This window comes from Moschus berezovskii, chromosome 6, assembly GCF_049115385.1.
Source record: "Moschus berezovskii isolate FMDL1 chromosome 6, NW_MosBer_1.0, whole genome shotgun sequence".
Taxonomy (NCBI): Eukaryota; Metazoa; Chordata; class Mammalia; order Artiodactyla; family Moschidae; genus Moschus; species Moschus berezovskii.
The window spans coordinates 74,241,004-74,385,182 of NC_142465.1; the positions used below are offsets into that span (position 1 = coordinate 74,241,004).

Here is a 144,179-nt window from a genome sequence, read left to right on the forward strand (position 1 = left end):
AGAGGAGAATCTTTCCTGCATTCCTTGGCTCACAGCCCCATCCTCAATCTTCAGAGACACCAGCACAGCATCTTCAAGACTCTTTCTTCATCATATCGCCTTCTGTCTATAATGACTCTGTGATTTAACTGGACCCACCCAGATAAACCAGAATAAGTGTCTCAAGAAGACTCTTGAGAGTACCTTGGAGAGCAAGGAGAACAGGCCAGTAAAATCCTGCTGCTGCTGCTAAGTCACTTCAGTCGAGTCCGACTCTGTGTGACCCCACTGATGGCAGCCCTCCAGGCTCCCCCATCCCTGGGATTCTCCAGGCAAGAACACTGGAGTGGGTTGCCATTTCCTTCTCCAATGTGTGAAAGTGAAGTCGCTCAGTTGTGTCCGACCCTTAGCGACCCCACGGACTGCAGCCTACCAGGCTCCTCCATCCATAGGATTTTCTAGGCAAGAGTACTGGAGTGGCTTGCCATTGCCTTCTCCAAGTAAAATCCTAAAGGACGTCAATCCTGAATATTCACTGAAAGGACTGATGCTAAAGCTGAAGCTCCAATACCTTGGCCCCATGATGTGAAGAGCTGACTCATTGGAAAAGACCCTGATGCTGGGAAAGATTGATGGCAGGAGTAGAAGGGGATGACAGAGGATGCGCTGGTTGGATGGCATCACCAACTCAATGGACATGAGTTTGAGCAAGTTCCAGGAGATGGTGAAGGACAGGGAAACCTGATGTGCTGCAATACATGGGATCACAAAGAGTTGGACATGACTTACCCACTGAGCAACTCAAGATCCTTAACCTAATCACGTCTGCAAAGTTCCTTTGGCCATGTAAGGTAACATATTTGGAGGTTTTGGGGTTTAGCATGTGGACATCTTTGGGTGTGAGATGGCACTATTTTGACCACCAACAGCCTAAATGGGGAGAGCAAGAGATGCACTTGCAGACCTGCCTCTAAAAACTGTCTCTGAGCCCTGATCCAGAGGTGTTTTCCACTGGAAGCTGGAGTTGGAGAAGATGCAGGGCTAGCACCCTGCTCAACTCTAGGGAGTGCCTTTGCCCCTTTATGCAAAGGACTGCAAGGAGTTTTGCAGTGCACAACATGAACAGCTGTATGTGGGAGCCCTGGGAGAGAGGTTTCATGCTATAGACAGGTCATAATGAAGGAAGAAAGAAAGAGGTGGGCATATATGTTCATTCTTTCTCCAGGTTTGGCCAATCAGATTAGATCCTCTTCATCCCTTGGGGGAAGATTCAGTGAGCAAAAGTAGAAAATGCATTATTTCCAAATACTTTCACCTCCTGGAAAGGACAGAGGGAAAATTTCTCCTAAAGGGCTTCCTGGTTCAAAGCATCCAGCTACTAGTTGGCCAGAGTAAAGATTCCTCCCCACATCGCAACACATACCCAAAACCTCCCCACCTCAAACGCTCCACGGACTGACGCAGCTGGAAGACCAATAAACCCCAAAGTCCCTCACAACCAAGATCACTAGATACAACTGGCCCACAAAAATGTCCTGTGGGGTTGACTTTTCCCCACTGCATAGGACCAAGTGAAATCAGCATTCCTTACCCCTCTCTCAGCCTCAGCCCCATTCACCATACCCCACCTCCCTTCAAGAAGAGGATTTGTCATTTAGCCACAGTTTTCCCCTCTACCCAGTACCAGTAACAAACAGAATTTCTCTGGCTCCAACCTCACACAGTCGGGGAGATCCAACCACCATCAGATTCCCCACAGTGAGCTGTGGGGGCCCCAGGTGGGGCTCAAGTGTGCTCACCAATGTCCCCTCCCAGAGAACAATGGCCACTCTTCCATCCTGCTCCCACAATGACATGTCCTGGCCCTTGACGTCTGGGCCGTCATGCCCTCTCTCTTCTCTGACTGCACTATAGGCTGGGACGGGTCATAGCCTGACTCGCTCTCTGTTTCACAAAGGCTACAGTGCTGAGCTGCCTTCAATCACCAGAGTCTGACAAGAGTTACCTACGTGGTCCCCTTAACATCTCCCCTACTTTGCTACCCTGGCTTCTCTCTGGGACTTTCCCTTAGACAGTGATGAGTGTTAGGAAGATAATGAAACAGGGAGAAAATACACATGTGACTCGAGGGCAATGGAGGGCAACTTGAGTGGGGTGAGCATGGCACCTTCTCTGAGGAACAAGATTTGAGCTAAGACCTGAAGGAAGAGAACAAGAAGCATGGGAAGGGCTTGAGGAAAGTGTGCTCCAGGCAGAAGGAAAGGGTTGTACAAAGACCCTGAGGCCAGGACAGGCTGGCTTTTGTCTGAGGAACAGAACAAAGACCAGTGTGTCTGGAGTTAAGTGACCAAGAACAAGAGACCCAGAGACAAGGCTGAAAAGTGGAAGAGTAGAAAGTGGTCAGACCATGTAGGGCTTTGCCAACCATGGCAGGACATTCGAAACTGGGGAGATGGGGAGCCATTTACTGAGGTGAAGTGAGAGGGGAAAGAAGTAGGCTTTTAAGGATTATAATGGAGACGGCAGGGACTAGCCATCAGGAGACTGGATGCTTGGGATCGTCTGCCCAGTAATAAAGATGATTTGAGCAGAGTTTCTCAAAGTCTACCTCAATGTCTCTCTAGAAGTGCCAGATAGCATTCTGGCTGACAAAACAGAATGAAACCCACAGACGCAGTGGTAAACGAAATGCTCCCTCACTTCATAAACAGTAGACCCTCACTCCGTCAGCAAACGAACTACATCCGAAGTATTAAATCAGTCACACCTTAAGTTGTCTGTTCTTATGCTACCACTGAAAATCTTCTAATGGTCTCCCATGCACTTTAAAAAAAAAATCATGGATACATCCTTATCCAGATGTTAAGGCAGCACTAGCAGCTGTATCAAGCACACACCCAAATCTCAGTGGCCAAACCCAATAGAAGTTTAATTCTTGCATCCGTGCTGTGGACTGAATGTTTGTGTCCAACCCCCTCCAGCCCTGGCCCACCCAAATTCATATGTTGAAACCCTAATCATCAATGTCATGGTATTTGGGGATGGGGCCTTTGGGAGGTAATTAGCTATAGATGAGATCATGACGGTAGAGCCCCCAGGATGGAATTACTGTCCTCTTAAGAAGAGGAAGAGACTACAGCCATCTCTCTCCTTCCCTCCCTCTCTCTCTCTGTCTCTCTGTGTGTGTGTGTGAGAGAGAGCCATAAGAGCAAAAAGGCAGCCATCTGCAAGAGAAATACCTGATCCTGGACTTTCCAGCCTGCAGAACTGTGAGAAATAAACTTCTGTTGTTAAAGCCACCCAGTCTGTGCTGTTCTGCTATGGCAGCCAAAGCTGACCATGACATGGATAAAGTCCAAATGGGTGCTCCTGAATGAAGGGTACCTGTCCAAATGGGTACTCCTGAATGAAGGGTTCAGTTCAGTTCAGTCGCTCAGTCGTGTCCGACTCTCCGCGACCCCATGAATCACAGCACGCCAGGCCTCCCTGTCCATCACCAACTCCCGGAGTTCACTCAAACTCATGTCCATCGAGTCGGTGATGCCATCCAGCCATCTCATTCTCCGTCGTCCCCTTCTCCTCCCGCCCCCAACCTTTCCCAGCATCAGAGTCTTTTCCAGTGAGTCAACTCGTCGCATGAGGTGGCCAAAGTATTGCAGTTTCAGCTTTAGCATCAGTCCCTCCAATGAACATCCAGGATTGATCTCCTCTAGAATGGACTGGTTGGATCTCCTTGCAGTATAAGGGACTCTCAAGAGTCTTCTCCAACACCACAGTTCAAAAGTTCGGCGGTCAGCCTTCTTCACAGTCCAACTCTCACATCCATACATGACCACGGGAAAAACCATTGCCTTGACTAGACGGACCTTGGTTGGCAAAGTAATGTCTCTGCTTTTTAATATACTATCAAGGTTGGTCATAACCTTCCTTCCAAGGAGCAAGCGTCTTTTAATTTCATGGCTGCAATCAGCATCTGCAGTGATTTTGGAGCCCAAAAAAACAAAGTCTGACACTGTTTCCACTGTTTTTCCATCTATTTCCCATGAAGTGATGGGACCAGATGCCATGATCTTTGTTTTCTGAATGTTGAGCTTCAAGCCAACCTTTTCACTCTCCTCTTTCACTTTCATCAAGAGGCTTTTGAGTTCCTCTTCACTTTCTGCCATAAGGGTAGTGTCATCTGCATATCTGAGGTTATTGATATTTCTCCCGGCAATCTTGATTCCAGCTTGTGCTTCTTCCAGCTCAGCGTTCCTCATGATGTACTCTGCATATAAGTTAAATAAGCAAGGTGACAATATACAACCTTGACGTACACCTTTTCCTATTTGGAACCAGTCTGTTGTTCCATGTCCAGTTCTAACAGTTGCTTCCTGACCTGCATTCAGGTTTCTCAAGAGGCAGGTCAGGTGGTCTGGGATTCCCATCTCTTTCAGAATGTTCCACAGTTTATTGTGATCGACACAGTCAAAGGCTTTGGCATAGTCGATAAAGCAGAAACAGATGTTTTTCTGAAACTCTCTTGCTTTCTCCATGATCCAGCGGATGTTGGCAATTTGATCTCTGGTGCCTCTGCCTTTTCTAAAACCTGCTTGAACATCTGGGAGTTCACGGTTTATATACTGCTGAAGCCTGGCTTGGAGAATTTTGAGCATGACTTTACTAGCGTGTGAGATGAGTGCAATTGTGCGGTAGTTTGAGCATTCTTTGGCATTGCCTTTCTTTGGGATTGGAATGAAGACTGACCTCTTCCAGTCCTGTGGCCACTGCTGAGTTTTCCAAATCTGCTGGCATATTGAGTGCAGCACTTTCACAGCATCATCTTTCAAGACTTGAAATAGCTCCACTGGAATTCCATCACCTCCACTAGCTTTGTTCGTAGTGATGCTTTCTAAGGCCCACTTGACTTCACATTCCAAGATGTCTGGCTCTAGGTCAGTGATCACGTTATCGTGACTATCTTGGTCGTGAAGATCTTTTTTGTACAGTTCTTCTGTGTATTCCTGCCACCTCTTTTTAATATCTTCTGCTTCTGTTAGGTCCATACCATTTCTGTCCTTTATCGAGCCCATCTTTGCATGAAATGTTCCCTTGGAATCTCTAATTTTCTTGAAGAGCTCTCTTGTTTTTCCTATTCTGTTGTTTTCCTCTATTTCTTTGCATTGATCACTGAGGAAGGCTTTCTTATCTCTCCTTGCTATTCTTTGGAACTCTGCATTTAGATGCTTGTATCTTTCCTTTTCTCCTTTGCTTTTCGCCTCTCTTCTTTTCACAGCTATTTGTAAGGCCTCCTCAGACAGCCATTTCGCTCTTTTGCATTTCTTTTCCATGGGGATGGTCTTGGTCCCTGTCTCCTGTACAATGTCACGAACCTCCGTCCAGAGTTCATCAGGCACTCTATCAATCAGATCTAGTCCCTTAAATCTATTTCTCACTTCCACTGTATAATCATAAGGGATTTGATTGAGGTCATATCTGAATGGTCTAGTGGTTTTCCCTACTTTCTTCAATTTAAGTCTGAACTTCGCAATAAGGAGTTCGTGATCTGAGCCACAGTCAGCTCCTGGTCTTGTTTTCGCTAACTGTATACAGCTTCTCCATCTTTGGTTGCAAAGAATATAATCAATCTGATTTCGGTGTTGACCATCTGGTGATGTCCATGTGTAGAGTCTTCTCTTGTGTTGTTGGAAGAGGGTGTTTGCTATGACCAGTGCATTCTCTTGACAAAACTCTATTAGCCTTTGCCCTGCTTCATTCCGTGCTCCAAGGCCAAATTTGCCAGTTACTCCAGGTGTTTCTTGACTTCCTACTTTTGCATTCCAGTCCCCTATAATGAAAAGGACATCTTTTTTGGGTGTTAGTTCTAAAAGGTCTTGTAGGTCTTCATAGAACTGATTAACTTCGGCTTCTTCAGCACTACTCGTTGGGGCATAGGCCTGGATTACTGTAATATTGAATGGTTTGCCTTGGAAACGAACAGAAATCATCCTGTCATTTTTAAGATTGCATCCAAGTACTGCATACTCTTTTGTTGACCAAGATGGCTACTCCATTTCTTCTAAGGGATTCCTGCCCACAGTAGTAGATATAATGGTCGTCTGAGTTAAATTCACCCATTCCAGTCCATTTTAATTCACTGATTCCTAGAATGTCAACGTTCACTCTTGCCATCTCCTGTTTGACCACTTCCAATTTGCCTTGATTCATGGACCTAACATTCCAGGTTCCTATGCAATACTGCTCTTCACAGCACCGGACCTTGCTTCTATCACTGGTCACATCCACAACTGGGTACTGGTTTTGCTTTTGCTCCATCCCTTTATTCCTTCTATAGTTATTTCTCCACTGAGCTCCAGTAGCATACTGGGCACCTCCTGACCTGGGGAATTCCTCATTCAGTATCCTATCATTTTGCCCTTTGTTACTGTTCATGGGGTTCTCAAGGCAAGTATACTGAAGTGGTTTGCCATTCCCTTCTCCAGTGGACCACATTCGGCTGTGGTCCATGTGATCAGATTGGCTAGTTTCCTGTGATTATGATATCAGTCTGTCCGCCCTCTGGTGCCCCCTAGCAATACCTACCGTCTTATTTGGGTTTCTCTTACCTTGGAAAAGAAATGAAAAAGAGCGAAATGGCTGTCTGAGGAGGCCTTACAAATAGCTGTGAAAAGAAGAGAGGCGAAAAGCAAAGGAGAAAAGGAAAGATATAAGCATCTGAATGCAGAGTTCCAAAGAATAGCAAGGAGAGATAAGAAAGCCTTCCTCAGTGATCAATGCAAAGAAACAGAGGAAAACAACAGAATAGGAAAAACAAGAGAGCTCTTCAAGAAAATTAGAGATTCCAAGGGAACATTTCATGCAAAGATGGGCTCGATAAAGGACAGAAATGGTATGGACCTAACAGAAGCAGAAGATATTAAAAAGAGGTGGCAGGAATACACAGAAGAACTGTACAAAAAAGATCTTCACGACCAAGATAGTCACGATAACGTGATCACTGACCTAGAGCCAGACATCTTGGAATGTGAAGTCAAGTGGGCCTTAGAAAGCATCACTACGAACAAAGCTAGTGGAGGTGATGGAATTCCAGTGGAGCTATTTCAAGTCTTGAAAGATGATGCTGTGAAAGTGCTGCACTCAATATGCCAGCAGATTTGGAAAACTCAGCAGTGGCCACAGGACTGGAAGAGGTCAGTCTTCATTCCAATCCCAAAGAAAGGCAATGCCAAAGAATGCTCAAACTACCGCACAATTGCACTCATCTCACACGCTAGTAAAGTCATGCTCAAAATTCTCCAAGCCAGGCTTCAGCAGTATATAAACCGTGAACTCCCAGATGTTCAAGCAGGTTTTAGAAAAGGCAGAGGCACCAGAGATCAAATTGCCAACATCCGCTGGATCATGGAGAAAGCAAGAGAGTTTCAGAAAAACATCTGTTTCTGCTTTATCGACTATGCCAAAGCCTTTGACTGTGTCGATCACAATAAACTGTGGAACATTCTGAAAGAGATGGGAATCCCAGACCACCTGACCTGCCTCTTGAGAAACCTGAATGCAGGTCAGGAAGCAACTGTTAGAACTGGACATGGAACAACAGACTGGTTCCAAATAGGAAAAGGTGTACGTCAAGGTTGTATATTGTCACCTTGCTTATTTAACTTATATGCAGAGTACATCATGAGGAACGCTGAGCTGGAAGAAGCACAAGCTGGAATCAAGATTGCCGGGAGAAATATCAATAACCTCAGATATGCAGATGACACTACCCTTATGGCAGAAAGTGAAGAGGAACTCAAAAGCCTCTTGATGAAAGTGAAAGAGGAGAGTGAAAAGGTTGGCTTGAAGCTCAACATTCAGAAAACAAAGATCATGGCATCTGGTCCCATCACTTCATGGGAAATAGATGGAAAAACAGTGGAAACAGTGTCAGACTTTGTTTTTTTGGGCTCCAAAATCACTGCAGATGCTGATTGCAGCCATGAAATTAAAAGACGCTTGCTCCTTGGAAGGAAAGTTATGACCAACCTTGATAGTATATTAAAAAGCAGAGACATTACTTTGCCAACCAAGGTCCGTCTAGTCAAGGCAATGGTTTTTCCCGTGGTCATGTATGGATGTGAGAGTTGGACTGTGAAGAAGGCTGACCGCCGAAGAATCGATGCTTTTGAACTGTGGTGTTGGAGAAGACTCTTGAGAGTCCCTTATACTGCAAGGAGATCCAACCAGTCCATTCTAGAGGAGATCAATCCTGGATGTTCATTGGAGGACTGATGCTAAAGCTGAAACTGCAATACTTTGGCCACCTCATGCGACGAGTTGACTCACTGGAAAAGACTCTGATGCTGGGAAAGGTTGGGGGCGGGAGGAGAAGGGGACGACGGAGAATGAGATGGCTGGATGGCATCACCGACTCTGTGGACATGAGTTTGAGTGAACTCCGGGAGTTGGTGATGGACAGGGAGGCCTGGCGTGCTGTGATTCATGGGGTCGCGGAGAGTCGGCCACGACTGAGCGACTGAACTGAACTGAACTGAACTGAACTACCTTGGTCGTGGAAAATCTCTTCACAGCCGCTCCAGCAAAGTGCAGCCGCTGTACCTTACCTTGGACGAGGGGTATCTCCTCGAGGCCGCCCCTCCTGACCTTGAACGCGTAGTAGCTCCTCTCGGCCCTCCTGCGCCCACGCAGCCACCGCCTGTTGGACGTGGGGTAGCTCCTCTCGGCCGCTGGCCGTGGCCTCAGGCGTGGGGTAGCTCCTCACGGCCGCACCTCTTTGCGTGGTTCGTTGCGCCCAGGCCGGCGTCTCCCGCGTCGCGTCTGCGCCGCCGGGGCCGGCGTCTCCCGCGTCGCGTCTGCGCCGCCGGGGCCGGCGTCTCCCGCGTCGCGTCTGCGCCGCCGGGGCCGGCGTCTCCCGCGTCGCGTCTGCGCCGCCGGGGCCGGCGTCTCCCGCGTCGCGTCTGCGCCGCCGGGGCCGGCGTCTCCCGCGTCGCGTCTGCGCCGCCGGGGCCGGCGTCTCCCGCGTCGCGTCTGCGCCGCCGGGGCCCGCGTCTCCCGCGTCGCGTCTGCGCCGCCGGGGCCCGCGTCTCCCGCGTCGCGTCTGCGCCGCCGGGGCCCGCGTCTCCCGCGTCGCGTCTGCGCCGCCGGGGCCCGCGTCTCCCGCGTCGCGTCTGCGCCGCCGGGGCCCGCGTCTCCCGCGTCGCGTCTGCGCCGCCGGGGCCCGCGTCTCCCGCGTCGCGTCTGCGCCGCCGGGGCCCGCGTCTCCCGCGTCGCGTCTGCGCCGCCGGGGCCCGCGTCTCCCGCGTCGCGTCTGCGCCGCCGGGGCCCGCGTCTCCCGCGTCGCGTCTGCGCCGCCGGGGCCCGCGTCTCCCGCGTCGCGTCTGCGCCGCCGGGGCCCGCGTCTCCCGCGTCGCGTCTGCGCCGCCGGGGCCGGCGTCCTGGCCTCTAAATAATGATTCAGGATTCAGGCTCTGTCCATCTTATGGTTCCACCATCTTAAAATGTGGCTCCTAATGCTATCATATTGAAGAAAGAGCATCAAGTACTGGGCAAATGGAGGTGCCATTGCCTAGAACTCAGTCACATGACCACATCTAACTTCCGGGAAAGCTGGAAATTGTAGTCTGTGTGCCCAGGAGGATGAGGAGGACATCTAATAGGCTTGCCCTCCATGTTTACAATGTTCCTCACAATCTGGCTTTTGTCTACATCTCCAACTTTCTCCCAGGATTCTCCTGTTACCTGCTATGCCTCAGTCTTCTTTCCATTTTTGAACACCAAACCCCAAACCTCCTAAGCTTTTCTTGCTATGAAACTAGCTGTTCATCTGCCCAGAAACTGTTCATCTTCACCTAATCTCTCATTGACTAAATTCTTCTCACAGGCTCATCTTTATTCAAAGGACATCTGTGACCTAGAAATACCACTGTAAGTGACTTTCACATATATTATCTAATTTTCAATTCTTTGATGGATATCATATCTTTTTTTGCACAGCAGGCTACAATAGCAAAACTTCCAGTAAGATATGTATGGACAAATGTCCTTATGGTGGTGATTGGGAACTGGTATGGGTTGAATTGTGTCCTGTCCCCAAAATTATGAAAAATTTCAAAACCCCAGGACCTCAGAATGTGATATTATTTGGAGACAGAGTGTGAACTGAACAACAACACACACACACACATATACACACACACAAGCGTACATTTGTTGTTGTTTAACCCTAAGGGAGATCAGTCCTGAGTGTTCATTGGAAGGACTGATGTTGAAGCTGAAACTCCAATAATTTGGCCACCTGATGCGAAGAACTGACTCATTTGAAAAGACCATGATACTGGGAAAGATTGAAGGCAGGAGGAGAGGGGGATGACAGAGGATGAGATGGTTGGATGGCATCACCGACTCAATGGACATGAGTTTGGGTAAACTCCAGGAGTTGATGATGGACAGAGAGGCCTGGCGTGCTGCAGTCCATGGGGTCACAAAGAACTGGACACGACTGAGTGACTGAACTGAACTGAATCACTAAGTCATGTCTGATTATTTGCGACCCTATGATCAATCCTGGGTCTTCATTGGAAGGACTGATGCTAAAGCTGAAACTCCAATACTTTGGCCACCTCATGTGATGAGTTGACTCACTGGAAAAGACTCTGATGCTGGGAAAGGTTGGGGGCGGGAGGAGAAGGGGACGACCGAGAGTGAGATGGCTGGATGGCATCACCGACTCAATGGACATGAGTTTGAGTGAACTCCGGGAGTTGATGATGGACAGGGAGGCCTGGCATGCTTTGATTCATGGGGTTGCAAAGAGTCGGACTTGACTGAGCGACTGAACTGAACTGAACTGATGGATTATAGCCTGTAGGTTCCTTTGTCAATGGAATTTCCCATGCAGAAATATTGGAGTGGGTTGCCATTTCCTTCTCCATACACACACACACACATATGTAAAATTTGCAGGTGTATTTATAGGTATTTGTTTATTGATTGATTTATTCATTTATCTATAAATATTTTTAAATCCTTGATAAATAGCAGTAATTAGTTCTGGATGGTAGACTTATGTGTGATTTCTGGGGCTTTTTTCCTTTATATTTATTAATTATTCTGTAAGAGATGTGTTACTTACATAATGTGTCTTTAAGGGTTTTTTTTAATTATTTTAGAAGAGTCTTTGAGATTCTGAAAATTATATTGCAACATAGTGATATACAAGATGATCAACTCCCAGTTAACAAAAGAACATTTTCATCCCTGAGACCTGGGCTTGGGTTGTTAGTGTCAGGGAGAAAGAGACCTGCAAATTTGCCATTGGCAGGACTGAGCCCTTCTTCCTGTTCCTGGATTGGTCAGCATGGGGAGGAAGAATGTGGGTATAAAGAAGAAGGGCTCACAGGACCCAGCCCAGGAACAGAGGGTAAAGCTAAACCTTGCCGTCAGGGGATCTGGCTTCTGATGATCACTCCCTCCATTCATGATGTGTGTCTATACCAGAAAGGTCTCAATTATTTATTAACTTACATTCATTCCATTTATTGCATTCAAGAAATATTTGCTAACTACCTACTACACACCAGGTCTTGTACTGAGAATAAAAAGATGATTCAGATGTAGTTCCTGCCTTCAAAAAGCTCACGTTGCCCTTGACATTTTGTTATTTTATATTTACACAACCAGCTGAAAAGACGAAGTCAGACATCTGAGAGAGAAAAGTACTCCAGTCCCATAAAATGCAAGCATTCCAAGTTTTGACACTGGAAACCCCTGCCAGGTTAATAATAGGCAATAAAACATGTGTACAAAGCTCTCTGCAAATCTGATAAAAAGGCATTGTAAAAGATCCTGGACAATGTGAAGAGATATGTAAATGATCAACAACAAGCAGTAATAAGGGGATGAGATGGTCAGATGGCATCATCGACTCGATAGACATGAGTCTGATCAAACTCCAGGGGACAGTGAAGGACAGGGAAGACTGTGCTGTAGTTCATGCGGTTGCAAAGAGTCAGACCACTTAGTGACTGAACAGCAACAATATCTGGATAGCATTCTGTAAACTCTCTCCAGAATCTCAAGTCTCAGGCCAAGAGAACCCAACTGCTTCATGTCATTATTTCCCAAAGGCTGAGTTGCCTCCTTCTGAAATGTTACCCCTTGGGTTGTGTGTTTTTCGACCCGCACTGCCTGTTATCATTAAGACTCCTGCAAGACACAGAGAGAGGCTCTGAAACTGAGGTAGGTCAGAAAAGAATAAAATCTGTGAAGCCTGGGAAGGAGGAGATTAACAAGCCCTCATCACCTCCATCATAACCATCATCGTTCTCTGCTCCAGGAGATTTTATTGAGCACGAGCTCTGTGTTCAACACAACTGCGGCTACAGCATGAGCAACACAGAGGAGGTCTCTGCCCTCATGGAGCGCCCGTCCTCATCGAAGAGCAACAATAAAACAATCTCAGAAAACACCAGACAATGATAAATGTTGTGAAAGAGATAAGACAGGGTGACGTGGTAGGGAGAAGCTTAGGTCCTCAAGCGGGGAGAAAGCTTAGATAGGGAGATGGGAGGAAGCATCCTTGGAGAGAAGAGTCAAGGAACAGAAGGAGCCATGAAGCTAAAAGTTTGTGAGGACCATTCTCCATGCATGCGCCTTCCCTGGAGACCCAAGTTCGATCCCTAGGTTAGTAAGATCCCCTGGAGAAGGAAATGGTAATCCACTCCAGTTTTCTTGCCTGGAAAATCTTATGGACAGAGGAGGCTGGCAGGCTACAGTCCATGAGTTTGCAAGAATAGGACACGACTTGGCGACTAAACCACCACCACCGTTCTCCGTGCAGAGGGACTAGCACAGGCAAAGGCTCTGAGCTGGGAACAGGCTTGGCATGTTGGAAAAGGCAGAGAAAGAGTGGTGTTTGTAACAGTGTGTAATCAACAGCAGGGAGAGGAGAGGAGACAGGGTGGGAGAGATACGAGGAGCCAGAGCATGTGGGGCTTGTAGAACACATCAAGGAGGTTGAATCGTGTTCATACTTTTACTGACCGTCTATTACTTTCCAGGCATTTTACAGATACTCTCTTTTTAAATCTCAGAGTAACCACACAAAGTTGATGTCATGGTGGCCATGTTATAGATGATATGATACAATGCAGGGAGGTTACAGGATATGTTCTGTGTCCCACAGTAAAGGGCCGAGCTGGAACAAATTCACATTTGTTGGCCTGCACACCCTGTGCAGCTAACCACTGCACCATGCTGGGTAAAAGGATAGGATTTTAGTGGTTACAGTGCCACTGTGTTTTCCCCTCTCCTCCCTCCTTATCATTCCCCCCAACTCTTTCCCTCAAATATCTGTGGTATGTGAACAATTTGAGGGCCAGTGAAAGATACCCTCCCTAGAACCTTCCACAAATCTCAGAGCCCAGGACTCTGCGTCAGCAAGCACTTCTCACCATTGAAAGGGAAACTTTCTTTCCCTCCCCTGGGAAGGAGAGCTCCTCTGATTAATATGTGCTTAAAAGACTGGGGCTCAAATCCTGGTTCTTACTGGTGAAGTTTATGACCAGCCCCCAACCCCTATCTAGGCCTCATCGCCGTATCTGTAAAATGAGTAAATTAAAAAAGTAAAAACTCTATGCCCTGTTGGTGGAAAGGTAAATGATTATAGACATTTCCAAAAGCAATCTATCAGCCCTGAGTGAAATTAAATGCATCTATGTCCTCCTGGGTACATATATCCCAGAGAAATTCTGGTTCACAGTAAGGGTTTATGGTAATAGGTGTTGCCAGGGGAAATAAAGTTAAATGTAATGAAAGTGGTCCATGGAACATAGAGTTGCAAGAAGAAGTGACAAATTACACATCCCTAGGGCAGAGTGGATAGATTTCAAAGGAATGGTATTAATATGCAAAATAAGCGAGCAGCCAGAAACACATGAAAAGACCTACAACCTTTACTCATAATAACAAAAAAAAATGCCAATTAAATCTATAGTAAGATACCATTTCTCACCTATTGTTTTGTTTAGTCTCTAAGTCATGTCTGACTCTTGCAACCCCATGGACTGTAGCCCGCCAGGCTCCTCTGTCCATGGGTTTTCCAGAGCAAGAGTTCTGGAGTGGGTTGCCATTTCCATCTCCAAGATACCATTTTTCACCTATCAGATTACTCCAAATAGATGGGTGTGACTTCACTCTATTGGTCACTGGGAACGGGGCATCTGTCTTCCTGTTCCACTGACCTCATCCGATGGCTTTGGCCTCAAGGTCATTTCATGGTCCAATACGAATGCCAGAATGCCACAGACACATCTACATTACAGGCCAGATAAAGGGGGAAATGTGAAAGACCAAAGTGAAGGATAAACACTTTTTCTCCTCCCTTTGAAACTTTCCAGAAGCACCAAAAAACACTACATTGTGACTACATTTCATTTGATATAACTTAGACACTTGGGCACACCTAGATATTAGGGCCCAATAAGGGAACCCAGGAAATACCATCCTTCATTCTGGAGGATGCACCCAACTGGAAATGAAGGTTTGTTAGTGAAGAGAGAGAGTTAACAGGAGTTTGGGCAGGCAGTAGCAGTGTCTGCCAAAGGAGAAGGAAAATGGGCTTTTTGAGTTCAAATTATGTGCTAGGTATTTTAGCAGACTTAGCACACCTATTCACAGGTTGACCAAAAATATTTGTTTGAATTTTTCCATAAGATCGTATGGAAAATTCATACAAAATTGTTGACCGACCCAGTATACAACCATAGAGCACGGGATACACTTATACTAAAACTTTATTTGTGGCTTCCCTTAAATTTGAATTGAATTGTGCATGCTATATTTTTGTTAGTGCAAACTGGCACTCTTACATCCTCAGGTGATAAAGGCTAGCAAATAGCCAGGAAACTTGCAGCAAAGCAAGACAATTCCAAGGTCTGAGTACAAGGGTTCAAATCCCCACAGGTGATGGGACCTTGAATAATTTCTTTGTGTTTTTAGTCTCTTCCTATGCTTCAAGTTCTTTGATTGTAAAATGAAGATAGTAATAGGCTCTATTTCTTAGGGGATAGTCGTTAGGATTGGATGAGCTATGTGAACAAAGCACCTAGGACAGGGTGTGTCTAACTACATATAGGAAGTCAGTTTTGGATAAAGGACTCAGTCCACTATCTTGTCCTTCCTGCTGTCTTGTCCTCCTGTCACCCTAACAGGCTGTGGTCCAGAGAGCATGTATAACCGTTGACTTTCTATATTTCATAGTCAGTACTATTGCTAATTATAATGATTGATCATAATAGCAGGAAATCTAATCATCTATACACTGTGCTTTATGAGATATGAAAACAATCTCCCTCATACTAACTCATGCTTTCAGCTTCCATCTCCTCATCTGTAAAATAGCAGTGATGATACCACCTCTGGAGCTGCAGTAACTAGTGAGTGAGGTCATGTGTGTTGAGTGCTTGGCACATAGTAGGTGTCCAACAATCATGTGCTTCATTCCTGTGCTCTACTGTGTAGCCCTAGGTGTGCACCAAATAGCAAGTGTTTATATATCCGTCTAGTCAAGGCTATGGTTTTTCCCATGGTCAGACTGTGAAGAAAACTGATCGCCGAAGAATTGATGCTTTTGAACTGTGGTGTTAGAGAAGACTCTTGAGAGTCCCTTGGACTGCAAGGAGATCCAACCAGTCCATTCTAAAAGAGATCAATCCTGGGTGTTCATTGGAAGGACTGATGCTAAAGCTGAAACTGCAATACTTTGGTCACCTCATGTGACGAGTTGACTCACTGGAAAAGACTCTGATGCTGGGAAAGGTTGGGGGCGGGAGGAGAAGGGGACAACAGAGAATGAGATGGCTGGATGGCATCACCGACTCTGTGGACATGAGTTTGGCTGAACTCCGGGAGTTGGTGATGGACAAGGAGGCCTGGCGTGCTGTGATTCATGGGGTTGCAAAGAGTCGGACACGACTGAGCGACTGAACTAAACTGAACTGATATATTGAATATTTGTTTCATATATATTTGGATATTGAATATGTATTTATATCTTTATTGAATATATAGGTTGCTGTTGTTCAGTCACTAAGTTGTGTCCAACTCTTTGAGACCCCACAGACTGCAGGACTCCAGGCTCCTCTGTCCTTCACAATCTCCTAGAGTTTGCTCAAATTCATGTCCATTGAGTCAGTGATGCTATCTAACCATCTCATCCTCTGCTGGCACCTTCTTCTTTTGCCTTCAATCTTTCCCAGAATCAGGGTCTTTTCCAAAGCATTGGCCCTTCGCATCAGGTGGCCAAAGTATTGGAGCTTCAGCTTCAGTATCAGTCCTTTCAATGAATATTCAGGGTTGATTTCCTTTAGGATAGACTGGTTTGAATATATAGGTGTATATATTGAATATTTATCATAAATAAATGCCTCCATGAACCAATTCTTGTCAGTGCCACTAGTCATCCTCAAAGATAACTTATTGGGGAATCACCCAAGGCAGTTTTGAATTTGGGTTTCCCTCTCTGGGGGTCTGAGTTTAGTTGTTTCCATTTAGCTTGGCCTTCACACCAATATCCCTGGAGAAGGAAATGGCAACCCACTCCAGTACTCTTACCTGGAAAATCCCATGGACAGAAGAGCCTGGTAGGTTATGGTCCATGGGGTCACAAAGAGTCAGACACAACTGAGTGACTTCCCTTTCCCTTTCACTTTCATACCAATATAGTAACTCAAACCTCATAATCACTGGCCAGTGCCTATTCTGCTCCAAAAATCTTGAGTAGAAAACAGGCTCCAAATAAGAGGGGGTTTTGCTGTTATTCTTTCTGGTGCTGGCCTGGCTCAGAGTTAAGAGGATATGTGTCAGAAGAAGAAAGGATGCAGTAAGGATGCTAGGTAGTGCTTGAAGTGCTTAAAGCACCAGGTGGGTCCCAAGATCCACGGAATGCTGTGGCTGCTGGCGATTCCTGGGTGAGTGGGGTTCTGAGGACTCCATCCCATTTCCTGGCAATGCCAGGTGGCGAAAGACAGCCAAGGGGACAGGAGAGCTGCTATCTGGTGTGAGTAGATAGGAGAGACAGAAGGGTGAGGCTTCCTCATGCAGGGGGAGTCTCACCAGGAGGGCTCAGACATCCCTTGTCTGAGTCTAACATAATCACATCTATGAAGTCCCTTTGCCATTAAGACTGGAGTCTTACAGGGGCTGTAATTCTGCCCACCACACCTTCCTCTCCTAACCTACTCTGCCAAGCCTTAAATTTCTCTTCTTGCTCACTGACCAGCTTAAACCAGGTTTGGAAAGAAAGTGGAAGAAAGTGAAGTCGCTCAGTCATGTCTGACTCTTTGCGATCCCATGAACTGTAGCCTGCCAGCCTCCTCTGTCCATGGAATTTTCCAGGCAAGAATACTGGAGTGAGTTGCCATTTCCTTCTCCAGGGGATCTTCCCAAACCCAGAATCAAACTCGGGTCTCCCATATTGCAGGCAGACTTCTTACCATGTAAGCCACCAGGGAAGAGGTTTGCCTCCCTTAAATTGATTGATTGATTAGTCAAACCTTGAGTTATTTCACAGACAGCACTGCACCTGTCCAAGTTGGGTGCCCAAGTCTCCAGGATGACCCAGAACCCAGAACCTTCAGTCTACAGAGCTCAAAGAATAGAAATGCTGCCACCAGAGTCCTTTACAAAGCGAGGAGTGCTGTAGTAGGGAAAATCTGGCCTCCAGCAGCCCGATTTGCTAATATGGACTGATTGGAGACTAGCCAATCAGCTTCCACGTTTTAAATTCCCTGAACCCTTTAAATTTCACCCTAGATTCTGGATCAGAGAAACAGATTTGTGAGCTTGGCCTCCTGTCTCCTTGCCAATCAACATCTCAATACAGCTCTTTCTTTTCTCAAAAGCCAGTACCATAATATTGGCTTCCTTGTGCATCACATAGTGAGCCCCTGCTCAGTAACACTAAGACTGTTGATCTGTCCTAGAAAATGTTTCACAAGCATGATCCAATCTGTGTTTTAGAGAGACACCTGGTGTGGCAGTGTGCAAGAGGGAATGAGGAAAGAAGAAGGCAGTATGCAGGAGGGAGTGGGGAAGGAAAAAAGAAAGATTAGCTGGTGTGGGAGAGGATAAGGGTGAAAACCAGGACGCTGGCAGTGGGAGCAGACATGGCATGGAGGGTGATGGAGAAACTGACTGGAGGTGGAGAGCCAGCTTCCTAGTTTCCATCCTCATCTGATGCCTTCAAGCAAAGCGGGAAACTAGGGAGGAAGAAAAGCAGGTTTTCTGGGTGGGGGAAAAGTGGCTTTTATTCAAATGTATTGCATGGGAGAGGCCTGAAAAATATCACAGTGAACATGCATCCCCAGGTCCCAGGAGAAGGCAGAGGGACCTTGAGAAAACAAAAGTTAAAGCCAAAAACAGCAAAAGGGAAGGGAGGAAGGAGGGATTGGGAGGGAGTGGAAAGCACAGTCAGGAGGGAGAATTCAGTGTCTCAGACATGTGAGAGTGCTGCGGAGGACTCGGATCCTGCCGGCTGGGCTCGGCCCGACACGTGACTTCAAGTTCCCATCTGCTGCGTGATCAGCCACGCCAGCCACTGCTTCCAGAGCACAAGGTTCTTAGGCTTCCCGGCAAAGCTGCAGCTCAGCACCGGCCGGCTGGCCTGATTTCGCAGAGATAAAGGCTGCTTGCGGGGACTTCATGGAACTCCAGATGGCACTCTGGGATGCCTGCCCGCACGCCTTATGCTTCCCAGTTCAGTTCAGTCGCTCAGTCGTGTCCAAGTCTTTGCGACCCCATGGACTGCAGCACACCATTCCTCCCTGTCCATCACCAACTCCCAAAGCTTGCTCCAACTCATGTCCATCAAATCAGTGATGCCATCCAACCATCTCATCCTCTGTCATCCCCTTCTCCAACTGCCTTCACTCTTTTCCAGCATCAGGGTCTTTTCCAATGAGTCAGTTCTGGGAAGTCGGTTATGCTTCCCAGGCCCCTGAATTCTCCTCTTTTCCTGCTGCTAAGCTGCTGCTAAGTCACTTCAGTCGTGTCCGACTCTGTGCGACTCCATAGACGGCAGCCCACCAGTCTTCCCCGTCCCTGGGATTCTCCAGGCAAGAACACTGGAGTGGGTTGCCATTTCCTTCTCCAATACATGAAAGTGAAAAGTGAAAGTGAAGTCGCTCAGTCGTGTCCGACTCTGTGCGACCCCATGGACTATAGCCCACCAGGCTCCTCTGTCCATGGCATTTTCTAGGCAAGAGTACTGGAGTGGCTTGCCATTGCCTTCGCTTTTCCTGCTACCCATCGCCAAATAGCCTACGCAGCAGCCCCTTATCCGTCTCCTTCCTCCTGCCTCTGCCCCGTGAAGCAGTAGAAAGATCATGGACTCAGGAACCCAACAGACTTAGGTTAGTACCTTCACCAGCTGTGCAGTCTCAAGCAAGTTTCTTAACCTCTCTGAGGCTCGGATTCTTCACACAGAGAAAGAAATCAGCAATACTAGTGTCAATAGGCCTGTTGCTAGTAAATTACCTAATACACTGCAAAGTAGAAACCCAATCAAGGTCAATCCCCGTGTCCTGCCTGACACACAGCCTGTGGCTCTCTTTTCAGAAGCAGTAAAGCCCCACCACAAGCCCCAGGGCCAGAGTGACAGTGATGAGCACAAGTTTTACAGTGGGAAGGAAGGAGTTGCCATCTGTCTTTGTCACTTCTCATTGATGTAATTGTGGGCTCAGAGTCTATCTAACTTCTCTGAGCTTTGTCTTCCTCATCCAGGAAATAGAGGCAGTAACAGCACATGCTTGTGCTGAGGACCTACCATGTGCCCCTCCAGAAGCACTCCCCATCTTTTGCCGTGCGTTCTGAGCCCTTAAAAGGCATCGATCACATCAGAAGATGTCCCTGCCCTGTGGTTCCCATTGAAGTTCGGCTGGGGTGGGGTGGGGTGGGGCAGCTGCTGGCAGATCAGAGGAAGGGAGAAGAGTGGCTCGGTCAGTGCCAAGCTCCCTCCCTTCAGGGTCACTGTGGAGCAGTATGGTGCCCAGATCACCAGTCCCAGGGGAAGGCTCCAGACACTTCTACCCCCACAGCATCTTGTTACCAGAGTCGTCAAGAAGAACACAGTGCAGTCAAATTCTGGATGGGGCAAAGCTTTACTTCCACAGAGAAGAGATGGGACAAGGTCAGCTTCCAGCAGTGGGTGTGGGTCCCCCCGTCTGTCAGGTCTCTCTTGACAGTGGATACAGGGTGATTGGCCTATGTGGACTCCTCAGCGCCACCAGGGAAGGAACCTGTTCCCTCCCGTGGAGGACAGGTCCAACAGTGCTGCTGGCCAGGTGCCATGTGACACACATGCTTTAGAAAAAGAGCACCCGTTGCGCCTGAAGCAGGGAAAGATATTCCCACACAGAGTGGGAGTCCCAGCGCAGGTGGGGTGGGCCCTTTCTCACGAAGGAAGCCATCGTTAGGCAGCTGAGTGGAGACTGAAAGACGGCCAGCCGGAGACCAACTTTCCCAACGGTCCCCCCAGCTGCCGCTTCCCTTGATGACAGCTCCTGTCCTTCCAGAGTCCAGCACCTGCCCCCTTCATCACACCAACCTCCCTACCCCTGGGGACTTTGGAATTTGTCCTTTAATTAAAATATCAAGTTATCCTGTTTCATGCCAGGACCCTGCCTAAAGCTGATAAGGGATGAACTGATTTAAAGATGCCAAGGGCTTAAAAAATTTTCTGGTATAAACGCTAAATGTCAGCTCTTATGTTACTTCATAGGGATTTTGTGAAAATTTAATGAGATTATTTTTGTAAAGTGTTTGGTAACGTGTCTGACACAGAGGAAGACCCCAGCTAATGGCAGTGCTCGGAGAGTGTTTACTCTTCCTGCTTTGACAAAGAGGAAGGAACTCCTTTCCTACTTAACAGAGGGAATATCAGGAATATTTTATCCTTCTCTTCACCCCTCTCTCCTATGGGACAGAGTGATCAGCTGGTGAGACCAGAAGAAGGGCACAGAGCAAAGTCATCCAAGGACACTTTGGGTCACTCTTTTGCTCAACATCCACCCACAGGAGCCTCAGGCATCTTGTGTGGAAGAGGCTATGTTCATCAGTTTCTCTGCCTCTCACTGCTTTATGTTCACCTGAACAGAAGGCGCAAAAAAGCTCCATATGGTCTAACGGCTAAGCTGTAGTCTCTAATTTTGCTTGATCATCAGTATAGCTAATGATAAAGCTAACACCTGGGGTAGTTTTCAGAAAAAATGAAATTGTTACCCTATCCTAAACTAGAAATAGATTTGATATCATCATCACCATCATCATTGTTATTGTTGTTATTCTACTAAAAAATAACTTGCAAACAAAAGAGAAGCAGCATTCATTGCTTGACTCTTTGAGGAAATATGCCGTATGAACCTATTTTGCAAAACTTGTCAAATCTTGCTACTGCTAAGTCACTTCAGTCGTGTCTGACTCTGTGCGACCCCATAGACAGCAGCCTACCAGGCTCCTCCATCCCTGGGATTCTCCAGGCAAGAACACTGGAGTGGGTTGCCATTTCCTTCTCCAATGCATGAAAGCGAAATGTGAAAGTGAAGTCGCTCAGTCGTGTCCGACCCTTTGCGACCCCACAGACTGCAGCCTACCAGGCTCCTCAGTCCATGGGATGTTCCAGGCAAGAGTACTGGAGTGGGGTGCCAGTGCCTTCTCCCTGTCAAATCTTAGTCTTCCTCTTAAGTATACACCAAGTTCTTGGTGTGAAAGAAGCTATATGTTCAAACTTAACCTTCCCTAATATGGTAAACACTGTGGATATTTGTCATCCACCTAGCTGCCTAACATCTCTGAACTCTCACCCTTTGTCAAAGAAATCCTCATCTTATGAGGCTTAGTGCAAGGTAGAGGTTAGTATAGAAACCAGATAGTCACGTCCCTTGCTGCTAGGGTATAGGCATGTGACCCAGTTCCCATGAGTCAGGCAAACCTATGCCCAGCTTTGACAGACCTCACATGGAGTCTATATTCTAGGAAGGGAGGTGGCTGCTATCTCCAATTTTCAGTGGCATCTGTGACAAATATTGTATCATTAGTGGCCTGTCCCCAGCATCACCTTGTCAGATGTTGGCAGGGCAAGGAGCAATGTCTGGAACTGGCTGGGGAATCTCTACCTAACAAAATCTATAGCAGAACTATTTCTGTACCTGCAGTCTCAACGTCTGGCCCTCCCAAAGGTTCTATGTTTACAAAATAGCCTCTAATACTTTCCATTTCTGCCTAAAAGACCCAGAATTTGATTCTAATGTTTGAAGCTAAGAACTCTGACTGATACAGCCATTGAAATGACAGCCTCCTGGACCATGAACAACACGAGGGCAGAGGCCAAGTCTGTCTTGATCACCACTGTACCACTACGAGTTCTCTTTGACTTTTTCTTCCAGGTTATGCTCAGAAACTGTATCAGACAAGAATTCTCTGGTCGCAAGTGACAGAAATCCAAATCGAATTAATTAAGCCTGCCCACAAAGAGACTAACTCTTATAACTGAAGCCTTGGGTTACTGTTGTCTGTGCTCAGTCGTGTCCAACTCTTTGTAATCCCATGGACTGCAGCCCACCAGGTTCCTCTTTCCATGGAATTTTTCAGGCAAGATACTGGAGTGGGTTAACCATTTCCTCCTCCAGGGGATCTTCCTGACCCAGAGATTCAACCCAAGTCTCCTGTGTCTCCTGCATCGGCAGGTGGGTTCTTTGCTACTAGCACCACCTGCAAAGCCCACTGTTTGCTTTAGGGACAGCTGAACCCAGAAGTTCAAACAATGCTGCAGCACACATTTCATGCATTTTCTTGGTTCTATTTTTTTCCTCACTTGGCTTCATTCTCAGGTCATCTTTCTTATCACTTGGTTATAAAATGGAACCCCTTCATATCTCTAGGTTTACCTCATTCTTACCATAATTCCAAAAAGAAAAGGAAAAAACACAAACCCCTCTCTCCCAATAGTCACACCTGATCACCCAAATGGCACTGATTGACCTTGTTTGGGTTTTGGTGTAAATCTTGGACCCATCATTGGGTCTAGGAGAAGGAGAATTCCAACTCATTAGAGTGGGTAAAGCACTCACTTGTGCAGTGTAGAAGGTAATTACAGCTAGTGGTGCCTCACAGGAGTCACATTGCTTTAGGAGAGACTATTCCCTAAAGGAAAGTGACACAGAACATGCAGAAATGACAAAAAGGGCAGATTTCTACCTGGGAACCATAAGTGGCATAGAGTTGGTAGTCAATAAAAGCCAGTAGAGAGGAAACACAAAGTGTTCTCCTAAAACCAGTATATTTTTCTCTCTCCTATCTCACTAGCCCATACATTTACATAAAAGGAAGTGGATTCAAACTGTCCTGGGATCCCTGGAAAGTGGAAGAAGATCACCCCACTATTACTTAGGCAACAAAGCTGAAGTCTCTTGTTACATCAGGAGGAAAAGACAAACGATGAACTGAAGCATAAACTTCCTAATTGTGAGGCCCATAACTGGCAGACAGTGAATACCTTCTTCTCAAATAGATCATAAGCTTCAGGAAGCTTTCAGTAAATATCCTTTTATGTTGACATGAATAAAGTTGATAAGGTGTGGGCTATGTTTCAGGCAGTAGAGACTGAAAAGAGAAAAGAAAAAAACTGTGTTTCTGATGTCCCTTTGCATCTCACTCATTTCCAGATACTGACATTGAACCACCACAACGAGCCAAGTATCATATTCCCAAAATATCTGCCAGACATTCTTGCCATTTCAGCCTTATTGAATTACAGTGTGGTGCAGCCTTAGAAATATAAATCATGGAGAAGCAGGAAATGCATTTATTTCATTAACCCATGTAGCCTTCATTTAAGGCCTGCTTAAGCCTCTCTTAGGAACAGCTCTGCAACCTCACCCTGCAAATACATTACATTTTGCTTTCCAGCTGCGGGAGACCTAGTGATAGACCATCATTTAAGTCCTGCCTCTCCTCAAAAGTCCTTTCTTTCCAATACAGTTGCCCAGATGGAGTGCAGAGCTTTAAGATGAGAACATCTTTGTATGTTTTTGTTTGTCATTTCTTGGTCTCCTGGGCAGTTGTTGGCCAGACTTGCTTTTCGCTTCCATTCCAATCAACCAGCCACATAGGGGAAGAACTCATTCCTAAGTTTGCCAACAAACATCTGGATGACATGCAAGAGCCCTGATGACCTTTGGCACAGAATTTGGTGCTCTGCGGAGGGGCTGCATAAGCAAGATGCTCAATTGATTGCACGAGTAATGAAGATAGATGATTCGGTCATAGCAAGCAACTTTGCATGCTTAGATGACAGAGCAGATTTTAGGATTGGAGTCTCTGGAGTTACATGGCCTGAGTTCAGATTCAGGCCATACACTTACCAGCTGAATGACTTGAGTCCATGACTTTCCTTCTCCAAGCACCCATTTTCTCAGTGGGATTAATGTCTACCTCCAGGGCCTGTTGAGAAGCAGCCTCAAGGAAAAAGATAGTATGGAGGGAACTTGTAACCTGGGGGTCACCAACCCCTAAGATCTAATGCTTGATCCTCTAAGGTGGAGCTGATGTAATAATAACAGAAATAAAGTGCACAATAAACGTAATGTGTTTGAATCATCTTGAAACCATCCCCCACTCCTTCCAATCCATGGGAAAATTGTCTTCCATGAAACCAGCCCCTGGTACCAAAATGTTGGGAACCATTGCTATAATCTACAAAACATTCCTTGCTTTGTTATTATGACACCCAGACCAAAAAAGGCAAGAAACGTATGCTTGCCTCAAGTGGCTCAGCTTGAGGCAAATTTCAGAATGTATCCTTGCCACCTTTCCTGTGAGAATTTCTTTGTTTTCTCATCCAGTCCCATTTTCCAAGGAGCCATGTTGGTTTGCATTCTTATTCTCAGTTAGCCCTTAATACATTTCTCCCGAAGCACTGATGGCTGGCTCACGTTCCATGACTTGATATGTGATTCCTCCTGGGGGTTTTTGGTGCTTAATCAGGAAGGAGACCCTAACTTCTCCCCTGACCACTGGAGACCTCACCAGAGTCCAGAGAGACATTCTGAAAATGTCACCATCTGGGTGTTTCCCACACGATCACATTAAAGTTTGGGGAGAATGAATAAGGAGAGGAAGAAGAAAGCGAAAGAGAACCTGTGGGGAGTTACTTCTTGTCCCCCAGCATGAAGAAAAGCCTAGTGTCTGGAATGTGGTAGTTATTCCATAATCTTGAATGGATAAATTATGATAGAGTGAATGAATGAGCAAATTAAGTGAAGAGCCACCCCGCATATTCTTCAGTCACAAGTGAAATGAAAGCTCACTTTGGCAGGGCACCTCGGAGAAGTAGCCAACTACAACGGCAAGCTCCCGGACTAATCCTCTTTACTGGAATTACCAGTAAGCAGAATAATCAACTTGCCTTTCACTGACAGGATTTTTACCTGCCTGCTTTCCGGAGTGTGTTTTTAAAAAGAGGGTGGGGATGGTGAAGAGGAACACCATCTTAGTAACAGTGAAAGCCACAGGCTCTCAATTCTGTCATATCTGAGTCTAAGATCCAGTTCTGCCATGAATTATTTCTGTGTTTGGACAAATGACTAAACTTCAACTTCTATCTGTGAAGGAGAAACTCCTGTGGGATACGCCTTGCCCCACTGTTTTTTTGTTTTGTTTACATTTTTTTCTTTTACAAAAAAAAAACCTGCAAGACAGAGCAAATATATTAAACAGCTGTTTGCAGACATTAGACAATAAGCAACCTAGGACTATAATTGCCAATAAAAAGGAAAAAATGAGGTAAGAATTTAACCAGAGGGCAGTTTCTGATGAGAATCACCAGGAAGGGGAACCCAAACAGAGAAAGTCACAGTACTCAGACCATGAAGAATAAGGCAGCTAGATTTGGGGACGCAGAGTGCTGGGGAGGAGGGCACTATGCAAAGAAAGATCTCCAGAAATCTGCACAGGGACACTTTGAGTCTTTAAATACTAATCTGCTAGTGTGTAGGGGGAAAGTGAGCAAAGAAAAATAACACGAAAAAGAACTTTCTCGGGAGCAGCAAACCAAACAACTTCTGAGCTCACCCAGCCTGGAAATAATTCAAATTCCCACCATCCAGAGTGCAGAGACATTGATGAATTCATGTAAGTACCCAAAAGTACTTTTAGAGATGAAAGTAACAATATCTGAAAATCACGCATCTGAAAATTTCACTAGTGAAATTAACAGCAGATTAAATGCTATCAAAGAAAAGTGAACTTGAAGACATACCCCCCCCAAAAAAAAATCCAAAACAAAGCACAGAAAGGCGAGAAAATATGCCAGCAAAGCCTCATTGTTTTAAAGAATAAAATGTGTGAACAATAGCAAGCGGTATAACATATGTAACTGGAGTTCTGGAAAGAAAATAAATATAAAGAGTATCTGAAAACATAATGGTAATTTTAAAATCAAAATTTTAGCAAAAACAATAAACTTTTAAATGTAAGTAGGTTAGTGAACCCGAAGGATAAACACAAAGAAAAGCATACCAAGAGAAATCACGATCAAATTGCTTAAGAAAAAGTGATAACTAGAAAATACAAAATGTTGTTCAGAAAAAAAAGGCATGCTAGACATGCTATACACAGAGAACAAAGAGGAAAATTTTCACAGACTTCTCATCAGAAACTATGCAAACCAGAAAACAGTGGCGTATCTTTAAAGAACAAAAAATAAAAACTGTCACCTAAAATGTTATAACTGAAGAATATCTCTCCAAACTAAAGTTGAAGACTTTTTTCAGACAAAGGCTCAGAGAAGTTGTTACCAGTTAATCATTACTAGAAGAAATATTAATGAAAGTTTTTCATAAAGAAGGAAAATGATACCAGAAAGAGAAACTTGGCACACAAAGTAGTAAAAGTATAGCAAACATGAAATCAGGAGTAAATATGAATTATATGGTCTGATTCTTTAATTAAGGTAATTCTATTTTAAAGATAATATTAAGATAATTTAAAACAAATAGTAATGTACTCTGAGGTTTAAAACATGTAAAAGTAAAATGTGTAAAAACAGTAGGGAAAGTGAAAGTTTTTACGTTATATCAAGTAGCATAATATTCTTTGAAGGTAGATTGTGATTAAAGTTGGATGCAGTAAGCTGTAGAACCATCAGTTTACAAAAAAAAAAAAAAAGAGATCTGTCCTCACTCTGATATGTAGTTGCAAAGATCTGGGGGCTCTCTAGCCATCCTTGGGCCATATCTTTGCAAGTTTCAGGAAAATAATCTCTCCATATATTCCATGTGGGCATCTGTGGCTTGGGATGACACAGCCATCTACCTCCTTGGCATCATCTCCAGTCATTTCCCTAATACTTCCTCTGCTCCAGTCACCCTGGTCCTTGTTTTTTCTTGAGTTCCTCAAATGTACTCCTTACTCAAGGCCTTTGCACTTGATGAAAGTATTCTGGCTGTACACAGCTGCAGGGCTTACTGCGTAACTGTCACCTAATCAATAAAGCTTTCTCTGACAACAGTACCAAAAATACTGCTCCTCATCCCATCCCCATTTCCTTGTCCTGCCTTATTTCTTCCATTGATTCATCATCATCTGTCATATTGTGTGTTTGTTTTTTTGTTTGTTGCCTGCCTCCTCCCACCCACCACGATTCTGGATCCCAAAAGGACCCGAGGGTGTGATTATGAGTTGTTTCTCTCAAAGGGGAAGCATTTTCCCCCAAGTGTCTTAGTTCATCATCATGATGCCCCAAATGGTGTTTATGAGAAGTCAGTCTAAAGCAGCACCCACTACCTGGGACCATCTGTACTTCATAGGGATTAAAGCCACAGCCATGGTCTCTTCAGAGCTAACCAGCAGGCCTGGTTCAGAGGTCCACATCTGGCATTCTGCTTTGCATGCATCTTTCGTCTGGGCTCCAAAGTCTGATGGCTGATGCTTCTGGAATGCCCTAGGCACTGCTGAATCAGATGTTTTTTAGCTTCAGTGATTCACAAATTCCAATCCGCAGGACTTTCTCAGGATGGCCATTTTGGGGAGCTCCTTTTCTCCATTGCTTCTTAAATGAATTGTTCCCACCCTGAGTTTCACCTAACCACAAGGAGTTCTCTGGAAGTCCAACTGGAACCATGCCTGTACAATGGCCCTGCTCTAGGCTTTGAAGACATGGTGACGCTATGCATCATGTGTGATTGAAATTGCTGTTGCTGTGCCTGACCCCAAACACATCCATGCAGCCCAGACTGACATCCTGTGTTTCCATATGTTTCCAAGAAGTTGCTTTGTGATCTCAGTTCTCTAGAAGCAGGGTCATGTTAGGCACACTAGCACAGGGAAGAATGCGTGGAGCTCTCTTTGGGGGCACATGTGATTACATAGCTTTGGACAAAAGGGACCTGGCCACTGAAGGCCTATGTCCCCTCTACTGAGTTCTAAGACCCAGCAGGTTCTCAGGATGGGAAACACTCACTGTTCATCCCATGCCACTCCAGCATAAACAAATCTGAGTCAACTATGTTAACTCCATCTACTGATATCAGGTCTTCTAGAATCTGATACCAATGGGGTGTTAGGGGACTATGGCTCTCCTTTCCATGTTTGTTGGGAGAATGCACAGACTTGGGCCAGCATCTTCATTCCTGATGATATCTACCTAGCTTCTACAGGAAAATGCCATTTCCATGAACAGGAATAGTGATGGGATGGGGCATGTGATCATGGAGCCTGACTTGAAGGATCATCCCAGGTGCACAACAGAGCAATTAAAATCTTGGACTCAGAAGCTGGTCGGTCTGGTTTGAATTTGAACCCAACTCCACATTTAATCACTGGATGACCTGGACAAGCTATTGTATGTTTCCAAGACTGCTTCCCCATCTTTGAAGTGTTAGTTGTTCAGTTGAGTCCAACTCTCTGCGATCCCATGAACTGTAGCCCACCAGGCTCCTCTGTCAATAGAATTCTCCAGGCAAGAATACTGGAGTGGGTAGGCATTCTCTTCTCCAGGGGATCTTTCTGGTCCAGGGATCAAACCTGGGTCTCCTGCATTGCAAGCAGATTCTTTACTCTCTCAGCCACCAGGGAAGCCCTTCATCTTTAAAAACCAGAGGTAAGGAAACACAAGGAACATTAAAATAGGTGAAGCATTAAAGGGAAGGCTCAATGCCTTCAGCTCAGTAGGTACCTGGTTGCTATTAACAATACTGATTTTTGTTTATGCTCCCCGCTCACCCATGGTAAACAGATGGAAGTTATGACAGAGCCATTGTTACGAGTCCATCTGGTTTTATTTTACTTTTCACTTTTTTAAGTACTATAGACTTGAAGACTATGCAGGAAGTTAGGTTGGGGTCAGGTGACTGATTTCTAATGATGAACACCACATCCAGTCCTGATCATTAAGAAATCCTGACTTGTGCTCTCTCTTGCCCTCATTGGAATAGATAGAAAAGAAAGACCCCAAGATGACAGAACCACAGGATGAAAGAAGCTCAGATCCCGGAGTGACCACGTGAAGATGGCACGCTAGGAAGAGCTGCCCAAGTTATATTGCACTTGGTGAGACCAAGGGCCACTGAGTAACCCACATTTCAGGGTAGGTTACTTTAATATAACATAGCCCATCCAGACTAATCAAAAAATGAAAACTAGCACAGGGAGTGGACAGAGGAGCCAGTTGGTCAAGACAGAGTTGCTATTACCAGTTAGGTAGGGATAGAAGTGTAAAATTTTTATCAGTAAGAAAATAACTGTCAGTTTTAAAAGAAAATGGATTGCTAATTTTCTACACAACTCCTTACTGGAACCACACAGTTGTGATAGAATGGAGCAGGTTTTATGATATGAAAACTTTAGTCTGCATTTTTCTGGTCTTTATAGAACATCACTGCTCCATTTCCATGCCCCAAACTTCATATGATTCTCTGGATTAAAAAAAAACCCTCTCCATAAATGTCAATACACTGGCAGCGAATTTCTGCAGTGGAAACATATTCTCCTTGAAAATTGCATGTCCTGGCATATGTCTCGTCTGGGGACCACCTGTCAGAGGAAGCAGCCATTTGTAATTAAAGGATACAGAGAATCATAAATGATCACAGCCAGTTCACATTAGAACGTGGCCACATATGTTTAGCAAAACACCAGACTTCCTGGATCATAATTGTGCTATACAAATGGACCTGAATTTAACCCTATAAAGCTCTGTTTTAAAAACACCAAGACCTTTGCATACATTGTTCCCTCTGCCTGGAACGATCACTCTTCATATAGTTAGTTCTTCATCTTCAGACCTCTCCCCAAGGGTCATCTCTTCAGGCATGCCCTCCCTGACTACTCTTTCTACAAGAGGTAGCCCTCCCTTAATTCTCTGATTCTGGGCCCTATCCATTTAATTTATAGCTCTGCAGTTCAGTTCAGATCAGTCGCTCAGTCGTGTCCAACTCTTTGCGACCCCACGAATCACAGCATGCCAAGCCTCCCTGTCCATCTTACTACAATCTAATTTGGGGTGGTGTTTGTGTGTGGGGGGGGGTGTTGTTTACTATCCATTTTTGGTGTTTGTTATTTACTATCCATTTTTCCTATGATATCCACCCTATCTAAAATTCCAAATATATGAACTACTAAAGCCCGTGTAGTGTTTAAACCAGTTTCAGCTGAATTTTCTGATGTTATACCTGATTTTACAGCTAAAAATATTCCTAAAAAATATATCTCCTTTCTATATTATTGCCTTTCCTGATCTCGTTTATAAATTAAAAATCTTCTGTGTCAGATCCTTTATTAAGTGATGTATTTCATTTAATCTTTACAATAACTCTGAAAGTTGGGATCGTTTAATGTTACTTAATAGATGAGGAAATTAATGTCCAAAAGTTGCAACTAATATGGGTCACTTTTTGTCAGGTTTAATCCCTTCTTTTAGGACAGCTGCCCTCCCCAGCTCTGTGATTCTGAAGGAGCTGTCACTCAAGTATACCACAAGGGTGGACACATGATCCAGGCTAGCCAATCAGAGCATCTCTCCACGTGGACTCTGTGATTGGGTCAGAGTGAGACATGTGATCCCAGAAAGCCAATCACGGTCCTTTCTTGGCACATAAAAGCTAGTATATTAAACATCTCTCTTGACTCTAGGATCAAGCACTAAGAGGACTGCATAACTCTGTTACTACCTGGAGCTCTCTTGCTGCCATGCAGAGAGAAACTGCCCCAAAATAAAGCTTACATCCGGCAAAAGTGAGTAAAAAAGAGACCAAGGAATCACTTGAACTCCTGGATCATCTGTGCCTAAGACATACATCTTGGACTTCTCAGTTGCATGAAGCAGTAAATTTGTCTTGTTAGGTAACAGGGTCTGCATGTGTGGATGCTAAGTCGTTTCAGTTGTGTCTGACTCTTCCCAACCCTATGGACTGTAGCCCACCAGGCTCCTTCTATCCATGGGAGTCTCCAGGGAAGAATACTGGAGTGGGTTGCCATTTCCTCCTTTAGGGGATCTTCCTGACTCTGGAATCGAACCAACATCTCTTATGACTCCTGTATTGCAGGCAATTCTTTACTGCTGAGCTACCTGGGAAGCCCTAACATGGTCTAAATTGGGTTTTTACCACTTGGCACTGAACAGGATGAAGCGAGCACCCATGGAGAAGCTCAATAAATACTAATTCTCTTGATTTTCCTGAAAGTTACCACTTTACATTAACCTCACATAACCTCACTGACATAGCTGACAATATGTTAGCTGTGGCAAGCCAGCCAGTTCTATTTTCTGGCTACCCTTTACATGTCACATTTGATTCAGCCTCTACAACAGGGTTTCCCAGGTGGCACAGTGGTAAAGAATCCACCTGCCAATGCAGAAAACATGAATTCAATGAATTCAACCCCTGGGTCAGGAAGATCCCCTGAAGAAGGAAATGGTAATCCACTCCAGTATTCTTGCTTGGGAAATTCCATGGACAGAAGGAGCCTGGTGGTCTACAGTACATAGGGTCACAAAAGAGTCAGACACTTCTTTGCAACTAGACAACACCTGCCCAGATGGAGAGAACCCTGGCAGGGGGCAGGCAGAGGAGGCTGACATGGGAAGCAAGTGTGGCTGAGTTAACCTTTGATGCTATCTCTAGTACAGGTTGCAGGAACCTGGTCAACTTTTTGGAAACTAGAACTGAGAACATGTGAATTTGTAAGCTATCGGGGAAGCCAAGGTGGGTCATTAAAACCCGGGAGGAGAAAGTAAGGCTGTGGAAGGAGAAGAATAAAACTGGACTGTGAGAAAGAGCAGAAAAGAGGATCCTACTTTTTCAATTCCTGGTTCCAACTGCACTGCCAGCTACATTTCCTCTTCTGAGAACTTTGAAGAAATTTCCCTTTTGTGCTTAAGCTAATGGGTAGGTTTCTGTTACTTAATACCCAGTCTATCTCTTAACTAAGAGAAAAACAACCAAATAAAGACACAAGTTTCCAGTTCACTTCAGTTCATGGCAATTTATTTAATTTAAAAATAAAAACAAACAAAAACAAAATCAGTTTCCAATGAAAATACAAACACTTTGGATGGTTATCCAGCTTTTTTTTTTAATCCCCTATAGGCTGTCCTGGGCTCAAACCAATCAAATGAATGAAAACCAATTTTGACTGGAGCCATAAAGCATGTTGCACCAATTAAATTACACCAATATATTATTATAATACCTTTGAAATGCCTTTCAGACCAATAAATAAAAAAAGACAAATTCAAATAAAAAAGTCAACTTTTTATTACCAAAAAAAATAAAAATTAAATAAAAGTCACAACATGGATTAAAAAAAAAATGTGCAGTCAAGTTTCTCTTTTTTTTTTTTCTTCTAGGAATGATACCATGCCAGTAAATCCCTACAGAACATTTCCAGTTTGGCGATAAGCAGTCAGTCAGTCATTCACATTTGTACTCAAGACAACAGGCCTGGCCAACACTCACCTGAGTTTCATCCCAAAAGGTACTCTTTGCCATCTACAGAAGCAGCACCTGGTAACAGGGACGGAAACTCAGAGAGCACTTGGCATTTTCATTTCACCTGGGGTCTTGAAGCACTTCCTGAAAACTGATCATGCCTTGAAATTTACCTGTAAAAAGAAGTATTAACTCTACTCCTTTGGCAGATGTGTAAACTAAGACACTGAAAGGCCCACGGAGGCAAGGAAAGGACCAGGAGAGCTGACCTCGAATCTCCTGCTTGGTCCACCAGGTCATCAAAGTGTCTCTCACTTGTAATTCCATGGAAATAAATCAAGCATGATTTCCTTGGCTGGAAGGGACGAGAGGACTTACTTAAGAAGGAAGGGAGCTGCTTTGCGGTCTTTTCCCTCTATTCCAAGTTTTTTTCTTTCTTTTTTGAAAGGACAGAGTCAACATCATATCCAGAATCAAAGGATGTTAGCAGAATGTCAGAACTAGCCAGGGACTTGAGAGACCAGCTAATCCAGCCCTCATTGAAGAGAAAACTCAGCCCCTGAAATACTGCAGGTGCCTAAGACCACCAGCAAACTAGGACTCAATGCAGTCTCTGCCTCTGAGTGGAGGACTCTCTTTGCCACAGTCTACTGTCTGGGTCTACTGAGAAAGAGAAAATACATGTGTTTTGGAGGCTAGGGATAGAATGACTTTCCTTAATAGGGTCACTTTTACTTAAAGATTATAAGGATGGAAAATACCAAACAGACAGTCACTTGGGCAAAAGGAAACTACATCAACCAGTAGGTAGATGTTATACCTAAGTCACACTGACAGCTACCAACTAGACAGGCTGCCATGCATGAGGGACCAGCAATGTGGCAGTATAGGCTGTCCAGAAAAGGTTGCATAAAGTGATACAAGGAGGAGGGAGCTTTAGAGGTTGGAGAATGCCCTCCACGTACCCACATACCCCACATACAATTTGCTAGCTATAGGGTTTTTTCCCTTTGAACCTATACTGGAGTTCAGGAAGGAGGTGAAATTGAATGAAAGGAAACCCGCAAAGCTTCCCATATTACACTACTCAGTTCAGCCCGAAGGGATGCACAAGCCAAAACCCCAGAGTTGGTGACAAGGGGAGAACTGGAGCCATCTCCTTCGGCAAAGGGAAGTTTCATTCTAATCAATGTTCTTAGTGTCTGAAGGTAAATTCCTTCTCATCTCCCCATGTTGGTTTTCCCCCAAACACCCCCCAAGACTAGTTCTCCTTAAATATCCAGGTGGCTTTCAGAAGTTGGCCATCTTGAAACAAGAGTTTCAATTAGCTGGGGCCAGTAGAATTTGAGGTTGTCCCAAACTTCCAAATATGACCATCAATCCCAAACTTAGTATCTGAAGATGTCCCATTGTGGGAGCGATGTCTTTGCACCTGCAATCTGGGTGTCCAGGAGTTACACAAGTGAGTTATGTGACTTTTCAAGATAAGAGTCCTATCACACCTCTCGTCTGCCTTCTCCAGAACCATCAAGATGACGTCCAGGGAAATGGACGTCATTTCCCACTTGCTTCCTCCCAACCCACTCTGCTCTTTCAGCAGCTTATTATTCATTTGAGTGGCTAGAACCTTTCCCTCAAAGTCTAGGAGTTCAAACCCATGACATAGAATACCTAGATTTGAGGGGGAAAAACACCTTCTTCCTGACTTGACTTTCCTCCTTCAAATATCCCACCTACACACTAACCCAGAAGCAAACTCGCCTACCTCTGAGGATTCTACACTGAGTGGATGAGGAAACTGTTTATTGTGAATAAATACAGTAAACAGTTGAGTCAATTACTCCTTTGGAGACTGTAGACAGTATCACATCCAATTCAAAACATTCATGCAGGTGAGAACCCACAAGCATTCCAGTTAATATTGAGACATTAAAGAAATTGACAAGTTGCCCCCTTGCTGGTATGGATCAATTTCTGTTCATTTAGAAAGATCAAAGAGGGTCTCGAGCACTGTTCTACACCATAGTTTTGACCTCCGACACCACCAACTTTCCCCCTGTCCACCCTCGGGAGGTTGTGCTGAAGAGCCAGGCAGACGCTAGGAAAGAAAAGGCAGACAACAAGAAGCCAAACAATCACCATGGGCTGACTCTAAGTCCTTAGCAGTGTCCAGAGCATTCTTTCTCTGACCAAGGCCCTGTCTTCCATTCAAGGTAGAGTAGCAAATTAACAAATGCCCCACGGTGGCATAAAAGAGACAACATAGATCCCATGGGATCTACACTAATACTCCCAGGGCTTAGCCAGGTCAAGGATGACAACTACAAGGCATGAGTGCTACTGCACCCCTTCCCATCCCCATGACAGCCATTACTAATCAATCACAGCACTCCTTCCCACTGGGCTACTCAAACCAACACACCCAGCAGCCCCTATCAATCAATCGCTGATTCAAGCTCAGACAACTAAAATCGACATGCCCACCCTATGCAGTCAGACCAAGCCTGCTAATAACATGAGAAGGAGCAAGCTCTGAGTGATTTCACAGCAGATGGCTACAGTCTGTCCTGCCCTCCTCCAGAAGCATGTGGATGACTTCTAGAGAAATGCTTCCTCTCCCATATGCTCCCTCCCTATCCTGGAAGTGCTGGCCAACACCACCTCCCCTGGACAGCTGGTCCCCTAGGAGATACCATAAAGCAAAATGCCAATTAGGATCCCAATTCTAACTGGCATTCGGCAGGACTGGCCAACTGCCCACCTCTCCCACATAGGCACTGACTCAGCCTTCAAATTTGGCCAAAGCCAAACAGCACCAATCCCTTTGTCAGTCTACTGTCATGGCCAGCAAAGAGGTAACCAGCTCCAGAGCCCAGTCATCATCCCCACTCCTCTCCCTCGTACCCACCCCACCCCGCCCCTGCACCCTGGGAGCTAGTTGAGCTTGTTGCAGATCTCCAGCGCCTTCTTGTAGACCTGAGTCACATCGTCCATGTCCGTAAGGAGGGAGAAGCTGCTGTCTGCCAGCCGGTTCCGGTACCGCTTCAGGTACTGGGGCCGGGGCCGGTTCTGGAGCCCCTCAAAGTCCTGGATCTGGAGGAAGTTCTCGGCAGAGACGCAGCTGCGGATGCGCTGGCGGGTGGGGCGGTTCTCCTGCAAATCGAGCAAGTCGAAGGAGTCGCTGGACAGGACGCTGTCATCGCTGATGACGCTGGAAGGCCGGCTGTAGCTCCGGGAGAGGCCCTCAGCGGGGACACCCGGCTCTAGCAAGGATTCCAGTGTGGGCATTTCAGGGCTGGCCAGGGCCGGGTCCATGGTGCCCGCTGAGTACTTGCTGCTGTGCTTCAAGATGCCCTTCCTGCGACAGGAGAGGCTATAGGATGGCACCCTGGCTGGGTCCGGGGGGCTGGGGGAGGGGATGCTGCTGCCCAGCGCATCATTACTGTCCAGCAGCTCCGAAGACTCGCTGCGCTCGGGAGACGAATAGTAACCCGATTCTCTCTGCTGGGTCTTTTTCAGGATGCCTTTCTTGGGCATCGTGGCCGACTGTTTGGGGCTGAGTTTACCTGGCACTTCGGCCTCGGCGGGGCTTGGCAGGGGCACGGCAGTCCGGCACAAGTCCTGTTCCAGCTTGAAAGTGGCCGGGCTGACGACGCCCTCGATGAAGCCAGTGCTGTGGGAGCGATGCTCGCTGTTGCTCCGCTTCTTCAGGATCCCTTTGGGCCGCTTGGAGCTCAGCTTGGATGGGTTCTCAGGCACTGAGTCCTGGCCAGACTGAGGGAAGTCGTTCTCTTTCTTGGACTTCTTCAGTGACCGCTGACGCTCCAGGACGACCTCAGGGGCCCCGGGTTTGGCCAAGCCTTTAATTTTGGCTTCAGTTTCAGCCTGCAGCCCCGTGGAACGGTGGTGCCAGTCGATAATGCGGGCCAAGAGCGGGGACTCGGAGCTGTGAAGGGTGTCACAGTCGCAGACGCTGCTCTTGTAGCCCCAGTTCACCCACCAGTGGTTGGCGATGTCCTCGATGGTGGCCCGGCGGTCGGGATTCACCATCAGCATCCACCGAATGAGGCCTCGAGCATCTACGGACAAGAAGCAAAGCGAACAATACATTTTTTTGTTTATTTTTGGCCATGCCCTGCACGGCGTGCAGGATTTTAGTTCCTGGACCAGGGATCGAACCCATGCCCCCTACCGTGGAAGTGCAGAGCCCTAACCACTGGATAACAGAGAATTCTAGGAATAATACATTTTATGGGAGCTTTGGGCTTTGCCACAGGGCTGACACTCCAGGAGACACTCATTTGAGGAAAATCCAAATAAAGCCCTAGTTCAGCCACACTGTGGAGCAGGAAGCTGCAGCCTTCCAGACTGGACATCAGAAAGCACCAGCCAGACTCAGCCACAGGCCAGGGTGTCATCACAGCCTGGCATGCTTCTCCACACAGGTGACACAATGTCGAACTGCTGAGCTTTCCATCAACTCAGATCTTTATAAAATGGGGAAGACCAGGTAACCAGGAAAGAATCCAGGTCCAAGCCCAAGCAGGGCCCCACCATTCTTTTGGTGGGTATCATCTTACCAAAAGGGAAAACAGGTGTAGATTACCATGACTTTCTTCAGTCCTCCAAAGGTAGACTTATATAAATACACACTGCTTGGGTCACTGGGAAAGTATGGCAGCACAGAGAGGGAATTTTAGGGCTAAAATGGCAACAACAAAAAAAGAGGCTTCTTATCAGAGAGGGAGAGACAGAGAAGGATGGAGAGGTGATCATAGCTGGCACACCTGGGCACTGAAAGGCACTGTGCTCCAGGCTGGCCTGAACCCCAGGGCCTCAGCCAGGCTCTGAGACCCAAACCCAGTGCTCACCTCCTGTCCCTCTCTGACATAATCCATAGCCTACCCAGCTGTCGGATCAGAGAGCTGATCTCTATCTGCTATCCGTTTATGGCCCGTCTGAAAAATTCCATTTGCAAATTTCTGCTGCCAAAGAATTAAGGGAAAGCCCCAAAGGGATGTTGAGGAGGCCACAGGAACCAACTGACTCTCGCAGCTTATAAATCACCTTTTAAGATCAAACTGTGCTTCCCCAGTGGGGGTTGAATTATATCCCGAGCAGGCGCCACCTCCCTTCTGCTACTTATGCAGCTAATGAGTAGCTGGCAGGGGCCTGGCAATGGCGTCGGGGGTGAGGCACACCTCTGTACAGCAACAGGATGTTCATTCATTCGGTCAAGAAACAGTCTCTGAACCCCTGTAATGTGCCAGAAACTGTGTTGGCACCATTTGGCTACTGAGCCAAAAAGGCTACCATAGAGGTCACCCTGAATTTTCTCCAACAAACTCCACAGGTTGGCTCACCGAAAAATATATACAGATATAGATATGTGTATATCTCTATCTATTTATATAAAATAAGTCAATGGTCTTATTCAGATTCTGTATTTGTAAACTTGCCCACTCACTAAGCTGTATTTGTAACCCCCAAATCAATAATCGGGGTGCTTTCCACAGAGGGGCAAAAAATGAGTTGCCCCCACTGTGCATGTATGTTGCCAGCTGAGCCAGAACCAGGCAACAAGCCATTGTCTTCTTGTTTCTGCTCTTGTGCTGTAAGTGCCCTTTTCATAATCCATTTAGTTCATGCTTTTCACCTTGTTGCCCTTTTTGTTTTATGATTTCACTGTTGAAATGGCCCCCAAGTGTGGTGCTGAAGTGCTGTCTGGTGATTATAAGGGCAAGAAGACGGTGAGGTGCCATGCAGAGAAAATGTCAGACAGGTGTCAGACAAGTGTCAGACAAGCTGCTCTCAGGCATGAATTAAAGTGCTGTTGGCTGTGAGTTTGATGTTCATGAATCAACAGTATAGTTTAAAAGAGGCATCTCTAAACAGAAATGTACATAAGACAAGGATATGGAGTGATCGGTTGACAAAAACGTTGTGACCACAGGCTCAAAGGAGTCGAGCCCTGTATCTCCCTAGGAGCAGTGGTTCAATATTCACAAATTCAGCGTTCACAGCAACTTTATGGAATTGCTGCAAATAATGAGAATCAACTTGTGTGTGTGTGTGTGAACACACATGTAGGATGCGTGTATATGAAAGGTCTGTTAATTACATTCTAAAGTCGACTACCTGTACACACCCCTTCTACACCCACATGATGCTCTCCTGTCAAGAGATGGAGCTTATGGCCTTGGTCACTTTGACAGATAAAACATGGCAGAAGTGACCTTATCTGGCTTCCAAGGAGACATTAAGAAGACCTGGCAGCCACTTCTTTCTCCATCTTCGAGCCCTGAGCTGCTATGTAAGAAGTCCAGGCTACCCCCTGGAGGGACAGGCCTGAGGAGGCTGCTCATAGACACAGCCCACACAGAGGGACCCCAAGGTGTCCCCACAATTGGCCCCAACCTCAGCTACCATCTGACTGCAATTGCAGGAGAAACCCCAGCCAGGCCAGAGGAGCTCTCACCAATCCAGGGAACCAAGAGACATGGCTCATCGAAGTCATTAAACTGCTGAGTTTGCTAGGAAGTGGGGGCAATAGGACAGAGTTGTTCTCGGCCGTGGTAATGAAATAACACCCATGCACCATACCCCCAGCGGAGCAAGGTGTGAAAAGAGTAGTTGCCACCCTCGTGCACTTAGAGTCTACCAAGGGAGTTTATGTCTACACAGATTGGAAGGGATTTCATGTAATACCTTTTCCAAAATGTGCACCAATAGCGGAAAACAGAATCTAAACAGGATAAGAGCCTTGACCAAGTTTGCACAGCAAGCAAACAGGACTCCTAGCCTGCTCTGTAGAACAACTGATCCGCAGGTACCACAGTGGAAAGGTTTGGGGAAAGTGGACTAACAAGTCAGCTCAGCAAAGATCTGGGGAGAAGAGGAATAGCAGGTGTCTTCCTTACAGACATCGACAAAAAGCGGGACATGTGAGTTGGCCTCGCCCGGCCCAGAAGTTTGCTGTCCACGGGCGCACACCTGAGGGCTGCGTGGGCTCCCGATATTCACCACTGCTGATCTGCCGGATGAGGTTCTTGTGATCGAAACCATCGAAGGGCATCGTTCCGTAAACAAGAGTGTAAAGCAGTACACCCAGGGCCCAGCTGTCCACCTGAAGCAGAGAGAGACAGGACAAGTAGATTCCCTTCCCAAACATCAGCATCACAGACCATGAGCAGCCACCCACAACGACCCCAGGAAGGGAATTTAGCACCTGGCAGCCAGGTTCCCACCATGGCCTGACATCTGATATGCAGTGCACCTGGGGCCTGCTTCAGAGCCTGACCTTTCCATTTCAAACAGTCCTAACTCACAGAACTTTCTTGAATAGATGATCTTCTTTGATCCTCACTATGATTTGGGGAGACAGGTAGGGCCCTGCGTTATTTTCAGCCCCATTTGACAGATGAGGCCCAAGGAAGTTAAATTATTTCTCCGGAGATGCCCCATCCCAGTGATGAAGGTCAGACAGGTACACGGGTCTCTGGATTCCTAATTCAGGAATCCTGTACCTTCTTCAAATGGCTCAGAGGCTGCAAACCCAAATGCCTACAAGAGCCAAGCAGGCAGCAAACATGAACAAAGCAAGAGACAAGGTGGGGCACAACGTGGAGTGCTGGTTTGAAGGCAAACGGTGGAGGGCAGTGGGTGCCACTTGGTCAAACAGGCCCAGCACTGCTAGAGCCTTTGGTTATTCAAGAGAAGTCAGAAAACAGACTTTTAAGTGAAATCTCCCATTGATTAAATGTTTGTTCACCTTTTTAGAAAGACTAACATGGCCAAATAAGTATGCTTGCTGGCCAGATCACAGGCTGCCAGCTTGTAACCTCGGAAACAGACCATCAGTGATCACAGGAGCACTCGTTATCTATGATAAATTTAGTGTCCAGTTTCTGCAGTTTTGTAAATTAGATCCTAGGCTCCTCCCTTACATTCTTATTTTAGAAAGACTTTACTGCAGTTGATGGAGGCTCTTGGCATCCATCTCTCTACCCTTTTGCCCTGCCCCTAAACACTTTCAAACAGACAAATATTTGGGAGAAAACATTTCAATCCACTGAACGGCTGCTATTTAAAGGATCCTAAGTAGATGACTCTCTCTACAAATAGAACTATCTTCCTAAAAATGAGTAATCAGTCACAACTCACCCCTTTTCAAAAGGACATTCTCACATACATGTCTTTCATTGGCCCTGATAGGTTTAGGCATATAGAGAGATGCATTTCTCATGAGTCAGAAGATGCAATTAAAATGTATTTCCTTGATCAAAAATACATGCTGTCCAAAATGCATGCAAAAAGATTCACTGATGAGTGAGACAGTCTGCTTTCTGTTTTGCCTGTTTTGTTATAATAGGGAAAAACTAAAAACAATCTGTCTAAATCTAGGTAAGTGATTAAATAAATGATGGTACATGCATAAAATAAGTGTGTCATCACTAAAACCATGTTTTTAATGACAAATTTAGAAAATGTGACAATTTTAAGTTAATAAAAGGTGAGATATACACGTATACAGTGATCTCAATTATCTGAAATATGAGATCCACACTGGGGGGAAAAAAAACCCTTTAAAAAAATCACATAAATATTAAGCGGTTATCTATCACGGGAAAATTGGAGGCAATTTTATTTTCTCTTTTAGGCTTTTCTGTATTTTTCTTCCAGATATATACACATATATATTATGGCTTTTATAATCATATAAGGTTTTGCTTGCTTGCTTTTATGGTTTTGTTTTGTTTTGTAAGTATTCCTAGGTTAAGTTCTTTCCTTCCGTTAAGCCCCCCCACCTTACACACCAGGCAAGCTGCTTACCTCTGGCCCTCGGTAAGGCCTCCCATTGACAATTTCAGGAGAGGCGTAGAGTGGGCTCCCGCAGAATGTTTGCAAGAACTTGTCCTTCTGGTACAGGTTTGAAAGCCCAAAGTCCGCGATCTACAAACAGAAGTGAGACCCACGGAGCCTGTTAGCACTGCAGTCGGTGTCTGCACTAGCTCTGCTCACACCTCCCAGACTAGAGCATCTGAGGTGCCCCTGGCTGGCCCTGCCAGCTGGGTTGGGTCGTCCTGTGCTCTCCAGCCCTGAGCTTTCACAGAAGGACCAGTTTGCACACCTGGGCCTGTGACTCCCGACTGCAGTGCTTGGCACCCACTGCGTGGTCTGTTACTTAAAAATCACTCTGTGCAAGGACTCTCTTCTCACATCAGTAAAGATGCACCCTGGGAAATACCCACAGAAGCACATGCTTGGTGTTTCTGATGAACACTAAAGTGTATAGTTGCTACTCTGAGAACTGTCTGCAGTCTACCGAACATCTCACGGCATCCATCCACGTGGTATATGCACCTGTGCACTGGACATCGCCTACACACTGACCAGAACTGTGCTGTGCACACTGTGGAACCCTAGGTGAAATGGACCCAGAGCACCAGACTCTGTGTCGCCATACTGCAGCCCACACTCCACCACCAGCCATCTGTGTGCCATGGGGTAGGGTCCCTTAGCCACTCTGAGCCTCAGTCTACCTACAAGAAAATGGAAACCCATGACCCCTATCGTGTTCTACATTGCAGGACTATTGTGACAGTGCTAAGAAAAAAATTAATGAAGGTGAGATTGTGAAGGCCAAGGTGCTTTGTAACTTTCAAGTCTTCAGGGTCTAGCCAAATGTTTTTCTTAACCTTGCTTCTCTTGTATCACACACCCCTTGGAATCAATCTCTTCTCCCTTGGTTTCTTGAAGTGTTTTATTATCCTTGATGGCAGTGCTCTTCTGTGTGTTTGTGTGTGCACCTATTCATATGTACATATAAGGTATATATGTTACATGTATACACATATTGTCACATACATATGTATATTATGCATGTATAAATTATCGCATATATTCATGTGTACTGGACCTAACAGAAGCAGAAGATATTAAGAAGAGGTGGCAGGAATACACAGAAGAACTGTACAAAAAAGATCTTCACGACCAAGATAGTCACGATAATGTGATCACCGACCTAGAGCCAGACATCTTGGAATGTGAAGTCAAGTGGGCCTTAGAAAGCATCACTACAAACAAAGCTAGTGGAGGTGATGGAATTCCAGTGGAGCTATTTCAAGTCTTGAAAGATGATGCTGTGAAAGTGCTGCACTCAATATGCCAGCAGATTTGGAAAACTCAGCAGTGGCCACAGGACTGGAAGAGGTCAGTCTTCATTCCAATCCCAAAGAAAGGCAATGCCAAAGAATGCTCAAACTACCGCACAATTGCACTCATCTCACACGCTAGTAAAGTCATGCTCAAAATTCTCCAAGCCAGGCTTCAGCAGTATGTAAACCGTGAACTCCCAGATGTTCAAGCAGGTTTTAGAAAAGGCAGAGGCACCAGAGATCAAATTGCCAACATCCGCTGGATCATGGAGAAAGCAAGAGAGTTCCAGAAAAACATCTATTTCTGCTTCATTGACTATGTCAAAGCCTTTGACTGTGTGGATCACAATAAACTGTGGAACATTCTGAAAGAGATGGGAATCCCAGACCACCTGACCTGCCTTTTGAGAAACCTGTATGCAGGTCAGGAAGCAACAGTCAGAACTGGACGTGGAACAACCGACTGGTTCCAAATAGGAAAAGGTGTATGTCAAGGCTGTATATTGTCACCTTGCTTATTTAACTTATATGCAGAGTACATCATGAGGAACGCTGGGCTGGAAGAAGCACAAGCTGGAATCAAGATTGCCGGGAGAAATATCAATAACCTCAGATATGCAGATGACACCACCCTTATGGCAGAAAGTGAAGAGGAACTCAAAGTCCTCTTGATGAAAGTGAAAGAGGAGAGTGAAAAGGTTGGCTTGAAGCTCAACATTCAGAAAACAAAGATCATGGCATCTGGTCCCATCACTTCATGGGAAATAGATGGAAAAACAGTGGAAACAGTGTCAGACTTTGTTTTTTTGGGCTCCAAAATCACTGCAGATGCTGATTGCAGCCATGAAATTAAAAGACGCTTGCTCCTTGGAAGGAAAGTTATGACCAACCTTGATAGTATATTAAAAAGCAGAGACATTACTTTGCCAACCAAGGTCCGTCTAGTCAAGGCAATGGTTTTTCCCGTGGTCATGTATGGATGTGAGAGTTGGACTGTGAAGAAAGCTGATCGCCGAAGAATCAATGCTTTTGAACTGTGGTGTTGGAGAAGACTCTTGAGAGTCCCTTATTCTGCAAGGAGATCCAACCAGTCCATTCTAAAGGAGATCAATCCTGGATGTTCATTGGAGGGACTGATGCTAAAGCTGAAACTCCAATACTTTAGCCACCTCATGCGACGAGTTGACTCACTGGAAAAGACTCTGATGCTGGGAAAGGTTGGGGGCGGGAGGAGATGGGGACGACGGAGAATGAGATGGCTGGATGGCATCACCGACTCTGTGGACATGAGTTTGAGTGAACTCCGGGAGTTGGTGATGGACAGGGAGGCCTGGCGTGCTGTGATTCATGGGGTCGCGGAGAGTCGGACACGACTGAGCGACTGAACTGAACTGAACTGACTGAACACATGTACATATAAATTTGTATATACATATTCCTGACGTATACATAAGTATGTAGTATCTATAAGTACATATATACTACATATATATAGTATCTATATACTACTTACGTGTGTATGTGTACATCAGGACACACGTATATACAAATATACATATACATATAAATTCACCTTGCATACTAGGTTGAGTCCCCCGAGTCAGGTGGCAGGTTCTACATCCACCCCTCATCTTTGCATCATCCACTGCTTAGCACCTGTCCTCACCCAAGAAACACCTATCACCAGAATAGGCCTTATATTTTGAAAACCTCAAGATAATTAGTAGATAATACAAAATAATAATAATAAACTTAGTTACCACTTACTGAACAACCTCCAGTTATTAAGCTCTGTTCTAAGCACCTTAGCACCTTACGCTCTCTAATCTAATCCTATCTAAAATCCCATTTACACAACAATGTGAATGTACTTCATGCCACTGAACAGTACATCTAAAAATATCTAAAATGGCAAATTTGATGTTATGGATGTTTTATCACAGTTTTTTAAAAACCCACTGAACAGATGAGGTTTAGGGAAATTAGGTTATTCATCTCAGGAGAGCTAACTAGCAAGCGACAATGTAAACCAGGTGTCTCTAAAGGTTCAAACTGCTGCCTTGTGCTACCCCTGGGCAATCTGCAAATTTCAGCCAGTCTAAAACAGCCTTCCACGCTGAGCCTCTGAGGGCTTCTGCCCTACCCTACACCCATTTCCACTCGAGGCTTGTAAATAGGATGAGTGATTTCACCCATCCAGCTGAGGCTCTGAATGCAGCGCCAAGAAGCCAGTTTTGTAAAGTTGCCCCAAATTAATGGAATGGCACAGAAAGCAGCTAGCACATAACCGCACTCAGAAAATGCATTCTCGGGACTCAGATTGCACTTAATTGCCCTGAAATTCACTTTCTTATCAAGGCCCCTCCCTGCCTGGCTTGCAGGAAGTTGGTTAGAAGATTTATGAAGTATGCCCTGTCAATCAGGACACGAAGGGACCGGCTATAGCCCTGGTACATTCCAAGAAGTTGGCTAAGGCAGGAGCCAACACGGTACTGTGAACGCTGATGGCATCTGGGGCACTGTGTGAGCTTCCAAACACACACACACACACACAAGAGATACCCACCACCACCACATGCAAATCCCCACATGCACACCAGAGTGCTCCAAGTCTAGGCATCCTCGTTTTCTTTGTAGCCCTTCTGAGAAGCGTGTTTACGTTATGTCCCACTCCCATCCCTACAGACTGATGTCTATCAGCCTCTCCCAGCAAAACTGTCATTGCTGCTGACATAAAATTAATAGAAATCTAGATTAGTCCATGTTCCTGGCACTTCAACGGAAAAGCAATATTAATCAACACATACACTTTTCCATCTTTGAGCCACTTAAACTTGGGCTGCAGCTCTAAGATTCCATACCACATGGAGCGTATAACAATGACAAGGAATGGCCACTGGTTATAAAACTTCTCAAAGTCTCCAGTTCTCACCCGTAAAATGGAGATGGGAATAGCATCCAACCCCACGATGTCATGGTGAAAATTAAATGACATAATGTATGTGCCAATTACCATTTTAAGCATTTTTACAAAGTTGGAGTTCAAATACATGTCCCTCCTTTAAATCCACAAGGGTAACTTGATTAGTTTCATTATACTCAAAGCAATACTGGTTTTCCATTGGAGGTAATTATGTAAGGTTTCTTTTTCAAATATATAGGATTTTTTAAGTGAATGGAACTCAATAAAAATATGAAAATAAAATAGCACAGAAGATACTAGAAAAAGGCAAAATCTATAAAGAGAATGAAATAAAAGATATTTGGGGATTTGGGGGAAATGATTATTTTAAACATAATAAAACAAAAACGAATCCCAGAAATGGTTCCAACCTGAAAAAGTCATAATCGAGCTAGTCCTGCCCCCTGCTCTGTAAGTGAAGCACATGAAGGTTAGAGGACTTAAGAAGATACTATGTATGAAACTGAGAGCCACTGCATAGCATAGGGAACTCCACTCAGTGCACCACGGTGACCTGAACGGAGAGTCCAAAAGGGAGCGGGTATATGTACATGTATGGCTGATTCATTTTGCTGGACAGTAGAAACTAACACAACCTTTTAAACCAACTACACTCGGGTAAAAATCAATTTAAAAAAGAAGAATAATCTCTGCTGAAGGTCAGAGACAGAAGACCCATGTGAACACTGGGTTCTGTAAGACTCTCTGTAGCAGAACATTAGTTGTGTATTGAGAGTGACTCTCCACCAAGGAGGCATCTGGTTTTGCTTTCAAAGTTGTATTTTGCTGACACAATGACTGGTAAGTAAGCTTTGGATGCTGATTGCAGCCATGAAATTAAAAGACGCTTACTCCTTGGAAGGAAAGTTATGACCAACCTTCATAGTATATTAAAAAGCAGAGACATTACTTTGCCAACAAAGGTCCGTCTAGTCAAGGCTACGGTTTTTCCCGTGGTTATGTATGGATGTGAGAGTTGGACTGTGAAGAAGGCTGATCGCTGAAGAATTGATGCTTTTGAACTGTGGTGCTGGTGAAGACTCTTGAGAGTCCCTTGGACTGCAAGGAGATCTAACCAGTCCATTCTAAAGGAGATCAATCCTGGGTGTTCATTGGAAGGACTGATGCTAAAGCTGAAACTCCAATACTTTGGCCACCTCATGCAAAGAGCTGACTCACTGGAAAAGACTCTGATGCTGGGAAGGATTGGGGGCGGGAGAAGAAGGGGACGACAGAGAATGAGATGGCTGGATGGCATCACCGACTCGATGGACATGAGTTTGAGTGAACTCCGGGAGTTGGTGATGGACAGGGAGGCCTGGCGTGCTGTGATTCATGGGGTCGCAAAGAGTAGGACACAACTGAGCGACTGAACTGAACTGAACCACTTTGCATTTGTACTGCTAATGGACTGCTGCTCTGCCCTGTTCGGAACCACCTCTGTCCTCACACTGGGCTGTTCAATTCAGCCTGGACTCTGAAAAAGACATCAACGCTCATGTCCTTAATTTCTGGAGTTTTGTTGTTTTCTAGAGGTGTGCCCTGCTGGATGAAAATCAGAGACACAAACTGGAAAATGATTATTCACATTTCAAAAGAATTAGCCTCGCTACAATATGGACGAACCTTGAAAACACTATTTGCCTAAGTGAAACAAACCAGACACAAATGGATAAATATTACATGATTCCACTTATGTGAGGTACTTAGAGAAGTCAAGTTCATCAAGAAGGGGGGATGCCAGGAACGGGGTGGGGGATGGGTGGTGCAGGGGCAGGGGTGCGGGAATGGGGAGTTCCTGTTGAATGGGAACAGAGTTTCAGTTTGGGAAGATGTAAAAGTTCTGGAGGTGGATGGAAGTGGTGGTAGCAAAATAATGTGAATGTACTTAATGTTCAGTTCAGTTCAGTTCAGTTCAGACGCTCAGTCGTGTCCGACTCTCCGGGACCCCATGAACCACAGCACGCCAGGCCTCCCTGTCCATCACCAACTCCCGGAGTTCACTCAAACTCATGTTACAGAACTGAAAACCTAAAAATGATAAACTTTATGTTTCGTGTATTTTACCACCATTGTTTCAAAGATTATTGGGAGTAATCCCTGGGAGTTCACCCAATGAAAAAGGAAGTAGTGGCTTGCTGATGGTTAACCTCTGGGAAAGAACGTTGATGTTGATAACATAAGCTATGGTCAGACAGTAACTGCAGTGACTAAGAGGACGTGCACTGGACAGATCAGAGATTGTGGAGCCAGAAGAACCTGGAGCTAGCCTTAGACTTGGCACTGCCAGGTGATGTGGGAACTGCCACCAATTTCCTCATCAGCAAAACAGGAATAATAGTAGAATTTCCTCATCAGCAAAACAGGAATAATAGTAGAACCCACCTTTAAAGTTGTTGTGAGGATTAAAGACATGTATGTAAAGCCCTGCAATAGCCCTAGTACTGGCCAACTCTATAAACTACAGCCATTAGGATAATGCCAATGGTTTGGTTTACTTAACAACTGTTTGCTCAGGGTCCACCAAAGAGCCAAGAGAAATGATTAACATCCATTTCCAAAATAAGCATGTCCAGCCTTACAGAGGCTGCATCATATGATGGGAAAAGCAAGGGATGCTGGGTTTGAGTGTTTGAGTTTGAATCCTGGCCTTGCCACCTACCAGCTGGGAACCCATTGGAAACCGAGGCTCCCAAGCCCTGCCCAGAGCCTACAGTGTCAGCATCTGCACTGTCACAAGATCCCCAGGGGATTTGCTGCATGTCAGCCACTCTGACCCTGGATTCCTTCAACTTTAAGTTAGAGGATGATGGTTATGATGTAACCTACCTCACAGGGCTGATATGAAATCAAATGAATTGGTAGATGTTAAGTGCCTTAAACCATGCCTTATACATAGCAGACCTTCAGTCAATGTTAGTGATCACTACTTTCAACTGAGTCTGTTTCCTTTGCTGGAAAAGGGAATTGCAACAGCCCCAACCACACACTGTTGTGAAAAGCAAAATCAGACTAAATGAGAAAATCATAACAGCAGTATTGCTACACAAGAGTCGCCATTCTGTGAGTGGTACGTATATTAAATTCTCACACCAACCCTAGGTGCCAGGTAGCACTGTTATCCCCATTTTGCAGACAAGGAAGCTGAGGCCAAGGGAAGGAACGCAGCTAGTCTGAGATGTGGGTGAAGAGCTGCACTGGCTGTAAAGCTCCACATAAAGGGGAGTTATGGCTCTCAGGGGGTAAGGAGGACACGGGGTCTCTGTGTCACTCTTCAGGAAGACACACTCCATAGCTCTCTTGGAACCTGGAGTTCACTGCTGTGGCTCTTCCCATGACAGCCTTGCTCGAGTTGTCCCAAAGTGAAGGTAGGGAGTGAACCGGTGAGCAGGAGTAAGTGGGGTTGGCTTCTATCTTAAGATCTAAGATCACACCTCCTCCCGAGAGACAGGAAATGACACACCCCAAGCCATCTGGGGAAGCTCCATGAAACAGCCTCTCAGGGAGGCGCATTCAACCATGGTTTCCCCATACAGCTGCTCTGGCCACGGTGACTTGGGCGGCCTGGCCACTGCCACCATCAGCACTTGGAGGGTTTCCCCCTGTGCCTGCTATCTGCAGGCCGCCTACACACGTCAGGCCAGCTGAAGCAAGAACGCTTGTGAGTGTGAGGATACACTGTTGGATTTAGGGCAAATTTGGGTGGGAGAGTTAGAGAATTTATCAGGTGCCTGGTCTTCACAGTCAAACAGCCCTTAGGATGGTAGCCAGCCCCACTGCTTATCAGCTATGGGAGCCTCGTCTGTAAAATGGTGGTAATCAGACCCACCTTAGTGGAGGCGTTCTCAGAACCAAATGAAATAAGGCATGTGGAAGCTCTGCCACAGGGTCCTGGCTTCTAGCAGGGGCTCAGAAAAGGTTACTTTCCTAGTCTAGCCTCCATGACTTGCCCTATTCCTGTGTTTACTGCTTCTTCCCCTTGGAAGGTCGTCATCACATTGGGCTTCCCTGGTGGCTCAGCTGGTGAAAACTCCACCTGCACTGTAGGAGACCTGGATTCAATCTCTGGCTTGGGAGGATCCCCTGGAGAAGAGAACAGCTACCCACTCCAGTATTCTGGCCTGGAGAATTGCATGGACTGTAAAGAGTTGCAAAGAGTCGGACACAACTGAGAGACTTCCACTTTTTCTTTCACCCCTTGGAAGGCTGTCATCACATTCCTTTCTATTGAACTCCTACTCATCCATCAAAACCCAGTTTAGTCACCATAATCTCAGAAATGTTTTTCTGATCCTCCCATAGTTCAGACCCACCACTTCCTTTTAACAGGAAGGTTACAACGGGGCTATAATACACACAGCAGAGCCATCTGGGCCTGCTAAGAGATAAGGACCAAAGAAGGCTTTCTGGAAGAAGAGGACTTGAAGGTGAGACTCTAAGGATGGGTAGGTAAAGATCAATAGGAAGAGCATTCCAGGTGGAGGGAACTGTGTGTACAAAGGCCAAAAAACCTAGTGAATTTGAGTTGAGTCCTATGCAAGGGGCCTTCTCTGACTGCCCCCACCCCCACTGGCCCCTAGCTAAAATAACACCCCCATCCTCCAGCCTCACCCTGCATGGATTTTCATCACCACCAGAGAATTACATGATGTGTTTATTTATTGTTTGTGGTCCTGACTGGAATTCTAAATCCATTAGGGCAGGTACCTTACCTTCTTCATTCACCTCCGTAACCTTCTCATGGCTCATTATTACTACAGCTAGTTTAACAACTGCTGGAGCCTGAGCTCGGAGAAGAGAAGAACCTGGCCATCTGGTTCACTATTAAATTCCCAGCATCTAGAACCACGCCAGGTACATGGTAGCAACTTAGTAAATACTTGTGGTCGAATAAGTAGTGCTCATGGGAGATATTCAATCTGCTGAATGGAAAAGTGCAAGGATGGAGGAATGAATACCAGCATTCATGGATACATATGTACCCCCCCACACACATAAGTAGACAAATGAACAAGCAAATGAACGGATGGGGGAATGCATGAATGCAGTGTCCTCACATTCATATAATCAAAGCCCAGAGGCCCACACCCTGAGCTGCCCATCCTGGTCTTGTTAAGCTTCGGGGCGTCCATTTCAACTCAGCCCTGGCCATTCAGAGCCGCTCTTATCCGCAGCAGCGGGTGTTTCCATTGTCATCAGGGGCAACGGGCCATTTCCCCTGCGTCCTTCTACTCTGAGCCCTGGGAGCTCACCAAATTCCCAGCCCTCTTTTCTGGGGGTTGGTTGACCCTGGTGCCGGGCCCTCTTCTCATTGTCAGGCACTTTAACAGGAGCCGTCTATGGGAATTGTCAGCATTCCATTCTCCCAGAGAGTGGGATGTGAATCTGGCCCGTTTTTATTAATTGCAAATTAATGCTATGCTGGGTGTCTATTTTGGTAGACATGCTTCTCCACAGAGGACGGAATGCAACCCAGAGAAGCACATTGCTCTCATTCTTTCTGCCGACTGACTGTGTGAATATTTTTAGAAGCCGCACCCTTGCGCAGTGGCCAGATAAATAATTCCCAATGCCAGATGTGCTCTTTGCAAGTCAACATCAGGCAGGGAAGGGAAGAGGAACGAAACAAGAGCTGTGGCTCACATCCAAATTGCAACGACACATGACACGTTTCCACCAGTAACATTTTTATAGGATTCCTGGGCAAAAAGGCCCTCTACCCTTGAAATACAGAAGATGGACCCACCTCTTGAGAGGCACCTGTTGCTCATACTCTGCTGGTTGGTAACAGACCTTCAAGGTCAATGCCCGCCTCCACCCCTTCCACCCGCCCCAGCCCCGTCCAGACACTGATGACATGGGATCTCTTGAACTCAGAGGCCAGCTTGCAGCCATGTGTCTGTCTGTCTTTGCTACAAGTGCCCTTTCTAAATATATTTCCAGCAAAATGCTGAGTCAGGAAGAGCTGAGCACATGCAGCCAGAAGAGAGATCAACAGCAGCTGAAATACATTTTCAAAAACCTTGGAAGTGGGTGTGAGATGATGAAAAGAGAATCTGCCTGGAAGTCACACATGTGAATTCTAATCCTGGCTGTCATCCCTTCACTGCAAAATCCAACAGTTCAGAATACCTACTCTGTTACAAGCTCTGTGCCACTTTCCAGGGAAACAAAGACACGGGGATGTACTGAGGCAATCAAACTTTGTAGGCCATAATGGTTAAAACAGAAGTCAGAAAACGACCTGAAGATTCTTTCAAGCTCGAGGTTTCTCAGATCCTTTTATGAGTCCTTGAACAAGCAGAAGGAAGGGATAGCATCAGAGAAAGGGAAGGTTATAGCTTCCCAGGTGATGCAGCGGTAAAGCATCTGCCTGCCAATGCAAGAGGCTCAAGAGAAGTGGGTTCAATCCCTAAGTCAGGAACATCCCCTAGAGGAGGAAATGGCAACCCACTCCAGTATTCTTGTCTGGGAAATTCTATGGACAGAGGAGCCTGGTGGGCTACAGTCCAAGGGGTCGCAAAGAGTTGGACACTGAGCACACACACACTCTTCTCACTCTCAACATATGCATTTTAGCTTGGTAAATGCCAGAAGTAGAAATTCTTAAAGACTCCTAAAGCAAAAGGACCAAAACCTCAATTTTCATAATATTTAATATATCTGCTTTTCCCCTACATAATGGTCAGGGACCCTGGATGAAGACTTGGAACTGGGGGCTGAGAGGCCCTATATCGCTGCTCTTTTGCTTTATGTAAATGAGCCATTCTTTCAGGCCTCCTGCCCATTGTTCCCAGCACAATTGCTTTCTGAATGCTAACCATTCTTCTCCTCCATTGGGGAATTCTATGACTCCATAGGAAGCTATGTGCCTTATCACTTCTGCTACTACATCATGGGACCAGGAGGTCAAGCTGTACCACAGAACCCAACCCCTGAATGACAGGCTTGCATTCCAGGCCTTGTAAAGACTACATCTTGTTTTGAGAGCTCTGGGAGCAGGTGGCAGGAAGAACCAGAAGAAAAGGTTGCCAGGGTGGAAGACACAAACCCTTAGAATGTGTCCCGTGGAGCAGAACCCAGTTCTCTAGCTGTGGTCTGACCACCATGCCCCAGGCACCTTCAGTGCAGCTGACTTCCCGTTCAACTTCCTCCTGGATGGCCAGCCTTATCAGCAGGTATCTTGGATATGAAGAGTCAAGTGCTAAGAGCTTTGACTGTCTAAATTTCTCACATTTGTCATGGATTGTCCAGGACTAGGCACAGGGCCTGACACATGGTAATGAACAGATAACCAACAATCCCCAAAGAAATGGGCTGGCATCTCTACTAGATAGACGAGGAAACTGAGGTTTAGATAAGTGAACAATTCCTCTAAAACACTGCCGTCAGTAAGGGGCAAGGCTGCATTACAAAACCAGGCCATCCTACCCCAAAGCCAATGCTTTTCTTAACTTTGACTCACTGAACAGATAAAGCTAAACAGAGTATCTTGTTCAGTCCCCAAGACAAGCCTGTGGGCATTACCACCTCCCTGTTTTATGGCTGAGGAAACAGGGTTAAGTGGCTCCCCCAAGGTCAAGCAGCTAATAGAGCACACGAGATGGAACTCTTTTTAACCCTGCAGCCACTGCTCCTTCAAGGATCATCCACCACTTTGCCAGAAATGGAGAAACCCTGAGATTTCACTTCCTGTTCCTAGAAAGACTAATTTGACCAACTGTTTCCTTCTTACGCTATGGACTTCAAAGAAATATGTGATCACAGTCAACCACTCACACACACACACACACACACGAAAAGAGGTCACCCTTACTTGTCTTCCAGGGGCCTCTCATAGGACGATGGTGACGAATGGTTGCCGCCATGATCCATGAACAGAATCCAAACAGCAAGTCAACTCCATCCTCCCCGGCAAGGAAATAGTCTCCCTGTTATGCAGTCCCCCACTGAGAGCAACAACCAAAGCAGGGGATGATGCGAGGCCATTCCCACGCCTGGTTTGGGGACCAGGGATGAGCACTAACATCACCAGCAGCAAATGAGAGGGACTGCTGGTGCCGGGAGGACCAAGGCCACTTCACAATGAAACCCATGCGGCGAGCTCCCGTTTATTTTGAAACTGCATTTGCTTATTTTGTAGCCATGATCAAAAGGCCATTTGGAGTGCTCTGCGGGAGGCACTGGAACCCTGTTGGCCAGGAGAGCTTTCTCCAGCTCCGGCAGCAGCCAGCAATAATAGTCCCTGTAAAAGTCAACCCCATCACTCGCTGGTATGTTCTTTTCCCAAAAGCATTTCAGTTTCCCAACTCCACAGCTGGGGTGGGGGTGCAGGTGAAGGAAGAAGTAGGAGACAGGGGATGGGAGTGACAGAGGAGTGACCAGGATAGATAATAAAATTGGGGGCCTGCGGGCAAACCCAGCAGAATGGTTCGAACTTGGGCTCAGTGGGTCAGAGAGACGTGGGTTCAAACCCCCAACTCCGCTGCTTACCACTGTGTCATTTCAGGACAGTTATTTAACATCTCTGTGCCTGAGTTTCCCTATCTGTTAAATGATATAAATAACAGTCTCTATCTCACATGGCTGTTGTGAAGATTCTATTTAAGTGATATCGGGCGAATATGATGTGACGTACAAATGCACTGGGCTATTGTAAGTATTTTGATGGTGATCATTACAGACTATGAGCTTCCCAAGGGCAGGGACGGTATTTCAAGTCAGCTCTTAGGACGATGTCTGGCATGGAGTTAGAGATCGATAAATGCTGGTTGCATGAATTCAACTGAACTGAGGGCTCAAACCTAGTGATGCTCCCCACCCCACCAGCCAGGGAAGGAAGTGACTGTCTCATTCAGAGGCTGCAGCTTGGAGCAGCATTTAACCACCACTACCCCCCGCCCCCCATCAGCTACAATCCCCAGATCTGGCACATCCATCAGCGAGGCAAGAGCTTTACCTTAATGTTACAGTTGTCATCGAGCAGTATATTTTCCAGCTTCAAGTCCCGGTGGACCACACCATTCTGAAATGAGAAGACATGCAGGGAATTGAATGGGAGCAGTTGGGATGAAGGAAAAATGTGGGGAGAGGGGAGGAAGGGGAAGCAGGGTGAGCAAAGGGAAAAATCTTTGACAGATTAAAGTGCACCAGTGCCGGTGGTCTTCGCCCCCATCCTTCGGGGGCCTCTCTCACTGTCATGAAGCGCCCTGCCAGCGACCAGCACCAGCGACAGGAGAGCATTAGTCACTTGCTGCGTGGTTAAGGGAAAAATGACTGGAATCCATTCTCCCCCAGAGCCTGTAAAACAGTGGGGGCATTCTCTGTGGGAATGTCATTCCACCGTGTGAAAGCAGTATCATCCCAGGCAGGGGCAGACACCGTCTGTCTGTGATGGAGATTCCCAGGGAAGAGGCAGATCTCCCTGCTGGCGACTCAGAATGCAGGGCTCACAGACTTGGCTTATCTATCTGTCTACCTGTCTTCCCAACACTGGGTTCAACCTTTTCGGACCCAGAAAACCATGCACAACTGTCCTGAGGATAACAGAAGCCCTTCCAAAGGTTATTTCCTAAGAAGCTGGGAGGGAAGGTTCTGGAAATCCCTCTCTGCTGGGCAGAACTCAATGTGGGGTGAAGGGTGAAAGGCAGAGAGGCCAAGGAGACCAAAGCAGGCCGCTGTCATACTGCAGGACCTTTCCGTTCAAGCAAACACTGGCAAGGCTGGATGCTGAGCCCAGTGACAAGCAGACAACCAGTTGAAGTGAAAAGAAATCCTTAACCAATAGGCTGCTGGTCTATACAGCAGTAACAACTGTCCAGTTCAATTCTTTTTAAAACCCAACTATCTTTTAAGGGGGTGGGTGGACAGGGAAAGAGAAGAGGAACTGAAAGAACCAGCTACTCAGACCAGGATATGTTTTTAACATCATTCAGCATAAAAGACCTTTGCAACTGAAGCTGCCCTTTTAAGCAAAACAACTGGCTAGGAATTCTCTTTCATTCAGGATTTCTTTAGTTCAGAATCTGCATGTTCACAGCTGGTACTTTATTGCTTAGTTTCCTTTCCATTTGACAATTCCTAGTTTCTCCAAACGGAGAAGGCAATGGCAAGCCACTCCAGTACTCTTGCCTAGAAAATCCCATGGACAGAGGAGCCTGGTAGGCTGCAGTGCATGGGGTCGCTACTAGTCAGACACAACTGAGTGACTTCACTTTCACTTTCACGCATTGGAGAAGGAAATGGCAACCCACTCCAGTGTTCTTGCCTGGAGAATCCCAGGGATGGCAGAGCCTGGTGGGCTGCCATCTATGGGGTCGCACAGAGTCAGACACAACTAAAGTGACTTAGCAGCATCAGCAGCAGTTTCTCCAAAAACACTGACCGAAGAGGTTGAAAACATGTATTTCTACCACTCTTTCTAACTCAAACCTTCAGGGATGTGTTCTGAATTCAGAAATGCACAAAGCAGGGCTCCTGGACAAAAGATACAGATCACAAGGTGGCTGATTTTGTTTAAGCATTGGGAGTAGTTTGGTTTACACGGCTGCATTCCTAGTTTCCATAAGATGGAAATGCCATTCATACACAATCGAAGTTTCACACTCTTAAATAATGAAAATAGGATCTATGATGCTTTATGATAATGCATGATGATAAGATACAAAACACGGTACAATCTGAATCGTAAGTGCCTTTTGAGTCAGCTAAGAAGTCAAATAATGTTCATGGGTTAAGGATTTTAGATTGTAAATATTTAGAAGATGGTCATCCCAGAGTTACTCTCAATTAACCGGAATAGTGAACAAACCAGAAGGCCCTGTGTTGCAATCACTCCAATGAAGAAACTGACTCTAGTTTGGAGGCTATGCTGGATTCAAGTCACTACAGTCCTCAAAGTGCAGGACTGTTCCAGGTGTGACAGCTCTGTGGAAAAGTATGAACGGGATGGAAATCAGGACTAAAGTGGTAAATAATAACTGGATGAAGCACGGCTTGGAGCTATCTGTGTACTTCACTCCCTTCTGCAGAGGCCAAGGGCAGCTAAACTGGGGGATTAAGAGTACACCCCATTAGTTGTATTGCAATAAATTGTACATGTGTGTACATAACCTGGCTTCCCGGGTGGCTCTAGCGGTAAAGAACCCACCTGCCAATGCAGGAGACTTAAGGGACTCGGTTTCAATTCCTGGGTCGGGAAGATCCCCTGGAGGAGGGAATGGCAACCCACTCCAGTATTCTTGCCTGGAGAATCCCATGGACAGAGGAGGATGGCAGTCTACGGTCCATAGGGTCACAAAGGGTCAGACACAACTCATGTGACTTCCCACACTCACACACTCATACATAACCTGTGTGGATGTAACCTATGCAAGAAAAAGAAACCAGGGCATAGAAAGGTTCAGAACCTATGGTCTACTAATTCCAGTTCTGGTATTTCTCTTAAGTCAGTTATTCAAATGATAGAAAAAAGGTTAATGTAGAAAGATGTCCATCATTATTTATAATAACCAGAAATTAGAACATCTAAACTTCCAACAATCACAATAATGATAGAGAATTTTTAGTAACATAGGAAACTGTTTAAATTAAAATCCTACGTGGAAAAAGTAGCAAGACAGAAATGCAAAAATGCATACAAAGTGGTGTCTGGATTGGATCCTGGAATGGAAAAAGGTCACTGGTAGGAAAACTGGTGAAACCCAAGTAAAATCTGGAGTTTTGTTAATCACAGTATACGAATGCGGGTGTCTCTGTTTTAATGACTGTACAACAATCCTGTAAGATGTTAGCATCAGGGTAAACTGAGTGTCACGAACATCCATCCATAGTTCATCAGGCACTCTATCAGATCTAGTCCCTTAAATCTATTTCCAACTTCCACTGTATAATCATAAGGGATTTGATTTAGGGGAAACAGTGGAAACAGTGTCAAACTTTATTTTTTTAGGCTCCAAAATCACTGAAGATGGTGAATGCAGCCATGAAATTAAAAGATGCTTACTCCTTGGAAGGAAAGTTATGACCAACCTAGACAGCATATTAAAAAGCAGAGACATTACTTTACCAACAAAGGTCCATCTAGTCAAGGCTATGGTTTTTCCAGTGGTCATGTATGGATGTGAGAGTTGGACTGTGAAGAAAGCTGAGCGCTGAAGAATTGATGCTTTTGAACTGTGGTGTTGGAGAAGACTCTTGAGAGTCCCTTGGACTCCAAGGAGATCCAACCAGTCCATTCTAAAGGAGATCAGTCCTGGGCGTTCATTGGAAGGACTGATGCTAAAGCTGAAACTCCAATACTTTGGCCACCTCATGCAAAGAGTTGACTCAGTGGAAAAGACCCTGATGCTGGGAGGGATTGGGGGCAGGAGGAGAAGGGGACAACAGAGGATGAGATGGATGGATGGCATCACCGACTTGATGGATATGAATTTGAGTAAACTCCGGGAGTTGGTGATGGACAGGGAGGCCTGGCGTGCTGTGCTTCATGGGGTCGCAAAGAGTCGGACACGACTGAGCAACTGAACTGAACTGAACTGAAACTGAGTGTGGTGAATGGGGATTCTATATGATCATGGAAACTCTCCTATAAACCTAAAGTTATTAAATAAGCTTTTAATAAATGTGAGGAGTAGAGGGAAGAAGAATGGAAAGAAACAAACAAGAATGTCAACAGTGGGTGATTCCTGGATTCTGGGATTCAAGGTGATGGTGATTTTCTTCTTTCTAGTTTATAAATTCTTTGTATATGCTATAATGACTACAATGGCATCACGGACTCGAGGGACACAAGCAAACTCCAGGAGTTGGTGACAGACAGGGAAACCTGGCGTGCTGCAGTCCATGGGGCTGCAAAGAGTTGGACACGACTGAGCGACTGAACTGAACTGATACTACAAAGAACAGATGTCACCCTCATAACGTGCACAGAATCGCGTGGTGCCATGGAAACCACCTGCGGCGGAAGCGGCGGCAGGCGGGCCATACCTTGTGACAATAGTGCACGGCGGAGACGATCTGCCGGAAGAAGTGTCTCGTCTCCCGCTCGCTGAGGCGCCGCCGCTCGCTGATGTAGTCGTACAGCTCCCCTTTGCTGGCGTACTCCATGATGATCACAATCTTATCCTTGTTCTCGAACACTGCAGGGGGAACAGCGACACACAAACAGCCTGTTTAACCGACAAGCTCACTTAGGACTACAGACCACGCAGTAGAGAGAGGCGACGATGGAGATGTCGCTGCACGGGGGTGCAGAACAGTCGGGCCGTCAACGTGATGAGGAGAGGGGCAAGTTGCCCAGCCAGGTGGACAATGACCTCATCGCTGCTGTGACTGGACTCCCCTTGCTAACGCTGCACGATAAGCGTCTCTCTTCTGAGGACCCCACTCCCTTCACCAGGTTCCTTTCTCACAAGCCCCTCCCGCTTCTACATCTCCCGTGTTGATGGGATGATGGGGAATAACAAACACAACCACCATTTATTAATCACTGGATACGGACCAGCTACCTGGATCCCCAACTGGGTGGCTGAACTTGTCACCTCTTTACTCAAAACCTTCCAGACTCTCCATCTTACTCAAGACAAAACGCCAACTTCCAAATGTGGCCCCCAGGTCCGACAAGTCCTATGGGCCCTTCTTATCCCTGTTACACATCTGTGCATTTATTCTATCTATACCATTAGAATGTAAAGTAGGCTGGTCTGTTTTATTCACTGAGATATCCCAAGCATTCATGGCCTTTTGGCAAAGGGGTTCAATCAAAATTTATTAAATGAGGGGACTCAAAACTTCATAAATGCATTCTGGACCGTTACAGTAAACCACTACACGGCACTAAATGCTTCTCTCTGCTCACCCCTGATATTCTCTAGCAATGATGCTCAAACTCTGCTAGACTGACCGAGGAGTTCCAGGCAGTCAGACGCCCATAGGGCCAGGTCAGAGAAGGCCTGAAAGACGGGCTCCAGGTCCTCAGTTCCACCTCAGACAAAGCCACTCCACTGCTGTTTTATAAGCAGAAAGCTTGGGGCTTTCACATATGATGTCTTTTGAGCAAGGACAAAATAATCATTATGTTGAAATCCATAACTCCCAAAGGATATAGGATAAAAATGTTTGTAGGATACCCAAGACCCTCCTTCCCAGGTAGACACCTGCCTACCTCCCTCCATCTCATCAGCTTCTGCCACTCCCTGTCAGGCCCCCTATGCCCACTGATGCCAGACTGTTCACTGTTTCTATCTCTCTCTCTCTCTCACACACACACACACACACACACATTGCTGTTTCCCACCTCCATGCTCTTCCCTCTTCCTTTACTCCCACCTGTCTGACCTATCAGGGCCCCTCCAACTCATCAGGCAACAATAAACTCAAATATGGCATCCATGCTGCCTCCTTTCTGCCTCTTACTGTACTAATGGATACTGCATCACAGCACTTTCAAACTGCGTGGATATATTTGCTGACTTACATATTTATTTCCTCTGTCTGGACTGTGAGCCTAGACTTAGAGAGGTAAAAGCTAGTTTTGGAACCAGACACTCCTCAGCAGATTTCTGGATCTGCCTCTTACTTGCTGTCTGACTCTGGGAGAGTTGCCTGCCCTCTCTGTGCCTCACTTTAGTAAATGGTAACATGAGAATATATCAGTATGTACCTCTAGAACTGTCGGGAGGGTTTATTGATATCAGGTATTTTATAACCTTATAACAAGGCCTGCCTTTTCACTCAATAATGTTAGTTATTCTTGTTGGTGTCAATACTATTGGACCCCAGGACCTAGCACTGAGCCAGACACAGAGACACACTCAGTGAACCGGAATGTGCCCCGGGCCTGGGTCCCCTGTCCTCCCATACCTTGTCACTGGATGCTAGAAGCTCAGGCCCCTCCAGTTCCTTTCTGGCTCCTTCAAGTCCAGCCAAGCCTCTCTGATAAAAAAGAAGGGAGAAGCAGGAGGGCAGGGAGGAGGAGGAGAGAGAACAGCCAGACGAAACTGGCTGCTCGCAAGTCTCCTGGCCTTGCTGCACCCTGCAGTCTTGGCTCCTGCTGGGGATTTCAGCCTGTGGTGCACTTTTCACTAACAATAAACTCTGGAAACTGGAAAACCTGCCTCAAGATGCATGGCTCAGCCTCAAAAAATGACAGAGTGACAGGCCCTGGAGAGGGCAGTGGGTTGTCTAATTTTAAAAGTTGGGGTGGCAGAGCAAGTTTTGGGGGAGGTAATTGAGGGGGAGAGAGGGAAAGTACTTTGACAGGGAAATAAACACGGAGCCTCACACTTCCAACAAGACTGATACATGCTTAAAGGAGGCCAAAGCCACTGGTCCCTTCAGTGATCAGCAGAAGGTGTGGTCACTGGCTGCATGCATACAAAAGGCCTGTAACAGTGACCAGACGTGTCCCTTTCCAACTGGCTAACTTGGTATCAAGGAGGTATAAACACAGTTCTGTTTGACATAGTTCAATGTCACAAACATTTTACTAAACAGCTTCCATCAGTGGATCCTGCTGCTCCTACCTCTAAAATAGCCCCTGGTCCCGTCCACCTGTCTCACGTGCCCAGGCATCCCTTTCCTAATAATCTCCCCTGATCCTTTCACTCTTGTTCGTTTGCTGACTGTGTTTGGAGGGGCTGGGGAACAGCTCCAAATACATGTTTCATGGAGCACTAGTCCCGCAAGTCATCCAGAGGAATAAAGGTTTCCACAGTCAGACATCGGTAAAATATTTGGAAAATGCTGATACTTGATCACCCCTGGAGAACCTGGCTTCTTTAACCCTGAGTTTTGCAGGGCGATTTGGCCATTTCAATATTTCTACTGAACTAACTAGGAGCCAGTTTGGGAAATACTGAATGAATGAGGCAAGAGCCCCACTGTTATCGGCAGGGCTGGTGGGCAGCTGGGTTAAGAGAACTGTCCACGTGACCAGGCCTGGCTCTGGAACCCCACTCTTCAGTCCTCCAGCAGGAAGTAGCTGGAGTCTCGGGGTCAATGCCATAACTGCAGCCCTGGATAAAGTAATTGCAAACATTTCTAGACTTGGAGCATCAGTGATTCATCAAGGAGGCCATGAAGTGTTACATATGAAGCCTTCTGAGCCCTTCCTAATAATAGCAGCATTTATGGAAGGCCTACTATATGCAGGCACTGTGCCAATATTGCATGAATTATATCACATGGTTTTGGTCCTATGACTATCCCTGTTCTACGGATGAGAAAGCCCAGGTACAGTAAGGTTAGTGACTGCCATGGCCATAGAGCAAATACAAGGCCTGAGCCCTTGAATGACTGCACACTCCACGCTCTTAGCCCCTTTCCTACTATCCACATACATCAACCTCTCTGAACCTCAGTCTCTTCATCAGTAAATAAGGCCAGGAACCTCCTCACACAGTAAGGGGGGATTCAGTGAGCTCACGGGCCCTAGCCCCCTGAGCACGGTGTCCAAGCCACTGCTCAGTCACCGTGAGCTATTCTTGTAATTACTCTGTCTGCTTCTTAGGCAGCTCTGGCAAAACAAAACCCTAAGACTTTCCTCTCCCCGCTGGCATCACTCTTTAAAACATGCAGTGGCTGCTCCAGAATCACAGGATTTTCGAGCAGGAAGAACCTTAGAGATCAGCTATTATTTTTTTCAGAATAGCCCAAGATTTAACACATATAAGAGCAAGGCTTTGGGAATTCGTCCTGAAGAATGACTGGTTTCCGCACCCCCAGCCCACGGCTCGGGCTTGCCCACTGTAAGGTCTCTATCAGCCAGGTGATAGGAACACTCTCAGCCATTCTTCGGGCAAAAAAGGGCCGCTTCCCTTGGGCACTTTTACAACTGGTTATTTATAAGCCCAGAAATCTCGTCTGTGTTTATGTTATTAGTCACTAAGCAAAAGCTTATTTTCCAACAGTTGGGAAGGGTTTCCTTTCTGAAAAATGAAAGCCTGTGTCTCTTGGCCAGACAGTTTTACCCAGAAGCCTGGTGGCTCCAGAATGGTAAGGAAAACTATGGCCCTTGACAAGCCAGGCCTACCAGGAAAATTAAACCCCTGAATAGAAACTGAGCTCAGCTTGAGTCAGCCTACAGTGTGGGGCCTGAGTCCATGTGGTGCAGACCCAGGTTTTTAACAGAGCAACAGAGCTTCACAAAGCATCCACGGGGGATAGTGGAAGAAGTCTTTACCAGGGTAAGAAGGGGAGGAGACAGCCGCCATCAGAAGGAGCAGCATGAGTGTGGGGGGACCAGGAGCGTGTTAAGCAGGATCACCAGAGTGGACAAGTGACGGGGACTAAGACAAGAGAAAGAAGGAACAGAATATGAATAGAACACAGAGCCCTTGAAGGCCCACAAGGAGCTCAGCAGACCTATGACCAAACATTGCCAAGAAAAATAAACAGATGGAGCAAGGGACAGGGTAGCATCTAGGATCCTGGACCCATGAACCAGTGCAGGATTTCATCACATCACCCCGAGAACTTCTCCAGACAGTTCCAGGGGATCCCTCCTCCCCTGGAAGGCTGATCCATAATCACTGTGCATGCAGACACTCAGTCGTCTCTGACTCTTTGCAACCCCATGGATGGCAGCCCACCAGGCTCCTCCTCTGTCCGTGGAATTCTCCAGGCAAGAATACTGGAGTGGGTTGTCGTTCCCGTCTCCAGGGCATCTTCCAGATCCAGGGATTGAACCCGGGTCTCTAATATCACAAGCGGATTCTTTATGGTCTGAGCCACCAGGGAAGTTCATCATAATCACTGTAGTGAACATTTATTGAGCAACTGCTACATGCCATGGATTGTCACATCCAATCCTAACAATCCTATGAAATTAACATTATCCCTACTTCATAAACAGGGGACCAGCACTCAGATCAAGAAACAATGTGGCCAGCACCCTGCAAGTACCCTCCATGTCTTCTTCGGTCACTAACCATCTCCCCAGGGGTATGTATATAGGCCACTATCACAGATTAGTTTTGGATTTTGAGTTTTCTAAAAGTGGAATCGCAGCATGTAGTATATTCTTTTGTGTATGGCTTCATTTGTTCAACATTATATTTGTAAGATTAATCCATGCTGTTCTATGGAGTCAAAGACTGTCCATCCTCACTGCGGTAGAGTACTCCAGTTTGTGAATGTATCCATTCTGCTGGTGAGAGACACTTGGGTTGTTTCCAGGTGAGGGTCACTAGTCGCTATGAACATTCTTGCGTATGTCTTTTGATGCTGCTGTCGGGAAGATAACCAGTTAGGATTTGATCCCAAATATGTGTGACTCAAAGCATATGTTCTCATCATGACTCCCCACCGCCTTCCTCCGTCATAGGTTTACCCTTCTTGCCTACTACTCAATAAAGACTCTCCTTTATTAACCAATATCACTCCCTTTTCTGAAAATGCTTGTTTATCAGCCTATCTGAAGTATTTATCGGAGCATCTCGCTACATGATAAAGGGGATACAAACATAGCATAAGACACCAGTTTTTGGAGGAATTGCTATCTAGTTGAATAAAACTTCATGCATGCATGCATGCTAAGTTGCTTCAGTCGTGTCTGACTTTTTGCAACCCTATGGACTGTAGTCCACCAAGCTCCTCCGTCCATAGGACTCTCCAGGCAAGAATACTGGAGTGGATTTCCTTTCCCTTCCAGTACTTATAAGTCAAGGGCTAACCTGTGAGATACAGACTTTAAGTACCTAGATGATCAGAGAGGAAGATGGGAAAGGCAGTCCGAAAGGACCTGCAGAGATTCCTAGAGAAAACAAGGGTGGAACTGAACCATCAAAAACGCCTTGCATTCTGTTTGCACGAACTGGTTTTACCATTGTCTCAACAAATCCTAAAATATCCAGACTCTCTCCTTTTTCTCCTACTGTTCCACAGAAGGACCTTCTTTCCAGACACTCACTTGCAGTATTTGTCCTGTTTTCTGTTTATTTTCCATTTCAAGGGAGAGTGGGAATTGGTTACTATGGTAACAGCTACTTCTCCCAATTAATTCTGAATTTCATCAGATTTTGAGTTTGACAGTCCAGTTCTGCCTTCTGATTGCCTGGCTTTCACAACCTCTCTAATTACAGGTCTCCTAACCATTCCCTCCTGCTGCCCTCAGGGTTAGTAACACAACTTGTAGAACTTGAGAAAATGCATATGATAAAAAACAATGCCCTGGCCTGGGAGATCTTGGGATTTCAACCATCCACTGGCTGCTTTAGAGCCAAAAAGAGGCCATTTAGGAAGAAAATGGGCTTGGGAAGGGAGAGGGTGGGAATCATTTAATGTTCCATGAGAAGCAGGTTATAAAAATTAGAAGCTATCATTCTGCTTTACATGTAACCTCAAGAGAGGCAGGCAGGATTTCCATGGTGGTCCAGTGGTTAAAAATCTGCCTTGCAATACACGGGATGTGTGTTCGATTCCTTGTCAGGGAACTAAGATCCCACCTGCCTCAGGGCATAAGCCCACATGCCACAACTAAGACCCAATACAGCCAAATAAATAAATTGAAAAAAAAGAAGAAGAAGGCTCATTTGTTAGTTTTAAGCAAAAAGCCAAGGGCCTAAAATGGATCAGTCAGAATTCTTTTCACGCCTTTGCCTTCCATTAGCTCCATTTTCTAAATCAGTTCCAGGATGCTGCCCTTCCCTCCGTGGTGGGGCCTCCTCACATTGCCAGCATTTTTATTACTTTCCTAAAACCTCAGACCATTCCACTCCTCAGGGATGCTCTTTTATTAAAGTTCAGAAGGACCCTCCCAGAAAGCCTCTTTCTTTTTCATTTCAGAAATAGAGTGATCTTTCATTTGCAAGAATTGTCTGAACCTAATTAGGTCATTTAGTCAATACAAGATTCATTCTTCAAGAGTTCCCTCTCCAGAACTAAATTTCAAACACCTCATGGGCTCACAGCTTCATCAAATGGTCCTCTAATCCCTTACATCAGAAAGCCTAGGGCAGTGAGAGTGAGAAAAATAACCTAAACTGGCAGCTCTCCCATTGTCCGTGAGTTGGTCAGAGTTGACTCAATGTGTTTCCTGGTTTGGACAATGAAAGGCTCTTTAATTCACTCATTGTCTTTTCTTAAACCAAAACTCTGGATGTTGGTTGGCATGCCCAAGGAGAACCAGAGCCAATCAGGCCACCCACAGCCAGCAGTGGACTCCACAGAAGGCAGACGAAATGAAAGAAAGTGTATAAACTACCTAAAGAAGAGTGGATGCAAAAGCCTGGCCAAGAACCATTCATCAGTGTTATCTGAAGGGACCAACAGCAAATACTGGGATGGCAGGAAAATAGCCAGCAAAGAGTGGTTGTGTGGGAGAAGGACGCCATTCAGGGCGCCATGTTGGACCAACTATTGGACTCCACCCTCCTCCGATGAACTACTAGGAAAAAGCATGCTTCTTCAGTTTGGGCAGTGAAGGGGTAGAAATCCCATCTTCTGTGAAAACAACCTTCATCTCCCTCCCATGAAAATCACCGTAGGGGACTTCTCTATATGGTTTCATTCCACCTTTTTTTTTTTTTTTACTTTCTATTTTGTATTGGATCCCTTCAGGATCTAACTTGCAGAGTCTGAGATTTCTTGATTTTGGAATATGTCTCTGTTCCCTCCTGTAATTCCTGACAATGGGTTCATCTGGTACATGCAGCTCCGAGATTGCTTTGGAACTCCCCTGGAAACTGAAGAATGGACTCCAGTTAAGACAGTCAATCCTAAAGGAAATCAACCCTGAATATTCATTGTCAGGACTGATGCTGAAGCTTCAATACTTTGACCACATGATGCAAAAAGCCAACTCACTGGAAAAGACACTGATGTTGGGAAAGATTGAGGGCAGGAGGAGAAGGGGATGACAGAGGATGAGATGGCTGGATGGCATCACCAACTCAATGAACATGAGTTTGAGTGAACTCCAGGAGTTGGTGATGGACAGGGAGGCCTGGCGTGCTGCAGTCCATGGGGTCACAAAGAGTCAGACATGACTGAGCAACTGAACTGAACTGATAGCCAATTAACAGTGTTGTGATAGTTTTCAGGTTCATCCCACCCTTATCACTTAGGGTGGAAAAGTCAAATTTGTGGTTATCACACTTTTGGTTCTAGTCACTGCTTGACCCTCCAGGAGTGGCTCAGGACTATCTTTTCAACCCTAAATCCTACTCTGCTTCATTAGACAATAGAGTGCAGAGTTTAAGAGCTTGACTCCCAGAGCCAGGCCACCTGGGTTCAAATCCAGGTCTGCCATTAACCCAGCTGAGTGACCTCGGCAAGTTACTTAACCTTTCTGTTCCCTCAGTTTCTTCATCTGTTAAACGGAAGCTTCTAACCTCATTGTAAGGATTACCCCAGCACACAACAATAAGCAGACATGTTAAGTGTCCGCTGTTATTATTAGGCAGCGGGTCTTAGTTTAAAAATGAAGACATGCCTGGATCAAGTCCAGGATTATTACGAATCTGTGTTGGCAAAATCCACTCCTGAGATTGCCTTTGTGCCCTTGGATGAGAGGGGTTCAAGAATAGAGGAGATCGTGAACTAACACTCAAAGGCATCAAAGGACTCAGCAAGCCTGGCTCTCTTAACTAGGGTCCATTCTTCAGTTCCCAGTGGTGTCCCAAAGCACCAATGTCGATCTTGGAGTCACACCTACCAGATGAACCCACTCTACAGAATTACGGAAGTGGGCAGAGCACAAATTCCCAAATCAAAGAAATCTCAGGCTCTGAAAGTTATAAGTTACAGTTCATCAAGTCCAATCCCCCTTTCAGGATCCAAATGCCCCTGTAGGGTATGGTCATTGTAAAGACAAGTCTCCTACACTCCAAGAGCCTTCCTAATAGTTGCAGCCTTGGCAAATTTACAGAGACATCCCAGTTTATTTCAAAAGACCCTATGTTACATGGCAATAAAGTTCCTTTTTTTTTTTTTCTTTAAAAATTAGCTTCAAGTACAAGTGGTACTATTTGAAGCACTAGAAAATATTGAATTCCAGGAAACCCAAGAGGGAGAGGCTGGACAGCCAGGGAGTAGCATTCGCATTTGGTTGTTTTATGTCTAATCTCCTGCCTCTAGAAAAATGACTTGGGTGTAATCAAATGAAAACAATGAAAATAATACACTTGAAGGTCAAATAGCTAACTTCATAGGAAACTCATTAGAAACGTGACTGGACAGATTCATAGCCCAAGAGCTTGTTCGTCTGATTCTAAGTGAAGAAAACTCTCTGGGGGCTGTGCGATTGATGGGGGGTGGGTCCTCCATTTGGATCCAGTCTGATGAGAGAGACTTCATGTGGAACTTGTGAATCTGGCAGCAGAGGGAGTGCGTTAAAATACTCAGCAATTCGCCATGGGTTCAGAAGAGTAAACACAAGCATAACACACCACTTAGCCAAGTTCAACAAACTGTTTCATGGGGCTCTGAGTCCCTGATGAGGGCAGCAAGCAAATGGCTGAGGAAGGAAACCCAGGCCCAGAGGTATCGCCCACGGCTCACTGGTGACGACTGCCAGAGGCATGTTCTGCTCTGGAATCCACTGATGACAAATGATCGGACCAAGACAAACGTTTCCTCCTAGTTGGAGGATCAAGCCAATCTTTCTCAGCCTGGCCAATTAAACTGAAATCTCTAGGGGTGGCAGCAGCATTCCTTCTTATAAACACCCCCTGAGATTCTAATGTGCATCCAGAGCTCAGAATTACTGACTTGGGCAATCTGGCCTCAACCTCACCACCATCCAACAGAAGTTTCTACTCCAGCCAGCAATGACCTCTCAGATCTCTAACATCACATCAAGAATAACCAGTATGGCATTATTGAGCATGGACCTCAGACCATGCTTAGCAATTTTATTCATTATCTTTTTTTTAAGACTTTTTTTTAATGTGACCATTTTTAAAATCTTTCTTGAATTTACCTTACTGCTTCTGTTTTTTGGGGTTTTTTTATGTTTTGATTTTTTGGCCATAAGGCATGTGAGATCTTAGTACCCCGAGCAGGGACTGAACATGCATTCCCTGCGTTGGAAGGTGAGGTCTGAACAACAAGTCTGCCGGGGAAGTCCCTACCCATTAGCTTAATCCTCACAATCTTATAAAGTAGCTAGCTATTGACCTCATTTTATAGCTAAGAAACCAAGCCTCAGAGAGGTTAAGTCACTACCCCAAAATCACACAGTAGTATGCAAAGCAATTGATTCATTCAAATCTAAGCCCATTTGGACAAGAAAGACATACTCACCCTACTAGACCAGTACCTGGAACACAGGTGCTTAAGACATTTTTGTAAAATGAATGACTACGGAAATGAAGAAGAACATGGGGTACAATTAGTGACCCACAGATCTTGTTAGATCAATTCAGCTGTCCCCTAGCTTCAAAAGGGCCAAAGTCCAGATCTGCTTACTGCCTGAAAACCCTAGATTAAGGTTTTTTCTGCCAGAGGAGAAAAGTGTTCATTGCTTCTACTACAGGTGTTTCCAAACCATTGATGCTCACAGTGCAGCCCTGCTTTGGTTTCTAATCTAACCTACTGAGCAATGGTTATTCTAACATGGTGCTTCTCAAACTTGAGAGTGCATTAGAGTCACTTAGGGGACTGGCTATTACACAGCACATCCAGGCCCACCTGCAGGGTTCTGATTCCATAGGTCTAGGGCGGGGCCCAGGAGACACTGATGCTACTGGTTCTGAGTCTGTCAGAGAACCATGCTCAGATGTATTATTCGGCAGTTTATTGGGATCCTGCCACCCTCAAGGGGTTCTTTTCCAGGGCAGCAACAGTTTCTGACTCCAGGACCTCTGCTGGGTTCGTGGAAACACGTTTTACTGGCCCAACTGTCTCTGGCCACAAGTTGTGAGGGAGGAGAAGGCAGGAACACCCTTCATTGGAGCCTGGATTTTTAAAGCAGTGATTCTTCACTAAGAGACAAGCAAACACTTTACCCGCTGAGCCATGGGAGAAGCCCATATCCCCTTCCAGAAAGATCTAATGGAATCTCAGAAGGCACAGTTTGCTTGAGAAAGCATATTATGTTTCTAAGAAGTTGGAAGGAGCTTTTAACCGATGTAAACTCATGCAAGACATCTCCATAGTAGGAGTTCTGAGAATTGAGTAGAATACAGTCTCACATCTTCTCATGGACAGCAGGTTTAAGGCAGATGGAGCCAGGCCATGAAACTCACATGATTATCAAAAGAGACACATTTGCTTGCAATTCTGTTTCTGAAGTTTGAGAGACTCTCCCAAAGGCAAGCGATCACAGCTGACAAATGCCAAACAGCCATCCTACTTTGTCCCAGAAAGCCAGGTTCCCTCTTACCTAAGACAAGGGATGTGATGAAAGGACTAGCCAGTTCCGGAATATCACAATGCAAAGGGCCAAGAGAGAGATGTAATCTTTCAGGGCCAAGAAGAGAGATTTCCAGGAACAAAAAACCGAGGGCATCAAAGTGAAAGCATCAGCCCAATCTCCCCCACTTCCCACCTTTTTGCTTTTACATGCGTGACTGTTACCAGATGGGGTGCTATTTCCCTAAAATAGCAGCAAGACACCGCTTCATGGTTTTGTTATGCAGCAAGACACCGCTTCATGGTTTTGCAGATTTGAATCTCCGGGACTTTCAAAGGGGAAATGGGGGTGAGACAATGTGCCTTTGATGTTTGAACTTGGGTCCTGAAATCAGAACCCCGGGCAAAAACCGTTTTTATCTCTTCCATCCTAGGCAACCAAGTTGAACGCTCAGGCAGGCACTTCCTTTTCAGCTGTTCTTTCCTTATTGTCAATTACCTCCCTGCTGAGAGAATGGAATCCCTTCGACTGAAAACAGGGGTCCATCTTGAGATGGGACCAGTGATTTCTTTCTTCCTTTTCTCTCTTGATTAGGTTACCCTTAGCATCACATGCCAGAAGGTAGATGTCTATCCCCTTTTATTTACTTAGCATTAGGAGCCAGTGATGGTTTGTGTTTACACAGAGTTGACAAATTTGAGGGTCAATCACGTTCACCTACAGGTCAACACGAGAGTAACCCTGGGGTCTGGCTTAAGAAAGAAACATTTGAAAGGAATTATTTTGGGGATTTGGTGACCAGCAGCACTGATTCAGTGAAGTTGCAGATTTTATGAGCCTGCAGGTATTGTGTGTGGTGGTTTAGTCGCTAACTCATGTCTGACTCTTTGTGACCCCATGGACTACAGCCTGCCAGGCTGCAAGTACTGTGAATAGTATACAAATAACTTACATTTCCATGAACTAAAGCTCAGAAAACACTTGACCAGTGAGTTCACCAGACTGGGGACCCAAGCTTCTTCTTGAGATAATGCAGAATTATTTTCTAAGGTACACACCATGCTGAGATTGAATGCTCTCACATGTTTAAGACAGTAACCACTATGAAGGCCAGGAATTTTGTCTATTAAGGATTGCTATTATTGTTTCTGCTACTGCTGCTGTTGCTAGGGTATATCTGGTGTGTACATTTGTGTGTGTGTGTGTGTTTTAAATCACAAAAGTCCTTGTTTAAGAAGAAATTGTAAAGATCACTTGGCTAATGTCCCAACAGCCTCTTAGATGCTTGGGCACTGATTTTTCACTCCAAAAATCAATGCATCTCAGCACTAAGCTAAGGCTTCTGATTGGCTCATCAAACAATCAGCTCTCAAGAAGAATGTTCCCCTTTCACTCTGTGAGCTGCAGAGAGACCAGTGTATTAACTGATAAACTTGGGTTTCATCACCATTGCTGTCACCACATTGCCCCTGCCATGCTCCAAGGTTCAAAAGGAGGGAGAAAAGGCCAGGCTGAGGGGGATGCCTGTAGCACAGTGGTGGGCTGCAGAACCAGCCAAATATGACATGAGGTCAGAGGTCCGGAGCTGAGGACTGGCAGAGGAAGAAAACAAATGCGGTAAGAAGAACTTTGTGCTAGGGCCATCAACTAGTCAGAATACTCAATATTACAAGCTGAATGTGCTGTGCTTAGCTGCTCAGTCGTGTCCAACTCTTTGCAACCCCATGGACTATAGACCGCCAAGCTCTTCTGTCCATGGGGAGTCTGCAAGAAAGAATCCTGGAGTGGGTTGCAATGCCCTCTTCCAGGTATAAGCTGAATATCCCCCCCGAAAAAGTTCGTATGTCAAAGTCCTAAACACCTAGTTCTTCAGAATACAGCCCTATTTGGAGTCTTTAAAGAAGTGATTACGTAAAAATGAGGTCATTACGGTGGACCCTAATCCAAAATGGGCTTCCTTGGTGACTCAGTGGTAAAGAATCAGTCTGCCAATACAGGAGATATGAGTTCAATCCCTGGGGGGAAGGTGCCCTGGAGGAGTAAATGGCACCCCACTCCAGTATTTTTGCCTGGGAAATCCCACGGACAGAGGAGCCTGGCGGGCTATAATCGGTGGGGTTGCCAAAATGACTAGTGACCTAAGAAGGAGAAATTTGGATACAGACACGTACAGATGTGAAGATACACATAGAAGACAGCCATCTACAAGCCAAGGAGAGAGGCCTTAGAAGAAACCAACTCTACCCACACCCTGGTCTTGGATTTTCAGCCTCCAAATCCAAAATCAATTTCTATTGTTTAAGCCACCCAGTATGCGGTAGCAGCCCCAGCAAGCCAACACACCCAGCAAGTCATGAACCTGCCTCAGTTTCCACAACCACAAAATGGGAACACCTGGGCTGATCACCTCCTGGGTAGGCTGCAGGGATCAAACAAGAGTAGATATGGGAGAGATCTGTGAACAAGGCAGAATTCTACAGATAACATCAGGATGTCTAACCTCACTCTGGGCAGTGTGTTCTTGGGTCCTGGACAGGGGACAGATAAAGTCATAAGACCTGGAGACTCTGGGGTCACAGGCGGAGGGTCACAGCTGGAATCACACTTTGGGGATCACCTGTTCCTAACCCCTTGGGAAGGGAGGGGAGCTGCCCTCCTCCACAGTTATTTAGTGGATGTGGGAGAAAAAGAACTTGTGTGGGAGAAAGGAACGAGAACAGAACAGAAACCGGAGATCTCCAAGAAATTAAAAGAAAAAAAAAAAGGCATATTTAAATTCCTGGGAGTTCTCTGGATTAAAACAATACCTTTTATTTGTAAGGTACACTGCCAGTTACAAAACACTTAAAGGCAATATAGTTCTTTTTAACCTATTTGAGGTCAGGAAGGGCTTCCCTGATGGCTCAGACAGTGTAGAATCCACCTAGAATGTGGGAGACCTGGGTTCAATGCCTGGGTTGGGAAGATCTGGAGAAGGGAACAGCAACCCACTCCAGTATTCTGGCCTGGAGAATTCCATGGACTGTACAGTTCATCCTTCTGAGGGTTTGATGAAAGCTATGCATTCACCCCCAACCTAGATAAAAATAACTCATGAACTTAACACATAAAGCATTATATACCAACATGGTCCCATCCTGCAATAATGAAAATGCTCTGTATATCTATGCTCCAATATGGCAGCCATGAACCACGAGTGGCTGTTGAGCCACTTGAAATGTGGCTAATATGACAGAGCAACAGTATTTTTTATTTATTCCAATTAATTTTAATTTAAATATCCATCTATGACTAGTGACTTCTGTTTTAGACAATATGGCTACATACTATTCCAGAGGATTTATAGACCCCTGCTAATCACCCCTGAAGCACCCCTGTCAATAGACCCCACATTAAGAACCACTTGGGATGAAGCTGACACAGACTGCACATCAATGACCTTTTGGAACCTACCTGTATAGGTATCATCTCATTTAATCCTGCTGCCAAACCCTAGGAGAGGAGTAGAATGGCTATCCCCATTTTATAGGTACAGTCACTGAGGCACTGAAAAGCCAAACATCCTGCCCAAAGTCTCACGTCTAGTGTAAGAACTAAAGCTCTTCCTTGACTCCCTAGGCCAGTTCAAAGGGTTTTAGAAATTGAAGCCCGAGCTCTCGCCTGAGGCCTTGGTAGAAATTATTTCTAGTCACCCAAAGAACTTTAATTCATGCAGATACCCATCTTTAAAGTTATAAGCAAAGGCTTCTCTTCTGGAAGCCACCAGCAAGGGCTGAACTAAGGCCATTTGACCTTGATAATAGTATATGATTCCATTGAGGTTCATCTCTGGCCTTCCTTTGGGAAGCGGATAGACTCCTATTTCCCATTCAGCCTGAAGAATTCCCAAGGCCAAGTAGGGGCTAATGAAGAAGTAGGCTTCTTGATGCCAGATTTCTGTGACCACAAACTGTCTCCCAAATAAAGAACTGGAAACTTCATGCTGGATTAAAACTCTCTGCCTTCCCGGCAAAGAAGCCTTCAGCTCCAGGCCAAGAAATCTCAAATACAGAAGTACACACAGAGCACGTGACCCACACTGGTCCATGCCATGCACGGTGGCCTTCAGGTTTCCATGCTTCCATGGCAACTGGGTCACACTGGGCAAAAACACTCCACATTTAATAAAATTCACTTGCATTCTGCATTTTGTATCTCGACTCACTTCTCACTTCTGGAAATTCCCCTCAATTACCAGGCATATTCAGATTCGTTTCTATCAGTCTGGAATTCTCCTTTTGTCAACTCTTCCTCAGGCTTCCCTGGTGGCATGGTGATACAGAATCTGCCTGCTAATGCAGGAGACGCAAGAGATGTGGATTTGATCCCTGGGTCAAGAAGATCCCCTGGAGTAGGAAATGGGAACCCACTCCAGTTCTTTCCTGGAGAATGCCATGGACAAAGGAGCTTGGTGGGCTACAGTCCACGGGGTCGCAAAGAGTTGGACATGACTGAGCACACACACAGGCATACAATTCTTCCTCAAGAAAAAACTCCCTTCAAGGCCCAGCCTGGATACCATATACTTCCATGAAAACTTCTAAGCTTAGGTCTCCACGGTCCCAGAATATGTCATTGACATATCTACAGCAGGCCCTAGGACTCTTACATTTCTCACAAACCCAATGTATGCTGATGCTACCGGTCCAGGGGCTGAAATCAGAGACTCGCTGCAAGAGATGTTTGTGGAATGAATAAATGACTAAATAAATATAAATTTCCCCTAAAACCCTATCCCCAAGGGCCCCAAAAAATGAGCTTCAGAAAAATCAAGATAAAAGATATTACCAGCACTTACTTCTAGATGAGGAGCAAAAATAGAAATAGCAGGGGGTGGGGGGGAATAGCAAAAATCAACAGGGAACCAGAAGAAGGAAAATTTGAAATATCAGAAAAACTTTAGGGTTACCATCTGGTTTACTCTTAGCCCTTACTGTATAAATTAAAATGAACAGACCAGAAATTAAAAATAGGTTTATTTTTCTGAATCATATATTAAAAATATTCTGTAGAACTGTTTTGACTCAGTAAGTCCAAGACTAGGACTATTTCATAAGAAAATAATCAGAAATGAATGTAAAAATGTTCTACAAGGAAAGTCATTAAAAGCCCTGTTTATTATAACCAGAAATGTGAAACAATTTATATATTTGACAAAAGGAGATAGAGCCAATAAATTATGGTATGCCCATAAATGGAATATTATAAAGCCTTTTAAAAATGTCCTTATAGGGGAATATTTATTCACACAGGAAGAGATGTATGATATAAAAAATGAAAAACAATAAAGCTAAAACCCAGTATAAACAGTATGATCTAATTTTGAATAAAAAACACATACATATATAGAGAAGTAGATAAAAATCTAACTATGGATACAGAGCTATTTATCAAACTAATAATTATGTTAATTTTAACAGTTATATTTTGATCATTTTTGCAATAAACACATGTCGCTTTTATAATTTTTTAAAGGATTTTTTTTTAAATGTGAGAAATTTATTTCTGCCTGTGAAGGACCACAGAAGTGAAGCATGAGTACATATGTAAGCTTTTTCCCTCCCCATTTTTCACCAAACACCAACAATGTAAATTCTATTTGTAAAATATCTGTCACACCAACTGATCCCTCTTCTTTCTTGGTATTTCTTGGCCCAGTTGGAAATTCCTAACTCGAAAAGGCTAACTTTCAGTAACTAATGACACCACCCCTGAAGTGTCAGCTTTGGGGAATGACATTTACAACAGATCCACCGTTACTTGGCCACCCAGAAAACTGCCATTTTTCAGAAACCATGGGTATCTCACATACTGGCTTTCAATAAGGTGGGTTGCTTAGCAACTGCCAAGAAACTGGGAAGATGGAAGAAGGCACCAGTCAGAGCTATTTTATGACCAAAGTACACTGTGCTACATGTGTCTGGTTGCATTCAAGGTAACCAAATAAGAGATAACACCCCGCTATTTTTGCATCATGAGGAAAAATACTTGGCTCCTGCCCAGAAGGGCAATTACCTAAAAATCTTGGCAGGCCCCATGGTATGAGAAATGGTAACTGATACGGGGGTGAAAAAAAAATCACTGACCTTCATAAATACTGATGATATGAGGATGGTTGAGGGATGACATGATCTCAATCTCTCGTCTGATGTGAACCATGTCTTGTTCATCCTTAATTTTGTCCTTACGAATGGATTTTATAGCCACCTATAAAGTCAGGAAATGAAATGTTACTCAGAGAACTAAACAGATGCAAATCAGCCATTGGGAGAGTTTAGAAAATAAATACAGATGTTACTTGTTGGCAGAACTGACAATAACCAAAACAAAACTTTGAAATACCCCCTATCATGTCTTTCATTTATAGCAAAACACCCTTCTCCAGACAACAGAAAACATCAGGTTTTAACAGCTTCAGTTTGGGATGGTGTTTTCTCCCCTCCCCCCACAAAGCAAAGGGCTCCTTCAACGGGGCCAGATTCATTTGCTCTAGGAATCCTGATCCTTTTTGAAAAAAAAAAAAAGAAAAAAGGAGAGCTTGGTGCACAGGAGGCCGGTAACGAACACCAAAAGATGAAATTAGCGTCAATCGGCCCACCGGGCAGCTGCCACAGTGATGGACAGAAAAGGCCTATTGCACGGCCTGTCTGGAGGCCAGCTCTGATTAAAGCTTGCATTTTAAGACTTTAGCCTGTGCTGTGCTAATGCAATTGCTCAGAAGCCAAATCCTCCCTACATCCTTCCTCTCACTAAGGCACCTTTGATAGCACGTGATATGACCAAAAGGCTCTACTAAAGAAAAAAATCAGAGTAAATCCAAGAAAACAAAGCTAGACTCCCTGCCTGGCCCCGGTTGATCCCAAAGCTCCATGCCAATGTCGTCTGCAAATCCAAACTGTAGAGAATTCCCAGGGCCACGACACAGAGCACTGATTCAAAAGAAATACAGAAATTTAAAAAAAAATTTTTTTAATTTGTTTAATTAAATGACAATGGGAATCTCATTGGGAAAAACTATGTTTGCCAATGGATTAATCTCTGCTCATAAACAAACTGGTTGATAATTTCATCTTCCCTGGCTCTAAGGGGGGCAAAAACTACTTTGTTTGTTTGGGGAGGTGGTTATCCATGGGTAAGAAGGAAAGCTTGCCAAGGGTTTTGCTGCCAGCTCTGAAAGCCTGCATAGTTCCCTCCAAACTGGTCCTCTTGTGACCTCAGCCCTCAACTTAGCACTCTTTCTTGGAGGAAAGGAAGTAAAACCACCCCTCGGATCGCAAAGGCACAAAGCACTCTGGAGAAAAAGTCCTTGTTAGCAGCTGCCCAGGGTCACACCTTGACTATCTCAGAGTCAAGTAGGGGCGGTCTCCGCAGGAATGCACCCATCTCTGTGAACATTTGAAACTTCCGACTTGCAGCAGATACCCATGCAGCCCTAGACTTGGAGATGTTTCCATAAAATACAACCAGTCCAAGAGAACTAGGAAACTCATTATTCTTGATTTTGCTGTGTTGGTTAAATCAACCAGCAGGTCCCTGGATTTCTCTCTTGCAGAGCTTTCCCCAGTTGTCGTTAAATTCATATTGGTGTCATTACTACACAAGTGGGGATCTGTTAGCTCCAGAGCTTAACAACAGGCCGGGTGCATGGCAGGCCTGAGAAAACACTAAGCATGGGCAGGCAGGGAGAGGGAAGGAAAGGGAGAAGGAGAGTGGAGAACAGGGAAGGGCTGATGTTACTGGATGGCTGAGAAGCCAGACCAGGGAAGTGATAGTTGAATTGAAGCACAAAAGGAGGGACCATTCCAGTCAAACATCACCACCAAGACAGGAGCGTTAGGTTGATGGCTTAGGATTTCTTTGCATCCTACCTATGTGGGCAATCGAGGAATGGGGAAAGCAGAGGAGAAATATACATGATGCCTTGCTGTAAACCCAGGGGCAAGCAGCATCTGCCCTGCACTGTGGGTGGACCACATGACTGGAGACAAAGAGGCCGCACAGAGATGAATGAACTTCAAGGCCCCCTTTCACCAGGATATCAGGCCCCCCAGCTCACCCGGGCCCTCACCTCAGCCCCATTCAGGACACAGCAAGAAAATCCTGCCTTTGCTTACGTCAAATGTAAAGACATGACTGGAAGGCTTTATTTTATCTGAGCGGGGCCTGCAATCCTGGGAGCCTGCTCTGGAGGAAGCCGACAGTGAACACACGCAGGCCAGGGAGGATGTGGGTGGCTCTTGGACCAACTCCTGCATTCCTCTATGAACTAAAGATGGGCTGAGGGGAGAAACCACCCCTGTGATTATGGAACAGGCTGAACTTGGCCTTGAGGAGGTCCTATTGTCAAATGACAATAGAAACAAATTATTTCACCATTCAGGGGCAGGCGAGGGTAGTGACATTCTCAGGGTAAGAAAATAATCCCACCTGTCAATCTCCCCAACAGTCCAGTGAGAGGCCAACGGTCCCATGGCATATCTGCCAGGCTGATGCTTCCAGCCCAGTGTGGAAAGGAAAGTGCCTGCATTCTAAGCAAACCCCACTCCAGCACTGAGAAAACTAAAAGGGCTCCATATATGTTAACAGCCATGGTGGCTGTCCCTCTGCAAAAGCTTCCCTCATCTGACAATGAATCTTCTATTGAAAGTGCAAAAGAGGGCTCATTCTGCCCCTATGTCAAAGGCACAGTGGGAGACAAACGCTAGAAATCACTTAGAACCGTGCAACTGTCAAGGACAGAGGGAAGACATTCAGTTCAACTCCCAAGAGCAGTGTGATGACTCACCCAAGGTCACAGATCCAAGTACTGGCCAACCATGAGAGCAATAAGGATAAGAATAATAGGAGGCATTCAAGAGGCATTTAATATATGGTATAGACGTCAGACCGTGGTTCTTTACATCCTTAACATTCAGGCTTCAGCTCCATGGTCCCTTAGGGAGACCTTCCCTGACCCTCCAGCTGCTTAGGCCACTCCTCCCCTACCCATTTCACTCCCTTCCTGCACAATCTGAAATTGGCCTGCTGCATATTCAGCCAGAAGCCAAATCCAACTACCAAGATGTTTCCAGAGGAAACCCAGAGAGCTCAGAATGGTTGTCACGTTTTTGAAGAGTTGTTTAAAGAGGCGAATGAGCTCATAAATGCCGCTCCTGTAATGTAACGTAGTGCCTCCTTTGTGGAGTGGAAGGATATAAACAGAGGGAGGCACACGGTGAAGCACTGTGGCAGGATGGGTTATGAACCTGGCTTTGAGTCCAGGCTGAAACCACGTGCCAGCTGTGTGACCTGGAGCAGGTGGCAAAACCTCTCTGTGCTCTTATTTCTTCATCTGTCAGGCAGGAAAATACAGCACCTGTCTCACAGGTCCTTATGAAGATTAAATAAATGGCTCAGAACACGCCTGGCCCAGGATAAGGGCTCAGGGAATGTTTAAGGCAGAGAGAACGCCCCATAAATAGAGCCTTCCTTCCTTACCCTCCATGCTGGGAACAAACTTAATTCCCCCTGCTTCCTCATGGAGCAGCAGGAGAAGGTCTAGGGAATGGGGACCCCTCTTTGTTCTCACAGAACATTAAGTGAACGAGAATTTCTCTCCTGGGTCTTTAAATTGTACCGTCAGCAGAAACATCCAGAAGCTCAGAGCAGCTGGGTTCACAGGAGCATCATGGCTCCTGAGTCTGAGACCAGATAGGAGGAGGAACAACTGGAATCCAGAACACAGCCTCAGGGCCGTTTTCCCCTTCCTTCTTCCAGTGGCTGCCAGGCGAACATGGGAATCAAACATTCCCACTTTAGAGACAGAAGTCTGACTCATGGCATCCACTTGAGCCTTTCTGGATTTTGACTGTTTGTGGACTTAATCCTTTTGAGTGCCCACCTGGGACCAAGCACAGTGCTGAGATGTCGTGATGCAAAGTGATTCTGCCCCAGCCCTTGGGGAGCGGGGGATGAGAGGACAAGGGCAATAGGCAAAAATCACACAAGTAATTACATGATTACCGTCATGGCCAAAGGCTAGCAAAGAGACCCACAGATACACGATGTTATGGGGCAAACCTCCTCTCCAGTTTTCCTCAACCCTTACCCATATCTCCCAGGTGGCTCAAACGGTAAAGAATCTGCCTGCAATGCGGGAGATGCGGGTTTGATCCCTGGGTCAGGAAGATCCCCGAGAGTAGGAAATGGCATCTCACTCCAGTATTCTTGCCTGGAGAATCCCATGGACAGAGAGAAGAGCCTGATGGACTACAGTCCACGGGGTTGTAAACAGTAGGACACAACTGAGCAACTAACACACACACCCATGTCTACAAAGAAACAGAAGGAAAGGGCCCAGCAGGAAAAGACTGCCAAACGTCTGAAATCATAAACCCTTAAAAAAAAAAAGGTTCAGTTTGTCCCCGCAGGAGTTGGAGAGATTTCACTGAAGCTGGGAACCCAGGTGTTTGGGCCCAACACACAGCCCGGCCCCTTTCCTAAGTGTTCCCAAGTCTAGACTGCACCGTGTGCCTTATAAAACGGTCTGCTTTTAAATAAGGCCACCCTATCGTTTAATGATTAAACCTTACGGCTGTGGACCTGCAAATTCGGCCCCACGGTGCCTGCCTGTTTAAGAGGCAAGCAGCCCAGCCAACTCTGATCCCTTGTTTAATGTAACAGCCTTCTCTTCTGCAGCGTTCGTTTTTTCTTTTTTGAATAAGCCCCCAAAACCACCTGCTCTGCAGCCACTTTTCCACAGTGGCTATTGTGAATGTTAAGAGCTCAGGGATGTAGGCAGAGCTATGCAGAGCAAAGCAGTATGATGAAAGTTCAGGCTTTTGCTGACTGGGTGACCTCAGGTGAACCCAAACCTCACAGGTCTCAGTTTCCTCATCTGTAAAATGGAGTCAGCAAGTCCTGACTCTTGGCGCTGTTGTAAAGAGGGGAAATAATGAAAGTAAAGTGACTGGTACTCAGGTGTTCACTGAATGGCCGTGACTATAACAAGGGCTGTCAGGACAGTGCAGTGATACAGGGTCTTAGGCCACATTTAGAGGCGTGACAAGCCCACAATATATCATCATATAGACTTCCCCCTGCCGATTCCTCCCACACACATCCTCCCCTTCCCCACATTTGTACTGAGGCAAGAATAGGTGAAAATTTATATCCAGCCTGCCTGCCTACAAAGAGCAGGGCAGCCAGCCATCTTCCTGGCCTGCTTTGAAGAGCGGGGTAAATCCCAGGCAGACTGCATTTTTGAGCCTCTAACTAAGAGAATCACTAGCCTGCTCCCTCCACAGCCTCCTCCCATGATGTTCATTGATTGACACATGTCAGTCTGAAGCGAGGGTTCTAGAACAGTGTCTGTCGAAGGGGTCTTGGGTTTCACATCAAAAACGAAGATTTTTAATCCAAAGGTCTAAGATGGAGCCTGGGATTCTGGATTTCTAGCAAGCTCTCAGGTAATGAGCCAGTGATATCAGCCCAGGGACCACACTTTGAGGAGCAAGGTCTTAATGCTCTGTCTTGAGCCTTAACATTACCAACATTCTTAAAGCATTAGCAATATTCTTAATAACAACAACAGCTAATATTTATAATGTGTTAACCAGATGCCAATGGACCACATCTCATTTAATCCTAACTACGATCCTAATCCCCACTGTACAAAGCCACCAAGTCACCGAGAAGATAAATATTGCCTATAATTCCACAGCCTGTAAAAGACGGAGCAAAGATTTGAACTCAGGCTGGCTGAGCCCAGAAGCTGCTGATTCTTGAGGTTATGGATAAAGTTGAGGTGGACAGCAAACACAGCAGGTGAGAGAATTTCTCCGAAGATCCCAAAGAATCTCTAAAGCCCAGTGTGATGAGCATCCTCCAAGCAGATGAAGTTTTTGTATGGGGTCCCATGTGAGTTCCTAGGGAGGTAGGACTGGGGGACCAAGCAGCAGGGAAGAAATGGGGCCATAAATATGGCATTAGTCTCACTTAGTGAGAACAAGTTTGAGTTCTGCTCCAGCAACGGGAGCTGCCCACTTCCCTGCCATTCATAGGTATGATCTCATACCCGGCCACATTCCACAGGAGCTGCAGGGCACTGCGTCAGAGGTAGCTTGCGGGATCTTTTCTTACCAAGGGGCCCAGAGGCCACTAGCAGTGGGAATGGTTAGCCAAGTTAAGTTGGAGGCCAGCAGAGGTGGGGGTTCTTGCCCTGGTCTGGCTTGATGGTCAGAGTTCAAGGCCAGGCACAGCTCCTCGTGGGACCCATGGGTCCAAAGTTCCCCAGGATCACCAAAGAGCTCCCATTCAGAAAGGCTATGCCCAGTCGTGACCATGGTGATGCCAGCCAGGAGGCCACCTTCTAGCCAAAGCCCCTGATTCATTAAATGACCCCCAGCATTTTGTGAGGAGTCCGGCCAACTCAAGACAACACTCACTCCTGCAAGCTGCCGTGATGCAACCAGCCCCGCAGGGACTCAAGCCAGCTCCGCCGCAGGGCCTGTGGGCCTCTTCCTCTCTGGCCTGTTGATTCATGTCGATACATGGATGTTTTTTCAGACAGAAGCGGGTTGGAAGCCAAGAGTTGTATCAACAGGCTCCAAGGAGAAGCATCCTGATGCCAGGGAGCACGGCATGTGTAAGAAAGAGCTTCTTCTTCAAAGAAAAGCATCCTACCATTTGCTGCCACCAGCCCTTTAATTGTACAAGAGGTTATGAAAATATAATCCTAAGTAAATCGGCTCTTAATCTTCAATTTATCAAAATTCCCCATAAAAGATGCTGTTTCCTCAGATGACACTGATTTTTTTTTTTCTCCTGCCATGAAAAATGTGTTCTATCTCCAGAACTAAAATGGCAAACCAGACTTTGATCTGACCAGGCCAGGGCCCACCTAGGAGAACCTCAGAGGGCCCGGGGACGTTTCTATCTACTTGTATAGCCATCCCTGGTTCCATGCCCGCCCCTTCAAGGGTTGAGTGGGGCATGTCCTCATTACACGTGGCGATGCTGCAAGGGGAGTGGAATTAATGACTAAGAAACTGAGGGCAGATTTACACTCCCTGTATGGCACTGAGGTTTGTAAACAGGAGATAGTGGCCAGGGCTGACCAGGTAGAAACCAAAAGAGCCACCAATGGAAAGTTAGTGCCAGAAGCGATGCCAAAGCAAGCCACAAGCCCGCCCCCAGTGCACAGTTAGATTCCAGCGGACTGCACTTTGCCAAAGGCTGGTCGGCACACCACCCGCATCAGATCCCTTAGTGGGGAGGAAAGGGGACGCTGATTGTTCAAATGCAAACTCCAGGGCCCACGCAAGACCTACTGAATTCAAGCATGAGGGCAAGCTGTAGGCACCCAGCTGATCCTACAACAGTGATGTCTGAGACCCACCACCTTAAACCACAATCAGTGTGGCTAGAAGGGCACTCATTCCATAACCTAAACTATGCAGGGGACTTCCCTGCTAATCCAGTGGTTAAGATCCCACCCTCCTAAAGTGGGGAGCACGGGTTTGATCCCTGCTCAGGGAACTATAGGGCTTCCCAGGTGGCGCAGTGGCAAAGAATCTAGCTGCAATCAGGAGACGCATGAGACATAGGTTTGATCCCTGGGTCAGGAAGATCCCCTGGAGTAGGAAATGGCAACCCACTCCACTATTCTTGCCTGGATAATCCCATGGACAGAGGAGCCTGGCGGGCTATGGTCTACAGCGCCACAAAGAGTCAGACACAACCAACCACATACACACAGAGAACTAAAATAAAAATGGTACACCCAAAAATAAAAAATAAATACATAAAAATGAATTAAATAGAGCTTGTCATGTATGGATGTGAGAGTTGGACTGTGAAGAAAGGTGATCACCAAAGAATTGATGCTTTTGAACTGTGGTGCTGGAGAAGACTCTTGCAAGTCCCTTGGACTGCAAGAAGATCCAACCAGTCCATTCTAAAGGAGATCAATCCTGGGTGTTCATTGGAAGGACTGATGCTAAAGCTGAAACTCCAATACTTTGGCCACCTCATGCGACAAGTTGACTCACTGGAAAAGACTCTGATGCTGGGAGGGATTGGGGGTGGGAGGAGACGGGGACAACAGAGAATGAGATGGCTGGATGGCATCACCGACTCGATGGACATGAGTTTGAGTGAACTCCGGGAGTTGGTGATGGACAGGGAGGCCTGGCGTGCTGTGATTCATGGGGTCGCAAAGAGTCAGACACGACTGAGCGACTGAACTGAACTGAACTGAGTCAAAAAAAAAAAAAAAATACCCTGCAGCCAAAAAACTAGATAATTTTAAAAGCTAGATAATTCAGAGAAATTCATGAACTGCCTATCTATAAAGAAAGGAATTTAAAGTAAGTTACTTCCTTGAGGAGACTCAGTGACCTGAATGAATTTGCCCCTGGGAAAAGGAAGGTTTGTTCCCAGAGGACATCTGGGTCATCTGGACATCTGGGGCCCGTACTAACCCAAGGCAGGCCTGTGGATGCCCAGAGACCACGGACAATGGCTGCTCATGGGTTACTTAAGGATCTGCAGGCCACCTGGAGCTCCCACACTAGGTCAAAGTGAATGTGTCCCAAGGAAGAAAGAGCAAATGAGCTCTGGAGCCCCGCCCCTAGTCCTGCCTGCTCTGGAGAGAAGGTCTGTCTGGCTGGGGCTGTGAGGAACCCCCTCTTACTGGGATCTGCTGGAAATCTCTAAGAAACAACCCCAGGGCTCCTTGCAGGAAAGGGCTTCTGGTAGCAGAAGAGATGCCACAAAGGCAACACCAGAGTCACAAAAAGACTGAAAATGCAAGGCTGCAATCACAGGGTTTATCTGGGGACTCACACGTTCCTGAAAGTGAGAAGCCACAGCAAGTCAGAAATAAAATACAACATTAACTTGGAAATCTAAAGGGCAGCAGCTCTTGCTCCAGGTTTCAATCTTCTGGGGAGAGGACAGACTAGACCAGAGGGCTGAGGTTACTTCTAAGTTGGACAGCCTCAAGCAGTAGCATCTGATCACTCTGACACTGTTTACACCACAGTTTGAATAAGCTTAGGGTTGTGCAACTCTGATTCATCCAGCTCCAAGCCCAGCAGAGCCCCAGCCAGCAGCCCTGCTAAGAAAGCCAGCCTCAGCCCCTCGGCCCTGTCATCAGTCACAGGAACGTGGCCCAGGAGCCCCCCCTTCACAGGGAGGTCCTCGGGCCAGCATGTCACAGTCTCAGTTACCTCATCTGTAAGGGAGGTGACAGAGCACCAACCCCCCAAGGTGGCTGTAGGGATCAGATCAGATCAGATCTTGTACGTGATGAAGGGTGAGAAGGCGTAGCCGGTATCATTACTGCCAGCAGACGTCTGAGCTGCAAGGACCCCAGAATGTTCTATGCCACCCCCTTGTTTCACAGATGAGGAAACTGAGTCCCAGGGAGTTTAAAGTACTGACCCAAGTTCACAAAGTTAGCAGCAGCACTGGAACGGCAACAAGGGTCCTCAGTTCCTCTCTAGCCTGGGATATAACACACCGAGGGTGAGGATTCCTAACAAATTCCAAATCACAGCTAGCTTCAGAAATGAAACTGCCCCCAAAATATCATATATTAATGCATATACATGGAATCTAGAAAAAATTATACTGATGAACCTATTTGCGGGGCAGGAATACAGACACATAGAGAACAGACTTCTGGACACAGTGGGAAAGGAGAGGGCGGGACTAATGAGAGAAGAGCACTGAAACATGTATATTACCATATGTAAAACAGAGAACCAGAGGGAAGTTGCTGTATAACCTAGGGAGCTCAGTACAGTGCTCTGTGACAACCTAGAGCGGCGGGATGGGGTGGGGGGTGGGAAGGTTTAAGAAGGAGGGGACCTATGTATAAATATGGCTGATTCATGTTGTATGGCAAAAAACCAACACAACATTGTAAATCAATTATCCTCCAATTAAAAATAAAAGTTTTTAAAGGGGTTTAAATTAACATTTACATGTAAAGCAGGCCCCAGCACAACAAAGTTCCTATTATTAATAAATTGAGATGGGAGGGCAGTGACAGCCACTCGTAAGCGTGCTGGCAAATTAGGATCTGTTTCACAGCACGATGTATGATTTCATTCCATTTGATCCAGGGAGCTGTCCTCACACAGACATGCTAGGGACGCTGTTTTCAGTCCAACTCAGTCCAAATCTTGTTCCAATTCCTGAAACCTGGTTTGATATCACACATGAGTAGGCATACCTGGGAGGTTCTTATCCCATTTTTTCTTAATTCACTGAAAACATTTCTTTTAAATATTAACTTCAGACTCCCACTGGATCACTGACCTCGGGAACCAATGAAAAAGGGACACAAAAGACCTAAGAAACAACATGAGTTTTCCAAAGGGAGAGGAAATTAGCTAATTGAGTTTGGCTGATCCAGGTGAAGAGAAGAAAGAAAAGAAATTCTTAATGTCATAAGATGGTAGGATACACATAACACACACACACACACAAATGAAAGGGCAAGGCTTTAAGTTTTACATTTTTTCCACAGGTGATTTTACAGACAAGTGAAAGAAGGGCGTCTTCAGAAATTATTTTTATCCTGACTCAATCCCTCTTAGTCTGAAAAGGGACGTATGGCAATTAGGGTACGCAGACAGAGCAGACAGGAAGAAGCAAGAGGACGGGCTGCAGTCGGGCCCCCCAGAGGCCTCATTCATCGCCTCTCCAGAAGTAGCAGCTACTTTTGGAGGAAGCTCTCAGTGGCTCTCAGTGTCCATTAGCCAGAGTTCACAGGCTGGTCCCTACTCCACAGCCCCCCACACACACCCCACAACCCATCTGGATGCTTGTCAGCTCCCTCATTACCGCCCTACCATCCTGCCAGGGATGCTGTCACAGCGGGACCTCCGGCTACAAACACACAGACCCCACCCAGCACTGACAGCCCGACTCTCAAGGAGCAAGCTCAGCCGCTTGTGTCCACCACTACATCAGGCCGGTTGCCTCCGTGACCCTCACCCAACACCCATCACTCAACTCCCACCCTTGGGGACACTGGGGCAGGGTCTGTTGGTCTTCACTGGGACTCAGGGAGCAGTCTGGGTGTGTCCATGCCCCTGGACATTTGTGCTTGTCATTTCTTCTGCCCGGATCCCTCCATGCCCTATTGTCTGCAACTAACTTCTCCAGCTGACCACCTCCTCCACATCCACCCCCTGCGATGAGCCCCTACGACACATACACAGGTCCCCTTTCATAACCTCACTCACCATTACTTGTAGGTTTCACTCACACAAAGACCATTTCTCTTTTATTCACTGCAATGTCTCCAGTGCCTAGCAGGTGACTGGTGTTTTGTATATGCCAAAAAGATGTGGCTGAAATGACCCCCCGCTTATCAAAAAGACCTTTATAAAACCCTAAAACAATAACAGGGCATCTTATTCCACCCAGCCTAGCCCCCAGCTTCCTCTCACTGAGTCCTCTCTGAACTTGCTGAACTCTCAAGTGTCAAATCCCTACTTATCCCCAAATAATTGAGCCTAAAATTCCTCGTCTTTAAAATCGAGTGGTAATAGTGCCCACTCCAGAAGGGCTGGAAGAGAATTCACAACAACAGCTAATGGTAATCATAATAATCACCAGTTATCAAGCCCTTATTGTGCTCCAAGCACTGGGCACCACTCTGTTAAACCTCTCCATCGCTGGCTCACTCATTAAATTCTTGCTAAAACATTCTTTCTGCTTGCTTGATGAATTTAAACTGAGTCTGAGGGAGGTGAATAACTTGCCCTAGGGCACACAACAAATGAATAGGAGAGCTGGGTCTCACTAAACCCAAAGACCACATTCTGAAATTCGGTACCAACACTGACAAAGCAAGGAGCACAGGGCCTGGCATTTAGTGCATGTTTAGAGAAAAAAAAAAAGAGAGAGAGGGAGCTGAATCAGAGTCTCTGGAGATGCAGGTCCCACCAAAGCCACATTGCACTGCCTTGTCCCCACCCTAAGTCTTTTTTTTTTTTTAATTTAAATCATTTCATCTTCAAAAACACAACCACTGCTGTTCCTTGCTGTTCTCTGTGGGATCAGTAAACACAGCTGAGCAAAAGGCAGAATCAGACAGGAGGGTCTGGGAAGTGCATCCCTAAAATGATGCAACAACGAGTCAATTCTCCAGCAAGCAATTCTGGGAAATCTGCTCTGGATAAGGCACTGATCAAGGTCCAGCAGATCATGGACCTACCCTTCCAGTTGCTTGTAATTCTCCAGAGAGGGCAAAGAACAGGTGGGCTTCGTCCTACCCTGCACCTGTTCATCCTTCTACTAGTAGAAGCACCCTGACTTTGCACTGGGGGTCACCCCTACCCCACTGGATACAGTTTATAGAGACTACCAGACGAGAAGCTTCACGTTCCCTGTGCCAATGAGTAGACATGTGACCCAGGGTTTGGCCAAGGAGATGCTCTTTCTAGGACTCTGAGTCCCTGGCAAAGGTCTTTTGTGAGGTAACAGGCAGAAACTGGTGTCTGTGTGCAGAGGCAGGGCCTCCTGAGAAGTCCTTCCCTGCCTCACTCCCCGTCTCCACCCCTGAGTCTCACTCTTGCTCCTAAACACAGAAATGAGTCCCACTAAGATCAGAGTATGAATTTTCCCATCCCCAACAGAGACCCTCCCCTGTTCCCTTACAAGCACTCTTTTCGTGAGCCTTACTCTCCATCCCCTCCAGTGTAAGATGGACCTCTGACTACTTCACTTGACTGGTACTAGTCAAAATACCATCATCAGGACCCAGGAAGGTTAATTTTTACAACAATTTCCTCTCACGCCCCAATAAAGTCAGAGTAAATTATTATGAAGTTTTGCCCTCTTTTTTCTGACTGACGGGGGGTCCAGTCAAGTCATTTTGATCTATCTTGCAAAAGAGGTATAGGAAGTCCAACTATATTCTCTGCCAAATGATGTTCACCCCTATAAAATATGTGTGGGCTCAGTCGTGTCCAAGTCTTTGCCACCCCATGGACTGTAACCCACCGGGCTCCCCTGTCCATGGAATTTTCCAAGCAAGAATACTGCAGTGGGTTGCTATTTCCTACTTTAGGGGATCTCCCCAATCTAGGGATCGAACCTGAGTCTCCTGCATTGGCAGGGGATTCCTTACCACTGTGCCACCTGGGAAGCCCCTATAAAATATTTACAGTTGTTATAAACTGAATTGTGCTCCCCTCCCCGCAGCATTCTTGCCAGGATAATCGAATGGACAGAGAAGGCTTAGTGGGCTACACAATCCATGGGGTCACAAAAAGTCGGACGTGCCTTAGCAACTAAACAACAACTGCCATGTATACAATGGCATCCACTTTATTTTGCACTCTCTACAACCCATAAGGCAGGCTACTTATTTTGCAGAAGAAGGAAACATACTGGGGAAAGGAGTGCCCCAAGTCCCTGCAGGTCATCAATGTAACATCCCAAGTTCAACCGAGGTACCTAAACTGTGCACCCAATACTACCTGAGACATAACTGTTTCCAAGTGTCATCAAATGGAACCACAGGGAAAAGAAGAAACACCCCAAGTCCTGGCACTGCGATCCTTCCTTTTTCTGTCATTGAAACCTTGGGGGAAAACTAGCTCAGATATAGAACTATTCCCCGTGGGCGATCTGGCCAGAGAGCTAATCAGAGAAATTTGAGTGCACGGCTAAACGAGGACACCCCTTTCTGGACCAAGCCTTGCCTTTATGGTAACACTTCATAAGAACCATTCCCTTACAACAAAACTGTCAAATCCAGCAACCACAGGCCAGAAACATCCCAGCTGAAGCCCGCCAAGCTGCTTTCTGATGTACTGTACACACAAATACCAATATTCCCCAGATGTTCTCCATGTAAAACATTTGGTTTGAGACACAGCCCTCCTTGCCCCAAAACTCTTACATTTGTTTAATGGACTCATACAGTTCAGCTAAAATATCCTGGAGCCGACATCTGAGGCCAGCCGGGCTCTGATGCAAGCGCCCCATCTGCAGAAAACACGAACAAGTAAATAAGACCATCCTTCCTGAGATTTATGTGCCCTGCATCTCTAAGCAGGTCATAAAATGTAAGCTATGTACAGAGACTGATGCGAGTTGCTTTCAAGTGTGTTTCTGCGTCCATCTCGGTGTTAATCTAAGACTGATGTTCAAAATGACAGTAGGTCTGGCATGCTGAAGAGGAGGCTGCATCCTGCTTCTCTTTTTTAAATTAATTTTATTTATTTATTTTTGGCTGTGCTGGGGGGCTTCGTGGCCGTGCAGGGTCTTCGTGGCCATGCAGGCTTTAGTTGCGGCAAGCCCAGGCTACTCTCTAGTGGCAGTATGCAGGTTTCTCATTGCAGTGGCTTCCCTTTGGCTGGAGCACAGGTTCTAGGGCACGCAAGCTTCAGCAACTGTGGTTCCCCGGCTCTACAGCACAGACTCGACAGCTGTGGCGCACGCGTTTAGTTGCTCCGCAGCATGTGGGATCCTCCCAGGCCAGGAATCGAATCTGTCTCCTGCATTGGCAAGCTGATTCTGTATCACTGAGCCACCAGGAAAGCCCTGCATCCTGCTTCCTACTCCTTCAGAAGTTAAAAAAATCTGTCACTTGAGCAACCTAGGTGAATGAGGTGGGTTTTCTCCTGGTTTTAGTTTTCCAAATATTCCAGTCATTAATCCCTTAACCCACACCTGGAACACAGGCAAAATGTGAACAACATGGATAATGCAGTGGACCCTGAATCAAGAGAACTAGCTCACCCACACACTAAACTGAGTGGGTCTGGCTGGCCCAACCCCCCCAAAATGGCTCATTCCATTACATGAGAAAACAGTACTTTTCTAGATGCACTGTCATGATTCTAGACTCTAGGTTCATTTCTAGATTCATTTCTAGATTCGTGGCCCATTCATCTCTGAAGATTGTATGAGAAAGGGAAATAAACTCTTAGAAAAGCCACCCCAAGAAATGACCTAGAATCTATCCACTGAGCCCCTGAATATGGTCGCCCAATGTCTTCCTGCTAACACAGTTCTAACAAGCTCGTCACAGCAAATCTGTCAGGAAGTGGGAACATAAAACCAGGAAGCCACTACAGACAGCCTCACTGATGGATCAAGACAGGACAACTAGCTTTACTTTTCATCTTTAACTTTTCTATGCCTTGTGAGTTTTCAGTTACCGAGCACGCATTATGTTTGCTAGAAGCGAAAGAAAAACGTTATCATGTAAAAGAGTCACAAAAAGTCATGGAAGCTGATGAAGGAGCAGACTGAGAAACTAGGAATAGGAGGCATGGTAACGCCAAAATACGGTACCGAGAACAGTCTAGAAGTTCCCCCAAAGACATCGAGAAAATGCTCAACTACCTTTGAGGTACTTTGTTTTAAGAAGGAAGGAAGTGTACATCTTGAGAAAGATTTCCTTAAGAAACGGCTACAATTTTTTTTAAAGATTGGCTTGTACATGGACGAGTTTCAATTACCTGAAAAAATATATATCAGTTCAGTTCAGTTCAGTCTCTCAGTCGTGTCCGACTCTTTGCGACCCCATGAATCACAGCACGCCAGGCCTCCCTGATCATCACCAACTCCCGGAGTTCACTCAAACTCATGTCCACAGAGTCAGTGATGCCATCCAGCCATCTCATTCCCTGTCGTCCCCTTCTCCTCCCGCCCCCAACCTTTCCCAGCATCAGAGTCTTTTCCAGTGAGTCAACTCGTCGCATGAGGTGGCCAAAGTATTGCAGCTTCAGCTTTAGCATCAGTCCTTGATCTCCTTTAGAATGGACTGGTTGGATCTCCTTGCCATACAAGGGACTCTCAAGAGTCTTCTCCAGCACCACAGTTCAAAAGCATCAATTCTTCGGCGATCAGCTTTCTTCACAGTCCAACTCTCACATCCATACATGACCACGGGAAAAACCATAGCCTTGACTAGACGGACCTTTGTTGGCAAAGTAATGTCTCTGCTTTTTAATATACTATATATGGAGCTCTCTATTATAACTTTTTAGTATTTCCATTTGACCAATGCATCAGACTAATAAGAATTCTCCACTTTCTTGATTGGGACTCATGGCAGGTTGAATCCTAGGGACTGCTGGGCTGCTTTCTGCTTTTCCCGCCCTCCTCTGTTCAATCAACCAACGACCGACCACCATCCCAGCCAAGCCAACTGCCCCAATATGGCAGCTTCCATAGTCCATGGGACACCTCATCCCCCCAGTGTGTGCAAGTGAAGAGGGAAAGTCACTCAATCACGTCCAACTCTTTGTGACCCCATGGACTGCAGCCTGCCAGGCTCCTCTGTCCATGGGATTCTCCAGGCAAGAATATTGGAGCAGGTAGCCATTCCCTTCTCCAGGGGATCTTCCCAACTTAGAGACTGAACCCAGGTTTCCTGCATTGCAGGCAGATTCTATACCATCTGAACCACCAGGGACGCCCAAGAATACTGGAGCGGGAAGCCTAACCCTTCTCTAGCGGATCTTCCCAACCTAAGAATCGAACAGGGGTCTCCTACATTGCAGGTAGATTCTTTGCCAACTGAGCTACCAGGGAAGCCCCCTCTCCTCATCCTCCAAAACACAACAGCAAACAAGGCTACAATTGTAACTTCCTCCACTCAAGGATAAAGATCCCCAGATTTCAGAAGTGTTTACACTCATCACTGCCAAGAAAAGACAAAATGCAATGAGACAATGTATAAAAAATGCCCAATACTGTCCAACATACAGTACGTGCTACAAAACTGCTTTTTAAATTATTAACAAATAGGCCATATGCAGAAGTGTGTGTGAGTAAAAATCCTGCAGCAAAACCTTCCAAATATGAGGTTGAGAGGATGGTGTCAGAGGGCAAAGGGAGACGGGGGTTGGGAGACAAGGAACAGCTGTAGCCTCTTTTGAAAGGGGACAATTCGGGTCACCCCAGTAAAAGAAGTCCCTCCAAATGTACTTCTGTAGCACTCAGGGAATCGATTTTGCAGGATGGAATTATTTCCCTGAAATAAACAGACGCACAAAGGTCGCTACAATTGAAGCCTAAAAAGAAAATAAGCCAGCTGCCAATTTACGGGCAGCCTCTGATGCAACGGAGCAAAAGGTCCTCGGCTCAGGTCCAGTGGGATGGCTTAGGCCACGCCAGCCCTCCCTGGAGGAAGGAGGGCACACAGGGGAGGGGCCTTGCCTTGTTGCAGGCAAGGTCCTAGGGTGACCAGGTACAGAGGGGACACCTTCAGGAGTGCAGACCTTAGGGTCCCTGTCGTCAACAGGCTCCACCATGGACTCAGCTATGCACTGAGGCATCTGTTCAAAAATGGTGCTGCCTGGGGCCCATCCTCAAGAGCTTCTAAAAGGGTCCTAGGCTATTCTAATGCCCAGCAGGATGGAGAACCCGTAGTGTAGGGGGAAGAGCCCACAGTGGGGTCAGATGTGCCTGAGTCTTTAACTCAGGTGCCACCCTGCTTCCTTGAGCAGATGAGTTACCCTTTCTGAGGATCAATTTCTCTAACCGCAAAGTAAGGAAAATGGTCACTTCACGACAGAGTCTCTGTGAAATGGAATGATGTATGGAAACACTTATGGTGGGTGATTATCCTACCAACCTCACTTTATTCTCCTTTTTTCAAGGTTCTCCCAAGAGGGTCAAGAGTTCTGGCGTCTCTCAACTCTAAGGGGTTTCCTGTCTTGCTAGGTGGGGGAAAAGGGCACATCGTTCCTTATGTTGAATCCCTCCCATCACACACACAAAATACTCACACTCAGAACCCCTACTGGGTGAAACAGGCTTGTGTGCTAAGTCACTCCAGTCATGTCTGACTCTGTGCGACCCTATGAACTATAGCCTGCTAGGCTCCTCTGTCCAAGGGATTCTCCAGACAAAGAATACTAGAGTGGCTTGCCATGCCCTCCTCTAGGGAATCTTCCCGACACAGGGATCAAACCCGCGTCTCCTGTGGGCTCCTGCATTGCAGGCGGATTCTTTACTGCTGAGCCACCGGGGGAGCCCCGAAATAGGCATGTTCTACAGCAAAACTATGTAAAGAATGGAGTCACAAGCAGCAAAATGAGGGAACATCTAATTGGTAAGATTTGCTTTGCTCTTCCTGACCAGAGGACAACCTAACCTGGGGGCAACACTTTCTTGGGAGGTCCTTGCCCCTGCCTCTGTCTCCTCTATGAGCTGCAAGCCTCTTTCACCTGCCAGCACCACACAGGGCAGGGTCATCTTAAGCCCAAGGGAACGTCTGAACAAATTATGCTCCTTGAAGCCATGGATGAGCACAGAGTTCCTAAGGCCCACACGTGTTAAGTCCCTAAACAGGCATTTCATAAATATACCTGAACTTTGATTCTGAGTAACTGGCAGAGAAGGATGTAAAGGCACATTTGACTTTCAGGGAGCAGCAGCTCAAGGCCCAGTGACTGAGAGCAGCAGCTGCACAGCACTTCAGGGTTGGAATTCCACCTACAAGTAGTGCAAACATGGGCCAGTGACTTCATTTCCTATGCCTCAGTTTATCCACTGTAAAATGGGGATGATAATGCTGGGCATCTCCTAGGGGGACCATGAATTAAGTCAGTGATTCAACAAGCTTAGACTACTGCCTAACCCAGTTCCTGCTATGTGACTGTTTGCTATTATTATTATTCCTTCATGGGATAATAACAAAGAGACCTCAAACTGCGGCTCCAATATAAAGGTCTGGGGTCTTAGCGGGGCTCCAGTTATCACAAAAGGTGTGGAGTGAAGAAAGCGGGTGATATATCCTCAGATGAACACAGAGAGCTTCCCACTGCTGTGTTTCCCAAGGACACACCATGGACCAACCCCATCACATTTCCTTGTGGTATTTGGTTAAATTGCTGAAGACTCCCAGGTCTCCCTAAGTCCCCCCACCCCACTGGACCAAGCTCTCTGGGGTGGGTGCGAAGGATGGTGCATTTTAACAGGCACACCCAGAGACTCCCATGTCCCTGCAAATCTAAGAGCCCTTAGACTGGCTAAGCTCCTTAACTAGAAAGTCATGTCCATTTGCTCACCATCACAGCCTTTGAGTCTTGCACACAGTATGCCTGAAATATAGTACATACTGGAAAGGTATCAGGTGAATCCATTCAAGGGTTACAGCTCTGCAAGTATTCAGTCAATTGCTTTGAAGGTCTGCTATATGGCAGGTACATGCAAAGCGATGCTAAATCAGACAGACAACTTCATTCAGTTACTCAAATCTTCACCATGCTTACTATATACTAGGTAACTGTACTACACCCTGGAAATGCAGAAAAGATGATGGATGAGGTTGCTTAGAGGTAATTACAGATGGTGACAGAGCTATGAATGGAGCTAATAAGGAAGCAGATGGAGCACGCTGTCATTAAACTCAGCCTCTAGAGCAGCACCATCCCTTAGAACTTTCTGTGATGATGGAAATTATCCTCGCACTGTCCGATGGTTGCCACTAGCCCCGTAGGGTTATCCAGCACTTACCATGTGGCTTAAGGAACTTAAGGTTTTAATTTTATTTCATTGTAATGAATGTTAATTTTAATAGGCACATGTGTCCACAAGAGACAGTGCAGGTCTGGAGGAGGAAAGAGATTAGTAAACGGGAAATTATAACACAAGGCACTCAGTGCTGGGGGCGGGGGGTGGGGGTCAAGCACCATGTGTTATCAAATGCCTCTCACCTAATTACCAGATGCTCTAACATTCTCTGGCTCTGGGAATCGAAAGAACAAGGTCAGGTACAAGGCACTGTACTTGGGCTGGAATTTTTATAGGCCATGATCAGTTGGAAGTGGTATGCAGCCCGGCCAAGCCCCAGAGACCGTGGTTCAAGAACACACCATCATCCACCAAGCCTACCCACAGCTGCCAAAGAGATCTCTCTCATCCCCGTCATTCCGCTGACGGTCATTTTGTCCTTGGCTACAACGTCCCACTGGGCCCTCCATGGATTTTACGAGATTTCTTCGCTTCAAGCATAAGTACGAATACAAGCCTCCTAAATTCCACCGGAAAATTGGTGGCTAATCCAAACATTTCATAAAATTAGAACTCATTGTGGGGCTGAAAGGAATTCAGACTGTGCCGCCACCAGAGAAATGCAAAATATTTGCTATAATTTCTTCCTTCATGAGTGGTTTCAAGCAGCAAGGGCTCTTTCGGCTTGAAGTTAAAGGAGGTGACGGGGTGGGGAGGGGAGGGATGTGAGAGTTTTTGTTTTTGTTTTCTTTGTGGTTTGCAGAAAGCATCACCAGATGATGAAAAATCGAGGAATCCTGCCTGCCTCCCTAATCCCTCGGCTAGCAGGGATAATAAACTGTCCCCATCTCGCTGCATCTTGGCTTTATAAATAGGGTGTTTTTCTTGGAAAATGGTACTTTTGCTCCTTAATTTTCTTCTTGGGCTTTAACGACAGAATGTTTGATATCCTGAGATTTCATCAGCAAGACAGATACCTGCAATCATTCATTCAGGCGTGCATGCAGGCAGGTCAACAATACTGATGTGCCAGGCACTGTACGAGGCACTTGAGCTACAGCAGGAAACAAAACTGGTGAAAATCCGAGCCCTGGCAGAGCCCGCCTTCCAGGGAAGGAGGACCAACAATGGAGGATTCGGTGACTCCCACTTTGAAGCAATTTGGAGACCAAACCTGAAGACTCACCAACTGCAGAATCTGGACGGGGCTGGAGTGGAAGTCCAAATCAATCCTAGAACTCTCATCTCACAGAGAAAGTAGCTGAAGAAGTACAGAAAAAGGGACATAACTCTCCCAAGGTCATGCGGCTCACATGGTGGCAGTGGAGGAACCAGCCCCCAGGCTTCCTGACCACATCCCCAGACTCCTAACACGCCACAGCCATCCAACAAACCGCCTTCTTCCCGCGCACCAGACACGGAACCAGGCACCAGGAGGAAGACAGGGAACAACTGGCTCCAGAGAAACAAGTGCCTCCAGTTGCTATTTTCACAAGCCTGGAGACAACAGTGAGTCTGGCTGCGTTCAGTGGGACTCCACCCCCGGCCCCCAAGTGTGTGTGAAGAACCGAAGCCGGAAGCTGCGGAAGAGACCAAGGATCCACACCCGTGAGAGGCCATGGAGCCCAGCGATTACCACCTTGAGCCTGAAGTCAGACAGCCCAGCCCTAGATCCCAGCCCTGGGACTCTGCGAAAGTCCGGTGACTTCTCTAAGCCTTTGCTTCCCGGTCTGCAAAATGAGTACTAATAATGCAGGTTCAAAGGAGAGAAGACCCCTAAAGTGGTTAGAACAGTGCCTGGCACACACACACCATTCAGTGCGTGTTTCCTGCTATTATGATCACTAGGGAAAGCACAGTCCTTCCACTCTGGAGCTTCCGACACATTCAAGAAGGTGGCTACGAATCAGGGGAGATTTCCACTTCATCCCTCCCCTCTCCAGGATTGATACCACCAGCTGCCAGCATGCCCACTCACACACTGGTTCCCTCCCAGAGCATTCCATTTGATTCTGCCTGGGAAACAGCTCAATTAACTGTGAGGAAGACGCAAAGTGAGGTTCTCCTGAGCAGGTGCATCACAGTCCTGCCTTTCCATTCAAACACATTCACGTGCTGGGCTCTGAGCTCACCAGATCAACCCAAGTCTCAGTCTTTCCCTCCCACGGCTTCTGCTAGTTGGAGAAAGATTCACTTTCTAATCTACCCAGAGCTAGACAAGCTGGAATGTTACATCAAGGACCGCTGAGAGCTTCTCAAAGTTAGCTGGCATCCTTTCTAATTGATAACAAGAAAGTCAAGGCTGTATAATGAAAGTATCTGATACAAAGACATGAAATTCTAAGAGATGAGAGAAAGGAAAAAAAAACACACAACAGGGAATGGGTCTCCTTCAATAGACAGGCAGGAAGGGTAAGTGTACAAAGGCTGGGAGGCTGGCGATGTAGAAATGACAAAGGGTAGCTGCATGTTCTAGAACCCAGAGCTGGTTGAGTTCCTCTGGGGCAGAGGCTGTACCCTGTCCCCTTACCCCAGCCTCCCCAGTGCCTACACAGTGCCTGGCACAGAACAAGAGCTCAGCCAAAATGTGCATAAATATGTTTAAATGTGAGGCCTGGGAGAGGCAGAAGGAAAATTGACAACTGTTTCTACTTCTTGGAAGCCATCTAGGGTCACAGCCGAGAGCTCAGACAGACGTGAGTTTCATTCTGGCCATCATCCCCAGGTCATCATAGACAGTGTATCCCTGGAGGCTTCGGTTCCCTCTTCAGTAAAACGGGGGCTGTGATAGCATCTCTCTTGTGGGAGGAGGAGGGTCTAAGAATGACCAGGAATTCAGTGAGACGATGCAGATAACATACTGACCCCAAGGCCTGGTGGATATAAAGAGGTGAGTCTGATGGAGTGATTTCATCTTTAAGGATGAGAGAGCAGTAACATAAGCATCTATTCTGCTTTTTAAATGAGGCTGTCAAAAACATGCTTTTCCATGGGGAGAGGGCCTCCTCCTTGAAGTCTTGCCTCCACCCACCTGTCCCCAGGATGAAGGAGCTCCCTGGGTGCCGAATGCCCGCATCACAGATAAAAGCATAGGGACAGCCAAAGGCACAACAGAGAGCAGAGGTGGCCACAGACCTCCAGCCTCCAAGACAACGTCCCCTAAACTCAAAGCTCCCAAGGAATGAGTGAAGATCACGTCAAGCAACCCAGCAGAACATGAGACTGCCTTCCTCTGAATCCTGAATAATAACAGCCTATAATTATCGACAACCAGCTACATGTCAGGCACTATTCTCGGCACAGTCCCTGACAACCTGGGAAGTAGGTTCTACTACCATGCCATTTTATAGATGAGAAAACTGATAGCTTCTTTGAAAGTATTTTCTAACTCACATGGGTTGTCCAGAACCCACTTCATAAACAAGCTTAAAAAGCAATGCCTGCCTTGAGTTGAAAGGAAATGTAGGCTCTCCCTACACTTGACAAAGCCTGCACCAAACAATCTTAAAAGGGTTTGGGAAACCGAAGATACTTCCCTTTCCCGCAACAAAGAGACCTCCTGCCAAAAACCGGGCAAGAGGAAATGAAGTCTGTTTCTTCAGTTCCATTCAGCAAATCCCAGGATTCTCTTCTGATGAGCTGGCAGGGACCTTGCTGAGCATTTTGTCTTGGTCTTTCAATTTATAGGTGAAGAAAAGGGATTCAACACTGGGGCACCTACTCTGTGCTGTCCTGTGCCCAGGCTGCTGGAAGTACAAAGATGGCTGAGACCCTGTCCTGCCTTTCCCAAGAAGAGGGCTCCTTCAAGGATAACATTTCTCTATGGGCCAAACACTTTTCTAAGAACTCGACAGAAAATTTGTTGATCCTCACAACCACTCCCCATTTCACAGATGAAGAAACGGAGTCTCAAATTTACACAGGAGGTTAGAGCAGGGTCTCAAACCCTGGTGCCTGGCTCCAGAGGCAGACTCAGAACTACTCCTTTTGTACACTTTCCTTCCACCTTCCTGTAAGAGATTGGGGGTATGAGTGTCCTTGGCAGCTGGGGTGAATCATACATGAACTGAGCCCAATCACAATGAAATGACAACAGCCAGCAAGGATTCCTTCCAACCTGCACCCATCAGTTGCCTCTGTGGCTTTAGAGTCAGAAGAACTAGCGATATATGAAGTGTGACACCAGCTGGAGGGGACAGGGTCGTAAGGAAACACTGACAAAGCAGCAGCTCCCTTTTCTTACACTGGGAAATTGCCCCTTTGGCCACAGAGATGCAAGCTGCACTCTGAGCCATCTGGACACCGCCCTTCCCCTCCCTTCCAGGGAAAGAGGGAACCTACCATGGCGGCCTCTTAGCACCCTCCCACTAAACACCTCGGGCTGCCTCTCAATACCTCTAATGAAAGTAAACCAAGTGGAATTCTTTTCTCGAGTTTTAAAGGCAAATCACGATGGTGTTTTTTTCCAGACATACATTAACTCTGCACTCCAGCTGGTTTACAATTCTTTAAGTACTTGATTTACAACCCAGGGAGAAAATGTTTTGAAAATCTTGCAAATGCATTTTGCATCTCAAGCTTGCCTACTCGCAGAGCTGATCACCAGGGATTCTCAGACAAAGTGGGGGATACAGTGAGGCGGGGGGAGGTTGCAGGTGGCTCCCGGAAGTGTGGGACTGACCAGGGAGGTCAGAGAGTTGCAAAGAACTGTGGGAAGCAGCCGCCAAGGGTGGGAATCGGCTCCCTTCCTCCTCCCTGCAGCTTCAGCACAGAGCTATGATGGAGAGGCACCTGGCCATGCTGGGCCGACCCTCCACAGCTGTCCAAAGGGTGGTAAGGAGAGGGGTGACCCAGAAAAGGGGGAGAATGGGGGCCCAAGGGGCCTTCCCTGTGCCTCCCACCTCCACAGACCCCTCCCTTCTCAGGACTGCTGGTGCACTCTTCACGCAGCTGTTTGTTCACTCATTCATTCACACTGAGCATCTTCTATATTGCCTGGCTACAGGCCAGGATGCAGTGGCAAGACAGTGACCCTGCTTCCCTCCTAATGGGGGAGGAAGGGGAGGGTGTGTACAGACAAATCATCAAACCCACAAGCTCTAGAGGAAACCAATACAGGCCCAAGACAAGAGGATATGGAAGCAAGAATTGGACAGCCAGGCAGGACTTGCAGGATGTGGCAAATTCAGAGTTTAAGTCCTCAGCCACCCACGCGAGGGTTTAAAGCAGGGACAGCCATGACAGGGAATAAGAAGGCCACCAAGGTGCTCGTTGCTTGCACTTCTCATTCGCTCTGATTTCCAAGAGCCTAATATGCACAAGCTCTGCATCGGAAGGCTCCAGTCCTACTTCTCATGGCAATCCCACTTGGTTGGATGTTGGCAGCCACATTTTCTAGAAGAGAAAACAGAAACTCAGAGGAAATATGCGACTGTGCCCAGGATCATCCAGGTGCTGAGCCGCAGGGGAGAAGAGGAACCCAATTCTGTCTGATTCTACAGCCGTTTCTTCCTCCTCATTCATACCCTTGTGCTGTGCTCAGTTATTCCAGATGTGTTCATGACACACCCCAACTAAGTCCTCAGTACCTCCATGGCAGGACTTGTCATATTCTGTTCTGAAACTTCCCACTGTCCTGGGCACTTTAGGAAGCCCTCGGGAAATATATATTGCCAGAGGGAAAGGAAAAGATGGGCCGACCCCAGTGGAGGCTGTGTCTTCATGATAGGGAATCTTTAGCCCAGCCCCAGTTGAAGATGCAGTTAAAAGTTTACTGAAGAGCTTCACTGTGAAGTCAACATCTGGCTGCTTCTGGACCATTTCCAGAGAATTTTATCAATACAGCCAGACTCTACTCATGGGTGGGTCATCTGGCCCGGCCCCTCCTGGGCCCTGGGTCTGGGATCTTCTCATTCCTGCACTGCACAGTGTCGTCTGGGCCGGCGGGATGATAAATGCATTCTGCTTTAAAGCAGATACTTCGCAAATCATAACTTACAGATGCTCCAGGACTTTCATGTGGGAAAGACAAATGAGACTTAGGCTGTCTGACTCCGGAGCCACTGAGGACAGGAAGCCACAGCTAGGACGGCTCTCTCCTCTCCACGAGCACAAGACAGAATGGGAATTCGAGCAGGGAAGGGTCTGCCTGACTTTGCAGACGCTGCTACATTACCCGCCATTCATTTCCAGCCATTGTCTTTTCAAGCGCACAAATCAGAAAGCTCCTTGAGGTCAGGGGTGATGACCTACAGCTCCCTTACCTCCTGAAATAGTCACCCGCTATTGTATTCTCTTCTGTGCCATCCCATGAGCCTTTTGCCCGGGACCACCTATGTGCCTGGCACTCTGCTAGGCATGGACAGCAGGTCCAAGATAGTTGAATGGGGCTTAGCAGACAAGACACCTTGACTCAATCCTTATCTCCTGCAGCTTCCTGGGAGGAAGTGAGATCAGATGTCCTGGAGTGGTGAGGGAGCACTTCTGTCACAGGAAAGTGAACCAGCTGACCTCCAGAGGGCCCCAAGGGATTCCAGAACCTGAGGCTGCTGAAGGCACAAAGAACTCAGTGTGTGCCCAGAAGAAGCGCTCCTGGACCTGCTTCATTAAAACAGACTCGTGGCCCAACAAGCAGACATCTCTCCCCTCCTCACCCCTGACACCATTCCGATCTTTATCTTCTCATAGCTCAACTCTTGCGAAAACCTCCAGGTTGGCTCCCTGCTCCAAGCCAGCACTCCAGACCCCTGGACTCGGAACCCCACTGTGATCAGAGCCCAGCTCAGCCCACCTAGGGGAAGGGAGCTGGCCACGATCTTCACATTCATGCTGCCTGAGTCCAGACCCCGGCTCTGCTGCAGCGTGACCTCAGCAGGCTAGCAAACCTCTCTGTGAGACTCAGCCTCTTCATCTGGAAGATGAGACGATTACAGGATTGTTATGAGAATTAAATTAGTTAAATGGACCTGGCACATTATAAGCACTCAAGAAGAATTAGCTGCTATCATTTATTGTTGTTAAATGTTATTATTACCCCCCCTATTAATACCTTACCTGCCTTGTCTTCTACTGCGTCCCAGCACAAAGCCCGCATTCCAAGAGATCTGGCCTGCTCATCCCGGAATCTGCCCTCTCCCGGAAAGCTTCCATATTTTGGTCTTTGGAAATACAAATCAAGGGTCATCTTCAACAGCCCTTGCCCTCCCTAATCCTACCGTGTTCCCTGGCCCTCTCTCAGTCCCCTTCCTGAACAATGAGAAACCTCTCAGGAGAAGCATCTCTCCATGGCTAGTTCTCTGGAATGTGAGCAAAACACCACATCCAAATCCAGAGGTCACCCGCCGTGCAGCAAAGATAAAAGGTTCTCCATGTCTCCAGCAGCAGCGGGTCTCAAAACAGACTTGTTTGATGCCTCTTTGCTACTTAATCCTGGGCAAGTTGCTTAAACTCCCCAAGTATTGTTTTCCCCATCTGTTAAATAGGTCTCAGGTGAGTGCGTGCCTCTTGGGGTCATGGTGACAATCAGACATGAGAAAATGTCTGTAAAGCACTTAGCACAGCCTGACATACCCTGAACTCTCAAAAATATCGGCTGGTAGTAATAAGAGCAGTTGTGGCATTTGAGGGAAGGGGTGTTCCTATCTGGCATGGCACTTAAGTTAACGAACTGATCTTCAAAGAGCTATGTTTCAACTTGAAAATCTCCAGAAGTAATCAATTCCTGTACAGAAGAGGTACCCACAGCCTAGCAACTGCTCACTCTTGTCTCTTCCACCAGACTATAAGTTCCTTGGGTCTTATCCATGTATATGCCCCAGAATTTAACATGGTGAGAAGCATATGGCAGATGGTAATAAATCTTTGTTGAACTGAGCAGAATTAGTTCAATATCTGTAAGTACATTTCATCATTGCTACTAGATTATAAACTCTTTAAGAGTAAAGATCATGTCTTGTTCTAGTAAAGATATATTAAATGCGTGATGGAGAAATACCAAACGAAGAATCAGGTTTTTTAGACTCAGCCTACTCAGCTACCAGCTGTGCAACCTCAGAGAAGTCACTTAACAATTCTGTGCCTTATTTTTCTCACCTCAAGGATGGATGAAAAGTTAGGACTACACATCTGTCAAGGTCCTTTATACCCTAAAAATGGGTTTGGGCCTTAGTTGAAATATGGTACCCCAGCCACCCTGCATATGATAGTCATACACCCCTGGTTTGGCAGGCCAGCTTACTAATTTGCACACCTGAGCTGCAGTTTTTCAGCACCAAGCTATGAATAACTTTGGGCCAGTGCTTAAAACACCCACTTTTAGTCAAATTAGCTCCTTTGCTGGGTGAGGATGCTCCATCACCCATCCCAGGGCATCATAGCAATTTGGGGGCACAACTGACCCACCAGCCCTGCCATTCCCATGCCAGACCCTCCCAGAGACCTGCTTCCTGCTCACACCACACCTCATACTACTCACAAGAGATAACCTGGAGCAGAGAGAGAACTGAATTTAGCTGACAGTGAGCTGATCGCATAACACCTCTCCCCAAAACGTTGTTTATTTTTGCTCTTGGATTTTTTGGCAATGCTCAGTGCAGCCTGAGGGTCCAGGGAACTTGGCTCAAAGAAAATGCCATGTTATAACACAGGGGCTCACCCTGCAGCCCTGCCCGAAACTGTATCAAAACGAAAGTTGTGCAATAAACAAAGCCCAAATTCAAGGCCTTAGAAATGTGTTCAGATCCTATCAGAATCTGGCTGACGGTCTTGGCTTCCTGTGGGTGCACTTCCCTAATTAACCTGAAAAGTTTGATTATTTCTCCTACCTCTCTCTGAGTGAGCTAATTGTCCAATGCATCATGCCTCTCTGATTGTCTTAAAACCTCAACGAAAGTACATGTGAAATGAAGGGGGAAATAATGTGCTAAAAAAAGAAACTGAATTTGCTAATTTCCCATTTTGAGAACGCTGGGCTGGAAGAAGCACAAGCTGGAGTCAAGATTGCTGGGAGAAATATCAATAACCTCAGATATGCAGATGACACTACCCTTATGGCAGAAAGTGAAGAGGAACTCAATAGCCTCTTGATGAAAGTGAAAGAGGAGAGTGAAAAGGTTGGCTTGAAGCTCAACATTCAGAAAACAAAGATCATGGCATCTGGTCCCATCACTTCATGGGAAATAGATGGAAAAACAGTGGAAACAGTGTCAGACTTTGTTTTTTTGGGCTCCAAAATCACTGCAGATGCTGATTGCAGCCATGAAATTAAAAGACGCTTGCTCCTTGGAAGGAAAGTTATGACCAACCTTGATAGTATATTAAAAAGCAGAGACATTACTTTGCCGACCAAGGTCCGTCTAGTCAAGGCAATGGTTTTTCCCGTGGTCATGTATGGATGTGAGAGTTGGACTGTGAAGAAAGCTGATCGCCGAAGAATCGATGCTTTTGAACTGTGGTGTTGGAGAAGACTCTTGAGAGTCCCTTATACTGCAAGGAGATCCAACCAGTCCATTCTAAAGGAGATCAATCCTGGATGTTCATTGGAGGGACTGATGCTAAAGCTGAAACTCCAATACTTTGGCCACCTCATGAGACGAGTTGACTCACTGGAAAAGACTCTGATGCTGGGAAAGGTTGGGGGCGGGAGGAGAAGGGGACGACGGAGAATGAGATGGCTGGATGGCATCACCGACTCTGTGGGCATGAGTTTGAGTGTACTCCGGGAGTTGGTGATGGCCAGGGAGGCCTGGCGTGCTGTGGTTCATGGGGTCGCGGAGAGTCGGACACGACTGAGCGACTGAACTGAACTGAACTGAACTGAAGGGCTTCCCTGGTGGCTCAGCTGGTAAAGAATCCACCTGCAATGCGGGAGACCTGGGTTCAATCCCTGGGATGGGAAGATCCCCTGGAGAAGGAAACAGCTACCCACTCCAGTATTCCAGCTTGGAGAATTCCATGGACTGTATAGTCCATGGGGTCGCAAAGAGTCAGACATGACTGAGTGACTTTCACTTTCACATAGGTTATTTTATTCAATTCTCACGTCTAGTTCATGAGGTGGTACCATATTAGCCCATTTTACAGATGAGGAAGTGGAGGCTTCTGAAAGTTACATAGCTTGCCCAAAGTCACAAAGCTAGTCAGGAATCGGTCAGGATTTGAATATAAGCCAGGGCTCTTAGTCCTTCTGCCAGAGTGCCTCACTTGTGCAGCTTATGAACTCTGGAAGAAGCCACTTTGAGTCCTTTCTCATAGACATGCTCAGACAGTAGCAGCAAGACTACATTTGGGATGAAAAGGATGCCTGGAGAATGCCTGGACCTCGCAGAGGACTGGACCAGCTGACTCCAAGTTCCTGATTCTGCAACCTCTCTCTTCGGAACTGCCTTTCACAGAATGCTGATGCTCCATGGTGTGCTGTTTGACTCAGAAGACCCTTCCAGACATGCAATTAAAAGCCACAAGATCTTCAAACAATTCTCTGTCTCAAGGGTGCTGATTTCATAGCATCTCAGGCAGCCTAACACCCAGCACTCTACTTGGGCCACTAGTGTTGGCAAAGCAGCTGAAAGGCACGGCGTCTCTTGGAAAGTGCTTGGAAAGGCTTGGGTACAAACAAAAATAAAGCATCACTTCACAATTCTACCCAAAGACCTAAAAGGCAGAATTGAGACAACGTGCTCTGAATTCGGAATTGCACCTCAAAACCAAGTGGATATTCAGTGTATCCTTGGAACCACAAGAAAACTCCAAAGTCACACTTCAGATGAAAATTTTTTGCTGCTCTTGACAGATTCTGAGTCACCAAGCACTGTACAGGCAAGAACAACTTGCTGACCAATTTTTTTTTAATGTTTGTTTTATTTTCTGTCCAGTCAGGCATAGGGAATTTTCCACCTGACAATTTCTGTTTCTCACTTAAGTTCTGACACCATCTGTGAGCAGTGTGCTCCGCGAGGGGGGCTGAGGGGGACGGACTTGAAGTCAAGGAAGCCTTCCCTTCACCCAATCTCAGTTTTCTCACCTGCTTAATGCATCTACTTAGATGATTTTGCTAACATCCTAAGCTTATCTATCAGGTAGAAAGCAGTCTGGGGATTGCCAGTTTCTGGATGTGGATCTGCTACCAGATTTAGAATCTTTGCATAATCTTTGAGTAAAACAAGAGATTGAGCTGTAATGAGTAGCACAATGGGAAACTGAACGGAGGGCTAGACAACAGAGCCGGACTCAACAGCTTGCTGCTGTGAAATGAGCCTCTTCCGTTCTCAGGGCGCCCCCTAGTGGCCATTCGATTAAATTCCGAAGGAATGTTCGGAGTTTCTGCAAATAAAGGGAGAGACACCCACCACAAGAGAAAGGCAGGCTCGCGCCTACTGATGCAATCAATCCCTTTCGCTCTATCCTAGTCCGTGGATCAGACAGCTATCAGAGGGAATACCTGAGGCCCCAGTGAAGCTCACAAAGATGTCTGTCCTAAGACAAGCTTTCACTCTTGCAGTTGGCGGCAAGCTACTTAGCCTTCCGGAGTCTGTGCCCCCTCACAGATCCGACACACCCTTACCACTCAACCCCTCACAAGCTCACATCCTCAACCTGCAGCTCCAACCGCGTCTGGTTTTCATTACTCCGCTTTCGAACTTCCCAGCGTGATTCTTCAACAGCTATTAAGACAACATGAGCAAGGAGCTAGGCTTAGGTTTTGCTTATTCAACATCCAGCCTGGGGAATATCACCTCAGACAAAAAGCATGAATGAAGCGCACGTTTCTCAGCCTCCTCTTCCACAGACCTTTGAGGAGTGTGCGCCTCAAAGGACATTTTTGCATCTCCTCTTGAAAATTTCAACCTACAAAATTTTCAGTCTACAAAAATGGCACCTGCCCTCTCGACTACTTGCTATAGATTTTGTTGATAGGAGACAGCTTTAAAATACTATGTACAATCTCTCAAATTTCCAGTTAATCTATAATGGACTTTAACTTTTAGGATCTAGGATAAAGCTGTATCAACCCAAAGAGTGAAGCCTAGAATGAAGGAATTATCCAGATAAACCAATATTTGAGAACTGGGCTGGCTGAATTTTCTGACTGGTGCCAGGTTTTGTCCACAGTACTGTCACTGCACAGATGCAAAAGAAAAATACTGACATCAGCCCACCACTTACTTTATTCAGCAGCCCATTGCTTTTCCCCTGTGATCATGTGTTAAGTTTATAAGCAACCCTGGGCCCCCAAACACCCCCCCCCAAAAAATGTACTTAAGGAGTTCCATAATTACTTCCTGACTTTGGCCCTCAATTGATTAAAATCCATCTGATACGCTGAAAATCAAAGAACCATGTTAATTTTCTGCCACACACCACACAAAATCTTTCTGCAATAGTCAGTCACTTTGAACCCAACCCTCTAGCCACAAGCAGCATGGATTGCAAGGGCCTGTTCTGCAAAAAGGAAAATGACAAGCCAAGGTTGGGACAATGCAAAGACTCCAAAGCACTCAAGATGTTACTTGGGGCTGAGTAAATGGCCTTAGGACCCTGGCAGGGTTACAGCTGTCACAAAGAGTGGGGAGGCTGGGTCAGACCCCTTACACAATACAGCAGTCTTCCAGCCGGGGCCTGAAAGGCAACTGAATCTGCAACTCAGTGTGGCTATCCATGCCCTAGGCATTTCAGTCCTCCCAGAAGCCAGCAGCAAACTGTCACAACCCTCAGGCATGAGGGTTGAACCTTCACTTCTATTCCCTAACCGTCTCTCTTAAAAACAGGCAGGAGTCCGTCCTCCCTTGCAGCGACATCAGCACCGCGGCGACGGGGACTGGGAGGATGCAGGGGAGGGGGGGGCGTGGGGGGGTCCTCATTCATCTGTAGGATACGGGACCAGGCGAACCAGCTCCGAGCTGCGGATGTGGCTCTGTGTGGAGTTAGAGCAACAAGGCATTCCAGGGCATGAATGCGTGCCCGCGAGGGAGACCCCAACGGTCCCGATGGTGCAAAGTGTTTGCAAATCATAAACACTACTTTGCTGCTGGGATCAAAACCCCCAAAATATGCGCAGACAGGATGTAACAAGTGTTTCGGGAGAAAGACACGCCTGAGTCACGGGGGGCTGGAGCCGGGGGGGCGGGGGAGAGTGAGGAATCTGTTTGGGGGTTCCGGGGAAGCCCCCTCTCGGACCAGAGACAACCCCTCTGCGCTCCCAAACCCCGCCGCGTGAGCGCTGCGTCCCCAGCCGCGTCTAGACCGAGCCCCCCGGGCTTCCCCCCAACTCACCACTCGGCCCGAAAACCTCTCGGTGGCCCGCTTGACTTTGCCGTAGGTGCCTTTGCCCAGGGTCTCCTGCAGCTCGTAGCGGTGCTTCAAGTTGTGTTTGTGGTGATGCCGCTTCACACCGTGCGGCTTCCTGGGTTCCGGGGCCGCCGCCGAGGGGGCTGCGATCGCCCCCGGCTCCGGCGGAGAGCCCGGCGCCCCCGGCCCCAAGTCCGGGCCGGCCGCGGGCGCAGCGGCCCCCTCCATGTCCGAACGCGGGGCGAGCCGGGCCGGAGAGGGCAGGACCGAGCACGGCGCTCGCGAGGTCGGGGTCCCCGCCGAGAGAAAGCGGGGCGCGCTCAAGGTCGCCCCCGCAGCATCGGGACGGCGGCCGGCTCCCGCCGGGGCTGCGGCTAGCTCACTGGCGGCGGCGGGGACCGCACATCTGGCGCCCCCGGCGCGCACGATCCGCGCACCGCCCACCGGCCGCGGCGAGCTGCGGCGCGTCGGGCGAGGTGGCGGCGGTGGCAGGGGAGGCGGTGGTGTTCGCAGGAGGGAGGGGAGAGGGGTGGCTCCGAGCGCAGGCGGGGGAGTGTTATGTGGGGCGCCGCGCCCACAGACCCCTCCCCGCAAGGACGCGCAGACTGGGCGGGCGCGGGGGCGGGCCGGGCCCCGGGGAGGGGGGCGAGGGGCGGCGCGGCCGGGGCTCCCCCACCTCCCGCCCGCCTCCCGGGCCCGGGGCCACCCCGAGCTGGGAGAGGGGTGGGAGCGTGTCGCGACTCGCCCTTTGTGCCGCGCCGGCTAGGCCGCGCCGGCGGCCAGGGGGCTTTGTCCTCGCTCGGCTGGGAAAGAGACGGGGGGGTTCCCAGCCCGGGCGCCCCCTCCCCCGGCTCGCCCGCCGCCGCCGCTACCGCGGGCCCTCCGCCGCCGCCGCCTCCTCGGACTCCGGCTCCGGCCGCTCGGCCTCCCTTCCTGCTGGCGCCCTGGCTGCGGCGGCGGCGGCGGCGGCGGCGGCGGCGGCGGCTCGCCGAGCCCCGGGGCCGGGTAGACCAGAGCGCTCGGAGCCGGGGCCCCTGGCGAGCCAGCCGGGGGCGCTGCGGGCTCAGGCGCCCCTTCATTTTCTTTTTGGTGTCGCCGCGGCCGCCAGGCCGGAGGCGCGGCGAGGCTGGGGGAGGGGAGGCGCGGTGTTGGGTTACAGGCGGTGAGTCACGGCGCCCCCGCCCCCGCCGCGGCGCGCACCCCCGAGCGCTCGGCCCCGGCTGCCGCCCCGCCTCGCAGACCCCCGTCCCGTCTGGCGAAGGGCCGCTCCCCCGGACCGGGGTCGGGGCAGCTGCGCGCCCCTGAAGACCCCAAGAGGGGCGCGTAGACCTCGGGCCCGCGCCCTCGCCGGAGAAAGGCGAAGGCGGGGAGGAAGGTAGGCTTCGAGGCTGAATCCGCGGCCGGTCGCCGCACTGCCGCCCTCCGACACTATCCCGGGCTCCCTCCCGGGAGAGGAGAAGAATTGGGCCTCTAGAGGTGCCTGGATGCCGCTGGGCGCCTACCCTGCCCGCCAAGACTGTGTTTGGAGATGGGCAAACCTGGGACCTCAGATGGAGCAGGGCATGAGACCGGCTGAGCCAGAGGCGACCCGCAGGCCTCTTGGCCCCTTGGGCGTTTGTATTTCTCTAACTGAAATGGCCAGATCCTGGAGGTGGTACCCAGCACCCCACCCCCACAAGCGAGGGTCAGGCAGGAAGGGAAAATAAGGAAGAAGGCAAGAGAAAAAGAGGGCCTCGGGAGTTTTTTTAATAGTGCGGTATAGCAGACTGGGATGGGAAGAGTGAGGGGTGAGGAATGTCTGGTGCGTTCTGCAGATGGCGTGGTGGTTCATTTTTTCACCAGTGAGCCGGACTCGCCCTCCCTCCGCAGCTCTCAGGTTCATCCCTCGGCATTCCTGCTGTCTTCAGGCCTGATACCTTATCACCATACCCTGGATCCCGCAACAGCACGTCCTCCCTGCAAGCCCCCTCCCCGCTGCCAGAGTAATAGCCTGTAACAGTACAGTCACCATAATGTGTCCTCCACACTTGCAGGTTCTCCCTGCCTGCCTCCTGCAACTATTCTGCTTTTATACAAAATCTGTAGACTTTGCATGTGGAGATTAGAAAGTCAGTATAAATAACATGCAGGTTGAGCCTGGCTAGGCTGTGTGACATTTGTCAAATGACTTAATTTCTCAGAGCTTCAGTTTCTTCTTGAAGTATAGATTAGTGCATCTGTTTTACAGGTAAACGGATCATGTCTGTAGTGGTAATTAAAACTGTTAACCCTGGGTCTTTCCCTTCCCAGAGATGTGGTGTGCTGTGCTTAGTCACTCAGTCGTATCCAGCTGTTTGTGACCCTCTGGGCATGGGATTCTCCAGCCAAGAATACTGGAGTGGGTTGCCATGCCCTCCTCCAGGGGGTCTTCCCAACCCAGGGATCGAACCGAGGTCTCCCACATCGCAGGCGGATTCTTTACCATCTGAGCCACCAGGGAAAAACCCATGAACATGGTAGGAATCCACTACCCCATCTCTTGAAATTAAATGTGGCCACATTACTTAGACCAATGGAATGAGAGCAGTGATGTGCATTGCTTTTAGGGGGAAACTTTGAAGGACCAATGGGTAAATCCCCATGTCTTGACAATCCTGAAAATTCAATGTTGGCAATCACAACCACCATGAAGTACAGAAGTAGAGCCTCCCTCATCCAGGCTGGGCCTCTGTAACGATGGCAGAACTGGCCCAAGTAACCTGCATTGTAAAAGTAGTGTGAGCAAATATTAAACATGTGTTAAACCAGGGGGATTTAGCGGTTGTTTGTTACAGCAGCATAACCTAACTTATTCCGGCTGATGGTGATCCTCCCCAGTGCCTGGGACTTAATCAGTATCGAATAAATAGCACCTACCATGTGCTGATCCTATTTTATGACAGTAAACCCTGTTTTCAGTTGAGGAAATCGTATCAGAAAGGTTAAGTAATTGGCCTGAGATTACACAGGTTGAAAATAGCCACGACAGGAATTAAACCCTACCTGTCCAGTTCCCAAGCGTGTGTTCTTCCACATACGCAGTTCTACCTCTCCTTAATTGGGAAGGATGGAAACAGTACAATGCCTGGCACACAGTCATGCCCAAGAACAGGGAGTTCCTCTCCAGACTGAATTCCTATAGCATTTATAATTTGAACCACACTTTAGCACAATGTTATCGTGCATTGTGCTTGAGTGTTTTCACATAGATAAAGCATTTCCTTCAACAACCTCCCATGCTCCTTGGTTAAGAGCTTGAGTTCTAGAGTCAGACTGCCTGGGTTCAAATCCCTGTTCCATCACTCATAATTGAGCATTTTGGACAGTTGTTTTCCCTCTCTACCCTTCTGTTCTCTCATCTTCAAAATGGTGATGGTAATAACATGGGTGGTATTGGCAGTGGTAACAGTATGTCTCAGGGGATTGGTGTGAGGATTAAGAAATATATATACTCAGTAAATCATGGCTATTAATATTATACTCATTTTTCACCTTCTTATGACTCTTATTAGAATTCAGGCAATTATAAGCAGGTTAATCATACTGCCTGATTAGACTCTGATTTCTGGCTTCATTGGATATGGGACCAATGTTGTCACATTAGCAGTTGGAAGCATAACATCCACACTGTCCTGCTGCTGCTGCTGCTAAGTCACTTCAGTCGTGTCCGACTCTGTGTGACCCCATAGACGGAAGCCCACCAGGCTCCCCCTTCCCTGGGATTCTCCAGGCAAGAACACTGGAGTGGGTTGCCATTTCCTTCTCCACCACACTGTCCTACAACTTATATTTTCATAAGGCCCACTATTTGTTCTTTATTACACTTTCCATTGTCAAGGCAATTTTTAAAAAAGAAAGTAATATCTGCTCTCTTAAGAAATAGCTGTTTAGAAGACCTTGTTATGCCAGTTATGGGTTTATCTGCTCTCTACCGGCTGCCAGGACCTTTGTATGTATTGGGGGCTTCCCTTGAATGGCTAAGCTGGTAAAGAATCCGCCCGCAGTGTGGGAGACCTGGATTTGATCCCTGGGTTGGGAAGATCCCCTGGAGAAGGGAAAGGCTACCCACTCCAGTATTCTGGCCTGGAGAATTCCATGGACTATATAGTCCATGGAGTCACAAAGAGTTGGATAGACTGAGCGACTTTCACTTTCACTTATATGTATTACTTCTAATCATCATGAAACTGCAAGATGAGTATTAATGATCCCCACTTAGCTGTTCACACTGAGTCTCAAAAAGGTTAAGTTGTCTGTGATCAAGCTTTCCTCTGATCCCTTTTCCAAGCTACCTGACATCCCAGCTCATATCCATGAACGCATATGCTTTGGTTAACTTAAGTCTTACATTTTCTAGATGAGGTTTTGGAAAGTTAGCAAAGGTTGTAATATTTCTAACTTAAGTATGTTGTTTAGTAGACACCTTACAATAAAAAGCAACCCAGGAAAGTGTTTATTCTTTACAGTGGCAGATTTCTAGTTGTTCAGTTGCAAAGTCGTGTCCAACTCTCTGTTACCTCACCTGGCTCCTCTGTCCTTGGGATTTCCCAGGCAAGAATACTGCAGTGGGTTGCCAACATTCCCTTCTCCAGGGGATCTTCCCAGACCAGGGATTGAACCTGTATCTCCTGCATTGGCAGGTGGATTTTTTACCACTGAGTCACCTGTGGTGATTTCTAGTTGCCCAGATTTCTAGTTGCCCACCAAATATTCATGTTTCTCAAGCAGGTGAGCTCACAGACAGCTGCTCTGCTGGGAATGTATGTCCCCACCTCTCTTGCATCCCAGTGTGGCCATATGACTGGTTATCTCTAATGGAATATGAACAGAAGTGATGTGCATTACTTCTAGAGCAGAGTGTTGAAAAATGGATGTGCATTCCCCTCTTGGCCTAGCTGTAAGCAGAGGGCTCCAAAGCCCCAGAAGACGGTGAGGTCACCAAATAAAAGAAGCCTGTGTCCCTGCATCACCTTAGGAATAAAGCCAACCTGTGGCCAGGACATTGGACTGGTACATGAGTGAGAAGTAAGCTGTTACTGTGTTAAGCCCCTGAGATTAAGAGTTTCTTTGTTACAGCAGCTAGTACTATCCTAACAAATATATACGGTTTATACTCTGTGTGTGCGTTCAGTCACTCAATTGTGTCCAATTCTTTGTGACCCTATGGACCATAGCTCGCCAGGTTCCTCTGTCCATGGGATTTTCCCAGCAAGAATACTGGAGAGTGGATTGCCATTTTCCTCCTCCAGGGGATCTTCCAACCCAGGGATGGAACCCTCCTCTCCTTCATCTCCTGCACTGCCAGCGGATTGTTTACCACTACACCACCGTATTTACATATAAAAAGCACAATGGGAGATTATAACAACAATCTCAATGTTTGGAACCCAAAATGCCACTTTTATGTTCTCTGTCCACTTGCTTATTTAAAGAGAAAGCTTATTATTTGGAACTGGAAGTTTTTCCTCTAATTTTCCCTGTATTACATGTATCCAAGATCCAAACAAGAATAGTACTCAGTAGTCATAAAATGATCTAATAAGAAACAAATTTAGTCATTCAACAATATTTCTTGTTTTTCCCGCTACATACCAGACATCTGGGGCTGAGAATGCACTGTGACAGGACAGGCCTGGTCTCATCTTCAGGAAGCTGAGCCTCTTACTCACCCAGTCTGTGGGTAATAAATATAATTTACAGCTTTCAACTGACCTCCAGCCACCAAACTTCTTGGGAGATCCCAGGCTATTTAAAAGTGGAAGATATGCTTAAAAACTAAAATTTCCTTGTACATCAAAACAGAATGCTATATTTCTTCCTCTGCTAAGTGGCTAGAGAAACAGTAAGAATGGTGGTTAAGAGCATAGGCTTCAGAATCAGAACTGGCTGAGTGCAAGTCCTGGCTCTACCATTTTCAAACTGTGTGGTCTTGGGCAACTTCTTTGTTTCTCAGTTTCCCCATCTTTAAAATGGGGACACAATACATAGCACAAAGGGTGTTTGTTGAGGATTGACTGCATTAATGCAAAAAATAAAAAGCACTAAGAACATGAGATGACACAAGATAGCACCCAATAAATGTTGGCTGTTACTATCTTTGGCCACCTTCCCACTGGAATGACATTTTGTGTATACAAGGATATAGTGGACAACCAATTCAGGGGGCTGACATGACACCAGGAAAAAGAATTATCAATAGAATCAGTGGATATTATAAGTATTCAACTGAAATAACCCAGATTGAGATCCTACTTTCCATTCTTCTCATCTACTTGCTAATTGAGGGGCCAGAAGAGTCCTGTTGGGAACAGCATCACTTTGGGTAATCCCCGGAGAATGGGATAACCCACAGGACAAAAGACAGGGCTCCTGACCCCTGTCGTGCCCATACCCCGGTACTTTGGCCAGGTACCTTCCCCTCTCTGTGGAATCCTGTCGTCAGGCGAGATGCTCCTCAGGGCTGACAATTCCCGACCCCTTTTGGAGATTTCAGTTTTACATCCCCAGCGTGTTCCTTCTTTTCCTCCCTGCTTCATGCACGTGTGAAGTGAATGGGGCAAGTGGACGATTGGCAGCAGCTCCATTTGCTTTGTTTTCTCTGTCCTAAACTTTATACTGAAAAATAAGATAGCAGCTTCCTGTGGGAACACAACAGCAGGGATTCATTGGAAGGTTCTGTTACTGAGAAAAGAAACTGAAATGTGATAAATTCCCCATCAACAGAGAAAGCGCTGGCAGGACTCCAGTAGGAGCAAACAATACCATACCACCCTGGAAAGAGTGGCTGCCAGAAGGTTGAGAGAGTACACGTGTCACATGCAGAGATGCACTGGGGTCATGTGGGAATAACTCTAATTGGCTACAATGGAAGAGCCTTTGGGTTTCAAGGAAGTTGAATGATTTCTGGGCAGGTTCGGGAGATATAATGAGTTCTTGATGGGGAGGAGGGGATAGTTAGGGAGTTAAGGATTGACATGTACACACTGCTATATTTAAAAGGATAACAAATAAGGATCTACTGTATAGTAGATCTACAAAGAACTCTTTAAGATGTTATATGGATGGTCTGGGATTTGGGGGGGAGGGTGAAGTGAAGTGAAAGTTGCTCAGTCGTGTCCAACTCTTTGTCACCTCATGGACTATAGAGTCCACGGAATTCTCCAGGCCAGAATACTGCAGTGGGTAGCCTTTCCCTTCTTCAGGGGATCTTACCAGCCCACGGATCAAACCTAGGTCTTCCACAGATTCTTTGCCAGCTGAGCCACCAGGGGTGATGGATACATATGTACGTATGGCTGAGCCTCTTTCCTGTCCACCTGAAATTACCACAACATTGTTACTCTGCAATACTCCATTGTAAAATAAAAAGTTAAAAAATAAAAGTAAAGATATTAGAGACAGGGTTTCCCTGATGGTCTAGTGATTAAGAATCCACGTGTCAACACAGGGCACGTGGGTTTGATCCCTGGTCCAGGATGATCCCACACAATGAAGAGCAACTGACCCATTGCACCACAATTACTGAGACTACCTACGGCAGCTACTGAAGACCCTGTGCCTTAGAGCCCATGTTCTGAAACAAGAGAAGCCACCACAATCAAAAGCCCCAGTTTGCCGCAACTAGAAAAAGCCCACGTGCAGCAATGAAGACCCAGTGCTTCCATAAATAAATAATCTTTTTTTCGAAAAAGATATTAGAGGCAGCCCTGCAAAAATAATAAATAAAAATAAAGAGTTTTCCTTTATTACACTTTATAAGTGTATTCCTTATACACTCCCTGTATGGGTAGATGTACTCAGTCACATTAGCTAGGTGCTTACCATGGGCTCATCATGATTCTAGGTGCTGCAGATACAGAAGTGAACAAAAACGAAGTCCCTACCTTCATTCAGTTTTATTGTTGCTGTTCAGTCACTAAGTCATGTCCCACTGTTTGCAACCCCAGGAACTGCAGCATTCCAGGCTTCTCTGTCCATCATTATCTCCCCGAGTTTCCTCAAACTCCTGTCCATTGAGTCAATGATATCATCCAACCATCTCATCCTCCGTTGTCCCCTTCTCCTCTTTCCTGAAGTTTTTCCCAGCATCAGGGTCTTTTCCCATGAGTCTGCTCTTTGCATCAGGTGGCCAAAGGATTGGCACTTCAGCCTCAGTCCTTCCAATGAATATTCAGGGTTGATTTCCTGTAGGATTGACTGGTCTGATCTTCTTGCTGTCCAAGGGACTCTCAAGAGTCTTCTCCAGCACCACAGTTTGATAGCGTCAATTCTTTGGTGCTCAGTCTATCAGTTTACAGATAGACAAAAAAATGTATTATATGTCCTATAACTGTAAGGGTTAGCAGGAAGAATAAAACCAGGTAAAAAGGTACAGAATGATGAGGATGGTAAGAAGAAGAGTTTCTGAAAAGGTGACATTTGAGCAGAGGCTCCAGGGAAGCCAGAGAATAGACCATGTTGGTCTCTAGGAACAATATGGATATCCAGGGAAGGACCTTCTCAGGCAATAGGGTCTAGAAAATGCAAACGCCACAAGGCAGGAATATCTTTGGCCTATTGATGAAACAGTGAGTAGAGTAGAATATCCCACTGTAAGTAGAGTGAAATAGGAAGAGAGGAGTAGGAGTTGAAGTCAGAGAGCTAACCAAAGGACCCAATCCTATAGGGCTTTGTGGAGTGGTGGGAGAGCTCTGGGTTTTATTCTGAGTCAGGCAGGAAGTGTAAGTAATTAAAGTAAAGTCGCTCAGTCGTGTCCGACTCTTTGCGACCCCGTGGACGGTAGCCTACCAGGCTTCTCCGTCCATGGGATTCTCCAGGCAAGAATACTGGAGTGGGTTACCATTTCCTTCTTCAGGGGATCTTCCCGAACCAGGGATCGAACCCGGGTCTCCTGCATTGGAGGCAGACGCTTTAACCTCTGAGCCACCATAGAAGCCCTGGCCAATTCTGATTAGAGCAGTGACATAATCAGATGTGGGTTTGAAAAGTCTCTTTGTAACCACTGTACTGAACATAAGCTTGAGGAGGGAGGGAAGGGATCTGGGGAGGTATCTCTGATGATGGCTAAGGAGAGGCACCTATAAGAACTACAAAGCAAGGACTATAGCTCTTTAGTTGATCCCCTCTCTGCCATCCTTCCTCCACGTGGTCACCATATGTCGTTCCTAAAGCACATGTCTATCTGACCCTGTATCTCCCTCATCTGCTATCTCCTGTGGCCTTCAGGACAAAGTTCAAACTCCTTAACCTCACATACCGAGCACCTGGACAGGACAATAAGAATATCGGAGTTAGCATCAGAAAGACCCGGGTCAGAATCTTGGCCCTGCCTATCAACAGCTGTGTGATTTTACCCAAGTCACTCAGCTTCTCTGACCTTGGTTTCTTCTCTTTCCTCCTTGTCCTGGATATTACTATCTGCATGTCCTTGAGAGCAGGGACTTTGTCTTGTTCCCTCTGTATATTCAGCATATAGAACGATGCCTAGCACATAATAGGTACTCAACACATTTGTGTGGACTCAGCCAATGAGCTACTATAGAAGAAAGCATCTGTTATGGTTGCTGACTCACAGGTGCCCAGCCATGCATTCTTCTTTGGCTGAATAATGCCTGCTTCCCTTGCCCTGATGGTCTGACCGTAAATGCCGTCTTCTGATTCGTATCCACACCACCTCCTCCCACTTAGCGTCCATTGTTTCTGGGGTACCTCACTCTGTTTTATATCTCTCCACCTTTATACATGCTGTACCCAGTGCCTGGAACACGCATTCCTGCCTTCCAGGTGACAAACTCCAGCTCACCTCGGACACTGAGCCTAAGATGTCACTCTGCCTCTGATCCTGCGCTAGACAGAACAGAAGGCTCTGTCCCCAGAGCACGCAGTCTCTGGGTCTGTTATAGCACTTACATCATGGTAGTATAGTTACTCAATTGTGTGCCCAGCTCTGCTCAGTTTCCTGAAAGCTCCAGGGCATTCAGGTCTAGAACAGCACCATCCAATACAAATATAATGTGAGCCACATATAGCATTTACTTTTTCTAATTCATCCTTTTTTCTTTTTTTTAGTATTTCTTTTTCTTTACTTATTTGGCTGCTCCAGGTCTTAGTTGCAGCATGTGGGATCTAGTTCCCTGACCAGGGATCAAACCCGGGCCCCCTGAATTGGGACCACAGAGTCTTAGACACTGGACCACCAGGGAAGTCCCTGTATAGCATTTAAACTTTTGTAACAGCCACATTAAAAATGAGTTTAAAAACTGAGAAATTAATCTTAATCCTATATTTTATTTAACCTATTCTGTTCAAAATGTGATTTTAATGTGCAATCAAGATGTAATCTTGACTGTAATATTAAAAAACTCATTGATGAGATATTTGACATGCTTCTTTTTGTGCTAAGATGTCAAAAATCCCTTGCATAATTTACTCTTCTTTTTGTGCTAAGATGTCAAAAATCCCTTGCATAATTTACTCTTACTATAAATCTCAATTCAGAGCTATGTTTCCAATGGTTAAACTGAAATGTAATCCTAGCAAAACAATTAAGTTGTATTTAACATGAAAATATTTTCCATGTTCCAAGGTTTTCTGCTTTGGATTTTAATTAATTGCATGAAATTAAAAATTTAGTTTCCCAGTCACATAGCCACATTTCAAGCACTCAATAGCTACATATAGCTAATTTCTATTGTATCCAACAGTACAGAGCTCAATCTTATCTTCATTCTAATAGAAGTATAGCTCTGACTTATAATGGGTGCCATACAAACATTGGAAAGATGATGGATGGATGAATTTGACTACCTTTACTTTCTCTCTAGCTTACCTTCTTATTTCTTACTCTGGAAATGCATAGCCCCAGAAAGAAAGAATGAACTTAAGAAAAAGGTGAATCCATAGAAATCTTCCTTAAACTCCAATTTTTCAAGTTGCCCAATGGGCAAAGTACAAAGGCATTAAAATTCTACTCTCTGACCAACTGCACACAACTCAACAACCCAGCTCAACTCTTTGCTCAGATGTCACCTTACCAGTGGGTTCTTTCTTGATCATCTTGCTTCAAACTACAGCCCACCCTCTCCTCCCCACCTCCACCAGTGTTGCTCCTTACCCCCTTTATTTTTCACTATTGCATTTACCAGCGTATAACAGTATGCATGCCTGCTAAGTCCCTTCAGTCATGTCTGATTCTTTGCAACCCTATGAACTGTAGCCCACCAGGCTCTGTCCATGGGGATTCTCCAGACAAGGATACTGGAGTGGATTGCTGTGCCCTCTCCAGGGGATCTTCCCCACCCAGGGATCGAACCCACATCTCTTACTTCTCCTGCACTGGCAGGTGAGTCCTTTAACACTAGTGCCACCTGGGAAGCATGTAATATTATACAATTCATTTATTTGTTGTGTTTGTCTGGACAAAGCAGAGATTTTTTATCTATATTACTTGCTCATGAATCCCCAGGACCTAGTATATAATACATGCTCAATAATTCTTTGTGAAATGAATGGATGGATAAATAATTTGAGCTCCAGCTCTTTCATCTGCTAGCTCTATGAACCCAGTAATAAGTAAAGATTAAACCTCAGTTCCCTCATCTATAAAATGGATATCATAGTAACACTTTATAGTATTGTAATCACTGCAGATGCTGATTGCAGCCATGAAATTAAAAGACGCTTGCTCCTTGGAAGGAAAGTTATGACCAACCTTGATAGTATATTAAAAAGCAGAGACATTACTTTGCCAACCAAGGTCCGTCTAGTCAAGGCAATGGTTTTTCCCGTGGTCATGTATGGATGTGAGAGTTGGACTGTGAAGAAAGCTGATCGCTGAAGAATCGATGCTTTTGAACTGTGGTGTTGGAGAAGACTCTTGAGAGTCCCTTATACTGCAAGGAGATCCAACCAGTCCATTCTAAAAGAGATCAATCCTGGATGTTCATTGGAGGGACTGATGCTAAAGCTGAAACTCCAATACTTTGGCCACCTCATGCAACGAGTTGACTCACTGGAAAAGACTCTGATGCTGGGAAAGGTTGGGGGCGGGAGGAGAAGGGGACGACCGAGAATGAGATGGCTGGATGGCATCACCGACTCTATGGACATGAGTTTGAGTGTACTCCGGGAGTTGGTGATGGACAGGGAGGCCTGGCGTGCTGTGATTCATGGGGTCGCGGAGAGTCGGACACGACTGAGTGACTGAACTGAACTGAACTGAACTGACAATGTGATCCTATGGGGTTAATACTTATGTTATAGGACTAAATAAGATGATGTCTATGAAGTGTTTAGCATGGTACCTATATGTGATAAGCATTAACAAAAAGGGAGCTGCTATCTGACTGTTTAATTAATAATTTTATTCAGTTTATTCCATCAGCTATAACAACCTCGTAAAGCAATTACAATTTCCCAAGTAATTTTGTCCCAAACAAACAAATGAAAGAAAACCTAGGTCAGGGAAAAACAGCCTTGGGATCTAGATGGCCTACATAATTGCCTGTATTTACCTGTCTTGTTTTTATTTGTATTTCTAACCCTGGGATACGGATCCCTCAGCCCTGCCTGCCAAGACCCAGGGCAGCTCAGTGTCAGGCCCTGTTATGTTTACGTGTCACTGTCCGTTATGTTTACGGTCACCAGGGACTTAGGCAGTGAACGCAGGCTGGGGAAGGGCATTCCGGGCGTGGCACCAGCCGGCCTGTGACAGCAGAAGTTCCTGGCCCACCTGCTCTAGAGCGGTCCCCTGGGCCTTAGATGGCCTGTGGCCTGGCAACTGGGCCCAACTGAAGCCAAGCTGTCCAGGCAGCCAGCTGGTGAGGGATGTGTTAGCTGCCTCCCCAGCACCTGCAGCACGTGCCCCAACTTCCTCTTGGAATCTGCTGCTTCAGCTCCCTCTGCAGCCTCATCTTTTGAAACTCTTAATTTACCGGGCACATTGCCAGTCTCCCCTTCCCTTCACGATCTCTGCATCCCCGTGTTTCGTTGGTTCATGCAACAGATATTCCTTGAGCATCTATAAGAGGCAGTCCTTGCGGCAGGACTGGGGATCAAGAGTCATCTATTAGAGTCCTCTACCCTCAGGAAGTTTCTAATATCTCCCATGGGCTTGCTTGACAGTCTACCAAACGCCTTCACACGACTGGCTTCTTTTCATTCTCATAATGATATTTTACTTGGGATTAGAGATTTTGATTTTTCCCACATTTCACTGGATATGTTAAGAGACTGAGTGCCTTATCTAAGTTCTCACAGCTCATAAATGGGGAGCCAGGGGCTCAAACTCAGGTATTTTGGCCCCACCGCAGCTAGTATCCAAGCAACATCACATCTCGCAAACAGCAGTTCTATAAAAGTCACAAAAAGTCAGCTCCCTGAAAGATAAGGGCCATTTGAATGGTTCCAAAGAGAACTGCATGTTTTGTTTGGGGAGGAGAGAGACTGATTCCCTCCCTAAACAAGACAGAAGTGAGGGTGGGGCAGGGATCTGGGAACCAACCAGGAATCCAGATGAATTGGGAGTCTCCCCAGATGTCTTCCCCTGGTCCCTCCAATGCATATATATGACTTGGGATTCCTGAAATCTCAGAATCCAGAGCCCTGAATACCCAAATTAACAGAATGTTGATAAAAGCAGAAAACACATGCCCAGGTGTGAACCACACCTCTTTCCCTGCATCCCCCCAGGAAATGCCAATTCTGATATCCCTACCTTGAAACCTGAAGTTCTCTGGAAGGAACTTCCAGGTGGCATTATGAATAGAAACATTTTCCCATAGCACCACCAAGTGGCCGAGTCTCTGCCCACGAAAATCTCTATGAAACAGGCAGGAGAAATGTAGTTCACTTCAGGGCAAACCAAGACACAAACTAATGACCAGGACTGAGAGAAAAAAAAAAAATTGGCTAAAATGGAAGCAGAGTGGAGAGTTTCAGGGAAGATCCAGGAGGCATGGATGTCCTCAGGCCCAGGAAAAGGCAGGAAGTCAAAGCTGTTTCTCAAGAATTTGGCAGGAATTTACAGACTACCAGGCCTACAAGTGGCCAGCTTTTCACTCTCGGTGCTCAGTCGCTCAGTCGTGTCCGACTCTTTGCAACCCCATGGACTGTAGCCCACCAAGCTCCTCTATCCATGGGGATTCTCCAGGCAAAAATACTGGAGTGGGCTGCCATGTCCCGCTCCAGGGATCTTCCCAACCCAGGGATGGAACCCAGGTCTCCTGCATTGCGGGCAGTCTGAGCCACCAAGGAACGGAAGCCCATGCTCTGACAGTGGGACAGAAGAGCAGTGATGTCCTCTGTGAAAGTGTATCCCCTGTCTGATCTAATTTAATCCATAAAAATCTAAGAGAGAGGTATGCACGCTCCCCAGTTTTACAAGTAAGATAGAACAGGGGCCCACACCACCTATTTCTGTGCCCCACACAAACTGAGACTGATTTTCACATTATTACTTGGTTGGAAAAATCAAATAAGAACAATACTTTATGATATTTGCAAATTATATGAAATTCAAATTTCAGTGCTATACATAAAGATTTCTTGGAGCACAGCCATGCCCGTTTATTTATGTACATCTATGGCTGCTTTTGAGCTATAAGAACAGAACTGAGTAGTTTCAACAGAGACCAGATGATCATCAAAGCCTAAAATATACATTGCCTGGCAGAGAAAAATACATTGACCAGCTCCTAGGACAGGGACTCAAAGAACCTGAGGAATCCAGGGAGAAGCGATGTGATGGAAAGAGTAGAAGATGGAGTTAGAGGACCAGGTCTGCCACTAAACATGTGACCTATAAAATGGGAGAGAATATTCCATCACAGGGACATTGTTAAAATGAAGAAAGAGGGGGCATGTTTGTGAAAGTCACTTGTGAAACACTTTCTGTGGTTCATTGCAGGGTCTCAATGTCCTGTTTCTAAAGAAATGGACTGTATGTAGCTATCGGTCACCAGATTAGAGCACAGTGAGCCACAAAAAGGGCAGGACGAAGAACCCGGCCTGGCTTCAGCTTGACCTCCTGCTCTTTCAAACAGCAAGCTACCTCGATGTTCTCTGAAAAGCGCACTGACCAGACCCTCCACACCGTTGTCAAGCCTGAAGGGCTTCTAGGGAAGTTCGTCTGCCCTTGGAGTGTATTCACCCAGTAGACTCGCACTCTGGTTCTCACCCCTGGCTTTCGCATGTTACCAATGGGCTTTCTCGTCAGCAGCATGACCATATTGAACTGTGTTTTCCATCTGGTGCATAACAAGGGCTCGGTTAAAGGGAGATGTTATTTTTGACTGTTGCAGCAGCTGGTTCTCCTCATGCATCTTGGTAACCCTCTGCCCCTCAGATCAGAACTACCAAGAACCACCTGCTAAATGTGAATGAAGCGCCAACAAGCAGGGGCTTCCCTAGTGGCTCAGTGATAAAGAACCTGCCTGCCACTGCAGGAAGCATTGGTTTGATCCCTGATCCGCAAAGATCACACATGCTGAGGGACAACTAAGCCCATGCACCCCAACTATTGAGCCTGTGCTCTAGAACTGGGAACTGCAACTATTTTTAGCCCACGTGCCGCAACTACTGAAGCCTGAGCGCCCTAGAGTCCGTGTGCTGCAATGAGAGAAGCCACCGTGATAGGTCCGCATACTGCAACTAGACAAAAGCCTGCGTGATAACAAAGACCCAGCCCAGCCAAAAATGAATAAATAAAAATATTTTTTAAGAAAAGAACTAACAAGCAAAAGCATGCTTCATTTGGTCCTCCTGATGACATCCATGAGAGCTGTGCTACTGCATTATTTTTTTTAACTAATGATAACACTTCCTCTATTCTCTTTAATTTACTTTTGCCCTCATGGCGTGGCATGTGTGATCTTCATCCCCTGATCAGGGATTGAACCCAGGCCCCCTGCAATGGAAGCACTGTCTTAACAACTGGACTGCCAGGGAAGTCTCAGCTAGTGTATTATGGTGTCCAATCTTCACATGAGCAATGTAAGACCCAAGAGCTCCCATCCCCCATAGAAATTTGAAATTCAAGCTAAGGGTTTAGACTTTGACTTCTGTTTGGGCCTCTGTTTCCTCATCAATTAAACAAGTATAGTCATCAAACATCATACTGGGCTGCTCAGGAGCATCCAGTGAGTGAGAGGCAGGAATATGAGAACATCACTTTTGAGACTCGTAAATGTAACAGTTCAGTCTCCAAGAAATGTACTTAACAAGCACAGATTGCCTGTTTGACTTTAGCCGAAAGGATGAAACTCTAATTACTGAATTTCAAGCATAGCCAGATGAGCTTAAGAAGTGTCAGTGTGGGTGAAAGAGAACTTGCCATCACTTTTGCAACTAAGTCCCATGTGACAGTATTGGCCAGAGGTGAGCTTGTCCTCTAAGGGTATTTTCCTGGATTTGTAAAGAGTTCAACCTTGATTATGATCCTGGCCTCTTGAGTGAAACCTATAGACAGCAGAGTTGCAGAGACCGTGGATCCTGCAAACTCCATCCATGTTATTCTAGGAGTACCTGACATAGTCCCTGTTTACAAGCACCCTGTCAGAGCTACAGGGATTTCAGGCTACAGCGATCTGGGCTTTGTTCATTGCACTGGCTCTGCCATATATAAAAGCCAATCTGAGGACATCTTTCAGATTACACACACAAAGAGGATTATTTAACACTAAAGAATCTCCCAATAGAAAATTACCTAAACTGTCTAGACTAAACCTTTACATTAATGCAAACACATCTACTACTTTGAGATAAAAGGCTTTATCAGTACCTTAATATTCAGGAAGGTACCTGTAGGAATCGCTCACCTGGAAGAATGAGTATTCTCTCTCTTGCCTCAGCAATTGTCTCAGTCATCACTGTGCTTATATGCAGTCCCAAAGTTCTCATCAGAGCATGATCCAGAGCCTCTGGCAAAAGACTTTCAAGGGTTACTTAGGCCAGTGAGTGAGGGACATGTAGAGGTATACAGCATGGGCCCTACAGTGTCAACAGATGCCATCCAGCTCTGAAAGCTCATAGTTCCCGGCTCCTTTTCGTGATTGGTTTCACTGGAGTGTTGCTGTTCACACTGTTGCTCTGATTGGCTATATGCAAATAAGCAACCCCTAATATGGTGATCCTAGGTATGTTACTGCCCTGGCTATGCTATCCCCTCCTCTTTCTGTCATTTATGGAGGTGTAAATTAATCTATCTTACTATGATGATGCCGAAAAGGTGAGGGAGGAAGGGAGTTCTCATGAGCTGATGTAGGTTTCCAGAACTAGGAATTCAAGATACAAGTCATACACTCATATACTCTGTATACTCCCTGGTGAATCAGATGGTAAAGAATCTGCCTGCAATGCAGGAGACCCAGATTCAATTCCCGGGTCAGGAAGATCCCCTGGGGAAGGGAATGGCTACCCACTCCAGTATTCTTGCCTGGAGAATCCCACAGACAGAGGAGCCTGGCAGGCTACAGTCCATGGGCTTGCAAGGAGTCTGACACCAATGAGGAACTAACACTTTCACTTTTTTAATTTTTCATACACCCCATAGTAAGTGTTCAATAAATACTCTCTTTCCTGGTTTGATTCACTACCTCCATCATCTTCCCCAACCGTGTGGTTGGTTCCCCTCCTTTGACCTTTCATTTCATCATTGAAATTTCCTTTTTTTGAAACTGTTTATCCATTTGTTCTCCCCTCTAGACTGGGCAGAGTCTGGGTCTCTTTTTCTTTGTGTATCACCAGTGCCATTACTGTGCTTGGTACAACTGGTGCTAAGTAAATATTGAACTAAGCTGAGCTAAAGCCCACGTGTGTAACTATAAAGAAATGAAGTGAAGTCGCTCAGTCATGTCTGACTCTTTGCGACCACAGGGACTGTAACCTACCAGGCTCCTTTGTCTGTGGGATTTTCCAGGCAAGAGTACTGGAGTGGGTTGCCATTTCCTTCTCCAGGGGATCTTCCCAACCTAGGGATCGAACCCGGGTCTCCTGCATTGCAGGCAGAAGCTTTACCGTCTAAGCCACCAGGGAAGCTGGCCATAAAGAAATGAGACTGGTTTTAAAAATACATTGAGAAACATAAATCCAAAATAAATGGTGTCCATTTCAGAGTACTCAGTCACCATGGGGTGGGGGAAGAACACTTGCTGGACATTTTTTGGGAAGAGCTTTTTAGTGTGTAGCACATTCTTTTGAACAGGCAATGGCAAGCCACTCCAGTACTCTTGCCTAGAAAATCCCATGGATGGAGGAGCCTGATAGGCTGCAGTCCGTGGGGTCGCTAAGGGTCAGACACGACTGAGCGACTTCACTTTCACTTTTCACTTTCACCCATTGGAGAAGGAAATGGCAACCCACTCCCGTGTTCTTGCCTGGAGAATCCCAGGGACGGGGGACCCTGGTGGGCTTCTGTCTATGGGGTCACACAGAGCCGGACATGACTGAAGTGACACAGCAGCAGCAGTGAGAATGTACCTTTCTTCTGTCATGAGAGGATTTATATAAAAATGCTTTTAACATCAAGGAACAAAACAACTAAGTAAAAGTGACAAATAATGAAGACATATTATTATCTTACATGATAAAAAGCCTGGAGGTACGTTCTTCCAGAGATGGCTCACCAGTTCAAAAAGACATCAAGGACACAGGCTCTTTCTATTCTTCTGAACTATTCTTAGTTTATTGGCTTTTTTGTAACTTTGGGTTATTGCCTCATGGTCACAGATGGCTGCTATAGTTCCAGACATCACATTCTCATACTATTGCTTTCAAAGTAAGAAAGGTTGGGGTGGGGTGAGCCCTTTATGTGTCTTTCTCTCCATTTATGAAAGATGAAAATACTTCCCAGCCTACTCTCTCCACCAGAACTTGGTCACATAGTTACATTTATCTACAAAGCAGGCTGAAAGAAATCGCCAGGTATATTTAGGTTCTGTAGAGGGAGGCAGGGAAGGAGAAAGGAAGTTGGGGGGCAAGTAAGAAAAGTTCTTAGAAATTTGATCTCCATTAGATTCAAAATTCAGTTAGAGCCAAAAGAATCCAGTAGTTAACTTCAAGGTTTGGAATCACAAATAATAACCTGCTGAACACTAACTGTATGCCAGCTTTGTAGTAAGGAGAAGGAAGACCACATTATCCTCAAAGCCAAGCTGAGATCGTTAGTCCACCTTTAGCAGTAACAACTGATTCTCTCCTCTGCCTGATTCCTATGTTCTTTTCTCAGTTGGTTCACACCTAGAGGGGAGGAGACTGCAAATAGGCTTATACCAAACCCCTAACATCTAGGATGCTCTGACCTCTCCCAAGCTCTGCTATGGCTAGCACCACCTCATTATCAAAAAAAAATTGATAACAATAGCCAACACTCACATAATGCTTATTATATAGTCACTGTTATAAGTACTTTTCAAATATTCATTTAATACTCATGCAAACACTATGAGGTAAGCACTGCTTTTAACATCTGCATGTTAAAGATGAGGGAACAGAGGTATAGAGAGGTCAAGTGACTTGCCCAAGATCACACCCCGATTCAGAGCTCGGTTTCACTTTGGGCAAGATGGCTGGAAACCATGGCCTTAACCACTATACTTTACTGCCTCTGACTTCTCTACACCCCAACCCAACTCCCAGGCCAGATGAGGAGAGCCCATCTCTTATTGGTGTCTGCAATACTCCATCCACACTGCTAAAGGCCACCCTGACCACGCTGTATCGGAATGATCTGTTTATGCATCTGTCTTCCCTCTTAGCTCTGAGATTCTTGAGGACAAGGACAGCATCTTATTCTTACTTTTATCTTCTCTGCCTAATAAATTGCTTCTATTTGTTTACCCAACATTTCATGAGCATGACTAATGGCAAACGCTGTGTTAAGTGCTGTTTCATTATTTCTCCCATTCACATGATGTCCCAGATGATAGCAAACTTGTAAAGTTAGAATGATAGATTGTTTGCAAAACCAGCCTGCCATCATTCCCCTCCTTGAATCAATTTGCCCATTCCTTGAATCTGGGCTGACTTTGTGACTCACGCTGACCAATAAAATGCAGTGGAAGTGACATTCGGTCAGTTCCAAGCCTGAACCTCAAGGGACCTAGTCCACGTCTGCTCTCTCTCTTGAGGTCTTCGAAAACTGCCACTGGTACAAGCCCGGATTGGGTCACCCTGTTGGAGGATGGGAGGCCACATGAAGCAGAGACCAGCCAGCACAGCCGAGGCCACCCAAGACCAGCCAGCCCACAAGCCATCTTGCAGCTGACCACAGATGCATGAACCTAGCATTGTAAGTCACATCCGGCCCAGATAAGAGGAGCAGGGAGTCACACCTAGTCTCATGAGCTAAATAAATGGCTGTTGTTTTAAGCTACTAAGTTTTAGAGTCTTTTGTTACACAGCACAAGCTAACTAATATAACTGATAACTCTGGTGTGCACAGAATGGTAGTGAAAGTTGCAGTAACCATGTCCAGACTCTCTTAAGGACAAAGAGGCAATAAGCACTCACCTGCTTCCCTTGTCAACTGGGTCAGAGACCCCAGCTCTGCCTCTTCCTTTTTTCCTCTCACTCCAAAGACCAATCGCATGGCTTGTGAGATGAGAAAGGACCACAGTGTTTCCAAATACTCTGTGAAAATAAGCCAATCAAACAGGGCCTTCATTCCAGTCTCCAAGGGTTTTCATCTACTGGTTCTCAAACCCTGAGATAAATCTTGCTCTACCAAGGAATGGCTATTGTGTATCCCCCAAATTAGAACATTTCAGAGGAATGTTCAATGAATAAAACAAAGTGCCAGGAAAGCATCTTATTCCTCTTGAGGGAATGAAGCCAGTTCCTTCGGAAGTGAACTTGAATCCTGGAAAGGATTCAAAACATGTCTTTTTCTGGTTAGTGATTAAGGACTCAGCATGTCTGGAAAGGACTGTTCTCTCACCGAGTCTTGGCTCCTCTGCCCCCAAAGCTTTCACTGTTCACCTATCTGGTTCTATCACAATGAACTGAGATAGCTCTGATCCCTCTATTAGCTTTCTGTGGAGTGGAGGTGCCTCCGCACTGCACAGCATATGGTACCTTAGTTCCCCAACTGGAGATCAAACCTGCATCCCCTGCATTGGAAGCACCAAGTCGTAACCACTGGACCACCAGGGAAGTCCCTTTATTAACTTCTTAATTGCTCTGCTGACTTTATACAACCCACGTTAGGAGCCTCAAGTTGCATTTCTAGGAGTATAAGTGGGAGAGCAGAGACAAGTTTCCTAGGAATAGTCTTTATCATTTTTTCACTGAAAAAAATTTCTAGTAAGCAGGCACTGAGCTAGGTTCTGGAAATAAAATGGGGTAAAGACCCAGGGCCTGACTTCTCAAAGAAGGAAATGGGGAAGGAAGACCAAAAGTAGAAGATGATCTTATAACTATCAGTGGTTTTGTTCCTTTAGTTAACGTTCCAAGGTTCGTTTTTGCTTGAAGCTTTCCCATTGTAGAGCCTGGAACTGTGCTGGGCTAGAAAAGACAAGAGAGTTAAGAAAATAAACAGGATCCACTTTCAGAAATATAACGGTAGTATAACTTCCTTGGTTTGGTTTTGCTACTTTTTGTGGAAAAATATGCATAGCATCAAATTTACCATTTTCATCACTTCTAAGCATACAGTTCAGTGGTATTAAGTACATTCACACTGTTGTCCAACCATTGCCGCCATCTGTCTCTGCATCTTCTTTATCTTCCCAGCCTGAAACTCTGCACCCATTAAATACCGATTCCCCTTCCACACTCCCGCCAGGCATCACCATTCTACTCTTTGCCTCTGTGCTTTTGAATACTCAAGGCACCTCATAAAAGTGGGATCAAACAATATTTATCCTTTTGTGACTGGCTATTTTACTTAGCGTAATGCCTACAAGGTGCATCTGTATTATAGCTTTCGTCAGAATTGCATTCTCTTTTCGAGGCTGAACAATGTTCTATCCTATGTCTAAACCACATTTTGTTTATCCCTTCATCCATCCATGGACACTTGGCTGCTTCTACCTTTCGGCTTCTTTGAGCATACTGTGAGCATGCATATCCAAGTATCTCTTCATGTCCCTGTTTTCATTTCTTTTGGGTGTGTACCCAGAGATGGAATTATTGAGTCAAACAGCTATTCTGTAGTTAACTTTTTGAAGTTCCACTATACTGTTTTCCACAATGGCTGCACCATCTTACGTTCCCACCATCAGGGCACAAGGGGTCTATTTTCTCCATATCCTCACCAATGTTCATTATTTTCTGAGTCTTTTTTTTTTTTTTTTAATAATATCCATCCTAGGGAATTCCCTTGTGGTCCAGTGTTTAGGACTCTGCACTCTCACTCCAGGGAGCACAGGTTCAAATCCCTGTCAGGGAACTAGGATCCCACAAGCCACACAGTGCAGTCACAAATAATAATTGCCATTCTAATGGATATGAGATGCTGTCTCACTGTGATTTTTATTTGCATTTACCTAACCAAGGTCTGTCTAGTCAAGACTATGGTTTTTCCCGTGGTCATGTGTGGATGTAAGAGTTGGACTGTGAAGAAAGCTGATCACCGAAGAATTGATGCTTTTGAACTGTGGTGCTGGAGAAGACTCTTGAGAGTCCCTTGGACTGCAAGGAGATCCAACCAGTTCATTCTAAAGGAGATCAATCCTGGGTGTTCATTGGAAGGACTGATGCTAAAGCTGACACTGCAATACTTTGGCCACCTCATGCGACGAGTTGACTCACTGGAAAAGACTCTGATGCTGGGAAAGGTTGGGGGCAGGAGGAGAAGGGGACTACAGAGAATGAGATGGCTGGATGGCATCACCGACTTGATGGACATGAGTTTGAGTGAACTCCAGGAGTTGGTGATGGACAGGGAGGCCTGGCATGCTGTGATTCACAGGGTCGCAGAGAGTCGGACATGACTGAGCAACTGAACTGAACGGAACTGAACTGAATGATTAATGATGTGCTGATTACTCTGATTACCCACCCATATGTCTTCTTTGGGCTTCCCAGGTGGCGCTAGTGGTAAAGAACCCACCCGCCAATGCAGGAGACACAAGAGGTGCAGGTTCAATCCCTGGGTTTGAAGATCCTCTGGAGAAGGGCATGGCAACCCACTCCAGTATTCTTGCCTGGAAAAATCCCACAGAGTTGAGCCTGGTGGGCTATAGTCCGTAGCATCTCAAAGAGTCAGACACAACTGAAACGACTTAGCAAACAAGTACGACATGTCTTCTTTGGAGAGATGTCTATTGAGGTCCTTTGGTTTTCTTTTTCAGGAGCATATGTTGCCTTCATGTTTTGTGCCAGGCATTCTAGCAAGCTCCACAGGTACATTATAACATTGCACTTAACCTCACAACAAGCAAATGAAGGGCTATTGTTCCTATTTTGCAAGTGAGGAAACTGAGGCTCCTTTCATTATTTGCTACCTAAGAAAGGGCAGAGAGGGCTTTCAAGACCCTGCCTAATCTCAGGCAGGGGAGACCTGTGGGACAGCAGCCAGGTCAGGGGCTGGGGGGACCCAGTGCAGTCTGGTCCCAAAGGGCTGGTCTTGCCATCTCCTGTGTTCCTTCCTGCCTTTTGCAGCACTTTTTGCCTCTTTTTCCTCTTTCCCTTCCTCTTTCCCGCCTTTCCTTTCTGAGCCACTGAATGTCTCCTCCCTTCCTGCCCAGATCTGATAAACTCTTAGCACCGCAGTGAAAATAGCTCCTTCCCCCAGAAGATTTTCATTTTCAAAGGCTTGAACTGGAAAAGAAGTACCCCGAAAGACCCTCTAGAGGCCCTGACTATGAAAGCTGAATCTCACATGGGCTGAGACTACAGGTAAAAGGGCAAGCCAGCCCCAGCCCCACCCTACCCTGATGATCTGATGACTGGTTCTTTTTTATTTCTTTGCATGAGTAAGTGTTGCCTAGCTACTCACTAGTTTGTAATATGATGGGTTATTGGCATAGCTACAAACTAACTGATACCTACTATGTGCCAGGTAGTGCTCGAAGCCCTTTACACATATTCACTCATCCTCCCAACCTGGTCCCATTGAAAGATGCAGAGACTAAGCCTCAGAACACTGAGATAACCAGTTCAAACTCTGACTGCTCATAAATGGTTCAGCCAGCACTCCAACACTGTAAGTCATGCAGTTTCAAAGCCTAAAGTTAGCTGATACTTCATACCACCTACAATTTTCTCCTAGAAGAGTTTAGAGACAGATATACCTGATGGTTGGGTTTTCTTGGTGGCTCAATGGTAAAGAATTCACCTGTCAATGCACGAGATGTAGGTTCGATCCCTGGGAAGGAAAGATCCCTTGGAGAAGGAAATGGCAACTCACTCCAGTATTCTTGCCTGGGAAATCCCATGGACAAAAGAGCCTGGCAGGTTACAGTCTGTTGTCTATAGGCAACAGGATTATAGATGTTTTTCCTTTTTCTTTATGCATTTCTAGATTTTCTATGATATTCATGACAAATTTCTTAATGGTCTTTCTTTTTTGAAAGAAATGCTGATCCATTGGTGAGTAGGCAGAGCCAGTGAGGGCAGGGGGCAGGGTGAGGGGGCTCATGGATATATTTGGGCACCTGGCTTCTTCTGATTTTCCCTGAAATCACATTAGGAAGAGAGGTGAGGTCTTCTGCCTTTGCAAAGACCCCCACCCCACCCCCCAAGCCTTCTCATGACCATCACAAAGCTCTAAGCCCAACCCATTAAGAGCCCTTCTTTTCCCCCCAAATGGCCAGAAGTATCAGCTAGCCCTCTAGCTGGGCCTTTGTCACCCTGTAGCCCCCACATGAGGTGTGGAGCCCACCCCCAAAATCCCTTGCTCCCTGTCTGTGAGGGGAGTCGAAGGTGGGCCCAGTTGTGAGGACATCCCAGGCTTCCCAGGCAGTCTAGGAGTCAGGTCAAGATCCCTGGGCAAGAAGGGCCAATGCCCCTCACCCAGGCAGGGGATGGGCCCCTAGAGCCCACCAGCCCTCACCAGAGCTGTGCCGTAAGAGAAGGGAGTTTCCCACACCTGGTCGTCACTTCCATCTTCTCCCCACCCCCACCCCCTCACAGCGCCCAGTTCGATTCTCTTTCAGGACCTGCTGGAGATCAGAGCGGCTCTCCATTCTGGCAACAAAAGCAGGTCAGATGGAAAAGTGCTGCCGCTCCCAGGGTTATTTACATTTTATTTATTTATTTTTTAACTCAAGAAAAATATTTATTATTCTTATGTTTTCACTTGTTCTGTAGATTCTTACATTTTAAATAGAGGAATCTTAGCAAGGCAGCCCCCAAGGAGGGCCTTTAAGGGAGCAGTTTCAGGCAGTGGTGGGTCTCTTGAGAAAATGAAGGTGTCACAGTGCCTTTGTTCCAGACCATAATCAACTTTCTACTGCATTTCAAAGTAGGGCCACCAGCCGGGTCACTGCCCATGGCTGCTTCTGAGAAGCTAATCTAACAAGGATCTAGCAACACCAAAGGGAGGAACCAGCTATTGAGATAGGAAAGCAGGTCCAAGCAAATGAATCCAGGCTCCACCCCATTCCCCAGTTCTGTGGAGGCTTCCAGGAAGCAGCAGTCAACAATCTCTGTGGGTGGCAAAGAGCCCCAGGCCAAGAAGTTGAAAATCCAGTGTTCTGCTCCCAGCTATCTCCAAACTTGCTATGTGACCTTGACAAGATAAACCTCTCTGAACCTTCTGTCAAGACTGGTAACAGGGAGAGAGGGTGGACTACATGGCCTTAAGGTCCTTGGCAGCCTCAGTGTGCTAAGATCTTCCTCTCCTTTCCCTCCCTCCCCATCCTGCCTCCCTACATCTGGAGCCCAAGAGCCACAGCTACTAAGCCAGCATGCTGAAGTCTGCATGCCCAGAGCCCTTGCTTCACAAATAGAAGCCAGCACAATGAGAAGCCCGTGCATCACAATGAAGAGTCGCCCTGCTCACCTCAACTCGATAAAGCTTGCTGGCAGCAACAAAGACCCAGTACAGCCATAAATAAAGATACAGACTTTTAAAAGAACTGAGAAATAAAATGTCTAAAAAAAAAAAAGAAGCCCATATAGATACATCTATATATATCTATATGGGCTTCTCTGGTGGCTCAGTCAGTAAAGAATCGCCCTGCAGTGCAGGAGACCTGGGTTTGTTCCCTGGGTGAGGAAGATCCCCTGTAGAAGGAAATGGCAACTCACTCCAGTATTCTTGCCTGGGAGATCCCGTGGACAGAGGAGTCTGGCAGGCTACAGTCCATGGGATGGCAAAGAGTCAGACACAATATAGCAACTAAACCACCACCGCCACCACACACACACACACACACACACACACACATATAACTGAATAACCACATGTACACCTGAAACTAACACGATATTGTAAATCAACTAGACTTCAATATAAAAAACAAAAAAATGAAGACAAAGGCAGAGAGTTTGGCTCAACTCAGTCCGGAGACGTCTGGAAACTGCAATTTTCACATTTGATCAACCGTGGCAGGCTGAATTAGAGACCAAAAGAGCATCTCTTCGCAGGTTCCACAAAGGTCCAGGCTTAGATAAAGGGCCTGCCCCAAACTCGGCTAGTTGAATTGCTCAGCCCACATCCAGGATCAACCAAGGCTCCTCACTGGCTCTCTGGTTTCAAAACAAAACTTTTGAAGGAGAACTGCATTCCGTGGAAAATCTTCCAGTAACAAGACTCCTGGGAGCAGTAGGGGAACAGCATCTGTCAAGCATTGGTTTGCACAACCTGTGACCAAAAACAGCCTTTTAATGTCAATACCAATCACAATCATCGCACCTTGTGTACTTAGACAGCGCTACTGACCTTTCAAAGCCCTTCATCTGGGCTTAATTTGGCCTTGTGCAACTTTCTAAAGTAGGCAGAGCAAAGGACTTGCAAATAACTCAGTCCTGTGTCAGAGACAGAGAAACTGAAGCCCGAAAAAATAACAGAGCTGGAAAGAGAGATACTCAGTTTGAACCAAATGCCCTAAGCAAAGCTCAGTGAGTTCCCCCACACCAGTGCATCCCAAATGCCATCTTCAGATGGCTGCCCAGCTGGCAGTATCACAGCCATCCAGACCCCACCACAAAGACATTAGAGATCTTGGATGTCACCCCCAAACAAGCAGTTATTTTAGTTTCCAGCATGATGCACAAATCTGGAGACCACTGTCCACTATAATGTGTTCACAGAATCTAGGGTTCCTAGAAATTCCATGCTAGAGAGATCGTCAGACCTCATTAAATACAATCACCTGCTCTGTGTAAACCACCCCTTACACCTCAACAAGTGCTGGGAAACAGGTTCTGCTGTAGATCATGCATGCGTGCTCAGTCATTCAGTCGTGTCCTACTCTTTGTGATCCCATGGACTGTAGCCCGTGAGGCTCCTCTGTTTATGGGATTCTCCAGGCCAGAATACTGGAGTGGGTAGCTTTTCCCTTCTCCAGGAGATCTTCCCAACCCAGGGAGTGAACCCACGTCTCCTGCCTCTCTTGCATTGGCAGTTGGGTTCTTTACCACTGAGCCACCTGGGATGCCCCCAGTGCAGTGCTGTTGCTGTTGTTCAGTCACCAAGTCATGTCCAACTCTTCACGACCCCATGAATTGCAGCACACCAGGCCACCCCGTGCTTCACCATCTCCTGGAGTTTGCCCAAGTTCATTTCCATTGAATCGGTGATGACATCCACCCTTCTCATTCTCTGTCACCCTGTTCTCCTTCTGCCTTCAATCTTTCCTAGCATCAGGGTCTTTTCCAATGAGTTAGCTGTTGACTGCAGTGTAAGATGCAGCAAATAGTACAGGCTTAAATGGAGGGGTAGTTTCTTTTTTTCTATATTTTATTTTTCTATATATATTTTTTCATTCTATATTCATATCACAGTAAACAGTAGAGGCTGATTAGGGCAACTCCCTGGGGGTCGGACACAGGATCTTCTCTGCTTTGGATCCTTTAGGGTTTGTTGCAGTTTGAGCTCCCCAGGAAACAGACTCGGGGGTTGGAGACCAGCATACAGGGTGGACATCTATAGAAAAGTATACAGACTGGATTGAGCAGAGGGATGCGTGGGCTCTGATGCAGTCAGAGCCTCAGCCAACCCCTTGGGGTGCTCTGCAACTGCAATGGCTTTTCAGGGGGTTGTCCAACTTGAGGTTCTGAGACCAGGACTTTATACCACTAAGATTGGTCACTGGATCCTCTCTGCCCCCAGGGAAAACATGTGACCTTGGAGCAGAAAACAGGGTTCAGCTGAGGGCACATCTCAGCAAGGGTTGAGAGCTGGGGGCTGGCAGCTGTCGGTATAAATCCTTCAGTCCTAAAAGGTAATCACAGCACAGTATCCACTATGAAGTGGTTATGGGTTGAATTGTGTCCCTTCTAAGATTTATACATGGAAGTCCTCACCCCCAGTGCCTGAGAATGTGACTTTATTTGGAAAAATAGGGTCATTGCATATGTAATTCATTAAGGTTGGATGAGCTCATCCCAGAGTAGCGTGGCCCCTAATCCAATATGACTGGTGTCCTTATAAAAAGGGAAGATTTTGACACAGAAATGCACACAGCGAAAATGCCACAAAGGCAAAGACTGAGTGATGCATCTCCAAGCCAAAGAAAACTCAAAGATTGCCAGCAAACCATCAGAAGCTGGCCACAAGCACAAAACTGACCCTCTCTTACACCCCTCAGGAGAAACTAACTTCTGCTGAAACCTTGATTTTGTACTTCTAGCCTCCAGAACTAGGCCAGAAAACAATAAATTTGTTTTTTAAGCTGCTTAGTTTGTTGTACTTTGTTCCAGCAGCTTCAGGAAACTAATAAGGAGATGTTGCCTTCATCTACATGATCCAAAATGGTTTACCACCATGTCTGCATTCAAGCCAGTAGAAAGGATAAAAACAGAAGGCAGGCAGACCGCCTCCCTCAATTCCTGTCATATCCCATTGGTCAAACCCGATCACATGGTCCTATTTGTTGCAAGGAATGCTGGGAAATGAAGTCTTTATTCTGGTCAGCCATGTGCCCAGGTAAAAATCAATCACTAAACAGTGAGACTAGTCCTCCACAGTGGCTCAGTGGTAAAGAATCTGCCTGCAATGCAAGGGATGCAGAGATGTGGGTTCAATCCCTGGGTCAGGAAGATCCCCTGGAAGAGGAAATGGCAATCCACTCCAGTAATCATGCCCAGAAAATCCCATGGACAGAGGGGCCTGTTGGGCTGAGTCCCTGGGGCCACAAAAGAGTCTGAGCAACTAACCAACAACAACAGTGAGACTACAATTAAGTTAGGGTTAGGATGCTCCCATTGACCCCACCTTTTGCTTAGACTACTTGGTGAGCCTGATCTAAGACATCTTTTTACAAGTCTTTCCTTAGCTCACTGATTCTTCTCCCATGCTTCTTGTTATAGGCATCCTAGTTCTTCTTCCTACAGTTGAAGACATGAAGGTTAGAGCACATATCTGATAAGCATAAGAGTCAAGATTCAAATCCCATCACTCTGTCTCTCTAGGGAATGAGCATAGTTCCTGGAGTCCGGAGACCTTGGGTGAAGGGGTAGTCCTGTCCCTCACCAACCACATGACCTAATCCAGCCACTTAACCTCTGAGCATCCCATTTGACTCTTCTGTAAAATGGGAATAACAACATCTCCTCCCCTACCCTCCAGGATTATGGATGAAATACTATATGTGACATGCTTTTCTAATTGCAAAATACTAACCATTTATTCATTCATCTGTTTTTCTATATATTTCCTTATTTGATGAGATTGGTAAATTGAAGATGCCACATAGACTTGAATGTCCCCCAAGAGCACCTGGAAGTCTGTTGGTCCTCGGAAAATATGAATAACTCCAGGTTGAGAAATCCCAAACACATTTGTCTTCCTAAAGTAGAGGATATAGATTTCATAAGGAAAGTAAATATGTTAAGAAATTACTCAATTTCTTAACTCACGTTTCCAGCTGTTCTTTGGAAATGCTGTGGATGGCATTTGGCGTGATTAACAAAGAAGAAATAATTTATGTGAATGTCTGCATGTTGTTTCTCAAAGTAGCTATTAACAACACAACCAAATAGCATGTGTTTTTCCATTCTCTGGAAAGCAAGAAATATAGAGCTGTTTTTACCCCAGTTTTTCCAAAACAAATCACCTTTTTGTGATGGAAAATGTTGCCCTAAGGAGAGAAAGTTTCAGAAAAATTCTGAGTGAGTGAAAGAAAACAGAGCACCCAGTAGAAGTTCTATTTAATGAGAACAAGAACCTTAGCCATTAAACCTGAATCTGTTCACAGCTCTTGTCACTCAGTTGGCATCTACAGGGAGGCGTGCTGAAGTCAGACAAACCTAGGTTCAAATCCAGCTGTGATTGTTAGTGGGGTGGCCTGGGCTATCTTGTCATTTCCATAAGCCTCGGTTTCCTCTATAAAATGGGGATGAAATACTTTCCTCATAGGCTTCTGGAAAGGTTGAATGTGGTTACATATTTAAAGTATCCATGATGTGGTAAACTGAATATCATGTCCTTTCTCTGGCTGCACTGGACACATTTAATCCCATTGAACATATCACACTGCCCTAAACAGCATCTCCTAGGACCACACTCTTCCTAGTGATGCCTACTAAAATATTCTAGTTTCCAAAACTAAAGTTTTTAGCCTATCATGTGAGCATGTGTGCTAAGTCACTTCAGTTGTGTCTGACTTTTTGCGACCCTGTGGACCTGTCCATGGGATTCTCCAGGCAAGAATACACTGGAGTGGGTTGCCATGCCCTCCTCCATTCTCTTCTCAACCCAGAAGTGGACTGAATCCACATCTCTTAAATCTTCTGCACTGGCAGGCAGGTTCTTTAGCGCCACCGGGGAAGCCCAAGCCTCTCATCCTGGTTTCTAAAAGAATAGGGATTGGGTAAAGAAAGGGAGTTGGTGATGGACAGGGAGGCCTGGCGTGCTGTGATTCATGGGGTCGCAAAGAGTCAGACACGACTGAGCGACTGAACTGAACTGAACTGAACTGAAAGGGAAACTGGAGGAGGGCGTGGCAACCCACTCCACTATTCTTGCCTGGAGAATCCCATGTACAGAAGAGCCTGGCAGCCTATAACCCATATGGTCACAAAGAATCAGACACAACTGAAGCAGCTTAGCACACATGCACACAAAGAAAGGGAAAACCATTTTGCTCTCTTATTTGTATTTTTTATTCTAAACAACATTGCTAAGTACAAAAAAGACCCACCAAACAGGGGATGTCAGTGCCTGCAGTGTGTGAGGAGGTAAGCGGGGGAGAGGAAGGAGGCTGAGGCAGTGGGCCAAGAAAGAAGGGGAAAGAGAATTCCCATTTTAATTTTAAATTTTCATTCATATAAAAATATGCTAGGGAAGGAAGATAAAATATCAACAGCAATTCAAGGTGGCAGCTACATGGAAATCTAGTAATAATATTCTTTGTACTTTTCTTCATGTTTCACTATCAAAATTATTTCCAACTAAACAAATTTTTTGTTGAAACCATAATACATTTTTTAATGGCAAGAACTTCACTAGTCTCCTGGCTACGCTAATAATTGATGTCATTTGTATCCTGTTTCTTTTTCTCAGTTTTGCACCTGAGTGTAGCTGTTTCATACAGAGCATGATATATAATCCCTCTGCACATAGGGATGTGCCAGGATATAAGAGTAGCGGGCAAAGGTGTTTTGTGGGGCAGTTTGCCCAGGGCTTCCCTAGTGGCTCAGACAATAAAGAATCTGCCTGCAATGCAAGAGACACAGGTTCGATCCCTGAGTTGGGAAGAGACCCTGGAGAAGGGAACGGCTACCCACTCCAATATTCTCACCCGGAGAATCCCATGGACAGAGGAGCCTGGTGGGCTACAGCCCATGGGGTCACAAAGAGCCAGGCGTGACTGAACAATTAACACTAGCTTAACCCATGTAATAGGACAAAAAGTAGATGGTTCATGTTACAAACAGCCAGGCGCCTGTGGTCTTAAGGGCAGCCAGCTTCAAGGATTTTTTTTTTTTTTACTTGCCTGGTCCTTGAGTTGGCAAGCTCTGAATCATAACATAACACCTGCCTGCTTTAGTTCTTCATCGATCATTGATTCATCGATTCATTCTAAAAGTCTGTTAAGTGTCTCTCTGTGCGGGGCCTGAGGAAAGTGAGTCAAGCCAGGTGGTCACCCTTAAATAACTCAGGATCAAATCTGGACAAGTATGCATCCCACGAGAGATTACACAAAGTGATAAGACCCGATGATGATGGACAGAAGCAGAAGGCATGGGGAGCGCTCAGAGGAGGCAGGGGGAATGAACGACTCCCCAGAAGTGATCACTGGAATGGGTCTTGAAGGAAAAATAAGAGTTTGCTAACATTTTAAACTTGGGAGATTATTTTGTGCTTTTAAATCCAGATGTTTGAGCTTATCTTTAAAAAAAGAAGGAAAAAAAAACCAAACAAGAGATCTGACCATGCTGGGGAAGAGTTCTACAGGATGACAGTCAGCTGGACCTGAGTCGGGGGCGAGTGCATGAACAGGTGAAGGGACTCCACAGCCAAATCCCATCAGGTTCAACTAACCCCATATGGACTGGTGGTGGAGAGTGATTCGCACACCCCCTTGGGTTTCTCTCAACTTTGTGGCAGGTGGGGAGGAAGGACGCATTGGCTCCCACAGGCAGAGGAGCCTGGATTCAGATAGGTTCTCTTCTGGAATCTTCTAGGGTGGAGACAAACTGCACCTGCTAGTAGTAAGTCTGGATCTCTTGCTTCTGGGCCAGAGAAGTCCCCATCGTGATAAAGGTATTGGGCACCAAGGGAGGCCAGCCAAGGATTCGGTTTAGGGGGCATGGAGAATTCAGTTCTCTGTAGATTATACCTCAAGGCCCACTTCCTTCCCTATGGGCTCACAGGGAGGTGTTCCTAGGTAAAGGAAGAGAGACAAGAGACTAGTTGAGACGATCCCAGGCCCAGAGGTAACTGGAATGAGATGAGAGCTGGGAAAAGTAGGTAAAGGCTGCATTGACCTACTATCAATAAAAAGCCTATGTGCTTTTTACACATATGTATTGTTCAGTATTTTACACAATGTATTGTTCAGTCATGTCTGACTCTTTGCAGTCTATGGACTGTAGCCCAGCAGGTTCCTCTGTCCGTGGGATTCTCCAGGCAAGAATACTGGAGTGGGTTGCCATGTCCTTCACCAGGGGATTTTCCCAACCCATGGATCGAACCCGCGTCTCATGCATTGCAGACAGATTCTTTACCACTGAGCCACCAGGGAAGCCCCTATGAGTCTGTAGATTGTATTATTTCACTTTCATGTGTTCAGAAAATAACTGATTGGAAACCATTTTACAGGTGAAAAACACTACAAGAGTTGATTGGCACCAGGTATTTCCAGGCTGATCTGTGCATCCCAAACTCTGGGATATTTTTAAAAATTATGGTGATGTCATTTGGATTTGGCCAGATCACTCAGCTAGTAAAGTGGCCAGGCTGAGATTCAGCCTCGTAACCACTATGCCACATGGTCTTTGCAAGGTGTGGCATAGCATCCAGAGTTGGGGGAGTACCTCTAATCCTCTGAGGTTGATGTCATGAAGGAAACCTTGCCTCCCCAAAGACCCAAACCCCCAGCACCCCACCCCACCAGACTCAGCACCCCAAGCCTGATCTCACCAGCAGTCCTGAGCTCGTACTGTGTATTTATCAATCCCATGCCCACACGGTAAGTTGTGAAATATTAGCGTCGATGACCTGGTTCAACCCTCTCTTTGACAAATGAGAAAATGGACACTCAGAGAAGTAAAAGGACTTTCTCAGGGTCACATGGCTAAGTGGTGCCTCTAGTCCTAACTCTGACTTACTTCATGGACTATAGCCCACCAGGCTCCTCTGTCCATGGCAAGAATACTGGAGTGGGTTGTCATGCCCTCCTCCAGGGACTCTTCACAATGCAGGGACTGAACCCAGGTCTCCCACATTACAGGAAGATTCTTCACCATCTGAGTCACCAGGGAAGCCCATTTATGCTAGAACTGTACCCCAAATTCTTTGGCTTCTAGCCCACTTTCCATTTTTCCTCTCTAGGCTTAATTCTCCCAAGTTCCATTTCATTCTTCTAAGAACAATCATTAGTCCCAAATGGGAAAGAAGGCAAGCTTTCCTGCCCCCTAAAGATCTTACTTCCAATATTCAAGGGATTATTGCAAATGACAATAAGTAATATTAAGTTATTGAAGCAACCCCATGTAAAATGAAAACATCGTCTCTCAGAAACTGGCTCCAAGATCATCTTTCCGAAATTAGAGGGAAAAAAAGAGACTAGAATAGGGCAGGAAAATCACCATCAATCCAAACTGAACACATGAAAGGTCCAGGGCTCAGCCAAAGGCGACAAAAATAGCCAATTTCTTTCAATTACCCCCATTTTCCATCCCCTAAAGTAGATGAGGACTGTCATCTTATTGGCTTGTCAACCTTCAGGAAACTTGACCCTGCTCTTTATTTATTAAATTATCTCCCCAGCCCCAGCATTCAGCAAAGAAAAGCATGTGGCCCAGTGAACTCACTCCCACTCTGGGGCTCCTCTACCCTTCCTTGACCAAGAAGCTTCTCTTTTTTTTTTTTTTTTTCAGTTCTTTAAAATGTTATTTTTGTTTTTATATATATTGGAAAATTCCACAGACAGAAGATCTTTTTTTTTTTTTTTACAGTTAAAAGTATTTTTATTAAAAAAGCACAAATGCAAAGAAATGAACAGAGGAAAAATTATGCGTCGAACCTGGACTGGTCACATATGATAATATACATGCTACAATTCCATTCTCCCCAATCATTCCACCTTCACCCTCTCCCACAGAGTCCCAATGTTCTAAATGCCTATGTCTCTTTTGCAGTCTCTTATACAGGGTTCAGGTTACCATTTTTCTAAATTCCATATATATGCGTTAATATACGGTATTGATGT

General features: G+C 46.3%; 1 protein-coding gene across 2 annotated transcripts; it reads right to left on the reverse strand.

Annotated features, from left to right (window-relative positions):
* Window positions 1-32,486: 32,486 nt before the first annotated feature.
* NUAK1 (NUAK family kinase 1) lies at window positions 32,487-109,719 on the reverse strand. Of its 2 annotated transcripts, none has more exons than XM_055394510.2 (7): window positions 109,165-109,719; window positions 76,500-76,620; window positions 59,067-59,218; window positions 55,039-55,104; window positions 41,793-41,912; window positions 39,954-40,086; window positions 32,487-37,039 (listed from the first exon to the last, which is right to left on the reverse strand). In XM_055394510.2, exons 1-7 carry the CDS (start codon window positions 109,405-109,407, stop codon window positions 35,895-35,897), a joined length of 1,980 nt encoding a protein of 659 aa, XP_055250485.1. In that variant the 5' UTR covers window positions 109,408-109,719; the 3' UTR covers window positions 32,487-35,894. The 2 variants fall into 2 exon arrangements, with proteins under 2 accessions (XP_055250485.1, XP_055250486.1); XM_055394511.2 differs by lacking the exon at window positions 109,165-109,719 and adding an exon at window positions 82,839-83,944.
* Between the last annotated feature and the right edge of the window lie 34,460 nt (window positions 109,720-144,179).

Bases quoted from the DNA above. Each gene is read 5' to 3' on its own strand.
- NUAK1 (XM_055394510.2), bottom strand. From the start codon at position 109,407: ATGGAGGGGGCCGCTGCGCCCGCGGCCGGCCCGGACTTGGGGCCGGGG. The intron at 59,219-76,499 runs GTCAGTGATTTT...TTCCCCCTGCAG, and splicing joins TATCATCAGTATTTATGAAG to TGTTCGAGAACAAGGATAAG. The intron at 55,105-59,066 runs GTATGGCCCGCC...TTCTCATTTCAG, and splicing joins CCGTGCACTATTGTCACAAG to AATGGTGTGGTCCACCGGGA.